The sequence below is a fragment of the Falco biarmicus genome, chromosome 7 (assembly GCF_023638135.1).
Source record: "Falco biarmicus isolate bFalBia1 chromosome 7, bFalBia1.pri, whole genome shotgun sequence".
NCBI lineage: Eukaryota > Metazoa > Chordata > Aves > Falconiformes > Falconidae > Falco > Falco biarmicus.
In genome coordinates, this window is record NC_079294.1 from 44,394,274 (window position 1) to 44,507,869 (window position 113,596).

At 45.3% G+C, this 113,596-nt stretch overlaps 1 protein-coding gene and 1 long non-coding RNA gene across 11 annotated transcripts; one reads left to right on the forward strand and one right to left on the reverse strand.

The window, feature by feature from the left end:
• The first annotated feature begins 11,170 nt into the window (after positions 1-11,170).
• Positions 11,171-99,046, forward strand: GPR132 (G protein-coupled receptor 132). Of its 9 annotated transcripts, none has more exons than XM_056345123.1 (3): positions 11,187-11,504; positions 63,142-63,253; positions 93,225-99,046. In XM_056345123.1, exon 3 carries the CDS (start codon positions 93,249-93,251, stop codon positions 94,350-94,352), a length of 1,104 nt encoding a protein of 367 aa, XP_056201098.1. In that variant the 5' UTR covers positions 11,187-11,504; positions 63,142-63,253; positions 93,225-93,248; the 3' UTR covers positions 94,353-99,046. The 9 variants fall into 9 exon arrangements, 7 of the variants coding, with proteins under 7 accessions (XP_056201098.1, XP_056201094.1, XP_056201096.1 ...); XM_056345121.1 differs by lacking the exons at positions 11,187-11,504; positions 63,142-63,253 and adding exons at positions 79,084-79,217; positions 84,146-84,231; XM_056345122.1 differs by lacking the exons at positions 11,187-11,504; positions 63,142-63,253 and adding exons at positions 79,135-79,244; positions 84,146-84,231.
• On the reverse strand, positions 63,270-78,992 carry LOC130152129 (uncharacterized). 2 transcript variants are annotated; one of them, XR_008822891.1, is made up of 3 exons: positions 78,854-78,992; positions 77,969-78,184; positions 63,270-76,713 (listed from the first exon to the last, which is right to left on the reverse strand). It is a non-coding gene; the product is annotated as an uncharacterized LOC130152129 (long non-coding RNA). The 2 variants fall into 2 exon arrangements; XR_008822890.1 differs by having other exon boundaries at positions 75,740-75,878; positions 76,444-78,184.
• Positions 99,047-113,596: the final 14,550 nt, after the last annotated feature.

Sequence of the window (113,596 nt, forward strand, 5' to 3'; positions counted from 1 at the left end):
CAATTCTCCTTTGGCAGGCTGACTACTCAAATCACATACAGGAAGTCCAAGGTAAGGCTGGTTTTCTGTGAGTTTGGTTTGGGTTTTTTTTTTTTCCAAAGCCTAGTTTGACTCTCTAGAGGTCATGTAAACCATAGCTAAAATCTCTTTGAGTTGGATAGTGGAGACTGCAGCTCCAGTAGCTGCTCGGGGATTTTGCAGCTGTTCTTCAGCAGAGATGTGCAATAACTGTGTGCAGTAACATACACGTATTTTCTTTCATGGTGGATGTTAATTTATGAGCTCGCTTAGAACTTTAAACACTCGGTTGGTTTACGCTGCACCTTTTTTTGTTACACATAGACAGCATTTCCTGAACCAGGACAGCAACTGGATACGGGGTTGCCTCAAATTCTCGGTGAGGTCTGCTGCTCAGAAATTCCACCCTAAACCCAGCCAGGTCTTTTGTCACAGAACATTATTAGTTAGCTCTAAAAGGCCCTGAAAGTAGCAAAGTACTTCTGTTTTTTTTAAAACTTACCTCAGGTGGGAGGGAGAAAAGGTGATGGGAGGCTTATTTGTGGTGAGAAGATGCAGGCTGAGTATAGGACACTTTTCTCTGTTGTTCTTGTAATATGTAATACATCTGCAGGTCTAAAAAGAAGCCCTCCTCCCATTACATCTGGCTTCAGCATTACTAACATAAGAAATCACTTATTTACTTCAGGGTGGAGGTCGCATGGCATGGATTTCTGACAACCCCCCTGCAAGCTACAACCTTCTGAGAGGCATCCTAAAATACAGGTTTTGTGCAACCAGCACTCTGCAAAAGAGGTGCTTGGCACACTCACCAAGTGGGAAGGAAGGAAGAGCCGAGGTTTATGTGGCTCTCCCAGTGCAGCGAAAGGGGATTCCCATGCAGTAGGTGGGCATCCTACTCACTGGGCTGTGGCATACAGGCACCATTGAGTCCCTGCTTCCCTATCTTACACACATTTCCAAAAACCTCTGCAACTCTGGTCACTTTCCCTTCAAATTATCCTTTTGCTTTCCTGTAAAAGAAGTCTTCGAGCAGACCCAAGTGAAAAAGATTATTAGGGCTGGGAAAAAAATAATGTTTTATTTGATCTGCTTTTTTAAAGCTTTGTTGGTTTTCTGAAACTCCCAGCAAACCAAAAATATCATGTCGTTTCAAGCGTGGTTTAAGCATGTGGTTAACTTCTGGATTCTAAGATGTGTTCTACAATACCTGGAGGTAAACACAAGCCCGAGTGCTTTATGGAATGAATTCCCTGTTCTTCCAGTGCAGGGAACAGACAGCCATGATAGCACAGTATCGCAGAGACATGCAAAAGGACCTCTTCTTGGGCTTCAGTTTAGAGCAGTCTTTCAGAGCTTCATTTCTAAACCCAGACAAATCTCTGGAAGTTGTTCTGACATGTATTATAACAATAAATAAATAATCACATGGCATTTTATTACACCATCAGAACTCTCTTTGCATGGGATACCAGTGGATCTGGATGAAGCCAGTTCTAATTACAGATAAAAGGTTTGATGCATGAAAAGAAGCTGGTATTTACACCCAATTATCTGAGGGAGGAGAGATAGGGATGCGCTTCCTTTTATCATTTTCATTAAATTTCTTTTGAAATTAAAAGACTCCTTGACTTTCTGAAGATGCAACAGTCTTTTCAACTTGCCGTCAGTGAGATACAGGTTGTTTTCCATGACGTGTTTCATAAGTTCAGACACTGGGATCTCTCCCCCCTCCCCCAGCTCCAGTAGAGCGCTGCATGGTGCTTGTTCGCCCAGTTGATTCCTTTACATCCCTTTGCTGAAGTTTAACCTCCTGGATTTGCATTTCATGTATTTCAGGTCTGAGGCTGGGCACCCTGTCTTTGTGAATTGTCTCTGCCTTCACATCACCTGAAGTAAATCACTTTGAAGGAATGAAACCTCCATGCCTTTGGGGCTCAGTCACAAGGGGTCCAGCAGCCTGGGGTTGTCAGGGAGGCGTAACCCTGGCCCATTGCTAACAGAGGGCAGCTGGACCTACAAATGTCATTTTACTCCGGGGAACCCTCTGAGAGAACAGAGAGAAGGGATGGGAAGCAGTCAGGTGCATGTGTCATCCCAAAGAAAGCAGCTCCCAGGGGTGGGGGGAGAGCAGGACCAGATCAGCTCCATGTGCTGCTCGCAGTCCAGATGATCTGGTCTTTGTGACTCTTCTCCTCCCTCCCTCCTTGGTGCTCTGAGCCCAGCATCTCTTCTTGATCTCAGAATAGGTCGTTTACTTCTCTTTTTTCCTCCATCTGCAAATTGGGGATGATGTGTGTAAAGCTCCCTGAAATCCTCTGCAGGGAGGTGCCACAGAAGTGGAAAGTATTAGCTATCAGTATCCTTGTTAATATTCTGCTCGACTCTGAGTGAAGTCACATAATCCTGTGTTTGGGTCATCACTGTTTGTTGCTATGGAAATGTGTGTTATCAGATATTACAAATTCAGTATCTGAGGACATCTGAGGAGGGGAATATCCTTTGTTTAAAGAGACACTTGTGTCAGTGACAGGAAACTTCTCCAGAAAGAATTCACCTATTTGTTTTTTTCATTCTCTGAAATTTGCTGGAATGAGTCAATACAAGCTTCCCCACTCTCACCCCCTGAAAGCCAGTATCTCTTACTCAATGCGCTATTCCAAAATGACTGCACATGCTGGGTGAATTTCCTGCAGTCATATGTGAATGCATCTGGTAGGATCATTAACACTAGAGCAGAAGACAAATGCAAAGTATGTGCTTGACCATATGGGTGAACGTGAGCTGCTTAAGAGTGTGCACCGTAATGGAGATGGAAAGTCTTACGAGAGAAGATCAGTATCCCTCCATCTCTTTGGTAAGGGATTAAGGCAGTTGGTCTTGCAGGAGTATTCATAGAGCATAAGGCCAAAGGGGACAGTTAGGTCACCTAGACTGACCTCCTGCATGTTACAGGTCACAGTATTTCATCCAGTGACCCCTGAGCTGAGCCCTACAAGTGTGCAGAGGCTACAGCAAAGCTTTCAGCCAGACCAAAGAGGCAGATGCTAACAACTCCCAGGCCAGTTCGTTCCAGTGAATAAGCACTCTCACTGGTGAGGCACAGCTGGTTGGGGTGGATGCAGATTGCACCAAGCTTGCTGCAGTGGGGTCAGTCCCAGAAAGGGATGTGCTGGCCCAGTGCAGCTTCTAGGTCTGAGCTGGTGATGTTACATCATCCTGCACCTCAGTCCCTCCTGGCTCCAGACCTCTGTATGAATGTGTCTTTTCCCTGGGAATATGCTTGCTCACCAAGTGACCACAGTCTTCCTCAAGTGAAACAGAACAGGTTTTTTGGGCAGACTGCTGCTCATTTCTACAATTCTCTATTGCACCTGGGCAAAATCTGATAGTATTTTTTAAATCTGATGATGCCAACAAATGCAGGTGCTCACTGTTGGGTCCTGTGCATTGAGTCTATAGATATGAAAATCGCCTTGTGGTATATATTCAGCATCACTCTGATTTCTAGATCTTACTTTCAGGTTCCCTGAACAAAGACTGCTGTAAGAGAAAACCTCGTTCAGGTTTTGATAATGTCACTGCTTGAGGTATTCCACAACCGCACTCTTATCTCATGCTTAAAGATGAAACACAAGCCACACCTCTATTTCCCTTTGGATCTGTGTATTGAGTGCATTCCTCATCATTTACCAGTTTCTCATTTAGATTTTCCTCCCTGCTTTATGGAAAACTGTTTTCAGACCAAAAGAAGGAAGAAAGGTGCCTAAGACCAAGATGGCCAGCTCGAGTAGTTTTCTTGATTAAGGTCTCTATTTTCAGCTGTTCAGGCAGGTTGTAAAGCCTGGTAATACTTGGGGGGGATGCAGCCGCTGGCAGGCAGGGCTGATAAGAACTGTTGCCTGAACATCATGCATATACTATTTTTAGCAGGCAAACACCTGCACCCAGCATTAACAGAAGACTGTTGCAGTGAGAAATGGCCAGCTCATGGAAATATGTATGTGTGATTTTATGTATGTATGTATGTGTGCATGTATATATATATACACACACACGCATGTGTACATATACAAATATGCATATATATTTGCCAAGATTTTTGTCTATGACAAATATTTAATCCATTTAAGCCAGATTTTCCATATTTAATGGAAAGTTATAGTGGAAGACTTTACTCTTCCTAAAGGAAGGAATATATGTTGTAGGGTAATTGTATATTATGATCTATAAATTCCCTGTCTGCTAAGAAAGATGGTACAGTTTTTATTTTGTACAAGTTTCAGGTTTACAACTCAGATAGTAACGATCAGGCTGGGAATCTGAACGCAACTTACTATTTCTGCATCTTTACTACCATGCTGAATTTTCCCATCAGAACCAAAACCGCCAATTACGAGGCTGAATCATGACACAAGACAAGATATACTTTGCTTTTCCACCCAAATCAGCAGAACCTGCAAAACTCCTGGTGCTTGTAATTAATCCTAACACTCTCCAAGTCACATTTAAAAATCAAGAAGTCATCCAGAACTGCCCAAGGTGTTGCTCATCAGGAGCAGAAATGGTGAATTTAGATCTTGTTTGTAGGAAGCTATTTATTGGACCCTCCCTGTTGCCAGCTCCGTGCTATTACAAATTACACCAGTGCCTGCGACATTGTCACCGCCTCCCACAGACTGTCGGTGTTCAGAACAGGTATTGCAGACACTCTTAGGAAAAATGCTGGTGTGAAAAACCAGTATCTGTTCTCCTGTGTTTGATGGGAGAATGCAGGTGCTACATGTTTTCCAGCTTGACGAGTTGTTCTTCGCAGACCTCAGCTCTTCTCTCTGCTGAAGCACAGACCGCAGTTCTGACCTTGCAGGATGGTTTAGCAAAAATTATACAGACTTAATTGTTAGGGCCGTTGCAGGTAAAAACCCCAAATAGACACATAATAACACACAACAGAGGGCCATATAATTTTGGAAATATTTAATACATCAAATTCTGTACATGATAGCCACAATACATTCCACTCCTTAGTAAAACTCTACTTAATTAAAAAAAAAAAAAAGTTACAATTTTGTAGCTTCTTTTCATGCAGTTTCTATAGTCAGGATTTGCGGGCATGTTTGTATCATTGTTTTACCCTCCAGGTCAACTTTTGATCATTTTGGCCACTTGCAACAAACATTTGGCAGAAGGGGAGAGCTCTCAGATCTGCTACACTCCTAATATTTCTGTCAATACTTGTCTCGTCTTTAAGGGGAGAGAAACCTCATTAGCTTGCAGGGAAAAGCTGAAAATGACCTCAACCACAGCAGGCACAAAGGGTGTCTACAAAAGATGTTGTAACGGCCCATCCACAGCCACATCTTATGTTTTATCAGACACCAGCGTCTCCAGTCACAAGACGTGCAGCCCTGGGCAGCTCAGCTCTGCCTCTTTGGCTGTTCTTGGAGTTACTTGTTTTAAAACCTCGCTGGATACGCAGCAGATGCCAACATGAGAACCTCAGCCCACAGTGCACGATTTATGAACCACATCAGCAGGACATGCTTCTTCACTTACACATCTCTTTGCTGAACTCCAACAAGAGCCAAACGCAGCGTTTCTGCAGATCGGTCCTGACGCTTCTCAAGGCTGAGCTTTAGCACCAGTAATATCCCAGCTCGATTTCTGCAAACCCCTTGATGGCAGCAAGTGCTAGGGACCGAGCAGAATAAGCCAAGGGATTGCTATGCACTGGAAAGCAAAGACCTTGAGTGCTGCCAGCTGCACTGTAGGCTGTTGCTAAATGCTCCACTGCCCTTGGGTAAGCAGTTTACTCAATCAGTAGTTGATTAGGACACCCCTGGAGTACGTTCAAAAGGACATAGGTGTTAGGACACAACAACAGACACAGTTATTAGTCCTGGGCTGGGCTGAGCAGTAAACACTTGAATCAGGTTTAGCAGAACTGACTGGTAAAACCCATACCTAGAAAGCACCATTATCCAGCCCCTCTTTGGGGAGCTGTCCTGTGTGGCTGCAACGTACCAGACCTCCGGCCCCCGCTTCCTAGAAATTCTGCCCTAAATTTGCCCCATGGCTAGTTGCCATTGCCCCTGGGGCTGCATACCGCAATATTGGCTGGCTTGACTTCTCTGTGTAGTGGAGATGCCTACAGCACGTGCTGGTGACATGCCCCATGGTACTGCTGGATGTTTCTAGCCTGCTCCTGACTGCATGACTTTGGTCTTTTCTCTGCTTGTGTACAGGCACATGGGGATTTTCCAGCAAAAAGTGTATCCCCCTTCCCTGCTTTTGTGCTCCCTTTCATTGGATTTAAATGGTGCCAGGTAAAGCTTAAGGGTTTTAACTGAGCAAAACAAAAATGATGGTGAAATGAAGCCATGGGTATACAAGGCAAGACCAATTGCGTGCTTTCTACAGATACCTGAGGGTAAAGATTTGTTTTTTATTCACCTTAGCTGCTCCAGTATGCCTCTCAGCTCACACACGTTTCAACCTGGGCCTTTATGGCAGCACTGAATGATGACTCTTGGTCACTAGTGAGATTTTCCTTCTCTCCTAGTGCACTTGGGCTTAACTCTTCAGTTCCAGCCATGATTTCCTGGTTTATTTTCTACTTGGAAGCAGTTCTCCACCTCTCCTAGCTGTGTCTGCCCGACATGTCCCTGCTCTTTCCATTCCCTCCAGCCCGAAACCTCAGCCCTTTCTCTCACATCTCGCAATAGCTACATCCTTCTCTCTGTAAAGACAAGCTGTAGGGACAGGCTCCCTTCCTAGCCCTCTCCTCCAGATCTGCATCAGCAGTGCACTTTCCAAGCCTCTTCCTTCCGTGCTCTTTTCTTAGGCTGGGCTCCCCTCTCCAGCTCCCCACCACCACCTCCCCTCCTCTCCGGGAAAAACCCGTGCTCGCCCTGCCTCCAGCCTCAGGACACCAACTTCCTCCTCCACAAGCAGCCACAGCAGCTTCCTCTGACCGGCTGTCCCAGACACTCTGGCTCCATGGCACACCCTCCATGTGCACAAAAACACTACACCCGGGCTTTGCTTTCTTCTTCAAAAATTCAGCTCAACTTGAGCAGCTGCACTTTGAGGAAACACCTGTAACGTGTGTCAACCACTGTACCAACACCAGCACAGACACCCCGACTGGCTCCACTAGCCATCATGACCCACTGCTGTGGGTGCCACTGGGGACCATGGCATTTGCTGATGTCCTTATGCATCCATGTGTCCTGTAGGACACATGCTGATAGAAGATGGTATTTTTGCAAACCAGATATGTTGTTCTGTTACAATGCAGATGCCCTGTAGTCTGCGGAGGGTACCAAAATTTTAAGCGGATCCACAGAAAAACACCCTTCTTGGGTGGGAGTTTGCAGAGAGAGGAAGTATTCAGCTGGAGTTAGTGCCCGCGGACTACCTGGGCCGAAGGAGCCACAGGGAACGGGCAGGGAGAGCCATCTGTCCCAGGGGAGCCCTGTTTGCTCAGCTGCCCTCCCAGGTGCCATGACTCACCCTCCTGCACCATCAGCTTGTGTAAGAGGGCGAATCCCTCCCCGCGAGCGGCTCCTGTTGGAGCTTGCTTGAAGGTAGGCTGCTCTGCATGCAAGCCACCCTGGGCAAAGCTGTCAGGGATGGAGGCAGGACCTGGCTGTCCCCGTGCAACCCTGCTATGGCCACGCAGCGGCGGGGCTGCTAATGCCAATGAAGTCCGGACCATGCCCAGTGGCCTGTGCCTGGTCTCTGCAGATGCCCATGTGATTTCTGGCAGATGGATAACCAGGCTTTTAGCACAGTTCTTGTTTTTGATGCTGCCAGCTCTCAGACAGCTGTCTGTTTTCAGGTTGTATGAATTCAGCAAGCTTGGAACAAGCTGCAACTTGGCAGAGAGATCCAAAGAAAATCCAGATGTTGCAGGAAGTGCTGTCAGACTGGGTCAACATAGGACTAATTTGGTGCTGGTAGGGGCCATGACGCTGCTGACCTCCAGCCTCCCAAATAGAAAGCTACTTTTAATTTCCTGGTGACTTGTGGCCACTAGAACCACCGTGATCTCCCATTCCCAGGTGCTGGAGTATAAGCGTCATTGGCCAAGCCCAGTTTTAACTTACTTAATTTCCTGCTGAGATTTAAACCAGAGAAGTTTTGTTGATTTCCTCCTTTCTAGGCAATGGTTGTGTAACACTTCTGGCTTGGGATAGCTGTTGTGTTCCAGTCCCAAGCAGCTGTGCTGCAGCGGCAGATTTTGGTGATCCATATTCTTTAGATATAGTGTTTGTCATCTGTCTGGATACCCTTCAATCTGGGGGGAACTCTATGATGATAATGAGTTAAATGCCTTGACCTCGTTTGGGAATATTACTGGGGAACATGTGCAGAACTTGGCTAGCAAGGAGTAGGAATACTCAGCCTGTTCTTTACGTTTATGCTCACTTAAACTGCATATGCTCTGACAAATGCTATCTGGAAAGCCTGGCACAACTGCAGGCTCTCCATCTCAAGCAAACCCCAGGTCTACCTACAGGATGGGAGACTGCTTTGGGAAGTGGTACCAACAACTTCAAAAGACACTCTCTGTGCAGTGGGGTGACAAGAAAATTCTAGTTCTTCCACAGAGGGATGGAAGGTGGAGTGACATGCAATCAGGAAAGCAATCTCGTATCTGTGACAAGAATGGTTTAGGCTAGGGCAGCAAGAGGACATAAAGACACTGGAGGGTGTAAAGGACGATCAATGAAGTGAGGCTACAGCTGGAAGTGGAGCTTTGTGGACTGAGGACCAGGATGCTTGCTTGGACCAGAAGCTTGTCAGACATCAGGTTGAGAAGCAAATTAATCACTGCTGTGGGTGGGTGATTCTACCTGGAAGAGATCTGACAGAAGGGAACTAGAGAGGCTTTTTAGTCTTGTTAGTGAAGGGGCAGCACAATCAAACAACAGAAAGCCTGACAAACCCAGCCTTGCAGTAAGGAGTTCACTGACATCTCACCTTCCCATGTGGTAGCAAGAAAGAACACTTTTTTGCATGATGTGTTTGTTCCAGCTACCAGAAATACTTTTCAGTGAAGTGAGTATGTACAATAGTGTGATATTGCATAATGTGGGAGGTACTTTTCCCTCTGAATCCATCTCCTGATCGCCCTCTTCCTGGACAGAGGATGGAGAAGGCAGCCAGCTGGAATTGTCCTCAGTGATTATCACATGCACGGCTTTGTCTTCAGAGTATCAGAGTGACACAAGTTCGTGGCTCCTACAGGAGTAGATGCATTCAAGAAGTGTATTTTTTTGTTCATTTACCACCTCCCTCTGAAGAGTCATGATGCTTCCAGTTACCAACATGACAGCAAAATGGAAAGACCTGCAAATTGAAGTGTTTCTGAAAATACTCTTCTGTCTGGCTGACATCTGGCTGATTTGCCTTGCTAGCACATGCACTAAAGGGGTGCACACAGTTTGGTTTCTCCAGAGGCAGAAAGAAACAGCAGGAAATGCGCGTATGTCTACAGAGGGTTGGGTGATTCAGCTGGAAGTTCCCAGAAGCAGTCAGTGAAAGGATGCAGTTCTTACTGGAAATGCTCAGGTGTCATTTCCCCACAACAGATCGTTAGCGTAGGTGGGTGAGCTGGCAGGTTGCACTCAGTCACACTCATCAAACCAGGGTGCAGAGAGAGAGGATTGTGTTCTAACAGTTCTCTCTTGTGGACTTGGTTTGGGCAATCTGCCCCCCAAGGGAGCTGGACTTTGTGGTGTGTGTGGAAGGCAAGCAGGGTCCTTCGCTGGCAGCTGAGTGCTAAGGGGAAAGATGTCTAGCAAAGGAACAAATAGAAGAGAAGAGAACAGAACAGAAGAGAACAGAACAGAATAGAACAGAATAGAATAGAACAGAATAGAATAGAATAGAATAGAATAGAACAGAATAGAACAGAACAGAACAGAACAGAACAGAACAGAACAGAATAGAATAGAATAGAATAGAATAGAATAGAATAGAATAGAATAGAATAGAATAGAATAGAATAGAATAGAATAGAATAGAATAGAATAGAATAGAATAGAATAGAGTAGAGTAGAATAGGAGCAGAGCAGGACAGAATATATCAGTTGGAAGGGACCTACAACGATCATCTAGTCCAACTGCCTGACCAATTCAGGGCTGACCAAACGTCAAAGCATGTTATTAAAGGCATTGTTTAAATGCCTTTTAAACACTGATAGGCTTGGGGCATCTACCACCTCTCAAGGAAGCCTGTTTCAGTGTTTGACCACCCTGTTGGTAAGGAAATGTTTCCTAATGTTAAGTCTGAACCTCCCATGATGCAGCTTTGAACCATTCCCACACATGCTGTCACTGGATACTAGGAAGAGGAGATCAGCACCTCCCTCTCCCTCAGGAAGCTGCAGAGAGCAATGAGTTCACCTGTCAGCCTCCCATTCTCCAAACTGGACTAGCCCAAAGTCCTTAGCCACTCCTCATAGGACATTCCTTCCAGATGCTTCACCAACTTTGTTGCCCTCCTCTGGACACGTTCAAGGACCTTCACATCCTTCTTAAATTGTGGGGCCCAGAACTGCACACAGTACTTAAAGTAAGGCTGCACCAATGCTAAATACAGTGAGATAATCACCTCGATTGATTGATGAATTGCTTTGGGAAAGAGGCTAAGGTGCTGCCATTCCCTCACTCTTGTAAGATGGGCACACTACTGAAGGGCATCTCTGAAAGATCTGGTGGGAATGTGTGTTTACAAACATACAAGGCAGCAAATCCCCTCAGAGACTTCAAAGTATGTAACAACAAGAAAAGGACTTACAAATCAGGACCACAAAAGAATTGATTATTGAAGACTGCTAGGTTTACTGGCTGATAACTGATTTTCTAATAAGCTATTTATAGTATTCAAATGGCACACACAAGCTTTTGTGTGCATCAAGTCTTTCATTAAGAAATTACTTACATTCATTTTGCACATTGTTTGGGACCTATGGACAGTTCCTAATGAGGATGTTATACGCTATCGCTCTGAACTGTTGTTTGGTATAACACTGGAGATTTCTGCCCAGAAGATTGTGGACTGTGCTTGAGCAAGAAGTGGAAGTGCAACAAAAAAAGTGGTGCAACAGTTGTACATGGAAGTTGCCACATCCCCTTTTGACTCCTGACTCTAACTTACTGAGGGTCATAAGTGATTACTGTGTTTGAGCTTCAAAACTGTTTTTAACTCAGATCAGAGAGCAAGGACCTGGATTCTTTTTGCCTTCCTCTGCAGTAGTGGGTTGCTAGTTGCCTGCTGGTATCATGGAGGCAGAGCTCACCCAAGCCCTCCTCTGCCACTGACATGGCACCAGACACCAGCAGGATCAGTCTATCCTGTTCCCAGACTTTTGGCTGAGATCCTGTAGCCTTGAGACGATCAAGATGTTCTGCCTAATCAAGTCACCAGACCCAGTACTTGGGTGAAATCTGATGGTCTGTGATTGCCAAGCCAGGTAAGACAAACTAATGGCCCCTTCTGACTTCCACCTGCATCATGCATTGGGTTCGTGTTGCTGTGTGTGTGGTGCCCTGCGGGACATGGAGCATGGTCAGTTTTGGGGTGCACAGAGGGGGACCAAGGGCTGGGCCACTCGCAGGTGGCTCACCCAAGGGGACAGGTCCCCACCAGGGAGCCTGTGGGAAGGCTCCTCACGAGGGGAAGGTGCTCGGTGCAGTTGGAGCAAGTGCCCTGATACCTCCAGGAGGGCTTCTGAGAGCCTGGGGATGCTGTGCTTTGAAATTTCACCTGAGGTTTCCCCTGGGTGAGCGTGACTGGCTTGCAGAGCTGTTCTCAAACTGCTCAAGCACTCACACATCTGCAGGGTGTGCAGTGTACTCTTCCCATGTCTAACTCCCATTGACATCTGCGGCATTTTTTACACATTCTTTTCCCTATGCTGCCTCTCCTTTCTGCCTCCCCTCCCCTGATACAGCCACTGACCTGTCCCTACTGCCCAGCTCCTGCAACAGGCTCCAGCTGAGCTGCTCTGGGAGGGTAAGCAACCCCCAAGGGCAGCTCTGGATGTTCAATAGCTCCCACCTCAGACATTATCCTCAGTGCTGATGTGTGTTGCTCACAGAGCACCACTCACAATGGAAACTTCTCACGTGTTCTCCTTGGCTCCTCTTTATTCCCAGTCACAGCAATCATGAGGCTGCTTTTTGGCCTTTGTTTGTCCTGAACTGCTGTGCCTCAAGTGAGCGTTTATTAGCACTTCCTTCTCTGAAAAGGAGTGACTGCAAAATAAGCCAAGGGTCATTTCCCTTCCCTTGAGACCAGGAGATGTCCTGGCTTTTAAATCAGGCTCCATAAATTTTAAGCCATAGCATCTCATGTGTTTCGCCTAGAGAGGGGTGGAGGTTCCCCCAGAGAGAGTGAGGAAAAGAAACTCCTTCTGATGTGACAGCATGTTGCTTGGGCAAGTGTTTTCAAGGTATCTGAGACAAATGACAGCACAGACCAGTGAAAAAAAGCAATCATTAATATACCAACTGTGTGAAATCTATCAGAAGAAGAAGTGGAAGAAGGAAGTGACTGTTTTCTGTTTCTTGCACCATCTTTACTTGCATATCATCCTGCAGGGTTGGGCATCAGCAAGTGGAGTTGTTGAACATCAGCCAGCAAAAAATAATGCCAGTAAATAAAATGCTGTTGTTGAAAATTGACACAAATAGACTGTGCTATGTGTGATGAATGTAAATTTTTGGACTGAAAACACTCCTGATATCTGCAATGCTCACTTGAAGCTCGGAAACAAGGATTCAGTCTAATGTCAGAAGCTTGAATCTTCTACAGGTCCATAAAAATCTCAAATTTCCCAGCACATAAACTGCCTTCTCCACACTACCCATGGGTTTCTCTAATCCATGCTGATTCTTTCTGAAAGAGATTCCAGTGGGAAAAGCCATCGGAGAACAAGGTGGCTCCTAACAAGTGGTGTCAGGAGTACATGTTAGTGGGGCAATGTGGCAGGGAGATCAAGAGCCGCAATGGCTGGCCAGTTCCAGTGGTGAGCATGATATTTGTACCTCAGCATGTTCTGGTCCTTTGATGGAGTATCCCTCTAATGCCTGTTTACATCCTGAAAGCAGACACAAGGGCTGCATCAAGGAGTTCCTCTCTGCCCCTTCCTTTTCAGGGTGAGAGTCAGTTCTGGTAGCTGGGGGGATGTGCCCCCAGGGCAAACACCCTCACTGAAGCAGCACACCTGACCCAGAAACAACGGGAGGTCTGGTCCCAGGCTCAGCACTGTTCCTTGGTTAAAGTCAATAGGTTCCCCATGTCCCCTCACTAACAAGTCCCACAGATCCTAGTACTAGCATTGCTTTTTCCCATCAAGCCCATACCTTCTCTTCGACCTCAGTTTTAATTTCTTTTCTACAGACACAATAGTGAAGTTGCATACTCAGGAGGGCTCACGGCCCCAAAGAAGTCCAGCTTTTCTAAGTCCGTGAGCTGCTTAGTGACATTTTCCCACAGCGCAGAGCTGCAATACAACCCACATTCCCCCAGAGAAGCAGCTCATGGGTAGGAGACAAATGTGTGCCTAGCGCTCTTTCCCTCCATCCCAGGAGTGGCTGTCCTACATGACCATGGCAGGACAGTCGCCTGACAGCTTCGTCCTCAGGTAGGGATTAAACCACCAACACCCAATTCACCAGTGTAACCCACAATATGAGTACGTGGGATGGTTCTAGCATAGGAGCCACACCTGAACACAAGCTGTGTGTGGCATACAAGCCCACTTCTGCCTGAAAATCTAAGCATTGCTCAGGGTATGGAGCAACCTACGTATGGAAGAAACTTGTTGTCATCTTCTCTGGCAACTGACAGGACTATGGATGAGGGTGTGCCATAAAGAGAGGGAGAAGTCAGGGAATCAGAAGAATATTTTTTCTTGACTTCTGTGCTGCAATTAAGAAAAGGTTTTTGTTTTTCGTTTTCACGTGCCTCAACTCCCACCAGCTGCATGCACCCACCCACAGCATGTGTGCCATGTTTTTATTACGGCTGTAGCCCCAGGTAGCATGGAACTGAGGCCAAGCATACATTAGTAAAATTAGAAGAAATATCATCTGACGGGTCTGGACAGTGCTGTGGGCAGAGCATATTTGGCAAGACTGCTTCCTTCGCAATCCAGCCCAGAGACATTCCCTGATCCTATCTGAACAGGGACTGAACTTGCAAAACAAGCCCCAGCTTGCGAGCTGTAAGTCAGGGATGTCTTAAACACTGCCTCAGCATCCAACACTAACAAGCTCCTTTTATCTTGTTCGTCCTGCTTAAATAAATGCAGCAAGCCCCCATGATAATACAGCAGCCTTGAGGGCTGCAAGGGATAGGTCTGTGTTTTTCACACCCTCCAGCGTTTGCCCTTTTGTATTTGGCCATTTTTGACCCATTACCCTCCTTTTCTCAGGCCCAGCTAAGGAGGATCAACTGTAGTGCTCACAGGCAGTGGTTTGAAACCTGCATCTACTCCATATGTTCCTGTTCATGTTCCTCACTGATGAGCCATAAGGATCTACTCACTTCAGTGGGTTTCTCTATGTAGCAGCCTTTGAAGGATATGTGTGCTTAAAATCAAGTATACGTTCCAACTTCTTTTGAGTACCATCCTGTTAAACAAAGCCTCCTTCACAACCCAAGAGATTTCGTAAATGGTCTGTCAAGATGGGCAGGAGCTTGCGGAATACCCTGTGCCCCCCGCCATTGTATCTGAGAAAGACTAATTAGAAATGTTGTGTTTAGGAACCATTTGCTGAAAAATGGTGATGAAAAACATCAGATCAGAGGAAGACAGGATTTACACTGATCTCTTCCAGAAAATCCCACGTGGTAATGTTATTGCAGTAGCTTGAGCTATCCTTGCCCAGGCTTCAGTGGGAAAGTGCAGATGTAAAGGCATGATGACTGCAAAGTGCATTTACCTTGCTACTAGAAGATGGAAAAAGAAAACTTTACTTGTGAAGCAAAAGAATTTCAGGCAGAAGTTTGTAGTGACAGAGAGTAGAAAGCACAGTGTTTTGTTCAAATGCAGAGCAATGAAGACAAAAGGCTGATACAAAGGGACTACATGGGATGTGGCTGATGCTTTTATAGCCTTGATTTATCTACTTTAGAAATAGGCAAGCCACAGAGAATAAATGAGTCCTGTATGGTAATAAACAAATAGCATTACTATATGGGAGAGAAAGGGTCATGCTCCTGTGTACCACGGATGTACCAATGTTTACTGTACTCTTGTGCACCAAGAGAGACATGTTCAAACCTAAATTTCTAAGGAGGGAAGAGAAGGATCAGATTGGAAGAGAAAATAAAGGCAGCTCAGAACCGGCTTTTATCTTAAATATATTTTGCTCCTCATCCACAATACAGTGCAATGCAGTCTTCATGCCCCTTTTCTCACCTTCCTTTCATTTTGCAGTATCACTCATTGCTCTTCACATGTCAGTACTGCCCACTATCAGCACAACGCACATTCCTTTAACAAACAACATCATTCCCCTCTCATGGGCTTAGGATGAATTATTACAGAGATATCATTCAAGGGCCTTAAATATATTGGCTTTAGAGCTATTTTTACTTGCAAATGCTTGAGCCAGACCTTTGAAGTTTCATTTGGGTTCAGGGCAAAATAGAGAACACATTAAAATAAGCAAGAGCTGGTGGTTTTGTTCTAAGTGTTACCAGAAGCCAGGGTGAGACTCAGAAGAGGAAGGGAAGGGGATTGCCAAAGATTTCCATTGGATGCTTACTTTCTCCAGGGTTTGTAAATCTGTCCTGTAACACCCTTAATCCCTCTTCCTGCAGGGCAGTATGGTATCACTGAAATCTTCACAATCTCCTGCAAACAGAGGTTTTAATGCAGCCCTTTGTTTATTGTCTCTGAAATTCTTTCATTTTTCAGGAGAAAAAAGGGGCCATTTTTTCTCTGGAGCCTGAAGGCTCAGGGAAGTTATCCAGTGTCTTATCCTGCTCTGCCTCCCATCCAGCATTTTGACAGGCATGGACTAGTCCATACCTAGATACCACCTCACTGGACGTGCCAAAGAAATGGAGTGCTGGAGACCATGGCATGACAATTTTCCAGATTCAGGGTGAAGGTAAGGCAACCACAACTACCAGGCTTGAAGCTGATGTATGTATTGCACTGAAAGCAGCCTCTGGAAAGGCCTGAAGGCCATTCAGGCTGTCTGCTACCCAAAAGTCTTCTCCCTAATGTTGTGCACAGGGCCCGGGGGCTCCCCACATCTCTACCAGGGCGCTGTGTGTGGGGGCTGAAGAGGTGCGCAGGGCTCGTGTGCCCCTCCATGGCACTCCATGGCTGTGCTCAGGGTGTGTGCCATGCAGGAGGCAGGCAAGCCTGGTCCTGACAGCAGCCTTGGGAATGCCCTCAGCCAACAGTATCAATGTCATCAAAGGTGGCAGGGATCAGGAGGCTGAACTGATTTGCTCCTGTCTCCCCACCCACGCAGGAGCTGAGGAAAGTCAGAAGTGCAGAGCAGCTCCGGTGTAGTCCGTTTGGTGAGCATGACCTGAGATAAGACAGGAGCTTTCCCATCTGGCACCACCCGAAAGCAAGAGATAAGGAGACTGTCCCCCTCCATCCTTGGCGAATTGTACAGGCAATTATTCACATCCAAATCATCCTGGGAGCACGCCACTTAAGGAAAGGCTAGAAGAGTTACAGGAGGACAATCTACATGTAGCTTTTGGCAGCCAGCTTGCATTGCGAAAGACCCATGCCATTCTCAGTGGGCATCATAATAATTGGCCTGGCTTACATACAGCTGGAACATTGCTGTTGATTTCTTGCATCTCAACGCCAAACACTGTAAAATCAGAGGCCTCAAAGAAGAGTAGAGACATGATCAGATCATTTGGTGTGGGTTTGATTTATGAAGATTAAGTGATGCTTAGATATAAGCTGGTGAAGAGATAAGAAAATAGCATGCATGAGTCTACAAGTATCAGATGGATCTAGGCAGGGTCACATATATGTGCTTGGTGAGAAAGAAAATGGGAAGAAGGGAAAATTCCTTACCAGTATGGAATAGACAAGACTTGGATAGGGTCTTAGACTAAGAGAAAATTCTCTTGCATAATATCATAGAATCATTTAGATTGGAAAAGACCTTTACAATCATCAAGTCCAACCTTTAAACCAGGACTGCCAAGTCTACCACTAAACCATTTCCCTAAGCACCACATCTACATGTTTTTAAACAGCTCCAGGGTTGGTGATTCCACCACCTCCCTGGGCAGCCTGTTATAATGTTTGACCACCCTTCTACTGAAATCTTTTTTCCTAATATCTAATCTAAACCTCCCCTGGCCCAACTCGAGGCCATTTCCTCTTGTCCTGTTGCTTGTTATCTGGGAGAAGAGATGGACCCCCACCTGCCTACAGCCTCCTTTCAGGCAGCTGTAGAGAGTGAGAAGGTCCCTCCTGAGCCTCCTTTTCTCCAGGCTAAACCACCCCACTCCCCTCAGCCACTCCTCATAAGGTTTATGTTCCAGACCCTTCACCAGCTTTGTTGCCCATCTCTGGACATGTTCCAGCACCTCAATGTCTTTCTTGTAGTGAGGGGCCCAAAACTGAACCCAGTATTTGAGGTGTGGCCCCACCAGTGCCAAGAATAGCAGGACAATCACCACAGTCCTGCTGCTCACACTGTTGTGAATACAAGCCAGGATGCTACTGGCCTCCTTGGCCACCTGGGCAGACCACTGGCTCATATTCAGCCAACTGTCAATCAGAACCCCCAGGTCCTTTTCCACCAGGCAGCTTTCCAGCCACTATTCCCCAAGCCTGTAGCATTGCATGGGGTGGTTGTGACCCAAGCACGGGGCCAGGCACTGAGCTTTGTTGAACCTAGTACAATTGGCCTTGGCCCATCGGGCCAGCCTGCCCAGATCCCCCTGCAGAGCCCCCTGCCCTCAAGCAGATCAACACTGCCTTCCAACTTGCTGTCCTCTCCAAACTTACTGAGGGTGCACTTGATGGCCTTATCCAGATGATCGATAAGACATTAAACAGGACTGGCCCCAGCACTGAGCCCTGGGGAACACCACTTGTGACCGGCCACCAGCTGGATGTAACTCCATTCACCACCACTCCTGGGGCTTGGCCATCCAACAGCTTCTACCCACTGAAGACTACACCTGTCCAAGCCATGACAGTCAGTTTCTCCAGGAGAATGCTGTGGGAGACAGTGTCAAAGGCTTTACTAAGGTCCAGGGAGACAAAATCCACATCCTTTCCCTCATCCACTAGTTGGGTCATCATATCATAGAAGGAGATCAGGTTCATCAAGCAGGACCTGCCTTCCATAAAACCGTGCTGTCAGGGGACCTTTTAAATAGCAGAAAATGTTCTGTAGATGCAGCCTTGCTTGGATGGGGTAAAAGATAACAGTTGCAGCTCAGACTTGTAAGACCCAATGCTTCTTGATGAAAGGTGAATTTTAAAAGTGAGTTCATTTCTGCTATGGATACAGTTAACTGAAAAAATCATCATTTATTTCAGTTTTCTAGATTTCCTTTAAAAACATTATGTGCAATGAGCAATCAAAGGAAAGCCAAGAAGCTGAGAGCTAAAAGTTAGCAAAATCATTAAAGAAACAGCAAAGAAATATTAAGAGCACAATGCATTCAAATCGGCACAGAAGGCCAGATGGTACATACCCAAGGGTATTAAAGGAATTAGCTGAAAAACTCTTAGGCCCATTATCCATTATATTCAAGTGCTCCTGAAGAGCTGAGGAAGCCCTGATGACTGGCAGAGGGAAAATATCATGCTTCTTTTCCAAAAGGGGAATTACAGTTCAATTAACTTCACATCCTTTCCAGGTGAAACTTGGTCTCTAATAATCAGAAACTACTAGTAGTTGTTCTGCAGGAAGAACAAAACAAATACGTGTTACACACAAAGACAAGTCACATTAAGAGAAGCAGTTGCATCCAAGTGGTAGACTCTACAGCCACATTATGTTCACAATGTTTATGGGAGGAGAAAAACACCGGGGGGGGGGGGGGGGGGGGGGGGGCGTGTTGGGTGGGGAGAATGAAAAATAAGCAGCTGCTTATCCGTCATGTGGGATGGAGTATACACCATAGTGGGACGTGCTGGCAGGAGGAGGAAGGGGATACAGTCCCTTGAGTTGCTCAGTAAATTTGCCCTGAAGGGTTTCACTCATTGACAAGACAACTGGTTGTACAGAGAGCTTTCCTGCAGAGAGCTCCTTGATTTCAGTAATTCTATTCAGTTTCTTCAGACAGAATATTCCCGTAGATCCTGATGCATCCCTAAAGGATTCCATGCAGATGCACTCGACTTTAACAGTGGTTGGACTGGGCCCAAAGCAGAATAAGAAAGATGTAGGGTGGATACAATGTAGGGGGAATAACAATGAAAGAAATTAAAATCAGCCCCTACAACAGAAAGTGGATAATGCTTGTAAATATTGTCGTGGTGGGATCCTCAGGGACTCCTGCTGTGTTGGACATTATACTCATCTGCAGTAGCATCAAGGAAGGAGAAGAAAAATACATCAATCAAATTCAAAGATAACACCCAGCTGGAGCGTGAATTGCAAATAATTTATTAGAAGCATCATCCTAAAGGGATTTCAATAAATGAAGAGTGGGACATAGTGGGAACAGCAAGAAATTGAACAAATCTAAGTGCAGAAACATCCACAGGGTAACAACACTCACTGAGGAGAGGTCAAAACAGTAAGTCAGAGCCTGTGGAGAGCAGTAATCCAGAAAAGACCCTTGGATGCAAATGTTGATAGAAAACTACAACTGATAATTCATTAAAAAAACCCAGATCAATCCACTTTTGAAATGCTAATAGGAATACCACATGGGGCAGAGCCTACTGAAAAGAGTGCAGGCAAACAGGTGATGTTATAGATTAACTGGTATAGACAAGAGGGTGGAAGGAATGACCTATTTACTAGGAAGATCAAAGGAAATAAACACATACATAGCCTGGAAAAAAATGGGAGGCAGCAAGTATAGTCTGATACAGAGACAAACCCTACCATGAAAGAATGCTGCTGAGTGGGAGGGAGACCCAGGGCTCATCAGTTAGCAGTGGTGGGGCTGCACGCACAGGGCCACACTCAGACTGGGAAAGGGGGTAATCTGATGACTTGACAAGATCTCCAACAGGATTGTCTTGGAAAGGGCTCCACTGTCCAGAAGATTAGGATTTAAAACCACCATACACGCTAGTCCTGTGTTTGGTCCTCCACCTACATGAAGTCACCAGTTGGCTGCCTCTGGGTTCATGCCATGTTGATAGACAAATTTGCAGCAGAGTTCCTTGGGCCAGTAGATGTGAAAATGGAAGCAAAATCATCAGAGCTTGAATACGGGGGGAAAAGTGTTATGGCAGGTGGAAGGAAAGTCACTGCAGAAGAGGTGGAAAATCCCAGGTGCATGGGGTTAGATCCCTCCAGGTGTGTACAGCCAGGGGTGGGCAAAGCAAACGTATGGATGGTAGGTAAAGGAAAGGACATGAATTATCATGTGGAGTAGCCCCGTCCCAGCATGAGGACTGCAATGTCGTTTGCCAACGGGCTATTTGTTCTCCTTTCTTGGAGACTAATCGATGTGGGCCAGAGTAGAGAGAAATCTCACCTCTTTCTCAATATCCCTGTGGTAGATACCATGGTTCTTCCATGTGGGAACTGGGAGAAAGCTATGCTATACCTCAGGGACTTAACTCCTGTTAGCTCACAACCTCAACTAGACTGTCACCATAGACATATTAATGCCACACTTGAATCCAAGTTTTGTCCATCATCCCTTAGTGTCTCTGCTTCCTCTGTGGACAGCACTGGCCAATATGGGAAAAGATGAGAGGACCTACTGGGAATTTCATGGTCAGCCTTACAAAACTGCTGGATCACTCGTTCTACCAGTGCCCCCATTTCTCTGTGTTGGCTGCCCACTGACCCCTGGCTGGGATTCACAGTGCAAGTTATGATCCAGAAACCTCAAAGAGTGCATGGCCAGTTAGAAAATTCATTTTCACACGTCATCTCCAAGCCTTTATTAACACGAGGCTTTCGGGAGCCTGCAGCAGGGTGTATCTGCAGCAGGCCCTCTGCTCTTGAATCTGCACCCAGTAGAGACACTCCTCATTTTTATCGGATCTTCCATCAGAAGTGGCAGCTCTTCACCTCTCCGCTGAGGCAGTGCTGCTCACAGTAGGCTAAGGAATTCCTGGCAGTTCTTCTCAGTGGAAAGGCTTTTGCTATATGTAAGCAATATGAAATCCGCCTACATGTTTGGGAGGGTGACAGCACATTATAATCATACGGCATCACTCGAGTGCCCGTAACAGCGACTGCAGCCACACTAACGGAAGCTCTGAAGGAAGGGAATGAGAAATTCACTCCCACCACTTGACTCATGTGGGTTGCTGCTTAGATACAGGTAGAAGCAGCCGCTGAAGTCATGGGTGTCTGTGGGCTGCTGAGTTTCTAACTTGATGTTTTATGGGGTTCTGCCTATCAAAATATTTGGGATCTGCTCATCTCTGGTTACCGTGCTGGTTTGAGAAGTGTGTTTTGGCTGCATATAAGCCGTAGTAAGGCACCATCTTGCTCAATGCTGGCTGAGTTTGCTGCATTTTGAGCATGGTTATCAGGGAAAAGCCATGCATGTACAGTAACTCTGAGCTGTCAACAATAGTTTGTCAGGGGCATCCCAAGGCTCCAGGGCTGCCATTCTGAGTGGGCAACGTGGCATTTACATAAGTATTGTTTCAGAGAAACAATCACAAAAGGAATACACAGATATGTGAACAATTGATGGATTTGGGACTAGTAATCAAGGACCCAAAATTAATATTATACTTTCAAAGGAAATGTTATATTGTCTAATCTTTAAATTGCACACCACTTCAGTGTTACTAAACGAGAGGAAGTGCAGACTCATCGCTGAGATGGTGAGACAAGTTAGTCTGAGGTCAGTTTCTAGTTCCAGCCCAGACTTCCTGAACCCAAGTCACTAATTACTCCTACCCTTGTGTCCAGCAGTTCCCTATCAGGAGATAACGATAATACTACCTTTCTCCACACTTTTTCTATCTTATCTATTAAATAATGGAGGGAGATGGAGAAAGATTTCCTATAAAGATGTACAACCCCCTGCATAGTGGAACACCTCATCTTGATTGAGGACACATACAGTATTGTTATTTATATTAATATCAGCTGTCCCACCATATTCTTTTATACAAAGGAAGACTATTACAGAAAACAACTGTTGTAGAGCACCGCTAACTAGATATTACATGGGTCTGTCTCTCTGGTTTAAAGAAGCATATATATCTGTCTAGACGTGGGCAATGTGTTAGAGGCTGGGTGGTTTATGAAGGCACATATCTTGTAATGGAGAGTGTATCGTGACTGAAAGGCTGACGACTAACTCTTCATTTTCATAGAATGGCTCCCAGAACTAGCTATTATTTACTATGAATCTATGCCGTGAAAGGATAATATATGTAATTAAAACTAACATAGGTATTTGATTGGTTTGGGTACAGATTACCACGCAAGCCTGTTTTAATTCGTAGTATAATACCTATTTTATGTTTTACAAGCAAGAGTAAAAGCTTAAGGGATACTGTTTTCCAGATCATGGTGAGTCAATGAAAGACTATTTAAAGCTTCCTATTTAGGTGAGTGGTTATCCCCTTGTCTTCTTTCAAATTTATGATCTTCCTTCCTGCCTTTAATTGTCTTAGTTTTCCTGAGGAAATCAAAACATAATGGTATAAACCAGTCATTTTGTTGTACATAATACATATGATTTACCTTTTAACTTTAATGGTTTTTACCAGTCTAAGGCTAAGAGTGCAGCATTTGTATGCTGTGGGACTGAGTCAGTGCTGTGATGGTGGTGAACAGGTTCTGCTTCCAGGCTGGGTTTGTTTGGCTTGTTCTCCAAATCGTCTGAGGATGCTCCAGGCCCCAGGTCATCTCATACAATCTCAGATGCTTGAAAGTCAGGAGCTTAATCTGTGATAGGCATCCTAGTCATTGGAGAAATAACTCTGCAGACCAATTCTTCATGTGGTTCTTCTGTGTGGTCATTATAAGAGCATGAAGAATCACCAGTGTTGCCAACCAGGCAGAGTAATTAAACCTTCTTGTCAGAGATCTTATCACAGTGTGACAATCTGGTAAGAAAAAAAAGCTGTGCCAGGGTGCAAAGGGGTTCACACATAACTGCCCCTGCACCCATTTGCTTCAGGGTGATCAACTGCCCTGGAATTTATGCAGTTACAAGGAGACAGCCTGATAGTGATCAAGGTCCTTCCACCCAAACCATCCCCACAAGGTCATAGATAGCTTTCGAGTCCATAAACAGAAGCCTAAAGTACCTGCTTAGGTATCTGCTGTGTTCCCTTGTATCCAACCGTCTGCAGGGGTTGAGTTGTAGATGTCTCTGAGATTGATTCTCCCCTGTCCCCTCTTGCCAGCTAACAGGGAAGGAAAGTTTAAAATTTCAGGTTCCATGTTTCCTACCCATGCCTGTATGAATTTATTTTAATAAATGGGATGGAAGGCGAGCTGTCAGTGTTTGCAAACCAGGAGTTCGTGGCAGTATTGATATGCCACTTTCAATCTGTGTTCAATACATGTCACTTTGCGTTTCTGTTCTTAACAGTCGTAAGTGACCTGGCACAAAGCACACTGTGATCTGTGGGGTTTGGAGCAGCTCCGTGATGGGCTCAGTGTGTAGAAGTGCTTGAGTATATTGGTAAAGCATGAGATTTTCAGTCAAGCTGGGGAAGGTGTGCTGAATTTTGGACTGCCTCAGTGTTACTTCTCTTGATGAAACACCCTTTAACATTATGCCCCATCTGAATTTTTCAGAGTCTAAGTTAGGACTCCTTCATAAACTCTGTCGCAAGAGCAGGCTCATGTTTTATAACAAAAATCACAGTTTTACTTTGCATTTATAGGTGAGATTGATCTTTACAATAAGGCTTTCCTCACTGCAGCTTCTTTAAAGAAGTAAAAGGATGTAAGGGAAAGAGAGTTGGAAATATTGATTTATGGGTTTTTAGGTAGTCAAATGCTGAATCAATACAAAATATGCACTGTGCTCTTAAATCTGCTGCCAAGGAAGAGTGAGAAAACAGACGCTTTTCCCATGTTTGTCTGTGTCATCCTCTCATAGTGTCTGTTCCGCAAACAGCACTGTGTGCGTTTGAGCACCGGCAAGCCTGCAGATTGAACACTCACGTAAACCGAAGGCGAGACAGACCCTGGCTGAGTGAAGTTGTCCAGGTTATTTTGAAGTCCTTTTGAGGATACTTTGCTGAATAGGAGTGTGCTGAGCATGTTCATTACTTCATTCCCACAGACAGATGGGACAACTCACAGGGAACAGTCTATTTGCCAAGTGTAACCTCTGTGGCCACTGAATACTAGTTTCTTCAGATTTGGTAGCCATTTGAATCTCTACATCTTATTCACACATATTCTTTATGACCAGTAGCATGAGTTGCAAAAGCAAGTCCTACCAGGGTGAGCATTTCTGTTAGTTCATTTAAAATTTGTTTTCCTTAAACACACATCTGGCAATGCAACATTCACTTGCTACTCATTTGCCCCAAAAGGCCATGACAGCGAGTGTTGAGTAAGATGGGAAGTGATACTAATAAAATTGAAATTATGATTACTGCCCATAGGAAAAAGATACAAGTTAATACACCTCCTTCCACACTACAGTAGGATATATTTTGTTTTCAAAATATCCTAAATGGAGTGTCTTCCTGGAGTCTCTGCTGCTCCCATATGTTGCTTTTAAATATCAGATAAGTTTTTCCAATTGGTTTCAACATCTTATGCTGTGGCCAGCTGATGTAAATTGGCATAGGTCCATTATACCATTGGAAATACGTCAGTCTATACCAGCTGAGATTATAGCACACTTCTAGTTTAAAAATATGCTTAACATCTTTTTAATGCTTTCTTGAACAATGTTAGTAAAGTCACCTGTTTTATCAGTAAGTCACACTGGTAGAAGTTAACATCTTGGGGAAGAGGAAAGAGAACAGGACCTGTCTCCACTCAATTTTTAGGGCAAATATCCTTTCCAAAGTCACGATAGGAGGGACTATGTTTCTGTAAGACCGGTGGGATAGAACATAATTTACCATTTTAAGTGGTTCTGAAAACCGAGCTAAATTGAAAGCATTAAAGCAAATCTTTTTGGCTTCAACCCTGGCGCTGCTTAAATTATTCACTGTAAATATACGACCATACTGATTTAATACTTCTGCTGTTCTTTGTGATTTTGTTGAATGAGATTACCTTGATTTGCTGCCTGCTCAAAGCACAGTTTTGCCTATTAAATGACTTTCAAATGGCCACCTTGGGCTGCATAAAAATATTACTGATACACTCAAATAATTTCTCCCCTTGAAGTGCCCATCTAGTTATATCAAAAAGAAGTACACACACATTACCCTCGTGCCCCCAGGTAAAGTGGTGCTTTGGCAGGGCTTTGTACTTGCCTGGAGTCACCACGTGCTGGTGGTCCCTTGTGCAGTCTCTTATCTCCGCACCCTGATGTTCCCCATGGGATGTTGGGGGTGGGGGTGTTCCTGTCCAAGACTAACGGAGTTTTGGGATGGAGCAGCTAACTCCTATGTGTTCTCCCCCACCCTCGGTTCATTTTGCCCAGTTGTCTTTGGGATGGCTGCTGGTACCATGAGTACTGAGCATTGTGAGCAGAGCTCTTGATGGGGGCTGTAAGCTGATCTAAGCAGAGACCATGTGCCAGCTGCAGGAGTGGTGTTCCAGTACGGCAAAAGCCACTTTCCCAGCTGAGCTCACCCCAGCACCAGGCAATGCAGTACAAACCCGCGCTGGGGTATAGCTGGAGATGCCACAGAGCTTGGCGATGTTTCTCATCGCTTTGTGGGGGGAGCCCAGCTCAGCTGTACAGGAGCTGTTCCCATGTGCTCTGGGAGCCCACAGATACCCCTCAGTGCTCTTTGGCCCCACAGCCAGCCACAGCCTGTACTACAAGGAATATGCTCAGCCGAGCTGTTCCTTGATGGATTTATTGAGTTAACTAGAAACACGGATAGTATCTGGCTACCCCAATAAAACCAGAAGGACTGAACAAGAACATAAAGTGAACGTCAGGTGATGAAGCTGAAGCATGGATAAAGATGGGTGCTGTCAAAGTGGAAGGTGAATTAGTTGACTAAATGTACCTCCTCCTGAAAGTTCGGTTGTTGTGGGAAGACTGTCATTTAGGTTGACAGTAATGGATGTTCCTGGGTGGTGAGGTCCCTGAGGTATAGAGCTTCAGGTGTCCAAAAAAGGGGGTTTATCACAGCTGTTGCCCTCCCAGGGTCAACACTGGCTCCTTGCCTGAGGAACAAGTGCCCCTTTTGGATGCTTTCAGAGACCTTCAGGAAACTGTGTCTGTGATAGACCCCTCCTCACACACCCAGGCATCACCCCAGCCTTTCCTGGAGCATCTTACCTCTTCCTTCTCCCATCTGGAGAAGTGTCTGCAACTCTGAGGCTTTCCCTGCCTTCAAAAGGGAAAATCTGGAAAAAATTTTTAAAGCATTTTTCTCAAGTCAGAAACAATTAAATCTCTGTCCCATTCTTGATACCTTTAAAAGCCTGGTTTGGACCATTCAACTCAAGTTTGGGGTTTGTGAGAGGTAGGTGTATGAGTGAAACAGAGCTGATACACAATTCTGTCTCCATCTTTCTACACCCTCAGCTTGTCTGCCAGGCAGTGCACTTGCTGCTTTTCAGATTGGTGATATCTGAAATCCACTGAAGTGGGAAAGCAGAAAGGATGCCATTTGGGAACTAGTGATTTCAACATAAGCATGTTACTGTGCTGCTTTTTTGCAGCAACAAAATAAAGCTTAAAGGTCTCCTCTGCGTATGCCATTATCGGTATGTTGGGGAAAATACATTTTTACATATATAAAGCAAAATAAGCTCTGGGAGGCTGGCAGCTCCCTCCAGATGACATAAAAATGGTAGTACCTGGAAAGAATAAGTTAAAACCCTAGGGCTGTGTGAAATAGTAAAATGCAGGGCACAGACATCAGTAGTAAAACTCTTCTCCAAAGCAGTTTGAGGATGCCTAAGTGCAAGGTCATGCTGCTTTTAGTTGTACCATTAAAAGTTCCTCTTGTCAGAGTCTACAACATAAAAAGCTTTTGGTAAGTTTGGGGCTGATTGTCATGTCCAGAGGGTATTTAAATATGCTTGTTTTGACCTGAAGGAAGCATTGCTTGCCAAAGGAAGGTAAATGTCAATCTAAACCCAAATGTGAGTGGTAGCATTGGTATTCATAACCTTGAACACCCATGAAACTTCCAGTACTCACTGCACAAAATGCTCCTCCTCAAGGTCCAAGTCAAGTCCATGAGAGGTTTGAACTTGATCTTGTTTCTGGTTTAAGACAGTTTGGTTGTGTTGCAGCCCTAGGCAATTCTGCCAGTCTGTGCCAGCTGGACACATCTCCCTGGCCATCGATCTTCACAGTGTGTTGCACCCAGCAACTGGCAAATATTCAGTGGTTTTTCTGTTGCTTGTGTTTCTCCTAATGGAACTCCTAAGTAACCTAATTGGTAATTCACATTTTAATGAGCTTCTTATTATGGGGTTAACAACCTGCATTATTTTGTGTGGCTCTAACCATTAGCAGCTTGATCTTAAATGGTTTTAATTTGTTTTGATGCATGTCTGTTGACTTAGTGCCTCAAAAAGTAAATAGTTCAGTGCAGATTTGATCAGGAACAAATTTGGGATATGCCCTTGAGGTCCTAAATGCAGGCAGCAACTCTCCCACTATCTGCTCTCTTTCAATTTGCCTTATTAAGACTTTCCCAAGACCCAGCAGGATGCGTTTTTCCAATATGATGCTCCACAAAGTTGTCCCGCTACTGCAGTAATTGGTGGCATGCTATTGTAACCCAAAGGGCTGCTTTCAAAGCATCTCCCTAGGTGTTCAGCTCAAGGAACAAATTTATACTGGCACCTTGGTGAAAAAAAAAAAAAAAAAAAAAAAAAAAGAGAAATCTGAAAAGGGACCTGAATGGGTGGGGGAGGAGGAGAAGGACTGGTTCCCAGGGATTTCACACATAACTTTTGTTGCTATGGCAATCACTCTGTCTGTCTGTACTTGCTCAGAGCAACAGCTTCATCCGGAGCCACACAGTCAGGCAATTTCAATACTTCTCATTTGGGAGTGTGGGGAGCAAGCAATGGGGACGTTGTCTCCACAAAAAGTGGTGTGTAGGGGAGGTGATAGAGAGAGAAGAACAGTTTGCAAATATGCCTTAGCCTGGTCCCTGCTCTCGACAGGGTGTCATCTGGGGCACGTTTGTGTACGGCACCCAGCACAACCACCACCTGAATTTCAGCTGGAGCTTTGAGGCAGAGCCACGGTACAGACAAGCAAAAAAGTTTCGGTCAGGGAAGTGAGAATTCAGCAATTACACCCTCCAGCATGTGGAGGAACTACGAAATGTGTCTTGTATCCAAACGTCTCATTTGCGTGCTCTCAAACTAGCAGGATGGGAGAAAGTGTTGAATCACAGATATTGTCCTTGGTAAAACACCGTCTGGCCCACAAATTGCTTATAACACTAATAGAAACATGGCACAGACAAGAATCTGTGGGAAGAGTGAATCACTGGAAATGACATATTTATATAGCACCTCTCGGCATCGTATTATGGCAGCTCTGCTTCTGTGGGATCTGATCCTAGAGGTCCTGCTGTGCTCTAGACCTTGAGAATGTACTCAGCCTTCAAGCTCTGCTTAATCATCACCTTTCCAAACATAGGAACTGGTCAAAGCGTTCCCTCCATCAGAATACCAGGTGGCTCACTTGCACTGACCTTAAGACAGGCCAGATTTCAGCTGAACTTCATGATGCTCTGTGCCCACAGAACAAGAGGGGTGCAGCATAAGTCTACCTGCAAACAAGGTAATCATGCTTCTGAAGAAGGTATTTTCACCAGGCTAGAATCAAAGAAAAATCTGTAACTTCCCACACCCTTTTCACCGTGTGATTTCAGGAAACTGCTCCCTCGTGATAAAAAGTTCCTGCAATAATGCACCCTGAGGTGTTGGTTTTTAAGCTTTTCCAGAGAACAAGACGTGTCCTGCTTAAAGAATTGTACTCGCCAGGGCACAGCTTGCCAAGCACTAGGATTCAGGCTCAGAGAATTGAATTTTTTTTTCTCTCTCTAAATTGAGCTGGATCAAGTCTTTGTAAGAAAAGAGTATCTTGGCACAGCCTGGATAGAAAACAGAAATAATGCCAGTTGCGTGTTAACTTTTCAACTGGCATGTATTTTGTTGTTTAGAGCTGGTATTAGCGGGATGTGATCTTCTCTCCAGTGCCAGAGAGGTTAATGTAACTGTCACTACAATAATTTGGGTTAGTCAACACATATCTCAGTTTAAATCATGCTTCACATGTGGACTTAGCCTATTGAAAACATTTAGGATTTCAGTCCACACTTCCTCTTTCAAGTCAAGGCTTCTTTCAGCTTCTCTGAATGCTTTTAATTGACTTTTTAAAGAAACTGAAGTAAGTGGATAGAGTCCTTGATACAATTTCCAGCATGCAGAGGAGTGCAAACTCTGTGCCATGAGCATCATGCCCAGCGAGACTTGCTCTGAGCATGGACCACTTGGCAACACCTGCCATCCTCCCCTGAATGCTCATTGCCACCAGCGATAGTCCAGGGGAGTTTCTGTGCCATTTTCCTGCATCTTCTAGGAATGTTTCCTGGACCCATGTGCCCTGGAGTCTACTTTTATCTGGAAAAAATGAGAGGTGTCCTCTGTTGGTTTTGGTGTATGTAGCACCATCAGGAAGGGAGCATCTGATCAGGGAAAGCTGCTATCAGAAAGCCCTGCTCAGAATAAACATTGGGCAACGTAGAGAAGGGTCCGTTTTGTCCCGCCACATGGCTTCCCTGGTTTCTGCTGTCTGGAGTTATGTGAATCTCCCACACTTCGAGCAGCAGGAAGGGTTATTTTTTTTTTTTCCCAGCTGTTGAAGTGTTCCACTTAAATAAATGGGCTCCGGATGGGGTTGCCTCCCCATTACAAGAGTGAAAAGTAGTAGGGCCTGTCTGAAGTGAACTGCCTGCAATCATGTTTCTCTTTGAGAAAAATCTCACTTTTTCCAGAGGGCTCCCTCAGCCTGGAAGCCTGGAGATAAGGAGGCAAAGATAAAGGCTGCACTGTGGAGCTGTTTGCATTGGAAGAGACAATAAAGTTGATGATAGTAAATGCTGAGTGTATGAGACTGAATGGTTGGATGGAAAATTACTGAGATATTATATGCTGCTTTATCTTAGGAACTCAGCAAGCAATGTGATTTCTAGCCCAGGGTGATACGATACTAGCTGAGCTGCATCCTAAGATACATGGGAGGACGACTGGCCTCTCCCTCATGCCAACCCACTGCTCTTCTCAGGGGTCTTTTCTGAGCGCTTCACGCCATGGACAGCCCGTGGCCTGGGGACTGGCCCATCCACTAGTGACCACCTGCCTGTCGGGAACCGTGTCCTGCCTGTGCCACTCCTGGGAAAGTCACACAGCTATGTTCCTCACCTCCACTTGATTTTTATCTCAGTCCTTTTGGGGTTCTGAGCCTTCACCTGCCTGTCAGTCACTCTATGTTAATTTATTTCTTTAACGGCCACCAGCACTTCCCTCGCCACAGCCGTATTGTGCAGATAAATAGGTGGTGCCTGAGGGTGTACGCTCCAAACCTTTCTGACGGAGCAAACCCGAGGCCAGCACTGGGGCAGCAGAGCAATGGACTGCACTGCTCTTAAAACAACATCCAAACCAACGAGCGAGGGAGACATCTCCCTGCCATCTGAAGCCTTCCTGTCCTCCTGGCTGCCAGAGAAAGCCTTCATGGAGCATTAAGCAGATTGAATGGAGGCACAAGGCAACTTCCTTTCCTCCAGCCCATGTGTTGCTGTGTTACACCAGAAACCTCCATTACAGTGAGAGGAATTCTTAAATCCAAGATCCATAAAAGCTGATGTAGGTAAGCTGGAATTAGGGTGGAGCCTTTGTCATTCCTTTATATTTTTCCCTTCTTCCTCCTCCTCTTCCCCCCTATCGTTTCAGTGAGCCCAAGCAGGGACTGGAGGGCAGGAGTGGGACCAGGCTGCATGTGGGGAAGCACATGCAAAGTCCAAATGACATACCTGGGACCTTTCCAGGGCACTGACTGCAGCCTGCGTGTCAACTCTATCCAACAGCCAGGTCTGCTCCTGGTTAGGCCCCATGCAGGGTTCAGCGTCCGGATCCAAAGTGGAGGAATGGTCTGTGACCAGCTCAACAGCAACTTGCACTCTTCTCCTTTCCAAAGTTCCTACAGAAACACACCAGGGACTACAGATTTGTTTTGCTTTACACATGATGTTTCCAAAGGAAAGATATTAGCCCTTGAAGCACAGGGAGAATGGGAAGGGTGGAAATAAACACACAGGCTACATTACTCTTAGGTACAAAGTGACTGGGGCCACCAGGAATTAACTTGCCCTGTTGCCTTCAAGTTTGAATCACAATCTTTTTTTTGGTATTATTTTCACAGAAAGGCACATCCTTTCTAGAGCCAGGCACAGGGTTTTTCAGATGCAATCTTCAGAGCTTCAGATGGGGTTCCCTGTTTAACCTCTGGGGTCTAAGAAAAGAGCCCATTTCCAGTCTGCACTGAAAAATTGAGACAATTTAGCATCTCCCAGCAGCATGCTGATCTCTCTTTGCTTTGGTCAATGGTGCAGTTTTCCTGCCCAGCATGCTGTTTCTTCACAAGCCTGGAATCTGACAGGGCTTAAAAGAGGACAAAAATTATACAGGTGTGTATCACAGACATCATTCCCCCATGAACCGACAGAGCCCAAATTAGCCTGGATTTACACCAGCTCAGTAGGTCAGCCCAGATGTGAGAGTGGAGCTCAGCGTACACCCGGGAGCCCAGCCCCACTGCCCACAGTGTCTCTGCATCTCTTGGACCAACTCAGCATGAAAGGGATGGGGAAGGGTCTTTGGCAGACTGTGTTGCCACAGTCTTCTCTGCAGCTGCTGCCTCAGTTTCCCTATTCCTGGGGCAGTCTTGGAAGGAGGCTTTGGCAGGGGTTGGTTAGTCCTGTGGTGTGTCATGGGGAGGATGTTACTCTGTGTTTCCACATCTCACAGGTAACTGGAAGGCTAGGAGAGGGTCCCAAAGCCTCAGCTAGTATCCAAGGGGCAGCACTTGTACTCTAACATCTCACACCGCAGTTCCATAACCCACACAAGGGTGCTTCTCCCTACAGGGTGCCCTTTATACTGTCCCTGCAAACTGGAGATCTTCCTAGAAGCTTTGTGATTGATAATCGTATATACATACACACACACACATATATACCTTACAGAGATCACTGGGCCAGAGCCTTAGCTGGCAGAAATATGTGCAGATTTAATAGAGCCAGATGGTATATGCCAGAAAATACGGCCGAGGCTGAAAATTTTACTGGGAGGGAATTGTTTGTGACATTTTGTCTCATGTCATGTTGTTAGCAAAGCTGAGCAAATAACTCACTCTAAATCATCCAGTCAATGGATGCGGCCGCATCGTTGCTCACAAAGTCAGCATGGAACTGACCAGCGCTCTCTTCCTCAGCCCCAAATCTCTGGCCGGACAAGGGCTGGCCATGCATGATTCCTCCTCCATCTCCCCAGTTCACTGGGGAAGGACCCCCTCCACTGGGCAAGAGAAGACACAAGCTCTGCCTTGGAGTTCACGTGCCCCCTAGTCTGGGCATGGCCACATTACCCTGGAGCAATGTCCAGTACTCACAGATTAATTTCCCGTGACTCACAATATAATAATTCCTGCTGTAATTCATGGTATGACTCCTTGCATTGTGCTTCTAGGATTCACCATCTGAAATTTGAGGAGAAGTGCAAGGGCTTGATTGGATGTGCGAATTACAGGGCGTCTCCCAGGGATCTCACTGCCCGAGCGTAGAAAGCACCCAGTTCTCAGCTACAAATGCTTCCAGCCTCAAAGTGTGGTGGATATCCTGTTTGCAGAAATCCCAGATGTTTGCTTTAAAATTCACTCCAGCCCGAATGTTCATGCTGGTGAACTTGTTCATTGAACTGCTTCCAGAAAATGAATGCAAAAATGGGGCTGGGACACAGGGAGGGAGTGACAGGCGATGGTTTACTAGTTTGCCATGGGTGAATCAAATGCACACAGACACTATCTGGGATTTGACCAGCCATGATTGGAAAAATTGTAGGAATCAAGTAATGGAGATGGTAGAGGAAATCCTGTCATTCATTGTTTTAGTCTTACTGATGTCACTTTTATGTCCCTTTTATCCCTTCTCTCATCCGAGGCTTCCAGAGGGAATGTTGTGACTGACAGTTTTGGTCAGACAACCAGACATGACGTGCAAGAGGTCAATTCATTCTCTGTTTGTCAGAGAGGAAGAGATTTATTTGCTGTAGGTACATCCGGCTTTGGCTTCTTTGCGATGCTCTTTTGTTTATGCAAACCAGTCAGCTGAGGGCACGGAGGTCAAGATCTACATCCCAAGTAGGAAATCAGTGCTCAGAAATAGCAGCCCTGGGAGTTCACCAGATGAAGGTCCCTCCAGGCTCTCTCTCAAAGGAGTCCCATGGAAGAGAAAACAAAAGTCCTGTATTTCTACAGGAGGGCACATTTATGGTTTTAAATTGCAAAGCCCCGCTTTATCACAATGCAACCAAATGATTTCAGGGTGGATACACAGAGGAGGTGATGGGGAACTACTAGCTACTCACATTTTTCACATGGAAATTCCAAGTGCTTTAGAACATGTGTTTTGATAAATTTTGCCATACCAGCCCCTTTTGCGAAAACATTTGGGGATCAAGACAATGAGTCCTTATTTGCTACATAAACACAGAATAAAGGTCAGGTTTGTGCCCAAAAGAACACAAACTCTTAATAAGCCTATTCAGGTGGCTTTCTACTCTTGATCTGCAGTTATGTGGTAATCATTGGAGGCTTTTATGAACTGAAGGCTATCTCTACATGACATTGGGCCTCTCTCCTTGCAAGTTGCTTTTACTGCTTGTTTGCAGCTGTGGCTTCTGTCTTGTTTTCCTAACCCGTTGCTGTTAAAAATTGAAAGTGGTTCAAGTCTCAGGTGAAATAACTCTCTCCGCTGACCCTGTTAATGACAGACCTATGTACTTGCCTTGCACTGAGATCACGAAGTTGGTTGGTTTCCTTGTGCTGCCATCTACAGAGCAAGCAACAGGTAGTGCCTGGGGATTATTTAACAGCCAGTAAATTCCAAATCCTCCTCTCTAAATCTTCATGATCAGTACCTTCTCTAGCTCTGATAAGCACGGGTGGCAGCTGAGACTGCTGGTTTTCTCTCCCAAGACTGTCCTTGAAGTCATCACCATATGACTGTCAATCCAGATCACTTTGCTGCATCACGGGCTGCTTCAATACCAGGGAGAATTCAAGTCTTCCACCCTCTGACCAGAGATCAAGAGCCAGGTCTCAGCTCCCAGAGTTTCTGGGCTATCCAACAAGTGATCTCTTCCTGCCTCATTCTCACTTCATGCTTTGATTCTTCATCCTCATCTCCACAAGACCTCTGTCTCTCCTTCAGACACCTGAAGCTCTGAAATACCCTTGTGGCATCAGCAATGACCTGTCCGGGGACATTTTTCTGCACATCAGTTCTCCCCGTGTGGTGCAAGGGAACTGGAGCCTCTGCCACTGAGTTGCTGCATGCCCTTAGTCTCATCACCCCAGTGGCTCTCTGAGACAGGACAGCGCTGTGATGTTCTCCTGTAATGGAGGAAAACGCCTGGGGTGATCCTAAATCTTTCTGTTTATTTCAGTAAGTTCAGGGTCAGATGTCAGGGTCAGAGCTGAGTATTGTTCATGCCAGCGCCCAAGAAATGGACAAGAAACCCCTTAAGACAATCAGGCTGGTGGGAATCAGTTTAATCCTGGTGATTTAGACATTGAAAAAACAGCCCTTTAACAAATCCTGATAGTGTTTAACCTGCATCTGGAACCAAAAGGTGCTGGATGGACCCTCTATTTCAACAGAAATGAAGAAAGCAGACAGTGAATGTGTTGAAATATAATGTGCTAACGTTTAAAAATCAGATCCAGTCTGAATGCTCTAAGGGTCTCTGTATGAAACCCTACCCTGGGTGACTCCCTTTAGGTTAAAAATAAGTGTTGCTTTCTGTATGTGGTGCAAGTGACTGCAGTCGGAAAGACTCGGATGCAAAGCACATGGACCGGCCTGCAGAGGGGATTGCAGTGCAAGGATGTTTGTCGCTGGGATGGGGCTGATGCCGGGTGTTCCCGGAGAAGGAAGCACTCCAGCATGATGGCCTTCTCCTTCCTGTTGTATTTGCTCCCCGGGATGGCAGCAGGCAGGAAAGGTCTGGTGCAAGGTTATAGGTTCAGCCTGCAGATCAGTGGCAGGGCATGCGGTAAAGACATTTGCAGACATGGAAAAGCCAGGCTCCTGGGAGGCTACAGCAAGTATGGCCCGTGGGTTTTCCAGCCCCATGGGAAACCGGGGTGGTTAACAAGTGCCAGCCTTCTGGGGGTCTGCCTGGCTCTGGAGAGCAACCAGACACCACAGAGGCAAGGGAAACATGCTGCTCCTGCCGACTTGCTCCATGCTGGAGGTTCTTATCCTCCTTCACGACTCTTTCTCCTGCACAAAGCGGCAGCCCACAGCTTCCCTGCGCTGTGGCCTTGCAGGAACCAAGGAGGGGTAGGGGCGAGCTGCGGCTGGTGGAGCTCCATGGGGAAAGCAGCCTACGCGCCGGCACAGGCAGAGCAGGCGCTAGCGAGGCCCGCTGAGCTCCTGGGACCCGCTGTCAAGCAGAGCTTGCGCTCAGTTAATGGCTGAGCTGAGCTTGCCAAAGCAAGTAAAGATATAACCTGCAGCTCCCTCAACGTGTTTGTGCAGCTCTTTGACTGTGTCTCGGAGAGGAAGGAGGGCACTAGGCAATAACTCACATACTTGCGCTGGATTGTGTAAAATGTGGCGGTGAGCACCCGCCTGCCATGTTGCTGCATGTGCATTGGGTTTATTAGTCTCTGCCCCAACAGCATATACACTGGTATTTTCAGGGTGGGGTTCATCACAGGTTTCCACGATTTATTTCCCTTCTCTTTGCTGGGGTTTCTGAAGCCTCTGAAGAGGCTTTTGAGGCTGTTGGAGGGAATCATATTTTTGTGCCTGTGTGCTAAATGTCTTTGGCTTCAGGGTCACTCTGTAGTATCCACAAGGAAGAGGACTGCAAATAAGGGGCTAGGGGGGTGGGGGTGGGGTGCGGGGACAGGTATGCTACTGAGGCAAGGTCTGGGTGCTCTGTGCTAGATCAGAAACCACTCTTGAATAGATTAGGGAAGACTGACATCCAGGACTCTGCAGAAGCCAGCACTGGCCAAGGACTTACAGCCACCAAGTAGGTTTTGCTGCCAGACTTACTTGCACTGTACAGGCAGCCTGCTGGCCTCTTGTGCAGGATCCAAATCCGTTGCAGAGGAGAGCCTAATAAGCAACAACAGCCAGTCTGGCTCTTCCATCTCAGTTCCCAGGATGCTTGCTCCACCCTACGCATCCCACGCGGTGCCTTAATTCCCCCGTGCCACCTCCACCTCCCTGGCTGATGGCGAGGCACCAAGTCACCTGTGGCAGTGAGTCAGCTGCAGGCACTCATCGCTGCCTGCCGGTGCCTTGCAAGAGGCTGGGGGTACAGTCAAGCACTCCTCCTTTCCCGAAGAGGACATTCAGATTTATTTAAAAAGGCATGATTGACTTTAATAGCATGCACATCTACCTGGAGGCTGCAAACTCCTGTAGGAAAAGATGCGTGAGATGAAAAGAAGTCTCCTGCAGTGGAGGAAGCATCACGTTGAGCTACTGCCCTCTGCTGCTGCACACCCCGACCCAGGCAGAGAGTCAGGGGGGGTGTGCATCCATTTCCAGCAAAACTTCTCACTGGAGGCTCCCAGGGGCTCCAGTCTGCCATCCTGCCTTCTCTGTAAGGACTGGGAAGCTTCTCCGAAGTTTTTATTCAGGACGAAAGTAAACAGATTTGTTCAGCTTATCCTGAGCACTCATTGTCAACGTAGGTAGCCTACAAGGAAGTAACTGTCATTTACCAAGATAAAAGGTTGCTATTTAATCACCAATTATCTCTTATCATGCTTTGCTGACCTGACACGAGCCAAACTGAATGCAGCGCTGCCAGTAGGTGCTGTGTCGGTGCCCAGGGAGAGGGAGCCTCCGGGCTCCTCTGCAGAGCGTGGACAGACAGGATCTGGGGTTTCAGTGTCTCCAGAGCCTTGTCATACGTCTTGTACCCCCTGCTCACTACACAGCATCCCCATCAGTAACACTACTTTTTAAACAAATTTTTGATCTATTCTGATGTACTGCTCAGTGTCTAAATGCTGCTTAAAAGCCAGAAGCAGGAGGTAGCTGGGAGAGGTAATAGCACAAATAATGAACTGCTTGGTGGACACCCAGAGCAGGCACATGAGCTCCCACTGGTGTGCCTTCAGGTCAAATTATGGACAAATGCACAGGGACAGACGACACAGGGACGCCATTTCAGGGAGGGCTGTAGGCAGTCCTGAATAACAGCAGGGTCAAGAAAGCAGTATTAAAAGCAAAAATCTGGGAGGTACCTGAAGCACAACCTGGCTCCTGATTTTGTCCCCAGTGATGGTAGGAAGTTGCATTTGCTGAATCTGGATGCAGGTTATACCCAATTCCAGCTGAGCTGATGGGCACACAGAAAGCAACATCATAAAGTAGGTGGCAACTGATGTCCCTTCCCTGCTGCCACAGCTTGCCTCTACTGCTGCCCATACCAAAAGGTGTGATGACACTTGACATCCCTCCCTCCCCGAGTAAGCAAACAACATAGGCCATGAGACCAGCTCAAGAAAATAAAGTTAATGCAATCTCTCATATTTGCCAATGTGCGCTGAGAAATGGTCTCTGCTCTATCCTGTTGTAACCCCACATCCACCTCTATACACAAAAATATTTTTCACTAAGGCTTTCAGCACACTATAACCCTAGATTCACCTTTTCTTCTCTTTCTTGAAAGAAATACTTAGGAATTTTAAAAGCCATCTTGAAAAATATTCTATGAGAATAACCCATAGAATTAGCAAATCGTTGTAGAATAGAATAGTTCTGCTGGAAGCAACCCACAATGACCATCTAGTCCAACTGCACGTTAGATAGACAAACAAGTATTTTTAGAGAGTTGTGTACAAATTCTTAAAATTAGACAAAGACTTATACAATGGCATGGCTCTCTAGCAATGCTGGGTGAAATGTCTGTCACTTCATCTTAAGCAGAGTGTACGATTATGATCAGCACCCAAAACAAAGATCACAGACTACATCCCTGATGCTGGTTTTTTCACTCCAGAAACACTATGTCCTAGAGATAACATAATATTTTTTCAGCAAATTAGCGGAAAAAAAAGTCTGGTTTAGTTAGCATATGAAATGCACTCTGTGCACTGCTACTGTCAAAAGTGTAACTGACTGCATAATGAAATATAATTTGGGATGTAAAAATGGCATTTTAATATGCTTTACTCAGGGAGCAGAATTTGATATGTCATACTGGCTTACTGGTAATATACATTTCCCACTGGGTAAACTAAGAGACAAGTAGTCATGCTATCCAGGAAGGTGTCAAGTCATACCCAGCCAAGAATATGCTTTTCTAGGCCATACAGAAAAATGTTAATTTGCAATACATGTCTTAATTCAAAGAAGATAACTGGAGTCACATGCTTTAGACCAAAATTACAGTAGTCAGGTGACTGCTAGGGAAGGCAGTCACAATCAGCAAACTGGAAGCAAGCAGAAATGAGCTAGCATTACACAGCCTAAATCTTGCTCTGCTCTGCTGCTTGGGATGCTGCAATTCAGGGGTTAAGGCTTGACCAAGCACTGATGTTGGGGCTGGGTATGATAACTGGAGTTGCCCAGGGAGCAAGGCATTTGGAGCTGCAGTTCTTGATGGATAGCTTCAATCAGCGTTCCTTCTTGGTTAAAGCTGGGGAAATGGTTCCTCAGATACGTGACTTAAAATCAGAATTTCTGTTGACCACCACACAGAGGAACCCACCAGTTACATCTCAGAGTAACTGCCAGAAAAGACCAAGAGAGCTGAACTGGTGACTAAACACCCATTTCCACTAAAAAAAGCCTAGTTTCTGAATCAGGATGCTACTGCTTTAGAAAAGAGATGCTGTGCGTGGTGGACATGCAGAGGAGGCTACAGACCCAGGCACTGCCACCACCATCTACAACAGCCTGCAGGGAAGGGACAGCAGAAATCTCTGAAATGCGGGCTATTCGCAACCAAAAGTGCCCCTCCACCTCCTGCAGTGACCTGAAGCCCAGCAGCACCCCTGAGCCACACATCCAACACCCGGGAAAGTCGAGGTGTGTGTCAGAACTCATCCACCCCAACAGCAGATGCTACAGACCCCGCGCCCCGGGCAGGGGAGATGCCCCTCACTCGCATTGGCAGCCACCTTCACTGATGGCATTCCCAATGCCAAAATCAACTCACAGTGCTTCATCCTGATCGATCCTCAACCAATTAGTGAGCTTCCTAACAGGATGTCCTGTCGTGTCACTGTTATCTTTATTTGCACAGTGCTTCAAATGCCAGAGAGCTGGCTGGGCAGCTGGGCAAAGCCAGACATTGACTTAAAGGAACATTGGCCAGTTTAGCATCTGCTGCCTTAATTCCCAATTGCTTCTCAGGGAATCCTCTGACCTCCCTCCTCGGACTCAGAGCCTGAACTCACCAGCAACCCCTCCACACCTCCATTTATTTTTTTTTTTGTTTTGCCTTATTTCTATTTTATTTTTGGGTGAGGAGCAAGAAAAGTCTGGTCCCTCCTACAGCTCTAACTGTATCAGGCCAGGCTCATCCTGAGGGTCTGAGCAGAAGCGCATCCCAGGCTCTGGGACCTACCCTTCTGGGAGCTGCAGTCGTGGAGGAGACTGCCTGGGCAAAGGAGTTTTCAAATCCCACCAGAACATCTTGCCTGCGAAAAGGGAGTCTCTGAGTCACCACAGCTCCTGCTTCCCTTTTCCACAAAATCATACTGAAAACGCTGGTTCTTGCTGCTGGCACCAGGCAGGGTTGGAGCAGGGGGTGGTGAAGGTGTAGGAGAACAAGTGCTGCAGGGACTGGCTCCTACCACCCACCAGTATAAAGCTCCTGTCTGGCAGGTGGTGTTTCTCCACTGACTGCTCACAGAGCCCAGTACCCGGTGCTGTACAGCCAGCAGACCAGGACACCTGCCCCCGGACGAGCCCACCTTGCCTCTGACTTACCCCAGCCACAAACAGATGCTCACAACAGCTTGTGCAGTGGTGTACAACCCCCCTTTCGGAAATGGCGTGTTAACAGTCAACCGCTTATTATCCTGATTGGTTTAGCATTGCGTTTTGGCTGATGCACAAAAGCCTTGCAGTCACACAAAGGAGCCAGTGTCACACTAGCTGCAGCTGAGCAGTAACATTATATAAGGCTAATGAAGGTAGAAGAGAGTGTGGATCCCCGTGAAGGCTGGAGCTGTCACGCCAGGGAGTCTGTTAATGCTGCAGCTTCACTTCAGCATTGTGAAGGATTTGGAATCACTTTTTTGGCCAATCAGTCTCCGCAGACTAGAGGGTCTGCTGCAGGATGGTCCGTGTAACTGACAGGCAGGGGGTGACAAGCATGGGGAAGTGGCACGCACACGAAATATGTAATGAAATGTGTGTGCGCACACTCGTTGAACATGCAGAAATGGAGGCTAGCCCCAGAAGGGAGACCAAAATGAAGGAGAGACTCTTGGAACCAGTGACCCTTGGCCACCTATGCCTGCGCTGCAGTAGGGTAAAAATACTGCAACAGCCGCCACCAGCCCCATGAGCATCTGAATTACCTGGGATCCCCTGGTGTACCACCTCCACCGAAGCCTTTCCTGATCTTTCCTCTTCCAACTGGCTGTACCTTTCCAAGTCTAATTTAACTGACCATTTGTTGAACTTTATCTTCTCTGACTGGACCAAAAACATTGTGTGTAAGTGCAGGAAACATGGAGAAGCAGTTTAAATCATGTTCTTTAACTTTGCTGGAGAAAGGGACCTGGCTGCTGATTACATGGGGCCAAACCACGCAGCTGAGGCTTTCTAATATTGCCTCAAGGAGTGTAATTTCAGGGAAACTAAGCCTGGCCTTGAGTTGGTGCCCAGAGGTAGGGGAAGCAGAGAAGCAGCGTGCAGGCAGCCTGCACTGCTCTTCCAGGCTCTCTGCAGAGCAGGAGGCTCAGGGTTTCTGTGCCGTCTTCCTTGGGACCAGGTCTGAGCCAACACATCGGTGCTCAGTGGAATGGTCCCTTCATGAGCATGTGTCTTTGTCCACACTGCAGTTCCTGGGACCTGACAGCAAATTGCAAAATGACTGCATATAAAACAGGTCACCTCTGGGAAGAGGAGGGGAAATGAATTGTCACAAAATACATGTGAGAAAAGGAAATGTTTGCTCTTAGAAAATAGGGTAAGTTGTCCCTCTGCAAGCCTAAATGCGCCCTTCCCAGTTAAGGCACTTTAATAGCAATGGGGAATTGTCCTGTCCCATCTGCAGAGCAGCACCTTTGGACTTCTCCTTTGTTAATGGAGCTGAGATTTCCCCATCCCCCAGTGATGACTGGAGTAGGTGGCCTGAGGAAAAATTCTTTATTCATGTGAAGACAACCCATCAGGTTCATTAAGCTGCAGATTACATAGGTTGATGACAGAAAGAAATTAAATAAGGTTTTGTCTCTTTACTTCCTTATTTTTAATTGAATAATAGACAATTAATTTGATTGAAGCTAGTAATGTTAAACAGTTTTCTAGGACATCACATTGAGAAATGTCTCATCCTGCAGGTTGACCTGTTACTTCTTTGGCAGTGATTTTGTAGCAGTGATTTTAAGATGCCCACTGAGATGTAGCTCCTAGATTGTTATGCCTTTTCTTTTTTTGGAGAGGTTGGTGGAAAGTAGGGTTGATATCATTATTCCATATTTAAGCCTGACCCAGGGGTGATGGAAAAGCAAGCTAGTGTGAAAATAGGACAACTCCAGTGAGAGCTAGGAAGAAAGAGGGCACAAGACCCAGGCTGCTGAAATGGAGAAGGTCCAGAATGAATGTCGGGTGGACAGATGCTGCTCTCCTGTTCCTTGCGCTCATGCCCATGTCAATACTGGTGCATCCAGTGGGAAGTTTGCCTGGACACATGAAAGACTGCTTGAAGGAAAACAGGCTGAGTGCTTTCCAGCCCGCATCTGCAAAGCCCACGGGGGTGGGCAGATGCTCAAGGAGGGCTGCCTTGTTATGGATAAGTTATGGACGGGCAAGCCACTTCCTCACCTCAGTGCCTCTGCCAGCAGCCATGCCAATGCCCAGGCTGATCAAATCTGGTGTGGAAAACAAGCACGAGCTCAGTGGAGCAGGAGTGTGGTGAGGTAGCTGCCCCTCAACAAGGCTGGCTCTCTCCCTGCCACAGAATGTGGAATACTGTTTGCTCCGAGCACACATAGTTTGTGTGGGTGTAGATTTACATTTCGTTAAGGAAAATGAAATAAGGGGGCTGGTTTCAACTAGCCTGCAGTTTTATTATTTGCAAGAGCCCTTGCCTTCATGTGATGCTTTACGTAACAGCCTTACACATCTGCAAAGTATGTAAAGCATTTCCACTGTTGGGAAAAAGAAAAAAGGGAAGGAGATTTCTGAAAGGTACTGTATCCCCTGGGAGGACTTCACAAGGAAGTTTTAGCTCCCACCAGACAAGAAAACAGCAAGGATCAAGAGTCTGTTCTCTAGGGCCAACTTTCCCTAGGTTTATGAGATAGTAGACCACACTTCCAGGCATGACCACAAACCATGCTTGAGAACATACCTGATTATGTCTTCAGTTCAGAAATAAAATGCTAAAATGGGATGGGCTGAGTGGGAAAAGTGGCAAGAAACTGGGACATGCATCCTGATCTCAGGGAGAAACAATGGTACCAGGAAAAACATGAAATTAAGAAATGGATAGAGCTCAGGAAGCAGGAGAGGTGTTACTGGGGGCAATCTCTGAGCGGCTGCAGAGCTGCAGAGAGCTGAGCTGAGGGCTATGTTTCTGTCTTACATCACCTAGAAGACGTGAACAAGCACACTCCTTCTTTAATGCTTATTATTACCCTATCTGATAGTGCAATGTATATACATGTAAGGCTGCAGAAAAAAATAGCAAAAATGTTATGAATGCCTCCAAGGAGGATTGGAATGAATGAGAAATGTCTGAAGCTGTTCAAGTGCAAAGTCTAGTGAATCAGCCCATCCACTTTTCTTTGGCTTCTGAGTCTGGGTGGACCCAAACCACAAAGAAAAGAGGAAACAAAGGTGGAGTAGACATCGAGAAAGATCTTTCTGAAACTTGGCAGTAAAATGTAACAGCTCCCAATCACTGCTCAGCCCACGCAATGTGAAGCAATTGGAAAGGACTGGAAAATCACTGCATGGTGCCCTGAGGTGCAGGGGGTGTTAAGTGTGTTTCTTTGCCCCAAGAGCCACTTAAGAGCTATATGACTTCTGAGGAATTGTCACCAAGTTCCTCTCCCACTGGGGTTTCCCTTAAAATGACCTGTAAAACCACAGGAAATGTGAATGTTCAGTTCAATTCAGTAGTTCTGCTTCGCACTCAGTTGTCCTCATTTGGAGGTTTGTCACCAATTCTAACAGTCTTCCCCATTTTTATAGTCAGGAATAAGTCTCAGGCTGCGAGACTCCTTCAAAACAGAAATTTGTAACTTGTCATAGTTTCTAAGTGCCCATCTTTTGGACATAATCCTGCAGGTACCTCCTATAAGCAGCATGGCTTACCCCTGGAAGAAGATCTCCAGCAGAACGTACCACACAGTCAGAATTGGTTCATCAGGGTCTCAGGAGCATAAGACTGTCCAGCTCTTTTCTGCCAGTTCCCATCCTAAAATTGTAATATAAATACTAAAAAAACAGTGTTTCTCCTTCCATGTATCACCTGCACCCACAATCCCACATGGAACTTGGCCTAGAAAAGTTAGATTAATATGAAGTCCTAGAGTAGCTTAGACAGATTTGTGCCTTCAGGAAAGGGTTGGATCCAGTATTGTCCTAGCTCCTTTACCAAATCAGCAGAAAGGTAAGAAAAATTAGTACACTGTTTCGTGCGGGCCCTTTGCCATGGCTCTGCTCCTGTCCCACCAGCCTGCTGGGCACAAGCCAACAGAGGGGCTGAGGAACCCTGCTCCAGGAGAGAGGGGACAGCCACCAGCCTCCAAAACCCCTGCTGGGGTGTCCATGAACCTCTCACACATGGTGCAGATAGGAGAGTTAATTCCCCTGCCAGGGCTGTAGCCATCTGAGGAAGACAGACGTTGCATTTTCCAGCAAATGAAGAGGGTGATATTTCCTCTGTGGATTTATTTAGATCCCCAATTCTGCCATATAAAATGCACGTCGAAACACCTTGCACTGCTGCCCCCGTGACTGGACATCACTCCCTTTCTTTGCCTGAACATCTTGGCTGGGAGCCATTTAGCAGGAGCCGTTCCTTCTCTCAGTTGTTTGCTTGATGCGCTCTCCTGTTTGATCCTCTCCTCCTTCCTCCTGAAAGGTTCACCACTCGGCAGATATATTTGCATTACTAATCTGTCTCAGGTCTTTTTACTGCTGCCCAACTCAACATCTGATCTGCATCTGATCCTCTTCCTTATCACTTTTCTTTACTTATTCATATTTCTATACAATATAGGACTGAGAGATCACTACCAGAAACGTTGCCCTGATTGTGCCAGGCCCACAGGGAGAAATGGTTCATCATCTGACGACTTTAAAATTGAAATGGCCAAGACAGATGGACACGTGGGGTGCAGAGGAACTGATCACCATGCTTGCACCCTTCATCTGGACCACACGCGTGTCCTCCTTGCCCCTGAATGTGGTTTCCCCCTGCCTGCAGTTTCCCCTGCCTGCCACATCATACTCTTGCTTCACAAGCAAGCATCAGGAAGCTGGAGGAGTCCTCTCCCTCCCCTGACCCACCCTGCAGGACTGTCCTCCTGGACTGGAGTTGGGTTAGGTCCTTCTCCATGGGAGCTCCATCCCAGCATGAGCATGGTGCAACTTATTCAGCTTTCAAAAATTATTTGCAGGGCAGAGTTTTACTGTTTGACCCCTGAGTCGCAGCCTTTCCCCATTGTGCACATATACTATTCTTTTGCCAAGAAAATAGTACCTTTTCTTCACTGAAGGGATAAAGGTAAAAATTTGCTCCCAGAGAGGAAGGGAAACTTTTCTTGTCTGGTTTTTGCCCTTTTTGTAATGCTGGCACCAAGCCAGCTTGCTGTGTTTTACTTTCTTTCCTCTGTATGTGTGAATTTTTTTCTTTTTTTTCTTTCTTTTTTCTTTTTTTTTTTTTTGCACAGTTCCAGAGGAAAAGGCTTTCTCAGTCTTAACATCCTGTTCACTTCTGCATACTTTTGAATGCTCGTTATTAAAAGCTAGCTATTTATACACAGGAACAAAGTACATTCCACTAACCCCTTGTGGCATAACTCTGCATGCTGACTGCTAAGCTCTAGAAAGGTGAATCGAATGTATGACAGAAATCTTTTTATAGGGATTGAATATCCACTGTACATCAACACAGTAATACCCTTTTAAAATTCTCTTTGCTATCATGTCTTTGGAAATATGAAAGGAAAACCTTTCAACAACCTCATTCTCTCTGACTCTAATCTTGATTGTGTTGAGAGGGATAGGTGCCAGATAACTGTATCGGTGGAAACAAAGATAAGACGGCTGTGCATACTATAAACTGTTACATTGCTGGAATTATGTTCTTGGACAGATGCAGTGACAATAACAGGACAGCATTAATAGGGTGAGTGGTTAATTTATCAATGTATCTTTCAAAGAGATCACGTTGCATTTCATTGCTGGAAAACTCCTAAGAACTTAAAATGAATCAAGAACAAGTTCATTATCTCAAAATCACCCGTCTGACAATACAGCACAGTGACATCTCACAAGGAGAGGTTCATTTAAAAGATGCCTCTGTGCAGCTCACAAAAGGGACTGGGGTTGAAAACAAGATGTCAAAGCAACCTCTGGGCTGAGGAACAGAAGGATCCTTCAGAGAGGATTTGGATGTTTTGGGTCTATCTACTCTTGGAATATCTTTAAGACAAAAGATTGGTGCCCAAGGTGCAATTTAGCATTTTTGCTTTGATTTTCACCTTTTTTATACTCCCATCAAAGGATACCTGATGCCCCCTCCAATTCACAGCTGGTACATTGGTTTCAAAACCCACTGAATTACACTTTTCATCTTGATGGAAGCTTCTTCCACCTGCCTGCCCCAAAAGTGCTTTACTGTATGCACAGCTGTGACTGCAGTTCCACCTGGCATTCACCCACCTGAGTGTTTGCTCTGGGCCTTCAGGAAAAAAAAATAATCTACCCACACAACTGTGTCTCCACAGAGCATCATGCCCCAGGTCTCCAGGAGGGAATTCTGGTGAGACCACATCATGACTTCCACCAGTATATCACAGGAACGGCGCAGGTACAGAACTTCAAAGTCCCAGCCTCTCAAGAGGACAGAGGCTGTAATGCCGTCCCACCTCATTTGTAGAGACTCTCTGATTGATGCATCACCCAGGTTTTGTAGGTCCTCCTTGTACTGTGCTGGTACAAACTGTTTCAGAAAGCCTTGGCAAAAGAGAGCAGAAAAAGTAGCCCTCCTTAACCCAGTTTACTTGACGGTTTCCATAACAACTTGACACAGCTATTTATATAGTGAGAGAATACCATTTGTGCTTCATCATTTTTAGAACCTTTGTTGCCATATCAACCCCAGCACCATGTAGCACAGCCCCATCCAGTTCTCTCTTGTTTGCTCAGAAAGAAATTTCCCTCTCAATGAATTGAAATTCAGTTGGTCTTAGAAGGACCCTTGAGAGGCCTACATGTCACTTAAAATATCGTTTGAGCCCTATTTTAAATGGGCTTGTGCCTATGTGGCCTACCTGCGCCAGACAGGTGGGATCATCTGGAGTGGGAAGCAAAGATGACAACAGGGTGGACAAGCAGACCAGCAGTGCCAGCAGATTGTTTATCTTTCTTGGGAAGCAAGCAATCAGAGGAAGGGAAAACTAATTTTGAAATGCCAGAGTTTCAAAGGCTTGGTGTTAGCGTTCCTGAGTCTGCATTTTGGGAGGGAGGTTGAGAGTCAAGGAGTTCCGGCAAAGAACAAGGTTAGGGTGCAGTGAAAATCAGGATGGGTAGAAACGTGGCAGAAGACAAGTGTCAGAGGAGAGAAACCATGTTCCCAGAGGAGGAGAGGAACCTTCCTCGTGAGGTCTTAGGTGCTACTCAGTCCTGGATTCCTTCCCTACAATGCCAGGCACCAAAAGACAACCCAGAAGGTGAAAGACTTCCCCAAAGCACAGCTCAGGTGGGGGTTAGCTGTCTCCCAGTACCTCTCACTGGAGGAAGCCGTGGTGTTTGGGCACTTAGTTATGTCCTTACAGCCAGTGAAATTAATCTGGGCCTCAGATTCTCACAAAGGCCTTTTTTCTGGTTCCTCCTGACTGCTCCAGCAAGCGCACATCACTTGCACAGGTATGGTCTGTCTGGGGAAGTTCAGCCTTAAAGACCCATGGCACCAACTCTTCCCTCCCAGGCCAGAATATAATTAATTTTAAAATACTCATACAATGTGCAATCACAGGTACCTATAATCCACCTAACACATTCGGCCGACTAAACAGCATTCAAATGACCCTTTGACTGCGCTGCATTTTGTCACTCACACATCCTCCTCCTGTTGGGAGATGCCAGGTCTGTTGTCCGTGCCCTGACACCCCACTGTCACAACCTGCTGTGGCTGCTACTTTCCCAAGACGCTCCTGTTCAAAATAGGTGTCCCTCATCTCCCTTCCTTCCGGGATCTGAAGGTGTCTATGTATTCCCTGGAGCAAGCATCCATTTTGGCATAGCAAATTTCATACAAATAAGGCAACCAGTTGACACGGTGCCAGTGATTTAGCCTGCCTTCCACCAGCAGAAATGCATACAACAGCATTTCCAAGCAGTGTCAGTTCCTGGTTTGCATTAGTCGTATTGTTCTGTCTTGTCTTAATCATCTCAGTATTTCTACAGGGTCTCCAGTGAGACTGAGGAGCATGTTAGCAGCTCCGGCATGGCTGTGTTTGGCTGCCTGTGTCAGCAGATGAGAACCTCTGCCTCACGGATGTGTTTTGTCATGTAGCAGTGCTGAATACAGACTCTGCCGGCTTTATTAATAGCAGCCGTATTATTTTAACAAGATGTTCCACCAAGCCCTTGGACTGGGGACAATAGGAAATGGCACTTACATGTTTAAATCTGCGGCACACTGAACTGTTTGAATCGGTATGATTCATTGTCAGACAGGACTATGTCAGGCACTGCAGGCAAAATAAAACAGGCTGCATATGCACGACCTATATGTGTCCTACACGTAAGCTGTATGAAATGCATCCTGCCCAGCTTCTGCTTGCAGAAGCTGTAAATGAACTCCATATATCCTTTAAAGCATTCTTAGTAGGATCTTAGTAGGAACTTGGGAAGTGCCAACCTGGTGCCTTTAACCGTAATCTCAGACGGTGCTAGGAGCTCTCTCTTGTCTTTTCTGCAGGCGCTTGGAGGATATCTGGCTGGCTACTGGAAGGAAATAGATTTAGATATGTTCTGGAAAAGGTCATTTGATTCTTAAACCCGGTAGTTACCACCCACACTTCATCAAAACCCAGAAAGTTTCAGAGTTTTGTCATGGTTGTTCTTTTCATACTGACAGGTATTAGTTTAGCCCTGAGAAATCTAGGAAGCCCTGTAAGTCTGAAACTTACACTGCTCACATTCCCTCAGCACCTGCCTTGACTGATTGGTATGCCTGGATTTCTTTCCTCTCCCCTCTCCCCCAACCCCTGCTAGATTTGCAACATAATTGGTACTATTTAAAGTCACTGATTTCAAGGGGAAATTTCACATTGGAAAAACTGTTTCCTGAAAATACTAGTCCTCCCATCAAAATCGTAATTCTGAAAGCTGTGATATACCCTGAAAGCTTGTGTCTTACCATACAAATGGACCAGTGAGAGACTTTTCTAGAATTATTTGCTTTAATTGCACTGCATCTCCAGTCCTGGAACAGAAATGGTCATAAGCAACATGTATGTGATTCTTCTTCAGGATCCTCAGCCAAAAACACAAATGCCTTTCTTGAGAGCAACCTGTCCTGGGAGACTGAGGCAGAGACAAACTATGCCACTGCCAACACCCCTTTGAAAGGCTGAAATTCTCATATCCAAATTAGGATTTCTTCAAAAACTGAAAAATGCCTGCAAGCTGAACAAAACAGATCTGATAAAATCTGTAAGAGTGTTCCCTGGTAATTCCCAGCCCAGCAACATGGTCCATCTCTATTGCTATTAAAATAGTGTCTTGTTCTCTGCTAGTTGCTTTCAGTATGAAATCAGGCCTTACACATCGTACTTCTCTTTGTAATTGTCTGCAGAAAATAGTTCTGAGTTTACATTCATATGACAGTGATAGTCACCATTTTAGAGAGAAGTCCATTTGTCTGAAAGCTGCTGCAAAATCACTGCCTTTCCTCACAGACGGAAAGGTTGCTGACAGACAGATGCTCTGAGCATCTCACATGGTCACCATTTAATCCAACTTTTCCCTTCTCCTAGCCCTGCTCCTGAAATTTTGTCCAACCTAGCCTGCCTGGCCCTGCTAGGAACTAAAAGCCATCCCATAGATGCTTTTCTTTGGAAAGCAGCAGGGAAATCTGGCAGGACTGTAGCCCCTGTAGCACCACAGCCATACACAGCATGTGGTGTGCCTTCCCTGCTATGCCAGGCCGCCACACAGGACCTTCCAGAGACGTCAAACCCTCCATCTGTTGCTGATCAAAAATCTTGTGCATAAACCTCCCAGATTTTGGGACAACCAAGACAATTTCCTCACTGTCCCACTTGGCCCTTGGGTGTCTGCCCTCCAGCTGCAGCAACGATTTCAGATACGGGCAGAGGTCTGTGGGCATCATCTCCCAGCGAGAGCTGCACAGCTTCCACCTGCCAAAAGCACAACCTGCTCCTTGCCCTTCGGACGTCAGGTGGACTCTGTACCTTTGGTTTTTCTATACCTAAAACAAAGAAAGGGAAAAAAATATCCACGCTCCAAATGCCAAGCCAGGATCTGGTACACTATAATGTGATCCATCCCATTTATTTTATAGCACTTTAGTGCCTCTCTCAGTTGTCTCACTACACAGACTTCAGGCAGAGCGGAGCCATGTTACTTAGCAACTCGCAGTACACATGACAAAATTAACCCAAACAGTTTTGTTTATTAACTCTTAATAAGGAGCAAACAAAACCGCAACCTGAGCGTTTGACAAGAAGAATGTTTTCCATTTTGGGTGCGTTACTAATATTGCAGATGACAATGTTATCTTGGGTTTCTGTGGGATTTTTTTTAGCTCTTTTGTGAAGACCTATTTGAAGCACAAAAGTCTTCCCCACCCTCCCCAGTGCCTGCCATTTCTATAATGGAAAAAGTATATGTAATAATAGAAAAATTAAAAGACTACTGGAGCTAACGAGCTGTAGCTGATGCATGCTTGGCCCTGTGAAATCCAGGTTTGGAGGCTGGAGATGTGAATGCTACCCCCAGAGTCTGGACAAATTGCAGGGGTGGGGTTTTCAAACTGCTGTGATTTACTCCAGGCTCTTCAGAAAACATGACCATATGTTACTCTGTCCCTGTACCCCAACCCTTGAAATACAGCTCTGCTTCACAGAGATTTTATGAGGATGCATGTATTAACACATGCAAGGTACCACAGGCTTGATTTGAAAAGGTATTTAAGTGGCTAACTAAATCACTGATTTCAGAGGCAATTAGGTGTCTAAAGATCTGGTCTTCAGACGCTGTGGAGATACGAGACAGAGCTGTTCCTGAGACGAATATCGAGGGTGTCACTTGTGGAATATGTTGGGTTATGTCCATCATAAAAAGGGACTAGATGCATTTTTTTTTATGGTTTCTGCCATATGGACTTTAAAAAAGAATATTGTAGTTGCTCTTTGAAAATATATAAAACTTGCCAGGCTTTACCAAAGGACAAGAGCCCGTTGCCTTGCTGTCCCAAGGGATTCGGATGAAAGGCTCCTGCCAAGAATTTCAGCCCTAGGAGAGACTTCTGCAAGATTATTTCCAGATATGAAACCCTTTTCCTGCTGTGCTGCTGAGCCCTCCCCGTCCAACGCTTCGTGGCGACTGCTGATAATGAAAGCGCAGAGTGCTCCCTCCCAGGCATTAACCACAACAGCTGATCCAGGCGGCCTTTTCCGGCTTTTATGGAGACAAATGAGTGACTTGCGCATTCTTCTGAGAAACTACTTGGACACCAGATACAGCATCTATAGGTTTTTATGGAAGCAGAATGCAGATTCTTATCAGACTCTATTTATTTAGCAAGTAATGACAAATGAATGCCTTGGAAACTTACTCCCTGTAATCCCAGAGCACAGAGAGCTCAGCACTGGAACAGCTTGGAGGCAGGGTGGTCAGAGGCACGTAGTCCAAGGGTCACGCTCTGCCTGGTGCCAGCTGATGGAAGGGGTGGCAGGGAGGTGACAGAAGGAAAGGGGATGGAAAGGGAGCAGTAGATGAGGGAGAAAATCCACTTGCACTCTGAGCTCTGCAGCTAGACTCAGTATCTTTGAAGGGTTTCTGCCCAGATGCAAGTGAGGAGGTACAGGCTGGAAGGATGCCAACACATCCTCGCTCGACGCAGCGTCGTGTAAGCAAATGGACAGGTTCTGAGAGTCTGACAAGATCGCTTATCTTATCAAGGCCATCCTCTGTCCTACACACAAATTTTTCCTTTTTGTACATTTTCCAGTAGGCTAAACCTCAGTGGATGTAAGCATTTCCCTTAGGAAGTCTTTCACAAGTGACTTGCTTTCCCTGCCAGGAGGTCTTGCACAGACTGCAGCTAGAGCCCCATCGCCAGGTGTTCTCAACATAAAAAGGAGTAGGTTCAAATATATAGGGTATTCTTGCTAAAACTAGCCTGCAGCCTTGCTCACCTCCCCACCCAAGATTTTGGCTAGCATCTTCCAAGGCTCCCTGAGCATAAAGCATTTTCCCTTTCATGAGCACTCAGTGCAGAGGGGAAGCGGTCAGCCTGGGAAGGCACAGAGGCAGCAGGTCAGCCTGTCTGTGCACACCCAGGGGTAAGGCAAACTCCCCTCCTACAGTGCTTGCTCAGCTTCATTTGCTACACAGCCCATGGGCTTTTCACCCTCTGCCCCAGCCTTTTCTGTGCATCCCCTTAAAATCTTATTACTGGTAGCTGTGAGGTCCCAGAGTACATCAGGAAAAAGTGATCCTATCCTGCCGCATGGAGTAGGCAAGGGCCTCCCTGTTTCCCCCCCAAAAATTTCCATCTCTGTACCATTATGGCCTTCGCACAGTCTGGTGCTGTGTTTTTTCCTCCATGGAAAGACAGGCCAGCTTTGTTCCTACATCTCAGGTAAGAACCAAACCCTCCTTTCCCATTGTCTTCTCCTACCTGATTTCCACAACCCCTGTGGTCTTTGACGTTTGAATGAAGACATTAAGGTAAGGCCAGCATCCTTTCAGTAATAAAAAGCTGACAAAATTGAGTGAACCTCAAAACTGAAGAGACTTTCAGCTTCTTTAGGGCTGACATGACTATGTTGGTACCATGTAGCACTGGCCAGAGCTGAAGGGTACACATTGACTTGGCACATCAATAAGTGCAGTGTCAAGAAGGTTGAGGTTTTCACTCTTTGCTGAGGACAGCAAGAAATATGATTGGCCATCCCTGACCCAAGCTGGGCTGCAGCTTTCTCAGCTCAACTGGATGTTTATCTCAACTGGTAGCTACTTGATGTTGAGTGTTGATGCTATACGACATAGCAGGAGCATCAAATCCTAGAACACATGAAACAAACTTTGGATTGATTTTCAGCAGCTCCTGGCCTCCAAAAATGTAAATGAGACCAACTAAGCCTTGTGGACCCTGCTGTTAAGTGTGGCTCTGGGAACAAGGAAGGGGTAGGCATGTGGTTCAGGACCTCAGCCCTGAGATCTGCTTCTGCTAGCTAAAGTGTGGACCGGCTCCAAGAAGAAAGAGCTGAGCTGATGATTCATACCTGGTCCCCCTTAAGATGCCTGGTCTGTTTTCTTGCTCAGCTCCCTCACCAGCCCCAACAGAGAGGAGGAGGAGCGAAATACCCAGCTGCTGCTCTGCTCCCAAATCAACATCTCTGAAATGCAGAGGCAAGTTTTACCTAAAGCGTTGCAGAAGAAAAGGACAGTATACTTTGGGGAAAGGAAAGCACCTTGTCCCCGACCACTCACCAAGGTTTCTTTTCCTTCTGTTTTTAATCTTTTCCCCTTTCTCTGTGCACTTTCTCCAAGAGGAAATCTGAAAGCTGGCATTGCCTAAAAACCTCTTTTTAAGCCTTCCTGATTCCTCACATCTACATTTTTTTTACCCACAGCTCCCTCAGTCACACCCATCTAACTCGATGCCTTACAGCAAGAAGACTTGGATACACATGAAGGTAGATTTGAACTACTGCCTCTGGTAGTCACAGGGTATGCTTGTGCAAACTAGGCTGAATACAAAGGTTTCTAATGAAAGTTTACACCATTCAGGTCCCTCCTGGCAGCTACAGATGTCCCTCTCAGCCCAGCTCAGAGGGACATTTGTAAGTTTGGTTCACATTCTCCTGTCAAACCCATCTTGTAGAGTTTGGGGGTGCCCAGATGTTCAAGCCACCCTGGGCCCCGTTATGCTCCGTTCATCACAAGAATTGTTCTGGTGCAAATGCCCTAGACCAGTGAAAAATGTTCCCTGGGAGACTGGGTAGATTATTCTCCTCCACCCCTTTCCCTTCTTTTCCTTTCTTTGTTCCAGGGCACTGGTCAGCCCCTGGCTCACCACCCACAGACACGTGCGCACACAGCCGGGCCAAGAGGGGAAATGAATCATTTGCAGTGGGAGATCATGACTGCAGGTTTCTTATCTTGAAAATGAACGTGCACATCTTCAGGAGCCTGGTGGAGCAAAAAAATCTTGGCCAACTCAAGAACTTCCAAACAAGATTTGCTGGGGGTCAGGAACAAGTCTATTTTCTTATTCATCAAGATCTTCTTCACCAAAAAAAAACCCAACCCAAACAAGCTATACACCAACATTTTCAACTGTAAAATATGCACACTGGGAATAGGGAGATGGGAAAATCCCTACAAGATCAGTAGCTCCAGGCAGGATATCCTCTGTGTTGTGAGTTTCAAGGGTCTTTCAGATTCCTGAAAGCTGGCAGGCTGCAGCCATTGTATCAAATTGGATTACATGGGTAAGAATTCCTGATCTGAATGTCATTTGGCTGCAGCTGCTGCGTACAAGCCAACGCTATGTAGACAATGCTCTGAAAATCCAGCAGGTCCTCTGAGAACTTAGAGCTTCTCAAGGCAAAATTAATTAAGGAGTAATGAACTGAGCTTTTGATACCACAGTGGAAGCGTTGCTGCAGGCACAAACACTAAGAGAAGGGTGCTTTTGACTGATTTTTAATTAGAATTTAATAGTGCCCTGAAGTTACATCTCTCATTTAAAAAAAAAAAAAGCTTACCTAGTTCTATGTGATGAACAACTCAAATTAGATTTTAACATATGCAAATAACTGATCTGGAAGATCTGTGTGGGAGTAATAGAGATAGGACAGGTTAGATCCTTGACCCTTTACGGTTAATTTTTCTTTAACTGATCCATCAGTCAGTTTGTTTGCAATTAAACGTTAGAATTAATAGAGTTTAAAGAAGCACTGAAAAGCCATGTGAAATGCAGACACTGAGGGCTTCAGCTGAGATAAATTAGCACAGCCCATTGATTTTAACCACATTAACTGTATTAACTATCTCACTGGAGTGTACAGATCTTAACTATATGCAGTATTTCCAAGTCACGGTCAGTCCTGAGTCCCTACTTACACCAAATAGCCTCTTACTCTCCAAGATGTTCCATTAGTTAAATACAGCTCAGCATGTATAAGCCTGAGGAAATCTGCCCGTGGAGTCATCCAGATTGCTCAAAAAGCTCTAGCTGGAAAACAGTGTGTGTTAGGTACTCCAAGAGCTCCTGGGGTGGCTTAGCCAAGGAGGTTTGTATCTCTAAGACCTTTGCAGGTATGTTGTTACTGATAGCATCAAGAAACCCTGCTGAGCAAGAGCCCACAGAGTCTGGACGGAGATGAGTTACCATGACAGGAGGCCAGCAAAATGCATTAGTTCATCCTGAGCAAATAGCTCCTTTCGCTGCCACTGTATGCAAGAGAATATTTGTATCACATAAATATAACTGGCCCTCTCTGGAATACTGTGTTTTTGCTGCACTTCTCTCAATAAATGTCCACCTCAAGATGAACAATATCATGCAATGTTAAACAGTAAAATTAAATAATAAATGTGATTGCCCTCAAGTGATCCTGCCTAGCAGAGATTACCACTTAGCTGCTTTTCAGATGCATCTTAAACTCATCTCATTCAGAGACATGATACAGCTGCTTAGCTATCTGAAAACAAAACTCCATCGTCATCTTACAACATCTGGAGGGATGGAGCTTTTACACAGTTAAGCAGATCAGAGAGGAGCTGACAAGACACATAAAATCACACCTCCTGCTCAAGACAAAGGGCATTTGGGTACCTAACGTAAGTGCCACAGTTCTTTTCCTCCATTCACTGTACTAAAGCCTTGCAGTCCTGGATAATAAGTGACCTGAATTGCTTACAGATCTCTCACAGTCATGCGCTGTAGCAGTTGGCTGTGTGAAGTGTCAGCAGCAGGCTGGACACAGCCCATAAGTTCTGGTCTGCAGTGCTCAGGAGTCTTGTCTGTACAGTTCCCTATTTTTTAGGACTTCATTAAGCATAAGGGGAGCAATAAAAAGTGGTGCTTGTTGTGGTTTGGAGTTTTTTCCTTGCTTCTTTTTAATTACACAAGAATTTAAAAGAAGTGTAGAAAGGTCATGCCAAGAAACTGTATCTTTCCTCACTAGTTCCATGTCAGTTAAGCACTGATTCTACAACTACTGAAAAGCAAGTCTATACCTTCTCTTTGACAGGTCCATGATCTACTGGCAGGGTTTCTGTTTAGACATGGGGCGAAACATCCTATCGTTGTTCTACCTGTCTATCAGACACAGCACAGGGACAGTTGATGTAGCTTAAACATCTAGGCTACAATAATCTTTTCATGTGACCCATAGCAGGTCACATTCCCGAAGACAGAAGCTATCAGGGGGTGATGGAATGGGCAGGGTGAGAGTTTCAGATGATGGGCAGGTTATCCATGCAGCACCGGGCAAGGGTCTGAAGGTTCGCTATGTTTGATAAGATGTTGTGTATTTGGTTTGCTTCTGTAGCAGTGTGGCGACAGGGGATCATGCTTCAGCTGGCCATGTGATATATGGAGCCTTTCCCCACTTTGAATCCTGTTATATTAGTATCAGTCACCATCTGTGGTGATAGATCCCTACAAATGCACTTCTAGACGCGTTTTGCTTTCGCAGCCGTGGGTCTTTCCCACTCTGCAATCAGATTTGGTGCCGAAATAGAGGCGCTGACGTTCCTTCAGACTGCCTCTGTCATCTCAGCACTTAAATCAACTCAGACATCACAAAACTTTGTTTTGTTGGCTGTTTCTTTAAATCTTCAAGATCCCAGATCACTCCTCTGACACTTGTCCCAGCAGTCCTCGACTGTTTTGTTCCTTATTTATGCCAGCCTCACAAACCCCGCTATTTACCAAGGAAATATAGGGCATCACAGCAATAAGTGTTGAAAGCAGCAGCATCTAAATGCCCAGAGTAGTTGAACTATCAAGGTGAGTCCTTTGGGCATGAAGAAGGACACAGGTATAAATTTGGGCTTGGGATGCTTTGGTGCGGCAAGAACAGCTGGGAAAGCTCATGGGTAAATTGTTCTCTCTTGGTGTTTATGGGACCTCTCATCACTGGTTTGTACTTTCTTAGCTCAGACATGAGCCTGGGGAGGATGTATGGGGGCTTGACAGGTAGCGAATGATAACGGCTCCTTGGCAGTTCCTCTGCATCACCCCCAGTGTGATGTGCTTAAAGAGCGTCTAAAGTGGGTGTTGTTTCAAGGGGATAAAGCAGCTCTTCAAGCAGTTTTATGGCTTTGTAATTTATTTACCAAGGCAAGCTCAGGTCAGTCACACTATCTGTTTCTTTTTTAATGAGGTGCTGTTTATTTTTCACTCTCATGTTCTGGATGGATTGAGACACAAGGAGGTCAAACGACTTCTCCCTGAATTCTCCAGGGCTTCCAAAGTTAAGTTACACCACCTTTTAATGTCAGAAGAACTGCAACTTTCAAAGGTGTTCAGAAACTTCTCCTAATGAGAGGCCTGCACAAGAGCCTTGGTCTTCTGTGTACTGTTGAGCCTTAACAGCCACACAGCTCCACTCACTTCAGCTGAGCCTCACCGACAGCTGAGGTGATCCAAGGATACCCTTTGGGAAAGGTCTGCAAAGAAGGATTTTTCATTAGCTTAACTACTGATCTGGACAAATTCAGATACCCCCACTGTTTTTCAGGTCTGAAATAGAAGCTTCTAAACTTAGCCTGGAGTTTTCTGTTTCAGACCAGTCAAGGACTGCACACTTGCCTTTCTGTTCAAATATACCAGAGGGACTTATAAAAGATACTGACCCTCTTTCCACACCTTGCCTCCACTTTAAAACTGGTGGAACAGACAGGGGAATTGAGAGATCCTTTGATGGTGCATGGAAGTTAACTATTAAACATTCAGAGACTTTTTTTCAAAAAGAATCCCTTTTTCCCCTTTCCTTTCGCAAAATAAGCAACCAAATCTGAGACTAAATAAAATCATCCCAGATGTTCTTGCACAACCAGGTCATTAAAGAAAAGCATCAGGTGAAACACAATAGAGGCTGGTGTCACTTTTGGTGGTAAAACACAGAACCAGCGCTCAGGTCTGAGCTACGGTGGTGCCTGTGGGTTTCAGACACACACGATGTTTGGTGCTGCACAACAGTAAACCTGCAGACAAGCTGCTGAGCTCACCTCTGAGGCATACCACCACCCCAGGGACCTCCCAGCTCAGATCTGGGGGTCCAGCCCTCTGCCACAGGGTATAAGAATAATGAGGTCACAAGAAACGAGCTACCTGGGTAAGGCACAAGGATAACCCATGGGGAACTCAGGAGAGCTGAGCAGGTGTTTACATCCACTTGGGAAAGTCATCATTTCTGGTGGCTCAGGGTGTGTCCTGGAGAGGCATCATTAAGGATTTACACTGTGATTTTGCTTTTTCACCAGCACCTGCCTTCAGCCAAGGCTAGAGACAGCCATGGAGCTGGATGGACCCTTCTGACCCAGCTCATGCTTCAGACTTTATGTGGAGTAGCTCAGGTTCTTCCCACAGAGACGTCTCGGTTCCTGTACCAGCAGTTAAGGTGCTTGCAAATTCCTTTCTCTTCTGTTTCAGGGAAATGCCCAAATAAGCAGGCCCTGGATGGTCTTGGGAAGGGGGGTCTCATCCTCTCCCATTGGAGCTGGTCCAGTTTGCGCTGCTGGTTAGCTGCTCACTGGAGCAGGAACCCCCTAACTTGACTTTCTCACATCACACACGAGTGTCCTTACTGTGGGGCTGGAGAGTCCATCTTCCACTTCTGTCTGGTTCAGTGAATGGTTAATTATTTATACACCATGGAACAGCTTCAGCAGGAGACTTTGAGACCAAACCCCAGAGGATCTATCAGCTGGATGCTCACAGCACTTTTTCAGGACGTGGGAGACTCTGCATGGGCCGTAGGAAATAGAGGTTCAGTGTGGGCTTCCAACAGCCCAGAAGGGGGCTTAAATCAGCGGCATCTGTTTCCAGTGCAGATTACTGGTGCACTGAGAAAGCTTATGGGATACAGCCATTTACAGAGCTTCTCGTGCCTTGTAAATTTAGAGGATGAACTCTTAAGTCAAATCGGGAGAGAGGATAGACTTCCCATTTGTTTCTGTGGGCTAGGAAGTCATCCGGTAGGATTTAGGCACGATCGTTTCAGCCAAGCCAAGATTTAGGCAGGTCTGCATATATCACTGTGTCAGAAATGTAAACACTAGAGCTAAGTGGGGCAGATGCCCCTGCGCTAAGGTTAGGCTCAAAGCGGCAATTAGACACCTAGCTACCTACCTTTATGGGGTTAATCTGCAATAACTCCACAGCAAAAAGCTGAGGAAAAGCTATTAAGTGATTATATAAGAATATATAGCTAAAACAGAGAGGAGAGAAAGCTATAAAGGCATACACGAGTGCAAGCTTCCTGCAGCATAGCCTTTGCTTCGGTTGTATATCATAGGGAGAGATTTTATTAGAGCTCATTAAATTTTAGAGCTTTAATGGTACCTTCCGCGATTGGTACAAAAAAAGGAGAGCTTGACAAAGCATTAGTGCAGCAGGACGAGAGGCACCCTCCACTGCAGTGCTGGTGGCTGGGGGACCAGCTCCCGGCTGGAGAGCATCCGCGGGGTTAGTGTGACATCGTCTGGCGAGAGGCGGTACGGGTCCTCAGCTCCGGGCTGGAGCATCCCTGGGCTGGCAGGAGCCCATCAGGGGAGCAGAAAAGATTTGGGAGGTGAAGGAACTGGTCCTGATGCCTTTCAGAGCGTGGGAGCGCAAGCAGGACTGCAGCAAATCAAGCAGCACAGTACAGCAGGCTCGGTGCAACAACGCTGTAAGCAACTCAGAAGTCCAGATTCTCACTTTGTATGAATTGGTTCTGCTGTAGCTAAACCTGCTTACTGGGGCTGTCAGGTTTTAGTTTCTGTTCCCTCATTTTCCCCACTCTTGGCTTTTCTTAAGCTTCAAAACTGTAGCAACTAGTTGACACATTTCCTCTTTCCACTCGTCTGCCACCTCCAGCCACACTTTGCGGATCAGGTGAGACACAGAGTCGTGGGACAGTGCTGCGGCCTCGTAGCAGGAATGTCTGGGAGCAGGAGTGAGTCCCTGCAGAGCAATAAGGTTACTCGCAGGTGGATGCTCTGTGCATGGTTTGAACCTTTGTATTTAGAAACTAAAAATCCATCTGCAAGACTGCTGTACTTCAGGGGCAGCAGGGCTGAAATTTTCAAAAAAATCCCTAAGGGTGTTACAGATGCGAAAGTCAGTCTCCTCGGGTGTTGAAGGCCCACACGCACTTGGGTCTCTCCCTCCCCGAGCTGTACACCCACAGCAGTAACCTGAAACTCTCTCCATTTGGATCCAGGTCAGGGAGACACCATAAGACCTCATTTGCCTGACTCACCAACCTCCTTGCCAAGTGAGCATGAAATTTTCATGACACTGCAAACGAGCTGATCTACAGCCTCCTAAATGTCACCGCTCCGGAGATTTTATACCCAGGAAGCACCCTGAATAACTGATTTGCTTTTGGGATGCAGGATTATTTATGTATTTATTCCTTCATTTGAGGTGATAGTAGTGCTGGTGGTTTAGGACAAATGTATCGACTGATCTGGGGAAAACAAAGTGTCTATAAAATCTTGGGTGGGACAAGACCACCTACCAGCTCTGTATAGGAAAACCTAGGAAAATGGGAAGATGATGCAGGGTTGTGACACTGGGCCAGGGAAACAGTCTCCAGTCTTGGAGGTGGAGTCCCCATCAGTTCACATTTTTAATACAACCAGTGTCAATCACTCAGACGAAGCTACTGTTGTTCTCCATGGATGCTGAACATCCATCCAAATACCTTTTAAAGGGCAGCTGAAAGTGGCCTCCTAGAATCATTCACAGCTTTGTGCGTGTTTTTTTTTAAGTTTGTGTCTAGTATGTTTTGGTCTTCTCCAAAATGCTAATGAAAAAAAGTGAGTGGCCCAAGCAGTGAATCTGAATGTTATCCATCGTTTTCAAAGCACCTGGGTAGAACAACAAATGTCCTCAAAGCCTAAATGCTGGCACAGCTCTCCCCAACATTTTCTCATCGTTGGCTCAAGTGACAGCCACAGAGGCACGTGAAACTTTTCTCTGTATCCCATTTTTGCAGTCTCATGCCCACAAGGGCTTCCCTGGCTTTGCCCATTGTACCCACAGTGCCTCAGATATTTTCCCTGCCAAGACTGAGCTGTTTCCAAGACCAGGGTCATACAGCCAGGCACAGCCAAGAGGAGCTACAGCTGCGGGGACTGGAGCAGGGGGACAGACTGATGGCTCAGTGAGAACAGAGCGTCGTACCCCATGCCCCGAGGATGTCATCCATTCTGCAGAACCAGCGCTTGTAGAGTCAGCCTGGGCCATTCCTGAATTCCTCTGGTTTGAGAGGTTCAGACAAAAACTTACCTGTCAGTTAGAGGTACAAGATCCTTCGAAGCCACATCTTACAAGCTGAGTCTTGCTTTAACACTCAGTGGGGCCCAGGCTGCGTTGCTTTATTATTCAAACACACTACATCTTAGTCATGTTATTTTTTCAACATGGAAACAGCTACATTCCTTCTTCAGGCAAAGAGGTTGGATGTGCAGCCTGCACAGCCGAGGCATGTCTGAATTTGCCTCTTTTAAACCCTTTGATAATTTTCTCTATCCCTGAGTAACTCAAATAGTTTTACAATGAGTGACCCGGGGGGGGGGGGGGGGGGGGGGGGAACCACAACCAAAAAACAACTTATACCTGACTGCATAAGCTTTGAGAAGTTCCCTTCAGATCCCTAAATTGTGATGACTTTTCCGTGCCACCTCTGAGTCCTCTGCATAAAAGTGTGTGAGCTCCCTTCAGTCACGCAAGACCAAGATCTCTGCACAGGCAACAGGCACGTGAGGGTATTTATTGAGGCAGCCAGCCTACCCAAGGCAGTGTAAATGTGCTCACACACCAAGAGCATGCAGGAGCTCCTCACTGCCGCTGCAGGGTCTCTGATAAATGGCCAAGCTGAAAACGAAAAGCAGCTTGCGATCAGCAGCAGGTAGCTCTGTCGAGCTGCTCTTGGCCCAGCGTGAGGTTTCCTTCCCTGTGGCTCCCCGGGAAGAGCTGTGCCTCTCGCCTGTGGAGGTCCAGGCTCTGTCCTTCAGACACATGGAACCAGATACACATCCATGAGGAAAGAATGCACCTACATCTGAGAGGGATGCAGTGGTTATCCACAAGCAGCCAAGTAGCAAAGCAGTAAAGAAGTAACTTTTTTTACTTTTAAGAAGTAAATCTCTAAATTTTTACTTTGAAGAATTAAAAGTTATCTTTCCTGTCAAAAAAAGGGCTGCCTTCAGACCATCTCTCATGTAGCCTTTCTGACCTGGCGCTGTGACCCTGGCGAGGTGGTGATGGTCCTGGCTGCAGCAGTTACAACTCTGCACCCCCAGCCAGCAGTCCAGCCCTCCCGCAGGTCCTGCCTGGGGACAGACAGACAGACGGACAACCCAGTTCCCCTCTGACACGTACTTTCCCAGTAACTTCCTCTATTTCCTAGTCAGAGGAGCTAGAAAGCTTCACGTGCATTTTGACACTCCCCAAAATCCAACCACAGAACAGCTTTGATGCATGCAGCAGAGGACTGTCATTTTTTGAGTCGGGGGAAGGCACACGGTGCCACCAGCCCCAGGGACGGAGGGGACACCCCGCAATGCTCCCGTCCATCACTAGATGCCCTCCTCGCTTGCTCCGGGGACAGCTCCTGGGTTCTCTTCCTTAAAGCCCTGGAGCAGCTCTCCAGTCCCTTTGCCCATCCTGAGTGGTTGTTCTCTGCTCCTCCTGCAGAAAACTGGTGGCTTTGTGCTTCACCTCTCAGGACAACTGAGACTGCCTGCTCAGCTGCTCGTGAGCCCCTCCTCACCACTTCCATCCCTGAGGAGAAACTGCCAACCTGGTGGTGAGTGCAACTGACCCCATCCAGACCCTCCCTGATGAACCTTCAGTGCCATCTCCTCCTGGAGCTGGACTCTCACCCCTTGGTGCCTGTCCCACAAGTCACCTCTGCAGGCCTTGCCAGTGAGGGCTTCAGTACCATTTGCCAGTCCCTCCCCTGGCAAACTTGTCCCTATTCCTTATCACAGTAACCATTTTTTCTGAGAAGGATATTTCCATCTATATTGTTAGTCTGACCTCTCTGTAACTGTGAACTCTTACATGTCCCACCACCAGCTCAGAGACCACTCTTCCTACAATAACCTTTATTTTAGAACCACTCCCGTTCCTGCTGACTCCCTCCTCCACCTCCATGCTAGGTTCACTCTCCTTTTCTTCTCCCGTCTTCTTATTCTCTCCCTGCAGTCAGATTCGGTAACTTCTGTCTTTGCTTACAGCATCACCAAACTCTGGGGCTTTTCTCACCTTGCTTACAGTAAAATCTTCTGCCTACACCTTCTTCACTGTCCCCACTTTCAGTAGCACAATATCTTCCCCCCTGACTTCTCACCCAAAATGCCACCACTATAGAAACCCCCTTGCACTCCCTGCATCAGACCACTCTTCCTGTCTTGGTTTTGTGTGTGACTGCTCTGACTGTAATGCCTTCAAGTCCTGTCCTGGCTTTCCTGACTTGACAAAATGACAACTCTTTTCCATCCTTGCGTCCCTTACTTCTCTCAGGAGGCTCCCTCTGACCCTCTCCGTACTACCTGGTGCAGCATCCATGCTGTGAGCCATGGGATCATAGCATCCGTCTGCCCTGGTAGCTCTCTGCCTTTATGCAGAAGATGCCTTCATCTGGCTTCAGATTTCACTTTGGTCCCTCCAGCCCATTCTAGGCTCTGTAACCAGGAGTGAGGCCATCCCCTCCACCTGGGCAAGCCCTGGGTGGACTTGGCCACCCTGCTATGGGGTGGGAGCTGGGAGACAGGAGCTGGAGCTCTGCTGCTAGGCGCTGTGCTGCCCTGCCACGTACCGCAGCAGGTCCCACAGTGGGAGGCTGGCTGGCTCATGATGTTTCTCACTTTCTCAAATACATACACACTCACTTGCTGTTACTGTCTCACACTCTTTTTCCTTCCTCCTTCTGGAAATACACTCCCACCACAACAGCCTGTCTCTGTCTCAAAAGCACCTTTCCATGACCCAGATATTATAGCGACATTTGTTTTTTATTACTGTAACAGTGATGCAACCCGCAAGCAGTTCAGAGTCAACCTCACTTCTCAATCTTCATGTGCATATCAACAGATCAGCAAAACCGTTCTTGAAGCCTCCTAAACCTAAATATTTTCTCACTAAGTATTCAGGTCTTTCTTGTTTTCGTGCAGCTAGAGCTGACATGAAATATCAGCCTGAACTCAAAAAAAGAAGACTTGTATTTGACTGATATTCTGAAATACCAAGGCAAAGCAGAAGAAATTGGGAATAAGCTGTGCATGGCCAGCACAATGGGCATGAGGCAGCCAGGCTTACTTTCACTTGTCTCCTGCTCTTGAGAAAGACAGGTAACATCAGAAACAAAAATTGCTGCCACATGTAGGCTCCACATATTTTTAGAGGGGGCCATACAGGGCTGGTTAGACCAGCAACACTAAAGATAGTGCTGAGGAAGTGTGCACCACAACTCAGCATGCAGCCAGCAACCTGGCAAGCCTGAATGAGAAATAATGAGAACTTGTAGTCATCTATATCAGTGCTAGAAAGATTAGTAACACACGAGCAGGACGTAATGTTAGTTGTGAAGGAATTTGGTGTAACTAATGCCACAGAAGCCTGGTGAGATGACTTTCCCGATCACTGTAATAAAACTGTTGATGAGGAAGGGCAGACTGGGGACAGTGCTCTCTATCACCACTACAAGCTTGCGAATTGTTAAGTCAGATTTACAAGATGCTGAGCAGAAGAGGAAAAATATCTGCAGAACGATCTGCTACAGACCATCAAAGAAAGTCAGAAAGTAAAAAAGCAGGATGAGTTGTTCCTTAAACCCATTATTCATTCAACCCTCATCCAATTAGACTTCAAAGTGGGAGACATGCTAGAGATGTGAGAGTCAATAGAAAAATAGCATTTAGTGATAGAGGTGAATTCTCTCACCCATCAGGTACTGCATCTAAGGTGAGATCATTCACTATGACATACCATGATGAACTAATTGCTGAGTAGAAAGTTTGTTGCTCTCTAAAGACCAGCTGTCATGACTGTGACCTGAGTATTTGTAGCTGCCCCAAAAACAAAAGACTGCCCCAAACACTCAACATTAAAAAGGTAAGTTCTCTAACTTGACAAAAGTTACTATCTAGATACATTGGCAGAAAAACTGTGGGTAGAAAAATCTGAACAAAAGTTCAGTCCTTTGATGAATTGTTTATCAGATGGTCAAAAAATTGGGATTTCCAAGTCAAGAGTGCAAACAGATAAAAATCTCATCCTAGTTCGGTGACAAAGTAAAGGAATCAATGTAAAGTAGAAACGCAATCTATTACAGATGTGAAAGGGGGAAATGGCTGCTAACTAATACAAAATAGAAGTAATTAAGTGTGAAAAATGAGTAAGTCAAATTTGAACCATCTGGAAACACCTCAGAACAGAGCAGAGAAAGTATTTTAACATCTACTAAGAACAGAAGTAGCTTAACAATAGTGCAGGAACATCACTAAAGAGAGGCAGCAAAATTAACAGTAATATATAAAAAAAGAGTACTTAATAAATATTTGTCTGTATTCAGAAAGAAGTCAGATCATGTACATGTACAGCATGGAGCTGTCGAGGGACTTTTTTGCTCAGTAATATCAAGAGGATGATAAACAAGGTCTACCAGGAAAAAATATTTAAAATGAGCACTCTAGCTAATTAGTATTCCTGAAAGAGATGACATGGTCTCTCTCCTGCTTTCATTTGAAGAAGTGCTCATAGCGTATCAATATTCCAGAAGGCTAAAGAGGATGAATTGGGTAAGTACAGTAAAACAGAAGCGACAGATGCAAACAACTGTGAGCTAAGGGTGGGAGTGTAGCAAATGCTAATAAGCATCTTTCAAAGAGAAACAAGATTTATTTGCCAAACTGAGTTCCAGCTTTTATGAGTCTGGCTCAGACATGATAGATTCGGAGTTTTCTAAAGCATTGGATACTGTACCAGGGAACAAAACCATGTCCTGCAGAACACTAAAAGTTATCCCATAACTAATCTGAGAGCTGGAGAAGTGAAAGATTTCAAATACAAATGAATGACCACAACATGGGCTCCCAGTACAGCACTATAACATAATAAAATAAAGCAACTGTGACTGTGTATGTGGTGTTACCTGTAGGCAGAGATGTAGGGGAGTAATTTTACCTTAGCACATTCATGCATAGCAGTAGAAAGACCAGTGCTGAAATAGCCCCTGACCTGCAGAGTCATGGAGAGGCTTTGGGGAGAGGATACCAGGTGCTGCCTTCATTACACGGCTTTTCCCCAAGGACTGCTTTTAGCCACCACTGAAGACCAGATCTTGAGCTAGACAGACATTTGGTCCCCCAGTAAAGCCACTCTTACTGTCTTGTGTCATTCCCACACATCCATTCTTCAAAGCAATCTAGAAAATAAATAAATAAAAAACCACACAAACACCCCCCCCAAAAAACAACAACAAAAAATATTAACTAACAGCAACCAGCAAAGACAAGAGTAAACACTATCTTGTGTGAGGTTCAGGACTCACCCTGCTCCCTGGTCTTTTATTGGCTTTAGCCAATTCATCACATTAAATCACTTCTCAGTCTCTTGTGACCATGTGCAGTTAATTACACAAATACTTGCATAAAAAACACCTGTTTCTTGAGTTCCTAGCTATCACCAAAACCTTTCAGCCTTGCCAGCACAGGTCTGGCCTTGAGCATGACCTTTGGCAGGGTACATGGGCAGCAGTTGTGTTTTGGGCCCAGCTGTCAGGACTATTTCTCCATTTGATCCACTACAGCTGTCTGCTAAAAGACAAAAATAACCCTGGCACCAGAGGCTGGGACTTCTGAGAGCAGAGTTCCCCAGACTCCAGGCCACTTCCCCAATAACTTTCCTTCTGAAACATACATGTGTTTTCCATATATTTGGCCTGCTTTCGGTGGGAGAGGTATAGACCTCACCCTCTTCCACCCCTACACTCCTTATCACATCTTTTCTCCAGAGCAACCAAGATTCTCATAGGAATGGATAGACATAGACTGGTACCTGCCACTAGCTGGGGAATAAGGACTACAGCTGCTGGATTGCTGTGTACTAAAGCGAAAGATAACAACAGGATTAAAAAAGTAAATCCTGGGTGTGGCAGCGTTTCCTAGAAGGACCTGTTGATGTGAGGTGGTCATCTCTAGTGCAGATCTGCTACACTGAGACTCTTGGGGAGAGGGACTGTGATTTCAGCATGCTTTTGAATCCACACCAGGATTACGTGTTTTGCTGCTCAGCACTGGCCACATGGGAGGACTCAGCCACAGGTATCTAGGGACCGCAGATGATCAAGAGTGTGATTTCTAAGGAGAGGAAACAGACTGTGGGTTAGATGTGGGATAAACTGAAAGGAGGGCTTGTTAAGTGTCTGTTGTTCTACCAAGAATGGTTTCCGGCAGTTATGCCTCTTTTTGTACCTTGAATTTACATGGAAAAAAATTCCAGGAACTAAAGACAGCTTTACTTTAGGTGAGAAAGTTGCAATAGGTGTGCTCCTTATGTATTAAACAGGTGCATTCCTTGTATATAAACGATGCGCTGGCTTCTGCTGAGTCCAGACACACTGAGCCTGGAAGAAAGGAGACGGTTTTCAGCAGCGCTCTTTGATAACTGGACAAAATACCATGGGAAGGAGCCAAACACAGTGGGGGACTGGTGGGCTCTCCATTCTCTGCATCTCCAGAGCAAGGCTGTGCATCTCTCCAGGAGATGCTTTAACCCAACAGGACCTCTTCAGGCTGGGTGCAAAGCAACAGGGTGCAACGGGGGTGAGGTGCAGAGCCCAGACGCAGTGACCGTACAGCAATGCTGGCAGAAACCTCCCCAGCCAGGGACACGGCCCACTTTTAGGCATACTGGAAATCTAGGGGAGGTTCTGGGAGGAGATTGTTTGGCCTGGTTTTTCTTTTGAACCCTGTAATACCGCTACTCACGTCTATTTGCGCATGCCCTTTAAAGAGCTGGGATTCCCCCTTCTGACAGAAGTTACATAGCAGTCACACTGCCTTTAATCTCCATCAAACTACTACTTCAGCGTACCACCTACACAGCCAGATGAAAAAGCACCAGTAAAAAGGAACTGTTGTTGTTTTGTTTTCCCCTTCTCAGAAAAAAAACAAAGCTTAGGAGAAAAGCTCAGAGTCCGGCTTTGTATGTACTAACTCCTCCTTTCCATCTGGAAATTCCCCTCAGTTATACCATAAACAACTCCCCTCAAATTTTCTAAAATAAAGTGAACCGAAATTCAGTAGCAGACATGGAAGTAGGGAATATTTGTAATCTGGTGATTTCCAAAAAAAGACCAAGAGCAGACAGAAACTGATTTATCATTTCAGACTATTTTGAATTTCTTATTCAACGAAGTAATAATTAATCTTATAAAGTATGTTGCATTTGAATGTGGCTTTTCTTTTGATTTTGTGATTGAGCTTGACAAGGTTTTTAACTACTAGATGTTGCTTCTCTTCATACCCAAATAATGGATTAGACTTTGAACAGTAAATACCACCAAGCTGCTAGCATCTTTCACAAGGATTTTGGCTTCATAAGATAATTATTTATGGTTTTGTTGTCCTACCACTGATGCTTCTAGTAAGACCCCCTCTAACAGGGAGGTAAAAGGTGGTGTCCTAGCAGAAAACATTGCTGCTAGGAATAGGTGCACAAATTTTAGATTACTATCACAGACTCATAATTTGTTACAACAAACCATTATATGGGCATGACAGAACAACCACAGAGGACACCAGAAGATGTCCTTTCTATAAATAATATGCCAGCCTCCATTCTCTCCTCCTGTCTTTTAGCCTTTGGAATACTAAGAAGCTTTCTAGGGGAATAGTCCTGGTATACACTGTGTCCATTTTATTAAATATTTTTTTAAAATCATACTTCAAAGCAAAAAAAAAATAAAAATAGCTGACACATCCCTGGCTGTCATTCTGCCCAGTCAGCACGAAGAAGCAAAGCATTTTTCAAATTGTGCTGCCATGTGCTAATAGGAGCAGCCACTGGGAGCCTGACACTGTTCCGAGATCCACTAAAGCTGCCCAGATCTAACTCCATTGCTCCAGCCCAGTAATCAGACCTCAACTCATAAAGCATTTTAAGCGCATGCTTCAGACTGATGCAAGCTGCAGTCCCACAGGCAGCTGAGCCAACACAACAATTTGCTGCCAACCACCTTTGTACCATATCTGGTGTTTGTCGGAGCCTTGGTTGAGCCAATTCTCCTCCCTAAAACGGCAGAAAACTATCATATCGTTTATTTTCCAAAGGGCGCTGGACCTTCCCTTTTGGACAGAAGCAGCCTATGATGTTGGCTAGCCCTGCCTCCTGAAGCTGTGCCCTCGAGCAGTTATTTAGATGCTATGTTAAACTGCAGCTTACAGAACTCTGCTTTCCCTTCACGTTGCTTTTGCATGGTGCCTGTGAGAAACAGGGTCTGCCCCATACGGCAGGGTGTCCACTGCAACAGAACAAATAAAAAGTATTGCAAAGTGGGCCCAACCGCAGCTGCAGGCCTAGGTGGCTGTTTCAGGGGGTCTGCTGGCGAGCAGACAGACACAAGTGGCTGGTTTTGTACAAAGCAAAATGTATGAAACATGAACTGCCTGAGATGGGTAACAGGAGGATGATGACCAACGCTTCTGCTGTGGCTGCTGCCTTCCTGGTCTTTAAAGAAGTCCTGAGCAAAGGGACTGCCTGGCTCAGTAATACAATGTCAGTTTCTCCAGGGTGCCCAAAAACATACGTAGGATATCCAGGGCTGCTCCTACAGCTGCCTGCAGATACTCATGTTCTTCTGCCTACAGAAGAAATTAACTCGTTTACCACTGCCCAGAGCCCTCACCAGTATCTAGGCATCTCAAACACCTTGAAATCAAGCAGAGCAAAGACACTACATCCTTTCTGGACCAACTTCTTTCTTCTTTTGTCCTCAAAGCACTTTACTCCTGTTCCCAAAAGTGCTGGGATGTCACCCCAGGTGATGAGACAAGGGCCTTTGCAGAGAAATGGAAGTCGGATTTTATGGCTGTGCTTGCATTACTGTTTTCTTGGGTATCTGGTACTTACTTGGAAGCCTAACAAGACACGCTTTATTTTCACCCACGTATCTGCTGTATGTATTTGATAAACCGCAGCTCCAGGATGCAGCTGGACTGCAGCCTGCCTTTCTCCTGCCAGAGGTTCTGCTTGCCTGAGACCCGAGCAGTGATGTGGGCACAGCACACCATGACACTCACCCAGTCAAGTCAGCAGGAGTCTTGGCATTTAGTTCTGTAGAATTCTGAGAATTTCATGCATGTTCATTACATATAGTAATCTATACATTTTTTTTAAAATTTGTAGTAATACCTGGGTCTCATACAGCATCTTTTTGCCACTTCATCACAAAGTATCTTCAAAGGAAGTAGATGTGACAGCTGTCTTTTTAAATAGAGAAAAAGAAGAAGACTCAGAGATGCGATTAATGAAAAGAGCCCACAAGATCAGTCCAGAACTGAGTAGTATCTGTTTCCCTCCCATTATTTGGCCACATACTCTAGCAAAGCCGGTGGAGAATTACCAAATGTTTGCATTTCTTAAAATGGTGAAGCCTGCAGATTTGCCTGCACTGAAGTTTCATGCAAAAACACCCCACATCTGGGTAACCCAGAGTACACAGAGCTTTATGGTGTTAAGGTCCACCTGCTTCCACTCTAGAAAAGCTAACTCAGGTATCACTCCCATGCACCAGAGACTGCAGGGCAGACAGAGTTCACATGTCCAGTCTCATGTGTTCAAATACACCTGTACTACACCAGCACCAGGTGAAGCTACATCATTTATCTCTCTGTGGGTAGCTCTGTTTACAAAATGATTCAAGCTGCTAGTGTCAGGAGAAAAGACAATGGAAGGGACATCTTTTAATCTTGAAGAGTCTTTCCAATTAGTATTGTTGCTTCACAAATGCATCTTCAAAAAATACATTCCTGGCACCAAGTAGGGCATGGAAATAGTGTTTGGAAAATGAGACTGTAAATCTGTTGTTTAAGTGAATGGAAACTGCTGAACACAAGCCAAAATCCCAGGTGTCTATAGGAAGACCAATTTATAGGGTTATCTATTTATATGGAGAGAAATGTGCCAGAGCTCAAAAGTCAGCATTTTCAAGGGTGATTTCCAGTAGATTTTTCTGTTGTCTTTTTCATCTTTATGACGGAGTAAGAGGATATGAAAAACTGGTGGGAAAGGAGGGGAAAAAACTTGGATTTTTCCCCTCAGTGTGTACACATACCTAGAAATCTCAAGGAAGACCATACTTACTTTTTCAGACTGTATCAGGGTATTTATTTGAGAAACGGAGAAGCACACGTCTCAAGACATGTGCCCCACTAAATCTTTCGCTGCAATTGAAGGCTGAATGTCCTACCTTCATCAGGCACTTTCTTTTCTCCAGAAGATTAAATTGCTTGTGACAATACAACAGCAGAGACTGGAAGGGGCCTTTCACACCTACCAGCATCCCTGAAGACTCTGAGAAGATGCCTTAAGAAAGTCATCTGAGGTAACCATCTAACTCTGCAGGAGGTGGCTCCATGGCCTGGCCACTGCAGAGTGGGATCATCACCCACATGTGAGACTCAGTTTCCCCAGTGGAGGCCGGTGACACAAAGCAAGTGGAGATAAATGAAGCAACAAGTAATTGTAAAATAGAGCCTGTGCAGCCCTGTGAGTTCCCCCACTGAGGTGCAGTCAGGTAGATCACAAAATGTCTGGCAAAGCTCGAAAAAATCAGTTGTGCAGAGAGGCTCTCCCTGATGCTCTTATGGAGACACATGCTGCTGGCAGGAGGTGTCTCCCATTGCTTGCTGAAGTTCATAGTGGGGGGGGCGGGGGGGTGTTCACCTCACATGGAGTCACACAGACCTCTGAGGTCATCTTGCAAAAGGGGATTTTGAGAAAAGCTGAGAAATGGAGCATAGAGGTGACAACTCTACCATCACATGCCTGCTCTGCAACAACTCCATCACACAGAGGTGTAGAAGTTCAGATCAGTGGCTCAGAGACCTGTTTGCTCTAGGTAAGGGCTAGCATGCCCGGGGGATTCCAGCTGTATACAAGAGGCAATTTCCAGTAGAGAATCCCAAGGTGATGCAAGTTGCCCATCTGTTTTCAATAAATACAGACCTTTCCTTTTGAATCAAAGGACTGACATCCTCAGTGTCCATGTGTGATTGCAGATCACAACACATCGTGCTCAGAAGAAAAACCAGGACATGACGTCCTGTCCCCAGTGAAATCTGCCAGCCTGTTTTGTTGTCCTGCTACCTTTTTCCTCGCACTCCTCCTCCATCCCATTTCCTTTTCCTGTGATGCTTACATGGCAGCTACTGTACATGCGAATCAGTAAATCAAACCATTTATGGAGTATTTTTTTCAATGTTATCTCTGCTCTGCAAAACGTTTCCTGCTTTCCTGTCTGCGGTATTTCTCTAAGGTGCCCCTCGGCAGCGAAGTCCCCGTGCAGACATGCCGGAGGTAACCCATGGGCGCCTGCCCCTTCAGTGGCAGTTTCCCCTGACAGGGTACAAGCTCCCTAAAGCCACTCACCGTCCAAAGGCTGTGTGCAGCCCTCCAAAGGGCACTGCCCAAGGCTTTGCCCGAAGAGCTGGCAGTGAGGCTCCCTGAGGATGGGAGGAGGAGCTGATGCAGTGTAAACACCAAAGCCCTTTGAATCTCTGCTGCATCAGCTTGGTCTAGCCTAGCAGAGCAAACTCTTGGAGGCTAAAAGGGAAACAACAGGAGCAAAAAACCACATTTGAATATATGGCAGAGGTGTTTGAGTGGGATTTGGTGGATCCGAAGCCCATGTTTGGCCAAGGCACTTGCTCTGTCTATGCTAATTCCCTGTCCTTCAGCCATTCACTTCACCAGGGATTTCAAATGAGAGGACAAATCTTACTTGTTTCCATGGTTGACATATTTTTTATATTAATATGAGATACAACCAAAACCAAACGAGCCATGCAGTGGCACGGAGCTCTGGGTAGCCACATTAAAAAGTCATACCTGCTCACTAAATCATCCCCTGAATATATACTGAAATACTGCAATTTCAACAGCTTTTGCCTCTTTCTTGGAAGCCTTCCAAGTTTAAAACAAAGTGAGGCTTGAAATTACAGCACTATCTGTAGAAGGTGCAAAACCAGCTTGAATTTCTGTCTTTGCACCACAGAATAAATGTGGTTGCTCAGGGGTGCAGGCCATGCTATAGATGTGCAATTGATTCTTCCCTCTGAAGTTTGCTAAGATTAAGCTAACTTCAGGTGTTGGCTCACCACTTCTGTTACTTCGATTCTGTAAAAAAAGTCAGAAACACGTTTTCTTTGAACCGCACCCTTTTCCTTCCCATGCACTAACAACTGTAACCTTTTTAACCCTGTGGGTGCTATAGTTTCCTAGTATAAGGAGGGGGTTTTATAAAAAAAAAAAAAAAAACAACCAAAAAAACCAACAGACATATGGGTCGAAAGGCTGTGACCCAGGCTGCAAGAGCTGAGCCGGCAGCGCAGGGCGGCACTTGGCACAGCCAGGCAGTGGTCGGTGTTTGCCATCTGATTCTATAGGTTTGGGGTTTGGTTGCCTTTTATTCCAGCAGTTTGAGCTGAACCAAAGCACAATGTGGATGGGCTGGTTGTCTGGGGACGTGCATGTTCAGAGCTGGAGTTCGAAGCGTGGAGCCAAATCCGTTGCTGCTGCAGCACACCCACTCACCTCAGCTCCCGCAGCACGCTCTCCCAAAGAGGCTGTTAGACAAACACAGCCGTGTACCCCACCTCATCCCAAGGACCCCAGCATATGGACCAGCACCTCTTTACTCTTACCATACAGAAGACAAATCTGTTGTTGCCCCAGAGGAGTCAGAAGACCCAAAGGTCTCTGAGATGCACCGTGTGACAACCAGCTGCACTCTGCCAGGGGGCTCTTGCCTGGGTACAAACTAACCCCAGTGGATCTGTACACCTATAGAGGTAGGGCTGTCAACCATGGTAGGGCTTTTCTCTTCGGGGTGAGAGACCTTGCCTTGACAAGGGCATGATCAGTGACATTTTTGACATAATGGATTTCCATTCCTGAGGCACACGGTACATCACTGCGTCAATGAAAACCGGGCATGATCAAATTTCTACAAGCCGCTCACAAAAACAGGCAAATCAAAAGCAGGAGGACTTTCAAGCGCAGATGCGAGACGCGGGCATTTATGCAGCCTGACAACCCGGTAGGAATCTGTGTCACCCCTCCCTCCAAAAGCACAGCATACATCATGTGTAGAAAAGCCAGGGCATCAAAAATCTCAGCAACTGACACATCTGTGTTTCATTTCCAGCAGCAGCATGGGAAGGTCTCTGCATTCTCTGCAGGCTGCCTGCTAGGAACCGGGCGTCCATGGGAAGCCAGGAAGGCAGGTGAGCTCTGTGCTGGGCTCAGCACAATGCTTCTGCCACTCAGCCGGCCTGATTGCCAGGGCAGAGCAGAGCTACACCCCGTGTGAGGGGAAGACTCCGCAGGTAGGCAGTTGCTGGGAGGAAACTGAGCTTTGGTTTAAGCGCAGAGCTCATCCCACGCTATCTGGCTTCAGCAATCCAATCTGTGGTTGATCCTGCTATAAACTGCAAAAAAAACACCACCGAGGCTGATTTTTGTCCCTGTCCCAGATCAACAGCATCACAGCCACTGTCACAGATGATAAACCAAGTTTGATCCATAAGCTATGGAGACTATTAGTCATGGTTGTATATCATAACAGTGCAGGGGGACTTGTATAGTGCTTGGCCAGAGGAGCACGGAGCTGAGCAGACTTCAGTCCTCAATGCTTCTTAGCCTCTGGCCACTGCTGTCCTAAAGAGACTCCCGAGCACTTTTCTGCTTTGCTTTTATCATCAATAGTCCTTTTTGCAATCCTGCACATGCTGCATTCCCCAGACAGGTCTGCTGTCTGGGAACAAGAAAAGAGCCAGACACTTAGCTTTTTCCTACCAAGACCCATGCTTCAAGGAGCTATTTTCATTTCCTTGTTTTCCACACTGTGAAATCTAAAGCCAACAACTTTTTCCAAGAAAAATGAGCCTCAGTTGCTTACAAAAAAGATGCACAAGTGTACAAATATTGTCTTCTTGGGTAATCTTTTGTAGAGCTGTTACGTGCATGTGACTCCGTGTTCATTTCTGTGTTGAGGCAGGAGAGGCAGGTGATCGGAGGTTTCTTTCCTCCATTCATAGGTTCTTGTTGGACTGGAGCAGGGGAAGATAATGATAACACAGACCATTTTCATGTGTGGTGGAACAAAGAAATGCCAAATATCCAACCAGCTTTTCTCTTGATAGTTCCTAAACAAGAAAGGGGAGTGAAAAACTCAGTCTGAAAGTCTTTCAAAGACATTGGACACCATCAGTCTTCCACAGTTATTTCTGTTTACTGGTCCATGGTGCACATGCATTTTCTCTATCATAGTGCTGTGAAAACCCCCCAAAAAAGTCTGGGTTATGCAGCAGTGAGCTAAAACAAAGCTGGACTCTTTTATCCCTTACCCTTTGGACAGTCACTATACTGCAGTAGGAAAATTATGAAGAGTGCAGAGAAGACATCTCATATGCATCTTAACTTCCTTAAACATGCTATCTTAAAGGCAAGTGTCTAAATAGCCAGCAATTAGAAGGTAGAAAGAAATAGGCTCAAAATGCCCAATCTAAACTCATTGAGGCTCAAAGAAACATTTCCATTTACTTCAGCTGGCTTTAGACAGAGGCCAGAGGGTTTCTGCCTTCTGCTATAAATGGTTCTTTATCTGATCTTTTTTCTGCCTGGATATGACATCAGTACAATACAACTCAGGCCAAAATTTATATTGCTGTACTGCTTGTATTATCTCTACTGAATACAGACTAAACTTACTTGAAATGTTTGGTTTGATTTTGCCACCCATGGAAGCACCAGCTCTGTTTTCATTTCCAGTCACAGAAGATCATGTCGAAAGTCTTTTAAAGCACCTTCCAATGTGAAATCTTGGCTTCAGTCTTGAGCTTGCTAGGGCAATGACTGCGACGGGGTGATGCTGATTGGGGCCATATTACTGAGAGAAGCGTGAAGGAGCCGTGACTCTAAATAGTAATGTTTTTCAGGCCGGTCTGGAAGGTCCAAGGCCATGTGTTGTCTTCCATTTCTCTACAGAGGACCACACAATTTTCAATGTTTCACCATAAAATCTGGTCGGCAAATGCCTGTGTGTCTCTGAATATCCTAAACCCTGTGTCAGTGTGTGTAAGCATCACAGAAAGCATAATCAGGCAGGGAGCTGGCTGCACAGTTGACTGCACCCAAACGGGAACTGTGATCTGGTAAATGAAAAATGCCACGGAGACCCCACTGGTGCCTACGAAAACTCCAGTTCTTCAGGACAGAGAGCACTCTCCTCTTTTCTGTCCCACATCTCTGAATGAAGAATGGTCACCTACACAGATAAATCAGTTCTAGCTATCTCAGAAACATTATTCCCATCCTTATTCATGGTTTCCTTTGGGTTTGATATCTATGCAGAGGACAAAGATGAAATCATGGGTTTGCAGCAGTGCACAGACTGGGTCCAGCACTATGTCCAGCCAGGATGAGCTGGTTCAGACAGAAATTTCAGCTGCTTTTCTCCACCGATGGAGGCTACTGAGCTGGCTTCAGCCTCTTCTTCCCCAGTTCCTTCTGGCCACTGAGAATGAATTGCCCTTCACAGAAAGACCCTTCCCCAGGAACCAGTTCAGCAGAACTGAACCGAAGTAACTTTTTCACCCCAGAATGAAAGTACATGCCAAGCATTTCTTTAATTTTCCAGAAGAAACATTTAACTTCCAACACAGCTACCAAAAAGAAAATTAGTTATCTGCTTGCCTTAGGTTGACACCCAGTTCCTCCCCATTCTACCTTAGCCCCAAGCAGTCTGCAAGCACTGACAGACCCTCATGGGGTGCTGTAAGCACCTCATCAGAGGTGGAATGGGTAGGAGTTGATCAGGAAGTTGCCTGAAAACTTAATCAATCTGGTCATAACTGGCTTTTGCAAAGTCATACACAGCATCTGCAATGACACATGGAACAGTTCTCACAAGGAAGGTCTAGCCTGGCAACGTAGCATTAGGATCTTCTTCCTCCTTCCTTTAAAGCCTGAGTGAGGGCACTTGGTAAAGCTCATACGCTCCTTTGTATCAGGGCTCTTTGCCATTAAGGAACTCCTGTAAATGAACTCTTCTTAAAGCTGCTCAAACCACCATTTCATCTTCTTTAGCATTCTCAGCCCTTTCTAGCACAACTGGCACCAGGATGGTCTTTCTCTTATATCACCACCCCCTTCCCCATTGGGCTCTAATACTGTTTCTCATTCATTTAAATACCCAGCAATTTCATACGTATTTGAGTGACTATGTGGGTATTACCTCCACTGTACAAACAAGGATTAGGCATCCTGCTCCTGACAGAACCCGGCAGCCCAGGCCAGCAGGGTCTGGGGTGGTTCATCGGTCTCTTCTCCTTCCAGGGCATGTCAGCACAATGCCTAAGGTGCACACTCAGAACAGGAGTCCAAGAGCTGAAACTTGGGGTCACAAATGGAGTCTGGAGGTTACAGAAGCTGCACCGCCGTCTTCTCAACCCTGTGCAAGTGACAGAATTTGAAAGCAATCACTTCCCTTGTTAAGGCTTTCTTTTGTCTTAGCTGCTTTCCTAACTGCATCGTTTTCTCTGCTCCCTCCACCAGCCAGCTGCAGCGGTTCATCCTGCCACAGCTGCACGTGCTGAGCAAAGAGCCCAGGCATATCTGTGGATGTCCTACCACCCCGCTGGCACAGCAAGGATAGATTACATGGAGGCTGAAGTCAAACAGCAACAGCCAAAACTCCTGCAGACCAGGCTGTGCGGTCTGGTTTGGCACAGGGGAGGCAGAAAGCACAGCCCTTCTCATAGGGCCCCTCCTGAAATGCAGCCATGGCTGCAGAGCCACTGACTTGTGAAAGGCAGCAGCCATGCAGGGCTGATCTCAAGCCCACCGTGCAAGAGCGTGGGCACTGCTTCATATCTGAAAACAACACAGGGGACAGCGATGAGAACAGGCTGTTTCAGAAGGCTTTGCAACGACTCAGCAGAAATGCTGATATCCTGCGTGCTCTGCTCAGTAGAAACATCACAGCCCTCAGTCCCCAGCCAGCACTTACACACAGACCCACCAGCACAATGCTCTTTATTCCTTCTATCATCCTGTTAATTCCACATTTTCCTATACTGACCATTTGGGTTTTTCACCTTTCTGATTATCCCCTACTTACAGTAGCTAGTAAATTGTTTCTTCTGCTTCTTCTCACTCTTTCAGTGTATTTTCAGAGGTGGATCTTCCCCAAAGGTTCTCCTTGCCATAGATGTCTTTTCACAATGACTTTCTCAAGTGATGACATGACTAAGATTTTCAAGGTTGAGGTATTCCAGTCACCCCTCTATATATAAGTGTACACCTAACTACAAGTGACACACTTTGGGAGCTTGATGAAGTCTCATAAGCAAAACTCTTTTAGCTCACACCACTTATGACTGTTGTCGTTAGCAACTTCCTGAAGTTTTTACAGAGCAGCCTGTGAGCACAGAAGTAGTGTGAGCGCTTCACCGTCTCCTCTGCAAAAGCCAGAGAAAAAAGAAGTAAGTGATTTCTGTCCCTGAGGCAAGGTATTACTTCCACTTAGCAGTATTTTGCTTTGTTCTGCTTGGATTACTGCTTCTCCATGCTGTGCATTTGTATTTCAGAAATGCAGACTCTGTTGATGTTTCACTGTAGTCTAAATCTCCTTGTGACTGATACACCAGACATAAAGTGTTGTTGGGTCTGTATTAGAGTTCATTGCAGTCGATGGAGTCTTTGCTACCTGTCTTCCTTATGAATACCCTTTCCTGTTAAAAACCTATTTCTCTCTTACAAAATAATTTTGTTTCCAGTTGAAGGATTGTGGCAGGATACAGGTTGCTGTGAAGTTAGATTTAACTATCACTGCAGACCACGAGGCATGAATATAGAATTGTATTAGAAACACGAATGCTGGGCTTCCTTTCGTAGACTGTAAGGAGAATCCACATCCAGCCTTTCCTCTCATATTTACTCTGCTGGAAAAGCAAAACAACAGGCATTTGACTGTGTAGTTTACCTGCTGGTCTGTAGTCACTAATTGGATTGGATACAGTACATTTCTTCTTTTTTTACATCTTTTATTCACACAGTACTGCTGATCTCTGGTGCTCAGAAATGTGAAGACTGAGTTAAGATTTTTTTATATTATTATTTTTATTTTTTGGTCAAATATTTTGGGAGTTGACTTGTTTCTTTGAGACTTCAAAAATACTGGGACCATGCTTAATGCTCTTCCCAGCAAACGACCTCGCTTTTACATGAAAGCTGATACTCCTTTGCATTTAGCTTAGCCGTTATTTTCATAGCTGGAGATTTAAGAAGACCACAAGTCTTGTGATAAAGTCACAGACCGGCAAGAGCGATCGCACCACACTGGTAGGTGGGCAGAACAGATCTCTTTGGGTTTCTTTCTTAGAGACTTTAAAGGATTCTGCCTTTGCTTTGACAGATTCTGAGATCGGAGAGGATCTTTCCTACGCCAAGTAAGATTTAGCAAAGAGTAAACAAAAAATCCTACCACAGCTGGGCTGACCTGCTGATTTCATTGAACTGAATTGTTTTCCTGAATTCAGCATCTCATAGGGTGTTCTTGGTTGGTTTTTTCTCTGTGTTACCTCCCCCGTACAGTTGTGTTTATGTTGCAACAGAAATCACTACAGATTATAGCTACTGGCTTCTCTTTAAATGTTAACATGAAGTTTGGTACTCTGCCAAAGACCAAGAAGCATGTGGGCTTAGCTTTAACCTGCCCTTCCCGTAATCCCATTTAGATCTGCTACTGCCTCTAAACCAGCAGTTCTTTAACTTCCAGTAACACCTTTTGAGGGGCTGGGGGGAGAAGGCAAAAAAACCCATGTATTCTGCTCTTTAGCACTCCATGGGCAAGGATGATTTTCTTCTGAGAACTTTTCCTCAGTTCTGTACACAGGACACTACATTGAAACAAGTACTCACAGTTTGAATTCAGCACCCTCTCTGTACAGATTGCTGCTTGAGACTGCAGACGGCTCTGTCAGATTCAGCATTTCCCATCCCTCTCGGGAGACACTGATCTTACAGCCCCATCACGGCCACACAAACAGCATTGTTGTCAAAATAGAAGTGCCTGAAGGCAGCATTTCAACTATCTCAGGCTGCCCTGACAAAGCTCAGTCCCACTTCAGAGCTGAAATGGAAATCTGCACAGCTTTGTGCAGAACGATTTTGCCCTCTCAGCCAGGTTCCTTTATTTTTGTATACAAGAAGCTGCAAAAAGTGCATGTAAGTCAGTGGTTCCCAAACCAGAAAGGGCTGGGAGAGGGGAAGTGGAAAGTGGTATCGCTGCAGTCACAGAGGGTCATGCCACTGCTAACATTAGCAGTCACAGTCCCAGTACAACAGGAACGTGGCTGGAGGGGCAGCTGCAGTAACTGCTGTGCCAGATGACAAGAACAGGTTTCTGTGGTTGCTCTCCGTGACTGTACCTCTGGCCTGAGCTCAGCACAAGCTCAGTTTTTGCTTGCCTTTTCTTGATACTCAGTTCAAACCTATTGTGTTCTCAGTGTGCCATGGGGTGTAATTAGCAACAAGCAGTTCAGTGCAGTTCCACCTGGAGCTGGCTTTATCTCCTTTGACCCCTTTTCCCTCCCTGCACAGACCCAGCTGCCCGTCCAAAAGCATCTGGATATCTCCCCACTGCTCCAGGCTCCAGAGTTGCTGTGCATGTCTCATGCACGGAACCAGGACAGGTCTGGTAGGGTTTAGCAGACCTATATAGGTATCCTAACACCTTCTCACATCCCTCTGCCACACATTATTGCCTCCTGAGTGGGGTGTATCTCGCTGAGTGAAAATCACTGCTTTAAACTGAACCCTTTGGTAGCCAGCATGTAGGGGAGAATACTACTTTCACTTAGCATGGCCTCCTATGCTGGAGCTATAACAGAGCAGTGGAGGAGGAGGTAGTCAAGGATCCCACCATACTGGCAGAAGTACAATCATCTTTACAGCTGCTTTCTGTAGAGCACATCAGACTTGACAGAATCTGTCTCTTAGACCACTGTTGCTACTTCGATCTTACCTGCCTTCATGAATCAAGGCTATTTTTAAAGCAGGGTATTTCATGCAGACAGATACTACCAAACACAGCTAAGGTTCAGACCTGGCTGCTGCTGTTGGTGGAGCAGAGCATGGACAAAAAATATCTCCAAGAACAGCCTGTTGTGGACTTAAAGTCCATAAACACCAAAGGTTCCGTATAGAAATTGAAGTGGAAGGTGAAGTGGGTTGTATCACTGCACAAGTGAGCAGGGCCTGACTGGGGCAGAAAAGTCTGAGAAAATTAGGAAATTCAGAACAGGGTCTAACAGAAACAATGTATGCTTTTGATATCCCTAAAGAAGGACACTTCAGGGAATATCTGGTAGCTGGGATTTTTACATTAATATCTTTCAGGATAGATCTAAGAGTCCTACTGAAGAATAAGATGCTCATTGTGGTAGATGTACAAACAGCTAGAAGAGATCGCAGCCTGAGTATTTGGACAAGACACTACAGGAGATTTAGCAGACATTAGTGGGGTTGCAGAGATGACAGAGACGTGTTAGGTGCAAAGAGGAATCTTTGAGTGTCACAGTTTCTGCTGGTATAACTAAGGTCTTAAGGGGAAAACCCTGCCACTGGTATGGGAGCTAGCTAGCTGCAGGAGGTGACCCACATGGCAAAAAAGGAAAACGGTAGTTCTCCAATTAGTTGAGAGTGAATCATACAACAATAAGGAACAAAGAAATTTATTTCAATAGTAAATGGAAAATGAGGAAATACTAGTGCCTGAGGTCAGAGCACTTGTAAATACCATCTTTAACTGTTAAAAATAGGGTTGTTTCAAGTACAGAAGGCACTGTGGTTTTCATGAGGCTTTGCAGATTGCACATGTATTCCCAACCCTACATTCATTTTACACAAAAGTAAAATGATTTTGAGGGGAAACTAGTTGGACTTCTCAGTGACAAGCAATATGTCAGTGAGCCCAAGCTTGGCAGGTCACAAAATTATTTTGGGCACCTTTTTGCTCTGTTTTTCCCCAGCAACCTCTTTAGCATTGATGATGCTGCCAACAGCAGTGCAGTTCCCACATCTCAGTGGCTCCCACACAGACACACAAGCAGTGCCAAGACCAGTAGGTCCCCCATGGTAAAGAGTTAATCTACTGTCACAAGGTCAAAGCTCGATGCTGTCTTTGCATTCTCCTACTGCTGGGAGGGAGCGGCCATCCTGTCTGCGCTCCCTCTTTTCAGGACAGCTAAGCTACACCCTGGCCAGGGGATTTCAGAGGGATGAAAGGGACAACCATATTTTAGGGATGTAGGAAAAGCCTGTGATCCCAGAGGTGTCAGTGCAGGAAGAGAGGAAGCTTGTGACTTTGGGAATCTGATCAGATGTGTTTGGTTATGAATAAACATTCTCTGCAAGTGTCATTGCCTGTGGCACTGGACACTTGTCCCCTGAGACAGCATCCTCTGGCTCCCATGGGAACTTGAGCGACAGAAGAGGTATGAGTTGTAATTTGTGGGTCTCCTGGGAAAACAGTGGTTTGAACGCCACAGGCTGACTTGGGCCAGAGGGAGGGAAAGCAGCAACAGGATGGTGAAAGGCAGGAACAAGCCATGGCAATGCAGAGACCACGTATTGGGAACGATAGACCCAGGCGATGACAGGCTGGTAGAATGTGACCAGATCAGAGATGGAGGACAGAGCCTGAGCAGAGAACAGCAGCGACAGGCCAACAGCATGCAGGGCCAAGCTTCAGTCAGATACAACTCTTGGCCATTAATAAAATCAAACCAATAGAGGGAAGCAAATAGAGCCATTGCCCAGCCACAATCCACAGCCAGCACACAAAGAGCAAAGAAGCTTACCACAAGGTAGGAGAGCTGCATGGTCACTAAAAAACCTCTACCTGGACCTGCTACAACATGGCTCTCTTCACGTGCAGCAGCAATAGAGCCTAAGGGTCCCGTAGCCTCTGCAAGTCCAGGAGCACGGAGGTGCTGGGTGCCAGCTGAGGGCTACCACAAGCCATAGGCATGGCTACGCCACGGCCATCCATAGCTGATCGCCTTGCCTGCCTGACAGGCAATGCAGCTGAGCGTTCACACCTCTGGACATGACGCTCCTAGCAGGGACAAGCTTCTCTCTTGGCCACAGGGTGGCTGTGGGTGTCCCTTGCATGCGCATGCACAGACTTGAATGTCTTTACTCAGGCTGTGCGTGTGCCCAGGTGTCACACATGTTCTCCTGCTGGCATTCCCTGAAGGGTGAGAAGATGTATGGCCTCAGTCTGCAATCTCCCGCAACTCCAGGTGAACAGTTGCTGCCACAGAGGTGATTTTGAGTGGTGATATTTTGGGGTGAAGATGGCTCTAGTACAGGCCTTCTGTGGCTCTTGGTCTGTTTCTAACTGCAGGTGCCAGAGGTTTGGCAGGAGCATCCCATTTGGAGGCCTGGATGACTGAGGCCAAGAAGGAGGAACATGTCCATAAGTAGCTGCTGGTGAGATCCTAAAGCCTAAAGGATGACAGAGCACCCCTTTTTAAGGGGTACCCTTGTGGGTTTGAACAGAGATCTTGGTCCTTCTTTATTAAGCTGCTTGAAGCTGGATTTTCCTTAAATCTGGCAATTAGACACACTCAGCTCTAGCAGTGTGCCAGCATGGCCAGATATCCTTGCCTTGTTAAAACAGCCTGCTCCCCACCACCCCAGCCTGCTCGTTCGGGAGTCCAGAGACGTACTCATCCACGTGTAAGCCCTCAGCTTACAAATCTGCTAGCACTCGGCTGTGCTTTGACATCCAGGAGCACCCCTGGGGTGGGTCAGACATTCTTCCAAGACCATAGTTCCTACACCAGCCAGCAAGAAAGCCTGGCCAGTTAGGTTTCCAAGTGAGCCACCTGAGTAACAGAAACCTTATTCAAATAGCCCCGCTGCCAAGGCCATCAGTCAAGCTGCGATAGCTTTAGGGAGGCATTGAGCACAAGCGCCTGCTGGTTTTGTGTGTGAAAGTGTGTGAAGAAGAGGGTGTCAATCAGCAGCACAAGTCGCCAGCCTTGGGGCTGCTCTTAGCTGGTCCCTTTCACTGCTGCTGCTCCAAAACCTATGTTTTCCTCAGCCTTTTGACTTGATGGGCTTTATAGTTTAGCCTCAAATTTATGATGGCATTTCTGGGGCTCCTGATGGCTCTCCTCACCATAAAGTCAGTCCTCTGGCTCCAGGACCTTTCTAGACAAGCTGCTAGGTAAATCTGCCCTGTAACAGCCGCTCTCTGATGCTCTCAGGGAGCACTGAGAAACTTTGCTATGTCCAAAAGTCCCAAAATCATAAATCATGGCCTCCAAATCATGAGACTGAGGAAAAAAGTCCACTGATACAGGGGGATTTTGCATTCTATTTTTCACACGTGAACTTCCCCTATCTACTCTGTATGACACTTGCATTGTTTTACCTACTTTTAGACGTGTTGAATAAGATGGTTTTAAACTTTGTAGCAGGAGCTTCCATTTACACATTTCTTTCTTACTCACCCAGCATTCTTCTTGCCCATGCAGTCCCTCACTGGGTAGTGTAACATGGCACTAGGACACCCAGTTCATGGAAGGATCACTATTTTAAGCCAGGTTCTTTGTCAACCCTGAATTATGATAGTTCACCTCGATGATACCACAGCTTCTCATTTTACCAAAATAGTATATTTAGTTGTAGATTGTGGGAAGGGGGATGTGGATGTGTGAATCTACATAAACACCCACAAACAGGTATCTAAAATCTCTAGGTGCTGAGAGTTCACATCTACAAATGTTGTATCATAAGGTATATCAAACACCTCGGAAATGATTGCTGAGTTCCCCTCCTGAAAGGCAGATGGTTAGTATCTTCTTTCTTCTAACAGGTATCTTCCTTTTTTTTTTAGTAAGACTGTTTATATCTGCAGTATAGAGTTAAATATTAAGGCTGTATAACTAATCCCAAGGTCTTGCTGCTTCCTTACAGCAGCTCTTTTCAGCCTACAATTGCTTCATAGCTTGTTTTAACAGGCACTAGTCAACAGAGGGATTACTTTCTTCACCGCAGTGCTCTCTCTTAGGTGCCTTGCAATTGGCAATCAGCGTAACCACTGACACCGAAGCAGTTGTTTCTAGCAAAAACTTACCTGACCTTCAGATGGCTACACTCGGTAACCAAAACAAAGCGTATGTCATGCCTTGGTTCAACCCAAGTCTGCTTAGAGGTCTGTCTTGTTTCTTAAGAGTCTTCTCCATGGCTGCAGCAGCCAAGGAGCCTTCCAAAGAGGGTAAAACTCAAATAGAAACCTAGCAAACACAAGAAACTTAACACTTTCATCTTTCAGGAATCAAACGGAGACCTTTTTTCCTGACAAGGCATTAAAGCTGCTTTGCACAGTGTTTATTTGTCTCTGCATTCAAAACCTATCAGTGGTTTCCTTCTGACCAAGCTAGGGTGGAGGCAGATATTTTAAGACGGAGTTGTGCTCAGACTGGATTCCCAGTACAGTCCTGTAGCTTTAAAAAACCTTTTTTTCTCTACAGAGTTTTGAAACTAAATAGTTTCAAAATTATATATTCATATATTTGAAACCACATAGTTTCAAATTCCACTATCTTGTGTATATCAGTAAAAATGATTGGTCTGCTGAGTAACTAACTGGAGCCATTGCTGCTTTTCCTTTGTACGAGGAGACTTGCTTATAGGAGTGACTTCATCTACTCATTTGTTTATTACTAATGGAAAAAAAATAAACTTCACTGACTTGCTGGGGTAATGGGACATAATCTACTTTTACCCACAAAGATACCACAAACAGTTTTTTCCTACTTTCAAGAAAAGCAGAGCAAATAATCCATGGCAATGTCTTACTTTCTATTAAAGTGAACAGACACAAAAGCTAGTGGTCGGAAAAAATTAACAGCTCATAAAGTTTACGGGCACATAATGTAAGTTCTGCATGAGAAAGAGAAGCCCAGGTTCAGAAAAGGAGTGATTTTGCTGGCAATGAGTATTGTAGGTGACCTATCTGCTGTATCTGGGAATTGATGTCTTACGATACTAGGTCACGTTAGTACTCTTGTGTCAAACACTTGCAGTACCACATGCTGCTGAGGAAAGTATACAAAACCTGTCAGAAGAAACTCAGGTCCTGTTTCATTGAGAGTTGATCTATGCTTTGAAGCATGCAGGTTGCTATCCTCTCAAAATATTGGGGGCAGGAAGGAAGGTGGTAAGGGATGGCTTGTTTTTATCTTAACTATTATAAGCAAAGTGCTTTTTAAAAGATATTCTTAATATCCACGTAAACCCCTCAAATTTTCATCTCTAACAATAATCCTTGGCCTTGAAGGATGATCATAAAATTATTTTAAAAGGAAAAAATATATGAAATAATCCACTCTGCTGATCTAATTGTACTAATGTTATGGATTTCACTGTGTCTTTTTTCTCTTCTGTCCCTCTGTATCTCAGGTGAGTTAATCCAGACACATTCAAGGAGTGCTCTGTTCAGATACCATGCTGGGTTTGACTCCTCCCTCTCTCCCCTGTATCTGCAATCTTCTTTTTTAACCTTTCCTAACAGGTGTTATTTGTATCACTCCAACTTCTCTGTTGCAAATTAAAAGTTTTACATGAGTAGCTCATAGCAAAAGAAAAAAAGAAAGAAAAAAAAAGAGGCAAAATAAAGCCTTTTGCTTTCCCCCTTGTTTTCACTTCCCTCTTTATGCCTCAGTGTTTGCAAAAACACCTCAGTCTCTTGAGGGAAGATCAGATATTCATGCAACTGGCCTGAATGAGCAGCAGGAGTCACCAGTCAAGTTTCTGCATCTCCTAGAACATTTTCCTGCTTCGTTCAGGGACCAGTTTCCAGTGAAAATCTTTACATTCCCCCGAAAGTGAGAAGCTCTAGGCTAACAGGCTCACTAAAGCCCACATGCTTTTCAGGGCTTAGCAGTGGCATTTTCAAGGCAAAAGAACTGCAGAGAGTGATGCGGTTAGAGCAGCCGTCCACCTGCACGTGACCCAGATGGCCAGGTGCACTGCCTACCCAAAGCTCAGGGCTTGCAGCATCCACAGAGAAGGTGCCTGGTTGGGTAACTCCGTTGCAAACACCCCTAAATAGTCAGCAGTGATCCGCAGTGCCTCTGGAGACTGATGAAGCTCACACTACGGTCAAGCTGTTCTCAGTACAACCCCTCCCTCCACCTGCCCCTGGCTACTCCACTCTTGGCCATGGGCTACTTACTCCTAATCACCTTGTGCCAGCCCTACTGATGCTTTGAGCCTGGTGAGCCACTTCAGAAAGGTCAGCTGGTGGACAGCTCACCCAGATAGGAAAAGGGGACAAGTTTCTGCTAGTTTACCAATCTGTGTGTGTTCACAGTGTTCAGGTGACCCACCAGTCACGGACAAGGCAGAGAGGAAAAAGGATGACAGGCTGTTATTCTGGCGTGGCTGTGATGTGAAACCACATCCTCATAGCACCTCAGGTTCATGATTTCATCTCCCATGAAATGAGGAGGGCACCTCTGTAGGATAGTTCAATGCTTTCTGGTACTGGGTAGGGGATGACAGATGACCATCACACAGGCTCTCCTGCACAACAAAGCAGTACTTTGGCCCCTGTCCACATGATGGGAGATCTGTTTCTGGACCAAACACCAGTTTGGTGTTTGAAATCTGCCACTTTCTAGGAAAGCCTGAGAAAGAGCACTTTTTCATTCCTCTTGGTAAACCCAGGCCACCTGCCACGAGGAATGCGCTGGATCAAAGAGAAGGTGAGGAAAGGGCCATTAATCTCAGGCTGGTTTCACAGCCCTGCTTGGTGGCTCTGCAGAAGGACACTTCTGCTGCTTTCTCACCACCCCCCAAGAAAATGGGCTTTCATGTCTGTCATGCTTCTTCCATCCACAACCCCTTTTACTTGGGCATCTCCAGGTGCCCTGCCCTCTTCCAGAGTTTTCTCTCCAAAAGGTCTCAACACATTAGAGCATGTAGGCGCTCCATTTTAGGAGTAAGAGATGTAATTATCTGTTCATCGAACAATGTGAACGTAACACAACAACATTCGAAATTCTAGGCCTACCTACCCCAATACTGTGGCTACAACCTAGGCCAAGAGCAGATGTCTGGGGAAGAGTGTAGATACAGAGCAGGCACACAGTAGATCTTCCTTAGCGGATTACTCCATCTTCCAGTGCTTAGTGCTTCCTGAGCCGGGAGTGGTGGCTCTGTCCTGGAAGATGAGATGTTTTGCACATCTTGATTGTGAGAAATATGCACGTGTTGACTGCGGTTTGCTGTGCGCAGTGAGTCTCACAGAGCAAGAAGCCTCAGAGAGCTGCTAAATATACTTGGAGCAGTTGATGCAAAACACAGCCAGGACCTCGTTTAACACCTGGTTATCTTGTCAATGTTTGGTGAGCCCTAGCAGAACAGAACAGGTCATAGAAAGGTGAGAACAGCTACTTTGGACAGGCTTTGCTCAACTGAAAGCTACAGAGCAGCTAAGACACCTAATTCATTGAAAGAGCTTGTCTCTCTCAAAGGTGTTCTCAGATATCACTTGTACTTGGCATCATGGCTTCGTTTGACCCTTTATAAATGCTTTAAAATTGCTCGATGTGATCAGTCTCTTAAGTTCTGCTGTTCCAACCAATGCTTCTAGCACTAAAATTGCTCATCACAAATATTAGCAGAAAATGAACCCTGAAATGGTGTATGTTTCTGTCAGCTGTGTAATTATTATTATTATTGATTTGAATGAACATCTGAGATGCAGGTTAGCCTGCTCCAGTCCTGCACCAGTGTGGGACAATAACAAAGTGCTGACAGGTAACCAGCTGCCTCTTTAAATAAAGCAGTACAGTTATGAATGCTATATTTCAGAGATGTGGGGATACATCCGTCACAGCCCAGCCACCACAGAGGAAGGCAGAACTGGGAATCTTCTGGGCTGAGCCAAGTGTCAAACCAGCAAACTCCAAAGGCCTGAGAAGACAAAAGTGTACATTCAGTTGCAGAAGGGCAATGTCATAAATTGTCTTCAGAGTGCTGCTTTCTGATCTTCAGTTAGAGGAGGAAACCCCGCTGCAGGCCTGGAGAGCTCAGCAGAGGCACGTGATGCTCAGAACTGGGGCTGGATGCAGTGGCCAGGGCCAGAAGACTCTTCCTTGGACAGGGCAGAAAGGCAGGAGAAGGTGAGGGGGGGAAGCAAATGGATTCCCTCCCCTCCTCCTTCCTGATACAGGGCTGAGACATAAAGCATTACTGCTGGGAAGGATCCAAGCTCCTGAGCTGACAGGCCAGACCTTCAGGAGAGTCATTCAGCCTACGTGTTTTCTCTGCAAGTGCAAATTCATGCCTCTGGCTGCGTTTTGTTGTTGAAGCTTTGCGCTTGGCAGCTGACAGTCATTTAAGAGTGAAGATCTTTTCAGCCCAGCCTCAGCCCTGTAGAAAAAAACCCCATGCACCATGCAAGCAGCCTAAAAAAGTCACAGGCATCTCCTTCCTGAGGCTCACTCACAGGCGCAGAGCATGGGAAGGAGATTTGGAGCAAAGCAGGAAGGGAGGAGGCGAAGGAAGGAGGTGGGAGAAAGAAACGCTGGGAACCATGTGTCTGCAGAATAATGCCGCTACTGCTTCCCCCCTGCCCTGCACCATCACTGCCTGCTCGCAGGCGAGACAGGTACCTCCAGGGGAAGCATGCCTTTGTGCAACAAGTGGTGAACAGCAACAGCCGGTGGAGGCATTGCAGAAAGGAGAACATCCAGACAGGGTCAAGAGAAGTATGCAAAGCCCAGGAGGATGGGAGGAGAGCACACCTCCAACCACTCTTGAAGATTTTTTTGTTAAGGCACACAGGGTAGACAGCCGCTGAATCACCGAGATGGCGGGCGACTGCGCTGCATCCCCACCCTGGCTGTCACCATCTGTGCTTTACCTTAGAGGGGGAAGTCTCCAAGACCACTCTGTGGTGTGGAGGTGTACAGCAGCTCTTACACCAGTCAGACATGTCTGAATGGAGGACAAACTCTTGTATGCCATGTCCCAGGTGAGGTCTGGGCAGAGAACCACTGCTGACCCTGAAATCAAGCACCCTTTTTAGCCTCTCTACACAGCAGTTCAGTAGGTGGCCCAGAGCAGACCCCACTTCATTCACCAAGGGTGAAAGATACCCAGAAGCAGCAAAAAACCTCAAGTCGACACCAGCCCTTATCACAACCATTGTTTTTCTAAGTTGACACCAGCTATCAGTACTTTCACTGCTAGGAAGGAAGGGAAGTAATTTTACTTCCTTTCATGCAGAAACCCTGCGGCAGCCCTGCCGAGTACCATGCTGTCTTCCCCACACAACGGTGAGGATCCTCTTCTCCAGTCATTCTTAAGATGGGACGTTTGAAGCTAAAGGAAACTTCAGATCCCCCTTTAGAGGGCTTCAACATACTCAGCAGACTCCAGCCCAATTCTTAGACATGGGAGGATGTGGTCCTCTAGCAAGACACTTCAATTGAACCAGCACATCAACCACTACCTGCTAACCCTCATCAACGTGTCGGTACATGAGCACCGTTTGCCGCAGGGGGAAGTGGAAGGCAGTCACAGAGCACGTTCTCAGTTCCTCTGTCGGAAGAGGCCCCTTCCAACCGTCCTCACCCCAGGAAACAGCTTACTCCACTCCTGGGGCTGGGGACAGCAGGTACCACTTGCTTCTGCCCTATCTGCTCACTTGGCAGGACATCTTCATTCAGAAGCAGCTGTCATTGAGCAGGCTCCGATTGCATTGGGGTATTTGATGGAAGTGAACACCTCTAAACGTGAACCAGGAGATCCTCTCTTGGTGTTTACAGCTATGGCTAGCACTGTGGTGCTGTGGGGGTCTTGCAGCCTAGGGCAACCTGCATCCTTTTTCTCATACCATTCTCATCATCATGTAACTAAACTAAGCCAGGGGACCTGATGGGCCTTCAGGCTTTAGGGATCTTGCATGGCAGGTGCTCTGTTAAGCATTCAGGGTGGAGTTGCTTGTGCTACCCCAGGGACCGCTCTTGCCCACACGAAAGGGAAGGAATGGCCCCACCAGCTTGTCCAACCCTCCCAGAGATGCAGGAGACAATCCCACTGTGCTGGCCGCAGACTGCTTCCCCTTGGTCTGCTTGAGATGGGCCCAAACAAATAACAAATAAATGTTCCGAGGCTGCTAAAAGCTACCTTCTCCCCTGCATGAACTCAGGGTTAAAGAACTTGCTTTTGCATAGTGTGAACCAGGAAAGCTTATGTCCCTCATCTGTCTGAAGAGACTCGATCTCTTGTCAACACATCTGCTTGTGGAGTTAGCTGGCTGTTCCCTGGAGCAGGCATCGACCCCATAAGAGAATTCCCAAAAGATTAGGCCAGATGAGACCTCTTTTCATCAAGGATGTTATACAATGGACACCTTCAACTCATAAACATGGCGAAGTACAACTTTTAAGGGCATACAACACGATTCTGGCACACTCACCTCCATATTCCTCTGTTCACTTGGAGAAGACATCTGCATGGAAATCATCACGTGGCTTTGCAAGAAAGGCTTCTCCAGGCACTACTTAATGTTAACCAAATGCCAGAACTGCTTTTGTGTGTCATCTTGGAAAGGTGGAGTTTTTTATAACCACTCTTGTTCAAAGAGCATTAGATTTCTTTGCCTCCATTTCTTAAACGTGTATATTGTTCTCTTTGATCTTGTTTACTTCATCTTGCTGCCCTTATTTCCTGTTGTTTCACAGAGGCATCAAACAGATGCAGTAGGCAGCTTCACCGCCTTACTATGGTGGGTGTTACATCACACTACAAGTTTATGTTCTTCAGCTGCAGTTCTTCATTAAGAGGAGAGAGAAGTATGAATTAACTAGATCTGAACCAGTATGTTGTAATACAGTGTGGAAGTACACGCTAGTGGCTGGATTATGGTTCCTGTATGCTGGGTAGTCTCTGACACAACTACCACCGGCCACTTCACATGGTTCCTCCATCTGACTGATGATAAATGATAGCTTCTTTTGGAAGTCTGCCTCTGAAATCTCTACAGTTTACATTTTGTGTTACTCAGTTTCAAAAAAAATTAATTGAAAACTAATGCCTTCAATTTCCTTGTGGAAGTGACTTTAGTAATTGATCAGCGTCTCACTCTTATTTAGGAGGCAGCCTGCTTTAGACACAGTCCCCAATACCCTGTTTTAGCGAATAGGCATGCTGTAGTCAAGAAATTCCTTATGAAGAAAGGCACTTTTTACTGGAAGTAAATCCAACCTGACTCCCAGGGGACACTACAGGAGACCAGCAGGTCTTGGGAAATTTGCCTGTCTTAGCTGCTTCCCCAAGACAAGTATCCCCTTTATTCCGCCGACACATGCTGTTGGCACCTGTGGTACCATAACCTTTACTGACACATTTTTAAGTGATATAAATGCTAACTTTCCACCTTGTCTTCTGATTCTCAGGGAACACCAGCTGGAAAAAGAATAATGGAAAATTGTACAGACGCAAATAATAACTCTGCTTGCGAAGGAATTCCCTACAAAGACAGCAAGACACTTCTGGTTGCAGTTTACAGCATCGTTTTTGCCATAGGCCTTCCAGCAAATTGCTTAACTTCCCTGCTTACATTTGTACAAATCCAAAGGAATAAAGTAATCGCCATCTACATTTTCAGTTTATCATTGTGTGAGCTGATGTATTTAAGTACCTTGCCTCTCTGGATTATCTACGTGCAAGATGAGCACCAGTGGAATATGGGTGTAAAGGCTTGCAGAATAACAGGATTCATCTTCTTCTGCAACATATACATCAGCATTCTGCTTTTGTGCTGCATTTCTGTGGATCGTTACGTGGCACTGGTGTATGCTCTGGAATCAAGGGGGAGAAGAGGACAGAAGAAGGCAACCATAATAGTGTGTATTCTCTTCGCTGTGGTTGCAATAATCCACACTCCAGTATTTTACATGGAAGATTACTCACAATACAGTAATAAGAAAACCTGCTTTGAGACTTTGCCCCTTGACATAAAATTGGCTTCTTTCAGCTTTGCTAGATTCCTATTTGGATTTGCCATACCTTTCACAATCCTCATTTTCACAAACTACAAAATTTTCCAAAGTACAAAAACGAGCAGCAGCTTGACTTGTCGCCAAAAAGCCAAAGTGAAGTACCTGGCTATCGCCATTATTGTCATTTTCCTGATCTGTTTTGCTCCCTACCATGTGGTACTCTTAATAAGATCCATATACTTTATGTTTCATCAAAATTGCTCATGTCCATTTGAAAAAGATGTATATTCAATTTTTACAGTGTTTCTGTGTTTAGCCACTGCAAACAGCATTGCCGATCCAATCATCTATGTGCTGGTTAGTGAAAATGTCAGAAAAGATTTTTATAGGAGTCTGAGAAGATGGAGACTGAACTCATCCAGGCTGAATTCATCCATTAATTACAAGAGTGACAGTATAAAATGTAGAATGTCAAAAGAATCACCAGAAGGAGGGTTAAGAGAAGAAAATAAAGAAAGGCCAGCTTCATCTGACATTCAAAAGACCTGTAATAGTGGCAAAGACCAAGAAGATGGCAGGTAGCAATTGGCTGCTGACACAAGTAAGGAGTTCCCAACATCAGCTGTGGGCTGCAGACTGCAACACACAAGTACTTACATGCTGACGTCCATGGGGGGGTGGGTGCATGGGCCAGCAACTCCCTGAGGATGCTACGGGAGCGATACTTCTTATTTCTGTTTGTCTCCTACGATAAAGTTTGCCCACCAGTATCATTGGTGAAAATATTGCTTTGCTAAGGACATGTGGAATAAACTAAGTTATTTATATTGATTCAAATTGAAATCTTAAAAGCTTATTTTTTGGACTGGCTCTTTTCCTCATATGAATTCAGAATCAGCTTTATAATCAGTGTTATCTTCTGAGCTGGACCAAAAAAATCCCTGCTGAAGAGAACAATGCACATTCTTATGGTTGAAAATTTTTGTTCTTGAGGAGGTACGTGTTCAGATTCTCATACACGTACCCTGTTGTTAACATTTGTGGTTAACCAGTGGAAAATATTAAAAATTAGTGACTCTTTCAACAAGAACCTTGAAAATGTTCCAAATACTTCAATATGCAGCTTTGTCTACCTTGCACATTATGGGGAGAATTAGAAGGCAAAAGAGTGACCTGGTAACAGAACAACAGTATTTCTACCATATTACTCAAGATCCTGCACTGCCCTGAAATTCTTCAAATGTACAATTCTAATGCTTGACATTTTACAGCTAGTAAATTTTATTTGTTTTGCAGTTAAACCTAGAATGCACTAAAGCATATAGAAAACTTACACATTTCCAGGTGGAGTCAGGAGATCTTTTCATGCCGTCTCCAAATGTTTGTTGCTTGTGTTTCAGATCTGACTAAACTAACAGTTTCCTTGTGGTATTGATACAACTTTTACTGTGTAGGAGTCTGCACAAGAGCGAGGTGCCTTTCTGGCAAGGAAGGGCTGGTGGCACGGAGAACACAGCCCTTTCTCCCCATAGATGGGAACTCCCTCCGACACGCTGGTGGTGCACACAGGAGACGATGCTGGGGCAGATTTCCTTGTTGCCGCTGCTGAATAAACTATTGATAGTAGTTTCCTGTGCCTTCAAACCAGAATTTAAAAAATAAGAATGATAGAAATCTGGCAAGATTTAGCCAAACAGCTTCTTCATTTCTTTTTATGCGATCAAAGTAAAATGGACGAAGACCATGAATCAATTGGATGTTTATTTGAATACAAATGTGTAAAGTGCTTCACAGCATCATGCTCCTTAATCTGTAATGTTGGATTTCTGTAATATTTTTAAATTGTTATTAATGCTCACATTTCTGAATTGAAGTAACATTAACTAATGTTAATGTCAACACAGTACTAGTATCAAAATGGCATTTCATCAAGTTATTATATCTATGACATATTTAATTTTTGCATTATTTAATGACTCGTCTGGCATCTACCTATGAAATGCTTGTGTCCTCCAAAGTAGTTCATATTAATACTGAACTGAATAGGAGATTGTTTCTTGGTGGAAAAATGTGAAATTCTGTTGTGATGCTAGTTAACAAATTGTGGTTTTCTATTTCCATACGCATCCTAGAGATCAAACTCTCTGAGGTATTTGTGGCGCACTGAAGCACGGACTCCGAGAGTGGATCGAAGACACTTTGAAGACACTATATTAAAATCAAGAAAGCCTTTTATACCTTTACAGCATGCTGACCTATCAGCCTGCAACTATGCTCAGTAATTTTCCACTCTTAACTCTTTTTTCTATTGCAGACACAGCAACTTAGCAACTCCTTTATCTACAAGGCCACAAGCTCTGCAGACTACTCCGTATCTTAAAGTTTCTTTTCTTGCTCCCATGGCTTCCTTCCAACAAGTGTAACTGTGTCTCTCTCCCAAGGTCGGTTTTCACTTACTGACACTGTCAAGCTAGCTCAAGAAATACCCACATCTCCCCCTTCTTTATATATAAAAAAGGCTTCTTTCAATGCTCTATTAGAGTTTGCACACATTTTAACATACACGGAATACAGATCAGAATACATATAAAAATGAGTAAGCATCCTACACCTATTTGTAATAAGCTTTTTACCCATGCAGTTAAACCTAATCTACTAAAAAGATTTCCAAAAATGTTAAAATCATCTCTTCGTTGTAGTTTCTGTACTCCTTCTTGCAAGTTTCCAAGACTTTTGTGAATATATTCAAAATGATCAGAGAGATCCATACAACAAAGTCCATTAAAATTCTGACAACCATGACCTTGCGCTAACTATTGCAGCTCTATTTTGTAGCGTAGCATGTCTTATTGAATCCACATCTAGCAATAGTCCACTCAGGGCTAACAGCATTGCATTAGTTTGTTTTGCAAGCCAACAGCCAAGCTTATTCAAGGTGGTTAACACTTGTGCTGTTCCTACTCCTGGAGCAAACATAGATGCTGCTATAACGTCACCAGGGCTCCAAAATTCCATATTATCTTTACAATCAGTTTTAAAGGCAGGTGTAGCACATTTGTGGCGGCATAACTTATGAGTTATAATCATGGATGTATTGGGTGTTAACAAAGTTAACCTTCCAATGCTACATGGTCCTCCTTTCACATGGGAGGGAATGCCAGGCCACGCACGATCTCCACAAATTAGAAATAATCCTGTGGGCAGTTTAAGTGGACGTTTGCTAGACATTGATATATTAGGAGAAGTATAATTACACCAAGCGCTAGCATTTCTATATGCAGGTATGGTAGCATTTAACCATTGAATTGTTTTTATATCATCTTTGCCGGTGTAGTAGAAGTATATACCATAATCCATTTTTACAGATCCTAATAAATCCAGGTCCTGTGGTTCAATCCCACCATATGCTAAATATGGAACCGAACCATCCCAATTGTTAACCACATCACCAAATCCCTGAATTAGGATCCGTTTATCTGAGGGGATGGGCCAATCATCAACAGGTCGTCCAACCAGACAGGTTGTAAAAGAATTTTCTGGAGAAGCAGTTGATAGACATAATGTGTCCTGTCCCGTGCAATTGACCAAGGTTACCTAGATGTTGGTTTTGGGTTGAGGTGGGATCCATATTGATGCAGCTGACATCATGGCACAGACGATGGCAATGACTGAGATAACGATGGCTTGATCCATCGAGCTGGTACCCATCTTGGGCCAGAACCTGTGGAAACACAAGCATACCCTCTACCCCAAGGTATTAACGGAAAAGGACCTTCCCATTTATTTCTCTGTAAATTTTTTACTATAAGTTGTGCTTTCTCATTAGATTTTGAAGCACTGTATAAGCCAAAATGGTGTTGTATAGGAGGTCCATTCTCCATCCAATGGTTTTAAAAATTCAAAGCATAAGAAGCTTTGGCTATATGCTCTTGTGGGGTTAACCCTAGACTCTCCCTTTTTTGTTTTTGCAACGTAGTTTTAAGAGTGCTACGTGTGCGTTCGATAACGGCTTGGCCTGTGGAGAATGTGGAATGGCTGTAATATGCTGAATTCCCCATTGCTGAAAAAGTGCCTGTGTCTTAGGCGCTTTATAGCCAGGGCTATTCCCTGTTTTTATAGTTTTTGAACTCCCAGGGTGGCAAAGGCCATAGTAAAGTGTCTGCAAACATCTTTTGCTTTTTCACCTGAGTGTACTGATGCATAAATACAAGATGAAAAAGTGTCAATAGAGACATGTACATATTTGTACTTGCCAAACTCTGGTATATGAGTAACGTCTGTCTGCCAAATTTCAAGCGACAGAAGACCTCAAGGATTAGTTCCGATCGACAGTGCAGGCAAAACTTGTGGACAATTGGGACACAATTGTGTAATTTGCCTCGCTTGGTCCTGAGTCAGTTGAAACGTGTGTTGCAGTGCTTTTGCGTTTTGATGATAAAATTCACGAGATAAACGAGCCTGTGCAAAACTGTCAGGTAAGAGCTCCCTGGCACCTACCAGCCTGTCTGCTTGTGCGTTCCCCTCACTTATGGGACCGGGTAGGGAGGTATGTGAGCGTATGTGTTACATAAAATATGGATATGCCCATCGATCCAGGAGCCACTTGAGCTCCCAGAGAAGAGCAAATAAGGCTTCATGTGAGACTTCCTTCAACAAGGAGCATTCTAGCCTAGAAACAAGGCCGGCCACGTAGGCAGAATTTGTGATAACACTTATTGGGGTAGTCCATAATTTGAAAACACAGACTACTGCAGAGAGTTCTACTACCTGAGGCAATCCTGTGACAATATGTATGTTGCTTTTCCAGTTTCCTTCATCATCTCTCCAAATTATCACTGCTCGGCCTGTTTTGCCAGACCCATCAGTGAATACTGTAGGGGCATCAACTATTGGTGTGATAGCTAATTGTGAAGTAGGTAAAAGAGGAAGAGAGTGCAGGGATTGTATAATTTTGTGTCCTGGGAAATTAATACTTACCTGTCCTGTAAAATCCACTAGAGCACAACGAAAAACAAAAGAATGGTGACTTTAAAAAGTGAGCTGTTTTGAATCAAGAGGCAAATAGATATTAGGTTCAACACCATCTAAAGTTAATAAATGCTCTCCTCCTTTCTTAATTACCATAGCTATCATTTCAAAAGCTGTGGTAACTGTTTTTCCAAAATTATGTGGTAAAAATATCCATTCCAGAATAATCAAAGGATATATGTCTTGTGGAACCCACTGTGCTAAGAGACCATAGGGTTGAAAAGCTGAATAAAAAATGAAAAGGCTAATAGAGTGGTCTGTTTTTCACCTATGAGTGACTTGACCTGCTAATTTTACAACCACTTTATCAAGAACAGTTTTTGCAGAGAGGGTAAGTGTTTGAGGAGACATCAAGTCTGGATGTCCTTCCAATAGTTTAAAGAGGGGATGGAGTTCTTCAGTAGATATCCCTGAGAGAGGATGAACCCAATTTATGGTTCCTAACAGTTTTTGTAAGTCTTATTGCAAGGCGATACATTGAGGTTGGATGTTTTGTTCTGATATTTTCCATCCTAAATATCACCAAGGTGGTATTTCTTGTATTTTTAATTCTGCAGTTTTGAGCCCTGCTGTCGAGACTGCTTGGACTACTTGCAGTTTCACTTCTTGGGCTGTCTGTTTTGATTCTGCAGCGATTAAGATGTCATCCATCTACCAGTGCTGCCACTTGTGCTGGCGCACAGACTGCTGCAGCTCGGGGGGGTGGGGCATTCGGAGGGGTAATTTGTCATCACAGCACCACCCCTCATGGCGCTCTGCTTGGGGGTTCCTGGTAAGGCCAAAGACTGGCCGTCCTGGTCAAATTTTGTTTGACATTATTGGCATAATGACGTCCTTTATGACATCATCTTCCAGGTGGACCCCCTTTATTATTTACTTTTGCTTTCGGACAGTTCTTTCGTAGACGGCCATACTGACCACAGCACTGCTGTGACTTAACTGACAGCACTGCAAATGCTTCTGCAATCCGAGACAAATCATGCTGTCTAGACCCAATATTCATACAAGCATTCAACATACCATCAATCCCAGGATTCTTTAAAGGTTATAATACTTTCTGACAGTCAGGGTTGGAATTTTCAATAGCAAGTTGTTTAAAGATATATTCAAGTGCTTTCTCATTATCAATCTGCTTTTCCAAAGCCTCATGAAGTCTGTCCAAAAATTTCATAAATGGTTCATTTGCTTCTTGCTTAATTCTGACAAAAGGCTGCCTCTGTTTACCTGCTTCAGGAACAGTTTTCAAAGCATGGAGTGCCAATTGTTTTACTTGCTGCAAACCCGCCTGGCAAATCCTAGCTTGCGCAGCGTTGGTGCTATGATCGGCTTGCCCTAGTAATACATCTACGTTAACTGTTCGCAATGGAGCACGCGCCCCCAACACTGAGTTCTCAGTAGCTTGGACACCTGCAAGCTGCCTCATTTTTGACTCCCCTACAGTGCATTGCATGTCCGCCATTATCAAGCGAAACAACGTTTTAAAATCATTAAGGGTAAACACATGAGTATCACAGAGAGACTCTTATTAAATGAGTTGTAAGGAGCCCCAGTTCCATGGTCCATCACTGTTCTCCTGATATCTTTCATAAGAGCATACAAGGGAGCTTCCCATCAAGGATCTTGATCTGGCCCATACACCACAGGGAAGGCACGCAGCACATCTCTATCCCCTGCTTGCCTTGCTTCCCCTTTTACAGCTGCCTATTTATCATGAGGGTCTGGAGGGTATACATCAGCCTCTTTTTCCAGATCAGTAAACTCTGGGTCAAAAGGATTATCTGTGTCATCATCAAGCATATCAGGTGGCAGAGCCACAAGAGCAGTAGCAGCAGGTTTAGTTTTTGGTCTTACAGCAGGGTCTGCTAAAGAGGTGGCGGTGAAGGAGCTGAAGAAGCTGTTTCTGCTTCCTTTCATTGTCAGCCAACATGAGCTTTTAGTTTCAAAAATAATTCGCCAAGGGCTCAACATAATACCCAGCGGCATCTGCAAAGTGCTGAATATCTGTAACTGTGCTGAAAATCAAACTTTCCATTGCTAAAAATTCAGCGGCAGGCGTTGCTCAGAACAGCCCCAGTCAGCCAGAGAGCTGGTGATTAATCTCTGAAGACGTGTATGTAAACTGTCCCAACCTCAGGATTTTCATAGTCTAAATGTAAATTCTGATTAATAATAGCAGTGAATTTAGAAGAAAACAAAGGTACAGACTTCTGAACTGATTGAAATGGATGCAAATTGGATATTCACCCCAATGAATTCAGAAATCTCCCTGATGTTTTTCCTCTGATAAAAGTGAGTGTTTTTAGAGCAACCACTACTGGAGCCCCGTGCCAGAGCTGCAGGAGCCAGGGATTAGCAGGGTCTGATGCAATGTAAATTTTTTGTCTTGCCTAATTTACATGCTGTTCTAAATTACTACATCATTATGCATCTTCTCTTAATGAAAATCCTTGGAGCTTCACTGTTCTGAAAGACTCTGAAAAAAAAGCCTTAGAAGCAACAAAGCCCTGTGCAGCCTGCTCTAACTTGGAAGATGACCTAGATGGTCTCCAGACATGCTTTCCAAATTCAAATATTCTGTGGCAGATTACTGAAGGGATTAGGGGCTGGGTACCAAGCAATGTATCCACATGGGAAAACTGCACATCCTGACTTCTTTGGATAAACAGAAAAGCAGCTTTACACCTGAGGGAGGACATTGAGAAATGCTATTTCCACATTGTTAAAATATCGCATCAGATAAGCTGTTTCTCATCTGACAAACTGAAGCACCCGATCTCTTTTGCAACACGGTATTTGACTGTGCCATACAGGCAAAGGAAGCGTCTCAGCACTGGGACACTTGCTAGAGACACAGCAAAGGACATTACTCAGGTCAGAGCAGATCTGAAAGGTGGGTTGGTTGTGTGGGCCTTTCCATCCTTTCCAGCTGCAGGGACACTACCAGCGAGCCCTCAGGGACTGCTTCATGCTGTGAAAAAAGATTCACCTGCTACGTAAGATCTGCTGTTCTCAACCCAGCAATATGGATCTGTCCCCCTACCTCCTCAACTGAGCTTAAGCTATAAGATGACCAGGAAAGAACCAAACCTAGGCCATGCTTCCCAGTTTGCTCTTTAGATGGCCAGGTCTCCAGACATAAGGCTCAGAGCAGGTAATTTGCTCACCAGTGTAAGTGGGTGAGATTAGAAAATTTCACTCTCTTTTACATTCAGCATTTACTCAGGTCTAACTTCCATAATTTGATTTAAAGAAGAGTGGGCTACTGAATAAATAAAACATGATTTTATTTTTACATGTGTCTCAGACATTCATAATGTACCCGGGAGATAAGTGGATTGCTGATTATTTTAAATATGATTGTAAAGCATGAAGTGAATAATTTCTGGTGATGAACTAGAGCTGGCCAAACTAGTTTTTGCAGACAACATATCTGATTTGTTTTTTTATTCATCAATTTTAAGTTATTTCTAAAGACTGCACTTTTCAAGTAATCATTTGGGGTAACTCACTTATAAAACTCTACTGCTGTTTAAGAAATGCTTTCATGTTCAGTATTAAATTTTGCTTCAAGAGAATAGTTATACAAAACAGGCAAAACCAGATACGAATGAACTGACTTTCTATGCATGACAAAGTTTCATCTGCAGTTGGTGACCCTGCAGCTGGTCTGATTTAGTCCCTGCTACCATGTACAACCCAATGTCGAATTTCTGTTGTAGTGAGTGATGAAACCTAACTCAGAACCAGGCTTTCAAAAATGTCCACAATGTAATAGCTTTTCTTCACAAGCATATTGTCATACGACAGGTCACGTTGCGGGATAGGTCTTTTAGGAAGCATCTACATAGTGAAACGACACCAGAGCTGCCTCACAGGTCTTATACCTGTCTTATTTTCAAACTAATGGTAGCAAACAAGGGCAGGGGTGGGGTGGGGGGTTGCATCAGCAAGATGCAATCCTTTTTTTAACCTCTTTGGTGTGCAGGGAAGCATACAGGTAGCAGCATCCCCAAAGCTGGATCTCCCAAGCATGTCTTCTGCAACTAGTGTCTAGAGGATGTGATACCTACCAGCCTTCTCCATCTCTTTCAGTACCTCTTGGGGTGGTTTGCATCCCACTGCACTCCCTCCTTCTCCTGCACAATTAACCCTTGCACAGGAGAGGATGCTTCTCATACTCTACTTGCACCAGGGATGCAGCATGGCCTCATGATGCAATCTTCAAGTGACAGGAATGTGAACCATAAAAAGCCAAATCTATCGTCCAAAATTAGACTAATACTGATATCCTGGTAATAGATGTTAGTTGCTGTTATCATGAGCTATTGGTAAGAAAGAGTAGGATTCTCAACTCATTACGTCTCATCACTGTAATTCAGATCACTGATAACTTCTAGGGTTTTACTTTCTTACTCCATCCTTCAAAAAATGCTTAGAGATAACAAAGCAAAAACCGGCCTTGGAGACAAATAGAAAATCTGCTGAGGAGACATGATAAGCTATGTGATAAGAATTTCACAGAACACCACACGAACGTATATCATCTATGCAAGCAACCTCAAAATAAGCCTTTCTCAGTACACCATAGAATCATAGAAACATGCCATGAAATGATCCATCCTGTTTGGCAGCCTCAGTCTGCAACAGGACCCATACACTGCAGCCCACGATCACAGAACATCCCTGTATGTTCAAAGGTCTGTCTTGAAATATTTTCTTGAGGGTGGTAAAGAATCAAAGAGAAGAGAGTTACTGTGGGAAAAGGGTGTTGTACGATATACAAAGTCCTGGAAAGCCATGTAAGCCTAAAGTTGCAGATGTTCTGAACAAGTATGCAAATACTCAAGTGTTCAGAAAGCTACTTCAGAAACGCATCAGCCTGTATCATAGTTCCCCATCTGTAAAATGGGACACTTCCCTTGAGCATTGCCTGCCTTCTTCGTTTAAAATACAAGCCCTTGCAAGAGATACTAGAAAGAGTAAGCAGGTGTGTCGTATGCATGTTCAGAACGTACTCCAATGGAGTAGTGAATGGCATGGAGGCAAATAGAAGCACAAATTCTAATGAGTCAGCACTTTTAGGGTCAGATTCAAAGCACTTTATTTGCTTCTAATTATGCTGGGGCATCAGAAAAAAAAAATAGGCAGACTTTCATTTTAACTTCACTTGGATTTTTCCTCACTGGGATATTTTGGTGCTCAGAGGTGTTTTGCTACTTCCAAAAGGTAGGAGTAATACCGATCCACAGAGTTGACTTCCAGATTGGAAATACGCAGACCCAAGCACTCAAAAGGCTCACAAGACTCAAAACAATCAGCAATGCTAATAGCATTTGTTGTTGCAACTTCCTTACACAGTAGGCCACCAAAAATAATCTCTAAAATCCTTAATGCTTTGAGATCTATCCATGTGGACTGCCTCTCAAGCTCTTCCCTCCCTGCTACTATATTCGTGAGTTGGGAATCACTTTCTTAGCACCAGCTTTCTGGAATGGGTCTCTGACAGTGTGAGCCTAATATGTTTGAGGCAACAGCACTATTGCTTACCTATCTGATTAATTTGGGGGGTGGGGGTGGGAGGTGTTACCTTTCTTAAATATAGTCAAGAAGACTAGGCTCACACTACCCACTACGGGTAATTTTTATTATTGTATGTTTTACATTTATAGGTGACTTTACATTATGTTCGATAATGGGCATTTGATAAGGTATTAAAATAAACCTTGTGTTTTCCATTTAGCTGTAGGTATGGCTCCTGTCTAATTCTTTTGTCTAAATCTTTCCTAAGATAAGGTTTATAAAAATGGACAGTCCACAGCTCTCAATGGAATGGTGCACTGAACTGCACCACTTCCAGTAATAGCTGTGTCCCAAAAATAAAAAATGCACAAGCCTCAAACTAAATTCAGGGCTGGAGGCAGCAATATGCAGAAGGGAAGAAAAAATGTACGTTAAATAACAAGGGAACTCAGGAGCATGCCTTCTTGATTGTTACTGTGGGAATGGCCCATCAACAAAAGGCAGGAGATTCCAGCCAGACCAAGTACAAATCATAAGTTTCTATCACAAACAAAAAAAAAAGGGGTGAATGGGGACCTTTCTTCATACAGAGGGGTGTGAAGCAGATATAGACAGACTGTAACGTCATAACAGAAAAGATTTGATGGGAAACAAAAAGTCAGCGGGCAACTTCAGTATCCACAAAAGCAGAATTCGAAGGCGTGTGTGATTTTGTAACTCAGCAAGGGGCTTTCCCTAATAAGAAGCTGAGTGGACCCTGCTTGCCTTATTCAAGGATGAGTCACTCCCTTTTCTGACCAGAAATGTTCCCCTCTCATGAGAGGGAAGAAGCTGGAAATTATACTAAATATTTGTCTTTTTGTTTTCTTAGCATTCGGTTTCAGATACTAGAACCATTTCTTAATCAAATTCCAAGATGAGAAATAACACTGCATAAGGAAAAATCCCTGGAAAAAAATCTTCTTTTCTCTGGAGATACTGAAAACCATTACAAATAAATCAACATAAAGTTAAACCAAAGCTGTGAAACCAGCCTTCTTCCCTGAAGGCTGTGGAAAGTTAAAATGTGAATCTGAAGTTTTTTTGCTGGCCCATAGTTTCAGATCACAATGACTTCAAACATTCAGAATTTGGGGAAAAATACCTTTTTTTCATTTATGTAGAAATGTAGCTTGGACATATTCTTCCATGATGTAAAGCAATAATGTATAATCCTGGCTTGTCTATGCTTCAGTATCATGCCTGATTGACTAGCATGAAGAAAAGCTTTTATGAAAGCAGCAAACATTTGAAATATTGAACACATCAGTCAACTATGAGTTGTGAGTCTACTGCCTCTATTCTGAATGACGAGCAGAAGCTTCATTTCAGAAATGCCACTGAGAGGTTAATTCCCCTTTTTATACTTCCAGCTTTTGTTCAAGCCCTGATGGCTTTTAAATCAGAGGATGATGTTTTTTCACGAGTTTAAGGCAGTCACAAGAGGGCACCAGACTCTAGCCTATTTCTCCTGCTGGCTAGGGTGGACTTCACAGTGGAAAAAAAATACATTTGTCTCTCTTACACCTGTTAAGTTTGCAGGCAGTAATCATCAATTTGTAAGAATTCGTGCTGCCAGGTAAAACAGCCCGTACAGATGACAGGGTGTGTGTAGGGATGCTCGTGCTTACCAAACAGGTAGCTGTTGGGGCAGACACGAGATCGGCTTATAAGGTTTATCCAACTACGCCAGAAACATGCAACCTTTTTCAAATGGTGGCTACAAACAGGCAGAAAAACAAGAAGAAAACAAAAACAAACCCAAAACAAAACAAAACTGAAAACAATCAAGAAAAATCATGGGGAGAAAAAGAGAGAGACAATTCCCTTGCATCACACACTAAAATATGGAGGATTATGGAACTTGCCAGGATCTGTCCACGATTCCCTGGAGAGAATGTAAGTGGCAGGAGGCAAACACACCATCTAAGGCATTCAGCTCAGCCAGCCCTCGCAGTATCTAAACACACATCAAAATCTAAAAACTCTTTCAGGAGCCCCACTTTGCCTCCCTGTCTCAACAAACCACTCCCCACATCATTCTGCACCACTGCTCACTGCAGCTCCAGTGACTTTATCCCATTCTGTTGGCATTTGGTGCTGTTTGTTACTCAGCTTATATAAGGAAAATTAAAGATTTATTATTCCGTTAACATTAGACATGTTGAAATCATTGCAGGGAAACCACTGGCTACTGACAGAACAGCAGGAGACGTGAGTTAACACTCCTTTATTGCTACAAAAGTCAAAGCTGTCATTCCCATCAAGGTGCAGGACTGGAGCAGAGAACAAGACCAGCAGACAGCCTGTTATCTGTGTTCATCCTCATGCTTCTAACCAGGTTAACCCTTTAACCAGATAAGGCAGAGTCTCATTAGCAATCATTCTCTTAGAACAAAGTAGGGCAAAAAAAAAATCACATTTTTAACATGCCTTTTCACACCTTAGTTTACCTACTTCTTATGTTCATTTCTGGATACCCTCATTAAGCTATAATTGCTATGTTACTACTATAATTTATGATATATTTTTTTCTTATAGACTGTAATTCAGATAGGTCAGCATCAAATCAAAATCAGCAGTAATGTGTGGATACAGTAGGTTTTCCAGTTTAACCTATCAATTCACCAGACTCTAAAACAAAATTTGGAAACAATCTAAACACTCCAACAAGCCATCAGCACCTTCGTCTGTGCTTCCAAGGAGCACAGAGGGTCATTTTAACTTGCAGATAAAGCGTTAACTTCTATAACCAGCATATTTCTTTTATTGATGCTCTTATTGATAACTAATTTTATTCTCCTCATTACTTATGATGGGTCTAAGGAAAATCACATTTCTGTTTTGGAAAATGTAAAACAACTAATGCCATCAACAGCTTGTTACTGACATCTCAACCACCAGAATTAAGCTACTGCATAAGAAACTCAATGTTCTTATTTTTCTACTTTCCCCCCCTAGTTTTTGTGGTCCAAATGCTTAAGAACTTCAAGACAAGCTTGAAAATAAACAAATGACCTACATATTTTCAAGTTTTGTTAGCATTAACCGTGCTTTTGAATTATAATTCTCCTGTTTGCCACTACTGCAGAAATTATTTTCCCACTGGTGGTGCAATTTTCAGGGACACAGCTTCTAGAAACAGCACAGTGCCTTCCAAAAGGCTGGTTTCAAAAGCAAAACACTGTAATATCAAAAGATGCAGAACCGCAAAGGTGTAGAGCCTCAAATCTGGCCTAAAAGATCTGAAAGCCACATTCTAATGTATGTTCAAGGATATATAAAAAAGGAATTATTCATTAACTTCTTCAGCTTGCAACTGCTTCAGGCTATTTTGTTCTTAGAGTGTCTGCAGTTTTCAAAGGAAGGTAGAGCTGGTGGGGGGAAAAAAGGATCTTCACATGCACAGCACAAACACATTCATCAGAAACAGACTAACTCCTGAGATGAAAATATGGTGCTTAGCTTGCTGCAAAGAAAGGAATACCTTGTGTAGTGACAGGCTGCACACGTTTTTTGAGCTTGTGGGTGCTATTTAATAGTAGATACTTAGTTGCTATAGCAACTGTCATACCCTATGGTATTTATGCTTAGATATGGAACACATATTTTAAGCAGCACCAGACAACATGGCATTCAAGTGTCCAAAATGTATGTTTAAAAGAAAATCCCTGTTATGAAGGAAGTAGGTGTGTTCCTCTAGTTATTAGAAAACCTTTATAAAGCAATACTTTTGCAACAACAAAACAATTTTGTCCCTCACAAACATAAAACAAAACTACCATGTTGATCCAGAAGAGGGCTTAGAAACCTTAAAACCCCAAACAACATTCAGCACTTTAAAATCCATCTTTGACTGCCTCCGCATGATCTAGAGACTTCTGCTGTTCAGTACAGTGAGAGCACAGTGTTTTGCCACTAGAGGTTTCTATTGTAGTTTTAGTATCTCACTAGGCACTACTTTGATAGTCTTAACTTGGTATCATCCGGGCTTTGCTCCTACCACAGATATCCACTATCAACACAAAGCCACATATACTTGCTGCTGGCCCCTGCCTGCCAGTGCACATACACAGTACTCGCGGCTTCGTGGCTGGAATTTCTCAAGCGTGCTTTGTAGCCCCTTTGGTGTTTGTAGTTTTGCATATCACCTGCCATGGAGAACACTTCCTCTGAATTGGCTGGCAACAGTAAATTTTGCTGCAAACACTCCTTTATTTTTATTTTGTCACATCCTGGTGTCTGAGGAGCATAAACAAATAATGTAGTATGAGGGCACTCTTTCTTTCAGGTCCTTTCTACCCTATGAGGAAACCACTGGTCAGTAACTTCTACAGCTGCCTGTGAAGCATACTTAACCCCAACATGACCACTTTAGCCAGGCAGGCTAAAACTTTGAGGGCTGGAACAAGCCTAGTAGCTTTCCTGTGTCCTGTTCCCACTGTATTTCCTGCAGTCAAAACATATCAATACCTCTTCTTAGCAATTTATTATCAGTTCCATAAAGTTACTAGCTAACTAGGATAAACACGGTTTTAGCTCACAGTTTCTTAGTCTGTACAAGTTCTTAAAAAGAACTCATTTCTTAGCTCATGTCATCCCTAACACCCCTGGCCTCCTAGTAGATAGATCAGTTACCCACAGCCGTAAAACCTAAGGCCTGAGGCAGACATATTTCTGCCGAAGAACAGATTTGCTTTGCCACTGTTGTACTGACAGCCACATACCCTCCCTCCCGTCACTTCTCTACTACTGCTCTTCAGTATTTTGCCAGCACAAACACCCAGCTGAGCCAATCCAGCCAGCCAACTGTTGCCATATTCAGACATGTATTAGGTGGTGCATGGAGTAGTTGATGACTGCTCTGACTACACCATTCTTGTTTTGTAAGCCACTAGCATTTGATGCCAGCATCATTATCATCCAACATCAACTACAGTTAGCCCACAAATGCTCACTCACTTACTATGAATTCTTTGGTAAACCAAATTACAGGCACCAGATGCCTGCCGTTCTTTGTCCAGCCCCCTCCTACAGGTAGAGCAACAGCCTCACCAGGCTCAGAGCAGGGAAGGAGAAGCTCACCCTCACTGAAGGCTGAACAGAACTCTCAGCCACCTTCGGTGTGGTCCACACATTAAGGCGTTGTAACAACACAAAAACACTTCATCTTAAATTCAGTGCCCTGTGACTGCAGAATACATGCAATAAAGTTGTATCCTGTACCTGGCTTACGGGGCCCAGCTGAGCTGCTACAACAGGCTTACTTCTTGGGGAACAGCCACATTTAATTACTCTCCTTAGCCTTTCTCCCATCTGCTCTTGGATTTTTTAGGCTAGCTCTGCTGCAGGAATGTGCTTGTCTGCAGAAGCACTCCGAACTGTTTCATAATGCTGCCTATCTCAAAGGTAATCAGAATTTGGCAGGTTGGGCTTAAAGAAAAATGGTACAAGTGGGCCTCCTGCCCTACTCTGGAGCCAAATTAAAAAGACAAACATATCTTAAACACTTTAATCAAACAGTAATTATGAGCGAAACAATACAGACTCAGAGCAAGTCCACGTTGTCTTTAGCAGGCAGAGGCAGGCAAGATCTGTCCCCATTCTGAACCAGCAGGATCACAGCCAAAACTCTTCCAAACCTCACACATTCGTGCTGGTACAACACAGAGCCTGAGCTAACACACCTTGTCTCTCAGTAAGACTCACTAGCCAGAGCACAGCACCGCGCTGACGACAGCTTGCGGCTTCCAGTTCAAGGCTGAGTCATGTCTGGTTGGCTCCAAGCACCGGCAGTGCAAGCACACGTTTTCCTGCCTCCCGACTGCACAGCCGTACTCTGAACCATGCGCCCAGCTACGTTAACCCAGGGCCCTCAGACCAGTGACAGAAAACACTGCAGCCATGCAGTGGTGCAGAGTGGAAAACACTTCACTGTCAGCACACGATTGGTATTGAGACAGGACTCAGTCCTATCTCACCGCAACCATTTGTTTCAAAGCTTAAGCAACTTCCTGACTAATTTTCCTACCCTCTATCTGAGGGCTTGTAAGCCACTGGTTACGAAACGCTGTGCTAAGCCTCATACAAACACTGAGTAAGAGACAGTGGCTGTCACAGCCCAAGAAACACTCCCTTGGAGAGACTTTTCCACAAGCTAGAAATAACATCCATGCAGGGATCCAGTGGAAAGCGACAAACTTAAATCTGCATGTATTTCTGTCTCTTATTCACCTACATAAAGATTATCTGCATTAGCCCTTTAAAACTATTAAAACCCACTATTATTGTAATAATTTGTTATGTGGAAATCTCATGGACTAAGATCCTTTGTGCAGCTTGAAATTGCACAAATAAATCACAAATTCCGTCAGGTTTTTTTTTTTTTTCCTTTTAAAAGCACAGTTTCAGCCCTGCTCCCTGCCATTGAGCTTCTATTAATTTCTGTGGTTTTACAAACAGTGTCCAACTCTAAACCAGCCTTCCCATCACCACCGATGTGTGAAAGTCTGGCCAGCTCAGCAGGGGCTGAGCAGCTCTGAAAAAGAAGCAGCAAAGCTCCTGAGGCATCAAGCACAGCCCAGCACAGGCTCGCTCCAGAAGGGAAGGAAGGGGGCTGGGAGGGAGGGAGTTAGTGGCTGCTTTCCAACGAGCATGGCACACAGGTCACACCACCCGGTACCAGCCACCGCCAGAGGAAGAAGCAGGCCAGGGCTCGCGGGAGAGCGGGCAGGCTGTGGGATGGGGAGAGTGGAGTTGGCTGCCAACACAGCTCCCACAGCCGCTGCTGCTCAGTCACAGGGGAGGCAGTGTGCACATGCCGCCCTCGCAGACTAAAGCTGGGCCTGTCCTTCATCCACGCTGAGCACAAGCTAACCACTGCCAGCCAAGAGAAGGGGCTCTGGGTAGCAGCTCCCCTTGTCTCAGCCCTCCTGCTGAGGCAGGAGCTCCGGCTCAAATAAGCCCCACTGTGTGCTGTGGGATGTGATGGATCTGCACCTTGGACCCACTCAGAGAGGTCAAGGATGCCTGCTTCTGTTAAACCAGCCCTGTACCTCCTGTTTTCAGCCAAAAAAGATCATCCCACTCAACCCTCTTTGGCAATCACACTTTCATAAAGGCTGCCAGTGCTTTCAAATCCCCTCAGGACTGCCACTCGCTCTGAAGATTTTGCTGGATAGCAGTGGTGACCCATCTTCCTAGGAGAGGTCTGCTGAGCTGGTTTGCATCATTTTCTTTCCTGTCACCTGTATTATTCATTTCATCAGCAAGCAGGCTGTCCTGCAGTCTCTCACTAGGTGCCATGCCTCTCAATTGTCAGGAAGCTTTGAGTACATATACTGAATCACCTTTCAATTCAAAAGTCTCCTGCCATTTCTGACCTGGAATTCCCCCCCCCCCTCTTTTTTTCTTTTTTTAATAGACTTATTGTCTTAATTTCAGTTACCCCTATCAGGTTGCTTTGCAGACCTTTCTTTCCAGTTCTGCTCTATGCTTTGTCTCTAGAACTCCAAATTTGGCATCATTCCCACTTTTGCTTGCAGATTATCTTAGCTGTGAAAGTTTCATGGGCTGAGATAGCTTTCTCAATATATAAAAATCTGTTTAGGAAATTACCAGGCTTTCACCTATTCTGTTGAACTCTGGCGCTAAAATGTCATTTACTGAAACCAGTAGGAGGATGAAAAACTTTAGCACACAGCTAAAATGCAACTGTTCTCTTTATCACATCATCATTACGATTCAGTTAAATTCTTTATAACACTATTTTAGTCCCATCACAGATTGTTTACTTTCTAATAAATACTTTGGGCTGTATTGTTTTGCATAGGTCTGTCCAGATTTTTCCATTTTGACTTTTAAAGTTTTCTCACATACGCGAGATGTGAGAGTTGCTTTCTCCTGAGAATAATCAAATCTTGTCATACCTCGATGAGACATAGTTTCTCAGCTTTTCAAAGATGATGGAGCGCTGAGAACCTTTCACAATTTTTCTTTCAGTGGCTTAATCAGAAATGTATATGATGTAGTTTTTAAGACATCAGACATCCTCTCGTTTCACTGGAGGATGTATCGGGAAAAAAAACTCATAAACAAAAATGTCAAGACCCTCTCATTGTTTTTAAAAGGAGAAAAAAAAAAAATAAGGGGACTTCTGTCCCTTACTATATAGATGATGCTGTCACTAGAAAGAGCAATACCAACGAACTCTTCTAGCAGCAATCCTCCAGGGAAGAGCACCTGCACTGCCTCAAAAAGGAAGTCCAGAGAGGCTCAAAGGTTCTTGCAGGATTTGTTATGGGATTACCTATTTGAATTCTTTGCAGCAAAACTAGAAGCCAACGTCAAGCTGAACAGAACATAAGAACACATCTCTTTGTGGTACCATTCTTTCAAAGTTTTGACTCATATTTTTTGCACCATTGATGCCACTGAGTGGTGCAAAAACCTGTAAAAAACCCAAGGGGAAATACTATACTTTGTAACCAGTCTTGTCCCCAAACCAGATCTTGCTTTGCTATGTAAATATTACGTCCTCCTGCTTTCTCGCACCGAGCCACAACTCCGCTGTTCCACAGCCCTTCCTACCAACCCCCAGCCCCCCCGCTGCCCAGCCCCCCCCTTTCTCCATTCTCTCTCCCCGCCCCCGCGGGCCGGCAGCCCCCCACCCGCCCGCGCTGGCCGCAGCAGCTGCCGTGCCCCCAGGGTCCCTGTCGGCAGCCGCCGCCAGGCCGAGCGCGCTGCCTGCCGCGGAGCCAGGCGGCACGTAGCTGCCAGACCGGGAAGGCGACCGAGAAACGCCCGGTCGGCTTAAGCACTTGCAGATGTGCGGCAGCACCAAGCTAGAAGGCACGGCGGCGTTAAAAGCTTTCGGGATTTCCCCGCTCGCCAGGGCGGCTGGAGCTTTGGGGACAGCGCAGTCTCAGCCCGGCCCCGCGCCCCCCGGGAGCGGCTTCCCCGTCCCCTGCCGCCGCGGCCGGCGCTGGAGGCCCGGCCCAAACAGGAAATGCCACAGGCCTTGCTAATGGAGTCATGAGGCCTGGCACCCCCGCGGGGCGGCAGCGCCGGGCGGGAAGGAGCGGCTGCGAGGGCGGGCGGGCGGGACGGCCCCGGTGGGCGCAGAGGTTCCCTAGCCCGGCGGGACGCGGCGCCTGACGGCGGAGAGCGGCCGGGCCCGGCGGGGAAGGCGGCGCGGCCTCGCGGGGGGTGGCCGGCCGCTCCCCCGTCCTTGCGGCTCC

Coding starts and splice junctions, on each gene's coding strand:
- GPR132 (XM_056345125.1), top strand. CDS start 89,886: ATGCAGTGGCCAGGGCCAGAAGACTCTTCCTTGGACAGGGCAGAAAGG. Junction 89,943..93,224: donor GGGCAGAAAGGCAGGAGAAG/GTGAGGGGGGGA, acceptor TCTGATTCTCAG/GGAACACCAGCTGGAAAAAG.